This window comes from Pseudonaja textilis, chromosome 6 (assembly GCF_049901715.1).
Source record: "Pseudonaja textilis isolate UNSWEBS1 chromosome 6, rPseTex1.2, whole genome shotgun sequence".
In the NCBI taxonomy this organism is placed as follows: domain Eukaryota; kingdom Metazoa; phylum Chordata; class Lepidosauria; order Squamata; family Elapidae; genus Pseudonaja; species Pseudonaja textilis.
The window spans coordinates 62,924,691-63,048,227 of NC_141995.1; the positions used below are offsets into that span (position 1 = coordinate 62,924,691).

Genomic DNA, 123,537 nt, shown 5'->3' on the forward strand with positions numbered 1-123,537 from the left:
GCATCTAGAAACATTATTGCAACTCGATCACCACTATGGTCCTCATAATATTCCGTAGTATCCAGAGTTACAATGGATGCTCGTTAAGTTGGCCATCTCCCGGCTTGACATTAGCCTATCCTAAATGAAAAAAAATCTTCAGGTGCTTCATAGATTTCCCTTTGATCAAATGTTCTGGGCGGAACATCACGCCGCCTTGTTTGAGGGAAAGCCCTTCTCTAACCTCAAGATCTGAAAGAGCCTTTGACCTCCAGGCCGCATCCTCTGCTCAGGGGCAGCTCACCGGGACAGAGGAAGGAAGAGGACAGCCAGCTCCGTGGACGCCTGGCTCCCTCCGTCCGGCCTGAGAGGCCAGGCGTGGCCATGGAGGCTGGGCTGGGCTCCCCCGTGGCTCGCCTGCATGGGGACCTCACAGGCCTCTGCTCCAGCTTTCGCAAGGTCCCCTCCGCAGGCCCAGCAGCCCTTTGGTGGAGAAACAGCCTGTTTCACAGGGGTTGGGACTGGTTCCTCTCCATCGGGATTGTCTCAAACGTGGCCTCTTTAAACGTGGCGTGAAGGCCGACTCCCAGAATTCTCCAGCCAGCGCTCAAGAGTTTGAAGGTTGTTTTGCAGCTGCCTGGCTTTTTACAATCCAGATCTGATCTTGATTCTTTCTCTTATACTTCAATGAGTGATCCTGATGACAGTTGCTGCACCCAGGAGCCCATGTCAGGAATCCTGTGATTTTTTTAAAAAAAATAGGCTATAAAAGAGCATTAGATGTTATTTCTGGGGAGGGACGCCTCTTTCCCCAAAGCAGGGCGATTGGAGGTACCCTAATGGCTCAATCCTGGAACACCTTTCTGTCCCCCCTCACCCCAATTCACAGGGGCCCGTGTGAGGGGGGAGGAATGCAAAGGAAATCAAGATGGGGACCGCAACCTTGTGACCAGAGCCTCACCATGGTGCACGCAGAAGTCACACATGCAGCGCCCGGCAAGAGGAGCAGCGGTTCGACTGGCCACCCTCTGATGGACACCCCCTGGGCCTGCCTCTTGCAGAAGACCTGATCCAGCTTCCCCATCTCGGACCAGCAAATACCAGAAGCAGCAGCAACTGCAAGTCCAGCCTGGGCCCTTTCAGCTTCTGAAGTTACCCTGAAGTTCCGGGGTTCAAGTTAACAAAATGCAACCCGCATCCCTCCAAATTTTCCTGCATCGCCTTTGTTTAGTTTCTTGATTTACTTTGAGATAAACCCTACAGTCTTCTGAAATTCATTTTAGTTTCTGGTGAACCTTACCAAAGAAGGACCTCCGTCCTTTTGTTCCGGCCTCACGCCCTTCTCTCTCGGCCGGAGCAAACTCCTCCGTAGGACTTCCCTGCAGGGAGCGTTGCCCCCACCCTGTGCCACCAGGCCTCCCCCTCCTTCCCCGCCTGCCCCTCAAGAGTTAAAGGGGAGGCTTTCTTCCGCCCCTCTGCAGGGCACTCCAGGGGAGGGCAGGCTGGCGCTGGCGGCAGGCGGCTTTCATTACCCTGATCGGATCCATGTGCCCTATTTTATCTCCAGCGTTTTCTCAGTAATTCAGCACTTTAAAGTCTCAGCTGTCTACCGATCTGCAGACAATTGTTTGGTGTAATACTATCCGGAAAAGGCTGATAAAATGCAGATGTGGCCGGGGCTCTGAAATCTCTGGTTTGCTAAGTGGCTTTTCTCCCCCACCCCACCCCCGATACTCGCCCGTGGCGACTCGGCTCCCTCCCCGCGAGGCAAGAAGGCAGACTTTCTTATTAAAAGGTTGTAAAGAGGAAGTAATTGCTCGGAATTATCCGCAATTAAAGAAGTGGGCTGAAATGTGAAACAGCGGAGTTAAATTTTCCTTATTTTTATGATATCCTCTTCCAGCCTTATTCTCAAATTTTAACCAATCTTGAGTTTAACGATCATTTTCATTTCATTATGCTCGCTTGACAAAACGGATGGCTCTCTGCAATTCTCTTCAAATGCTGGGGTTTTTATTTTATTTTTTATTTTTTGGGGGGGCTGTGTAATTAAGATGCTTTCACGATCCACAAGTGTGTCTGGAGCCCCTCCTCGCGTTCTTTGGTTCTCAGCGCTACTGAGAAAGTAAAAGGAGAGCCAGGAACCACCGAACGGCTTAACGGTTAGCATAGCCTCAAACAACGGTCAGCGTTGGGTGCAGTGATGAAGATTTGAGCTCTGTTCTCGCTGGAAGCAATTTGGTCCAAGGCCGACTTCGCTTGCTCGGCCACAGGCCCCGTCAGGGTAAGGATAAGTCCATTAAGCGGCCTTCAAATGTATGGAAGGCAGCCTGGAGCTGGGCGCAGGCTGGCAGGTCCCTCTCTGCAGGCCCTGGGCGCACCGTCGCGTTAGGCACCAACCTTATGAGGGGCAGAGAACTAACCCTGGCATCTCTGGCATGGCGAGATGCCTGGCTGCCCTTCCGTTTCAAGTAAGGAAAAGGCAGGTTGCCCCTTCCCTGGTCTGAGGGGCCGCGGGATTCCTTAGGGAACACATGGGGTGTGTTTGTTGGGCAGCTGCCGTGGAAAGAAAAAGAAGGCCGGGATGGACCCAGAAAGGCTCTGAGGGTGACGCGGACCCCTCTGGACACGCAGGCAGAAGTGGCCTTGGGGGAAGGGGCGGGGTGGGGGCTGACAGCAGAAGACTCACCCACCGGGCTCAAAGGAGAAGCAGCAGCAGGAACCTATGCTACAAGCCCCGAGAGACGGATGCTACTCTCTGCCCTTCAGGCTGTGCGCAAAGAAGGAGAAATGGTGGGCAGGTGGATGCGGGACGTATGTGTAGACGCACCGGCAGCATCCCCCCCCAGGCCCCCCCATCCAGACACTGCCAGGCAGAGGCTTTGCTCTCCTGCAGGTCAGTGGGGAAGGGGAGGCGGCCTTTCCCGCGGGTTCTCCTCACCAAGGAAAGAAGCAAGGAGAACTGAGGAGAAACTTCCCAACAGGGAGGACAATCAACCAGTGGCACAAATTTCTGTTGGAAGTTGTGGGTGCTTCATAACTGGAGGTTTTCAAGAAGAGACTGGACAGTCACTGGTCTGGAATGGTAGGCCCGTTCCAGCTCCATTCTGATTGATTGATAGATTGATTGGTTGAGTTGCCAGGCCTGTCATATGGAAGGAGAGCAGGCAGGCAAGCAGGCAGGGCTGGTTCCCACTCCTTCCCCAGCCCTCTTCTACTGCCCTTGGAGGAATGGGGAGGCCTGATTTGGAGCTTCTGGAAAGAGCAACCTTCTGCAGAAACTAAGCCAGAACCCTCCACTTCATCATGGGCCCTCCACTAACACAGGAAAATGCAAACAGCTGTAACTGTTTCCCCACCGAATGCTGAAATTTGCCTGAACATTATGAAATTATTGGGGGTCAAGGCCTCCCAATTTTTAAGACACAGGTACAGGAATTTAATAGCTAAATTCCTTGAAAAGTCTTTTGTTTTTAGGAAGGGAGGGAGGGAGAGAGGAGGGAGTTTGTTGCTTTTGGGGAAAAAAATTACGTGAGCTAAATTGCTCCTACAGCAGAGCTAAATCTTACTAAACCTGAGATAATGAGATGAGAGGGTCTTTGGCAAACATATTTACAAACTTGGAGGTGGATAAAAAAGATTCAATTAATCCTGTTTGGCGTGATCTAATGGCGTGATCTAGGCAAATGCAGAATTTTAGAGGCCTGGGTGACATTTCTTCTTCATGTTTAGAGGGAATTAAATAGGAAAGATTATTGTAGTAAGTTAGCATTTTGGGCTGGAAATTATTTTTAAGAAGACACATCTGCTATTCACTTATGGGAAAGTATTTCTGACTTTCAGATAATTCCTAGAAGCTTCCAGTTCTTCTCGGGGTCCTTTGGAAGGGATCGTTGGGTCAAATCACGTAGTTCAGCATCCGGGTCAGTACTTCTTCAACCTGCTTGCAGAACCTCTTGAATGGAAGACTCTTCCTTCTTCCCCTCCCTCTCCCTCCCTCCCTCCCCCCCCTCCCGAAGTTCCGGTGCTCCTGTAACCTATACTCTTCCCGAAGACCAGCTAGTAGATCAGAGGGCCTGAGGTAATGGAGGTACCCTGGCATCGAGGGACTGCCGCCTCTTCTTCCAGGAGGTTTTCAGGTGCAACCTTTTCCTTTCCATGGGACCATATTGATCCCCAGGGGCCCAGGTATCCTGTGTGGCTCAGGAGGTACACTGTCCACGCCTCTCCTTCGATGGAGAAGAACCTGCCCCGATAAATTTTCCCTTAGATCTTCCTCCTCCTCCACCTCATCACCTCGACTTTTCTTCTGCTCTCCCTGGAGACCCCCTCTCCATAAAGAGACCGCTGTGATTTGTTTCATTACTTGCTGGCTTATAGTCAAGGACCAAATGTGGCTGGTTACATTGAACATCAACCAAATATACCCAAGGATAATGAACCATTAATGAAATAACACACTCGCAAAGAGCAATAGCCATAGCTCAAAACTTAGCAACCTTACTGGAAATGATTGGAGAGTTATCAGCTGACAACTCACCTGACCTACCAAGGTGAGGGCAGAAAGGTGGCAGTATTAGCTCTATGCACCAGGCCTATATGAATGATTAAACACATAGGTTTGTAAAGAAATAACTGACCATCCGAAGGCTTCTTCTCCTAACATCTCACCTAATCTACCTCACAGGAGTGTCACCCCACTAGTGTCCCCCCCCCATTTTATAGGGCAGCCCCTAAGACAGGGCTGTCAAACTCCCAGCCCAGATGCGTCATGTGCTGGCCATGCCTGGTTTAGCGAAGGGGGAAATGACGGTGCAAGTTTGACCCCCCCAAGAGATCTGAAGGCTCCTGTGCTGGCTTCTGCAGGCTTTTCATTTTTTCTGCCATGTCTTTGTAGATCACACTGTGACCGACTGTGAGCTGAGGGCAGACACTGGTCCAGTATTTGATTATTTTTTCAATATAAATAATGCTGTGCTTCAATGGTCAGAATAATATAGATCTTTTAAACATATTTTATTGGGTTCTACTAATCTAGTTGAAATGATAGCCTATATTGCTAATCCATGTATGATATACCATAAACCAAATAAATTCTGCAGCGTAGACCAACCCACTTTCCTTGATGCTTGCGGTCTTCTTAGCCTGGACATCCATTCAACACCCCTGAAGACAAGCTCAGGATCCAGAAAGACTTTGACAGACTTAAACAATGGGCCCTTTCTAAACACATAACATTTAATATTGAGAAAAGAAAAAAAAATTTACACTTAGGCAGGAAAAACCAAAGGGACAAAGTACAGATTAGGTGAAACCTGGCTCAAAAACACTGTTTTTGATTATCCTAGTGGATGATCACTTAAATTTTATGAGCCATCGGTGTGTGGCAGCAGCCCCAAAAGCTGATGCAATCCTTGGTTGTATAAACAAAAGCATAGAATCAAAATCACGTGACGTATTAGTATCGCTTTATAAAGCCTTAGCAAGGCCACACCTGAAGTACCACATCCAGTTTTGGTTACCACATTACAAAGAAGATGGTGAGACTTTGGAAAAAGTGCAAAGAAGAGCAACTGAGAGGATTAAAGGCCTGGAGACTAAAACCTGGCATGAAGAATGGTTACCGGATTTGCCTCTGGCCAGTCTAGAGAAAAGAAGGACTAGGGGAGACATGATATCTTCCAGTATTTGAGGGGCTGCCACAAAGAAGAGGAGGGTGGGATCAACCTCTTCTCCAAAGGCCAGGCAAGAAACGAAGGAGGGAAACTCATCAAGGAGAGAAGCAATCTGGAACTAAGGGGAAACTTCCGAACAGGGAGGACAATTAACCAGTGGAACAGCTTGACACCAGAAGTTGTAGGTGCTTCATCACTGGAGGCTTTTAAGAAGAGATTAGACAGCCCTTGGTTTGAAATGGTATGGGATCTCCTGCTTCAGCAGGGGGCTGGACTAGATAGAAGACCTCCAAGGTCCCTTCCAGCTCTATTCTGATTGGTCGATTGATTGATTGAAATGTCTCTCTAGGAAACCCCATTCTCTTTGCTCAATAAAGCCTCTTTCCATATTTTTGACCCTTCTCCTTCTAGGTTTGGGGTCACTTGCAAATTCATGCCCCTCCCCCTCCCAATGGAGTGCTTAGTAAATGCCTGGGAGAGTCTGGGAGCCTGCTCTCTCCTCCTGGGGTGAGTTTCCCATGGTTAAAGGTTCAATGTGGGGGGGGCACCCCTATAGCATCCCTTTGGAATCGTCTTTTTGGAAAGCATCCTTGCAGGCTCTCCCAAAGCAGCCTCTGCCCGGCAGCTCAGGGACGGGCCCGGGTGCCTGGGAGCTGGAGGGGGGTGAGGAGGCAGGAGACCTGCCAAAGCCCCTCCCGCTGTCTCCCCCCACCCGCCCCCGGACCCCATTTGTGCCCGAGGGAGGGGGCTTCTCCCTTGCCAACAGTGGGGATTTTTGTTTGGTTTGTTTTGTTTCTCCCGGCTTGCCCCCCCACGTCCCCCTTTTGCGCCTGTCCCTCCAGCCTCTGAAGGAAAGAGGGGTTGGGGGGGGGGCGGCGTTCCCTTTGCTTCCCGAAACAGCGGCGGCGGCTCGCATGCCTGGCTGGCTGCAATTTCCCACAATGTGCAAATTAGTCAATCCTCTAAGTCCGCAAACCTTTGCTTTGAAGTGGGCATTAATGAAGTGTCTCTCCCCGCCCCCCCCCCCCCTCCCGAGAGTCCCCTGGCTGCCTACGATGGTATGTGGAGCAGCCCCCGCCCCGCCCCAGCGCGCCTTTTCTTCTTCTTTTTCAGGCATCTTGAATTGCCGGGACTGCAAAACTCCGGGGGGGGGGGAATTAATGGCGAGGCGGGGGGACAACCCTGACTAGTGGCCTGACTGATGTTGGCACTTCAAAGCGGGGGGAAGCCAAGTCAATTGCTCTGGACTGCTTAATTCAGAAGGGCTCCCTTGTGGATGGCAGCCCAGTGACAAAGTTCAATTGGCGACAGGAGACAGGCAGGATCAAAGGCTTCCCATTGTCCTTCCTGGCCATGAAGAATTGGCCATTGTTGGGGGCCTTCCAGCCTTCTTCACAAGCTCCGGCTTTGCATTGGGATTCCCAGTTCAGAACCAGCCCAAATCAGCCACTAATGACTTCTTTCTAAATGTACATTTCTTCTCCAAGTAGGACACCTTGCATCTGCAGTGAAATTCAGCTGAGAAGCTGATGGAATTTGCTCTTGGGGAGAAAGCAACCCAAGCTGCCCTGCAGGACCTGCCTGATGCCCCCCCCCGCCCCCCCCATGCCTTCTGGGTGCAGAGGCTTTTCCTGGGAACGCCCCCAATCCTTGGATGTGGGGTGAAAAGGGCTCCTTCCCAGCACCAACTTTTCCAGCCTCTGCAGGCTGGAGGTCTGTTTGCTGGGCACTTTGCCTTCCAACGTTTACACACCTTCTCAGAAATTAAAATTCACTTTCCTTTTTTTACCCTGCTTTTATTACTTTATGAATAACTCAAAGCAGTGGACGCTCCTGCTCCTCCGTCCCCCTCCTATTTTTCCTACAACAACAATCCCGCGAGGTGGGTTGGATGAGAGAAGGTGTGGCCCCAACCCCCCTGCCGTCTTTCTTGCCTAAGGTAGGACTTGAACTCGTGTCCCAGTTCCTAGGCCAGCACCTTCACCACAGTACCAAATGCCGATCTTTTGATTTCGGAAGAACCTAAGCAAGAAACAACGGGAAGAAACCTGCACGTGGCATGTGGCTGTGGGTGTCCCTGTACTGACGTGCCTCAGCTTGCTCAGCTTGGCGTTGTCCAAACGCCTGGCTTTAAATTGATTCAACTTAAATTCTTACGTGAAACACCCGTTCTGGGATTCAGGCTTCACTTTCACATCCTCTGAGCAATCCTTTGCTTTTCAAAGGCATTATTACCTCTTCACACCGAATGCAAAATTACTTTATTGCATAGTCATTGACAAAATTGTCAGTTTCTAAATTTAGGATACGCTATCTTTTGTATAATGTTACAGGGAAGAAAAACAAACTTTCTGGAATTATAATTTAAAATCTGATTTATGTGAGTTTTTTTTAAAGTTGGAATTTTAACCTGCAGTTTTGAAAAACAGTTGTGTAATTGAGTTGTCTTGCTTAAATCCAGCCTCCCTTTTCAGTCCCAGCAGTTTGGGTGGCTGCAAAGGATGGCGAGAGACTCACTAGCCTGGTCCCTCTTAATCCCACCAAACTCTATCTAAGCCACAGCAGCAGAGCCATTACAAGCAATTCAATCCATTATGGGCAGCCCAACGTTTGGTTTGAATATTGTGGTTAATCTGGTGTCAACTTTCATAATATTTTATCTGTGCATGCAGATGCTTGGCTTTGAGAGCTGAGAACAAAAGCTCAATGCCAAAGTATGTTGCTTAGCGATGGCTTCACAACAATTTTAATGACGGTAGCAAAGTTTTCTTCTGTAAATGAAATTCCAATTAGAATGAACACCTTTGAAAGGTTAGAAATGAGTTAATTAAAAAAGGATAACATGTAGGCCCTAAAAGGAAACTGCTGAATTCCTGTTTTACGTGTTTTAAAGTCCGCACATGGCTTAGTCCTCTTTTAACCATAGAAAAGCCACAGAAGCCCCCCCCCCCCTATTTAGCTTAGTTTTGAGACCCTGAGGCTGAAGCTGTGTTATCTATTCCCAACCCCTTTTTTCTGCCACATTTTGAAGGACAGTGCAGTCATTAAAGTGAATATAATCTTAAAATGTGTATAGCTTTGGACCTTAAAATTAAGCAGACTGTTACTACATAAATAGTACTAATACCACTCTATAAAGCCTTAGTAAGACCACACCTAGAGTTCTGCATCCAGTTTTGGTCACCACATTATAAAAAAGATGTTGAGACTCTAGAAAAAGTACAGAGAAGAGCAACCAGGATGATTAGAGGACTGGAGGCTGAAACATACAATGAATGGTTGCAGGAACTGGGCTTGGCTAGTCTAGTAAAGAGAAGGACCAGGGGAGATATGATAGTGTTCTTCCAATATTTGAGGGGCTGCCCCAGAGAGGAGGAAGGGATCAAGCTATTTTCTAAAGTGCCTGTAGGCCAGACAAGGAATAATAGATGGAAGCTGAACAAGGAGAGATTCAACCTAGAAATAAGGAGGAACTGTCTGACAGTGAGAACAATCAACCAATGGAACAGAAGTTGCCCTCGGAAGTTGTGGGAGCACCATCGCTTGAGACTTTCAAGAAGAGATTGGACTGCCACCTGTCAGAAATGGTGTAGGGCCTCCTGCTTGGGCGGTGGGTTGGACTAGATGACCTACAAGGTCCCTTCCAACTCTGATTATCTGTTATCTGTTAAATCTCTTTGACATCAACACAAAATTACATCTCTAAAATATTGTCGCCCCCCCCCAATACCAATAAATACACAAAGGGTGATATATAGCAATTGAAGATGAAATTAAAGACCGCTTCATCCAGACATAGTTTAAGACACCCACAATTCCCAAAGGCCCAGGAAGCCATGTGGGGCGAAGGGGCACAGCTGCTCTCTCACTCCTGCGATGCCCACTGCCAGCGTGAAGGCCCCCTGACTCAGTGGAAGAGGCGTAAGAGAAGGTGGGGCCTCTGTCCTGCCTGAATCTCGGGGCCAGGAAAAAGCCTTCGGCATCCTGGAGTCGGCTGGGTCACCTGCAGCCCAGGGATTCTTGGTTGCACCAGGCGGCACCCACCTTGGGACTCCGCTGGGGTCTGGAAATGCTGCCTTGTGTTCTGGCATTTGGAAGTCTAGAAGAGACTTTTTGTTCAGGGTATTTCTGGACCGAGGCTTTCAAATAAGCAACCGAATCCAGGCTGAATTTGTTCGGCTTTGTTCGTGCCATGTTCAGTCATTATGGATTTCAGACCTGTGAAATTTCTGCCTGCTTAAATCACTAGAGAAGGTGGGATTTTAGAGAAGAAGGTCTTCTAAGCCTTTCAAGAAATGGATCAGGTAGAAATTGACAAATTTCTCTCGACTGATTGGGGGAGCTGCACCTGTTGAATGTCTACCTGGAGGCATCCCATTCCATATAGACCTGCGTGGCAAAGCATGTGTGTGTGTGTGTGTGTGTGCGCGCTTGTCTCCTGGCTTGTGGAACCATCTTTCCATTTAAGGCTGGACTTTTTCCAGATTGTGATAGAGTCCAGTTTCATGGATTCCAAAGCGAAGGACAATCCAGGTTGCAGTCACCTGTGAGCAGAAGGGCTTTGTGTACCTGAGGGTGATTTGCAGAGCCTCCCTTGGCTTTGCCACAGCATTTCCCCCCTGAACCCGCCTGGCAATTCTGCTCTGAATTGGACCAGGACGGCACAGATGGCAGAGGCCCCCCCCACTCCCCCTTCAGGTCTTGCAAGGCCAGTAGCCAGAAACATCTGGCTCTGGACCTTCACAAGGAGGAAGCCAGGGAACCAGGAGGTTAACTGAAAACAGGCATTAATTGGACGGGGCGGGGGTGTCAGTTTACATGCCTGGAATTAGAAGGGGGAGGGGGGAGAAGGCGACAAATATTTTTTTTTATTACAAAGGTTATTAATCTGCCGTGATTGGTTTGTGTGGAGGGAAATGTCCAAGATAAAATGCTTATCAGCTGCTCATTGATTAGCCTAAGACGTTCTGGGTGGGATTGATAAAGGTGGAGATTTATAAGGTCAAGTTTGACTGAGACTTTATGAGTCCTTGAGGGCTTTCCTGCCCCTCCCCACGAGGGCCCGCCTATATCTTACGTGGGCAGACGCCACCCTTCCCCTGGCCAGGAGAGGCCCCGTCCTGGGATTGTCCTGATTGCCTTGGTGGGCCCTTTCTTTCCTTGGGCAAATTTCGTTGGAACTCAGACGGCTGCTTACCATAGATTAAAAAAAGGTATAACCAGTATGTGGGGGATGGAATGGGGAGAGTATTTCAATTTTTAAAACTGATGGGCTTTGAGAGAGTCAGTTGAATGGCTTACCAATAAGCACTGAGAGAATAAATACTTGTAGGCATAGACATAAAAAGGAGGCCATTTCCCCAATGATAAGAGTAGCTGCCATTTCAGGACAAAAGCCGTGAGAATCTTCTCTTCAGGTTTAATCTTCGAAAGCATCAAAAAGAGTCTCTGATTCATTTATTCATATTGTAGCTTTTATTTATATTTATTTTGATGATAAATGCTTAAAAATAAAATGTATCAATTAAAAACAAAGAAGCTATCAGATGGAAATGACCATATAGACAGTCGATTAAATTGCATAAAGTTACACATACGAAGGATTCATAATTAATAAACCCATAGAATCAGAGAGTTGGCAGGGCCTGTGGAGGCCTTCTGATCCAAACCCTGCCCAAAATAGGAATGCCTCGCCAGTCTTTTCTGGAAAACTTCCAACGATTGGAGCACCACAACCCCAGGAGGCAAATTATTCCATTGCTTAATAATAACAAGGCTTTCCAAGCCACTTCAGAGTCCCTTTGCTTTGTATGGATGGAGCTCAGTCAATGAGACTTAAGATAAAAACCACAGATTTAACTCCCATTGATTTCATTGAATCTATTCTAGGTTTGACCCAATCTATTTCCAACCCTATCTTCTTAATTTTATGAAGATATTTCAAACACACCCCTAAAACTGTAAACCTGGGATTAGCTGTACCTTCCTAGGATCAAACATAATCAAGAGGAAATTTAAAACTGTCAGATTTGTTTCCTGCTTTTTAAAAAGCCCTTTTGTTTCCTCTGGAGAAAATATTTTTAAACTGAAAAAGGGAATTGTGAAATATTTCTCGATGCTTGCTTTAAAATCACAGATAAAATGGCAAAAGCATGGAAGAAGCGAGTTTTCTTGATTTTATCAATTTTGTGTGCTGCCCAACTGGCCCAGGGCCACAGCGCCTCCCCCACCCCAGCTGGAAAACAAATGCCCTAGAGAAGGAGGAAGCCCTCAGTGAGGGAGGAGGAGGTGGGTCTAGAGTGGGAACTGCGGGGGGGGCTGCGTGGCCATGCAGTTCCTTCCGCTTCAGCTGCAAGAGAGACCCCAGGGGCTGACAAGGCTCACGGGGGAGTCTGAATCAGCTGGAGGGGATGGAAAGGGGAGCCCTCCAAGTCCCCTCCTTTCACACACACACTGGAAAGTCTGCAAAGTCTGCTGTGGTCCCTGTATTCAAAGGAATCCCAGCTGAGGCCAACAGCCTCTCATGGTCCAGGGTGACCAAAACAACCAAAAATAGCGTTTTCCTGCCCCATCCTTGTTGCGAGGCGTGTTCTTCTGTTCTTCGCTTTGTGTGTGTGTGTTCATTAAAGGGTTGCTTGAGAGACAGAACAGAACAAAACAGAACAAGGGTTGGAAGACACCCTATTGTCCAGTCTCTTCTCAAAAGCCTCCAGTGTTAGAGCACCCCAGACTTCTGGAGGCAGCTTTCTGTTCAGTTCCAGGTTCCTTCTCTCCTGGGTGAATTGCTTCCTGCCCGGCCTTCAGGGGCTTTGGAGAAGAGGTGGACCCCCTGCTCTTCTCTGGGGCAGCCCCTTATGTCCTGAGTTATGTGATGTGCAGGCAGGGGGAGGGTGGTTTTACCTCAGTACACAATTCTTTAAAGAATAACAAAAAAAAACCAGGCCACTGATCAGAGGGAACCAGCTACTTTTGACTGTGCGTGGCGGGGGCGGCCGCAGAGCGTGGGTGTGGTGGGATCGAAGCTCTGCCCATTTTTATGATAAACAGTGGCAGCTTCCATCCTGCCATCATGGCTGCCATCTTGTTTTTTTTAAAACCAGGAGCTGCAGACCCCGCTGCTGAACTTCAAAAAATACAGAGATGATGGTGAACAAATACAGTTTTTCCTTTATCATTATAAAATAAATGCAACATTAACATCGTTCTGCTATAATGCACTCCTTTGTGTATGCCCGGGCAGCTTGCATATATACTGAGGGTCTAACTGAAGGGTACAGGGTTGAAAACAAAGTGGGCCTACAAGCCATGTTTGTCAAGAACACTTTGTTTCAGAACGGAAGGCCATCTGGTGATTTGATAAAAGCATTTCATTACCTAAAGCAATTGGATTCTATATATTCCCTGGGCGCCCCCATTTATTGCTTAAATATGACTCGCATGTGAATTGAGCATTGCAAATAGGAAACAGCAGCCAGTGGATGGTAGGCTCTTGTAGTCCTTTCATCACCCAGTTACCCTGAAGCATCTCACTTCCAGTTTGGTCTAAATGGAAAGCACCGGGCACTATAGCAAAAAAATGCCTTTCTGCTTTGGGAAAAGAAAAGAAAAATGTCTGCTTAAAAAAATGCAGATAAGAAACCCGAATTCTTAAATTAATTTAGATTACACAGGATATTATAAACCCACCTTTATTTTATTAAGGACAACATGAAGGGCTGGCCATAGTCAGATAGAAACCGCTGTGGTGTGTGAAAACTGGGGGGATTTTTCCTGATCGGTCCTCTGCACAATGCCCTCCTCCATCCAAGTGGGCCCATGGAGCCCCTGTGTTCAGATGGCTTACCCTGATGCCCCGGGGGTGCTGGCTCAGCCGTTGGCTCCTTTCCCACAGCAGACCAAACCTTAGTTCAGCTTTGTTTAGGGTGCTGTAGACTTCAGTTAAGTTTTCCTCTCTGTAAGTTTAAACACTTTAGAGTTTACCAGCTTTTTAAAAATCACTGAAAATAGTAAGTCCAGCTAGCCAGCTACGCCCAGGAGACCTGATAGGTGACCATGGTGAAGGGAGGACTGGAATGTGTTGTCTAGTTTATAGTCCTTTCGTTTCATGGTCTTCCATCCAGGAAGGAGGCAACGGTGCACCGGATGTGTTCACAAAGCCACTGGGAAGATAGTTCCACTTTGCTTTCTTTTCTTTTTAAAATTTATTTAGAGGAGGAATAAAATTGAGTCATGAAATGGTAGAAAATGTGCGTAGCTCGGGTGGTAGATGTTGGCGGTGGTTCGTTCTCCGTTCTCTTGCTGTTTAGCTTCCGAACGCTTCGTCACCAGGCAAAGTAACATCATCTGCGGGATCTCGATTGAAGCATCTTGTTTCTGTTCCCCTCGGCTTCTGTTTGGTCTTATGAGGCCACAGTTTGGCTGTTCCCCTGGCAGAGAGGTGGTCAATGCCATCATTGGTTGGTTGGTTGCCCGATGGATCCGGCTCCTCCTCGTAGGCTGGTTCCAAGTCATCCCCTGAGACAGGGGTCTCAGGTAGACCCTAGGAATATGGAGATGGGGAAGGTCCTGCTGGCCCTCAGAGAAGAATGTGCCTAAGGAGGATGTTAAGTCCGGGAGATCGGTCCCGGGTAGATCGGGTCGCATAGAGAGGTGAGACTCAAAGTGCACATTCAGCTCTTTATTGAATATACAGTTAGGTGCAGGACCTGCGAGCCGCTTGGCTTTATTCAGCCAGCCGGCAGCTCGGCGGTCAATGGCAGCGCTTTGAATTTCCCGCGATTGGCTCGGCCAATCGCAGTAGATTCCTAGTGCACCAATCACAGTTGTTTAGTTAACCAATCGGGTTGTGGTCCGTGTGGACCAATCAGAACTCAGGATTTGGAGAATGTTAACAGAGGAGGAGTCCTCCTGCAGCAAGCCCACCTGTGGCCTCTCCTGGCAGAGAAAGGGACACCCATCCATCCATCCCTTATGAGGGGAGGGGAGCCTCTCTTGAACCAGGCACAGGGAGGACTTGATGGGGGACAACAACAGCCTCAGGAAGTCCTCCAGAACAACGCAGGAAAAAGAGAGGCAGAGATTGTGAGTTTCTCCTTGAGGCTCTCCTGCGTGGCCTTGCAGGCACCCTTGAACTGAGGGGGAGGTCAGTTTCTTAGGAACCTGCCTTGGCCCAAGAGGGAACAAACTTCTCAAACACCCCCAAAGAGTTAGAGCAGCTTGGGGGAATCTAGTGGGTTTTTTCAGTTTATATTTTTGCTTAGTTTAGCAAGTATTAATTTATGAGCCCTGACATATTAATTTCATTTAGATCTAAGGACTTGTTTTGCTAAAAAATGTCTATACATTTTATTATTACTAGTTTACTCTCCAGATCCAACATTTCTTTCTAAGTTTGTAATCTTTTCTGACTTCTTCTAACAAGCTTATCTTAACTTATAAAACATCATGTGCTAAATGTTTTCACTGCTTTCCTAACCGTTACATTAGAGTCTGCTTACACTTTGGGAAAGACACTGTGATTTTATTTAAACTACTCTTACTATGCTAGAGTGACAAATTAAGCATCCAAGGAAAGAGATTTGCAAGGGGACGCGTCCCCTCGAAGTCACGGTTGGAGGGCCTTTGCATTATTCCAAATCTTTAATGGGGAAAAAAAAATCTACCTTAACATCTGTCATGCCATCTTTGAAAAGGAAACCAGTCAGTCTGATATTGACATAGCTGCACGTCAGAGGAGATGGACAAAGATCTAAGGGTTCAGCAATGGTTCCAAACAAATAGGATGGAATTTATTATGGAGGGAACCTGCCGGCAAGTCTCCCATCTGGATAAGTCAAATGAAAGGCACGATGCCGGTGGAGAGCCTCAATCATCCAAGTCATGGTTGCCCCAAAGGTAACCGGACTTTCTTAAGGCAAGTTGCGCTTGGAGTGGCTAGTGCAGCCCACCTGGAAGGAACCGGGGTGTTCTTGTCCATCCCAGGGTAAATGAGAGGAGGTGAGGTGTGATCGAGGGTTGTCCATGGGGAAGAGAGAGGTAGCCTGACACCCAGGTGCCACCCCAGGAGGAAATGGCGGCCCCCTGCAACAGGCTGCCCCGTGAAATGGGAGCTCCTCTTCAGGGAAAGCCTTCAGGCAGAGAGGGTGGAGGGTCACCTGGCAGGACCCTTGCAGGGGATGACATCTGTGGTCTCATTCAGTGACGTTTCACCAAGTGCCTGTTGTAAAATTGGATTATGGAGATACTTCCCATGAAAAATGCTAAAAAATCCAGAATCATATACAGGGACTCCCTATAATGGTTATGAAGTTCTGTACATTTGCAGCTTTATGTTCCCTAAATTAAGAGACCTAACAATAGGTTATAAAAAGCAATTATTTCATTGTTCAGGTGGTAGAGATCATCGCATATTGCGGCATAAACACGACCTTGGCAAATCAAGAAACTTTCAAAATTAAAAAAAATAAATAAGCAGCAGTTATACATTCTTTGTGGGACTTTTTCCAAAATTGACTGTTAATTATTATACAATAAATTGAAGCAGAATGGCAGGTAGATATAACAATCTCTTTCATGTACAAAAGTGGGTATGCAGTTATTATAATGTTACTTGATCATTTAATGTATTTTTATTTCTATTTAGATACTGTCTCATCTTTTAAATAAAATAAATTTATATTTATATATTTTATTCATCTATTATGTTATTATAAGACACCCCAGTCATTCAGGTGAGATGGACAGTGTAGAAATTTAATAAATAATTAAAATATATATGCTGAAAGTCACATAAAGTCACTTAAGTAAGCAAATTAATTGGAGTAAAAGGAGCTGTTCTCTTAATGAAATTTGAAAAGTGAGGGGAGAGTTACGGGGGGGTGGATGGGCTCCCAAGTGGCACAGAAACAGGGCTTGGCCAGTGAGGGTCCTAATTATGCCAAAAGGCAGCCGGCAGCTGCCCAAGGCACGGGATACGGTGATTTGCAGAGTGAACAATTGGATGCCTATCTGGGACCTGAATGAGCTGCAACACTATTTGTTGGAAGACTATTCATAGCCACACAATCAAAAGTCTCCTGAAAGGCATAAACATTTCCATTTCTGTTCTTTGCCTCTCCAAAATTGGCAATTTATTACATTAAAAAAAAATAGCAGTCAGCCCAGAAAAAGGCAAAATTGACACAGTTCCTTTTGATCTTTAGTCATGAAAGGCACTTTGCCCATGAACTTCCTCATGAATATTCACTGAATGCAAAAGGAGTCACTGCTCCTTGTTTCCCCGAGTAGACAATATGCTTTAAATACTGTATGCAATGGCTAAAAGGGAATGTAACTCAAGGTGGCTTAAAAGCTTGGGCAAAGCATCACGAATGGTTAACTCCAAAGAAAGCCATGGTTGCTTTGCGCCCATTCGTACGCATGCATGTGCACACGCACGCACACACATTTTGTGTAAATGACATAGGTGTGTGTGCGTGTACGTCTGTACACAACAGCCCCTGTGCCTGTGTCTGGTTTGCTTCCTCAACTTCTCACAAGTTAGGTGTGATTTAATTGCTACTCCTGGAGGCCTTCTGGGCGCCTGCATTATGATGTCACGAGAATCGGTGGGTTTCCCTCATTCCCTCCTTTGCCTGGTGGCTGATTCCTCCAGCCTCAGCAGGTCCCACCCAAGCGGCCCCTTGATTCCCCAGGAGGCTGAGAGGGATGGCCGAGAGGGACAAGGCTGGAAACCCCCCCACACACACACACACACATACCTTCCTCCTCCCATTGTGTTTGCAAAGCCTTCCCTGGCAGGCCTAGTCAGAACTCCAAGCCTTCCCTTCAGGGAAAGAGGCCAGGATGAAGCCGTGTTCCTGGCTGATTTTGCAAAGTGCTTAGTGAAGGGTCCCCTGGGGGGAACCAAGGTGGCTCCTTCGGTTAAAGAGCCTGTTTTCTTTTCAGCCTGTGGAACCCCAGGAAGCAGGAAGAGTTTGGGTTCCCCTGCTTGCAGGCTGGATTCTCGGCCCTTGCGCTTCCTTCAGGTAGCTTGGCAAGTGCCAGCCCTCCAGCCCCTGGGGTAGACCAGTCTGGGGAACCAATGCCACCCCGGTCAGGACTACCTGTGCTTGAAAGGCCCAGTAGTAGTGGAATCTATTGGAAACTGAGGAGGAACTTCCAAACAGTGAGAACAATTAACCAGTGGAACAGATTCAGAAGCTGTGGTTGCTCAAACACAGGAGGTTTTTTAAAAGGGATCGGACCGCCATTGGTCTGAAATGGCCTGGGGTCTTTCGTCTGAACAGGAGGTTGGCGTAGAAGACCTCCAGACCAGTGGTGGGACTCAATTTTTTTTTACTACCGGTTCTGTGGGCGTGGCTTGGTGAGCGTAGCCGGGGAAGGAGACTGTAAAATCTCCAGTCAGGGGTGGGATTGGCCGGTTCTCCGAACTACTCAAATGTTCCGCTACCGGTGGTTCTCCAGAACTGGTCAGAACCTGCTGAAGGCTGCCTCTGGTGCCAAGGTCTCTTCCAACTCTGTCATTCTGTTAAGTGTTAGCCTTGCGGGTCTGAATGTGCTTTTCCTGCTTCACACACTTGGCTGGATGATGGATGATCGTAAGCATCAGGGAGGACTCAGGAGACAAAGGGGAAGGAATGGAAATTTCATGGCAAAAGATCCATGTCATGCTGGAGATTTTTTGAAAATGAGTCAAACTTATATCCTGGGTTTCAAAAAGCAAATTTTATGACAGTAGAAAGAATTGGGGAAAGTAGGCCCAGTTCCCAAACTGGAAGATACAAAAGCACAAGTGCAAATGATTCCAGTGAAGGTCAGAAGGAGAACCTCGCCTGGCTCTGCAAAAAAACGTAAAAAAAAACCCGAGAATGGAAGAACCACGTTGGAAGAATGGAAGAAGGCGGAAAGAAGGCTAGAGGCCACCTAAAATCATCGAACTGGACCACTAAAATGCTGACCTTGACCTACCTGGAGGAACCTCAGGCAGGCAGTTTCCAGGGAGAGCAGCCGACAGCCAGGTTGTCCTTCCCAGGAGGACCATTTCCCTTCCTGGGTCTCTGCTTTGGAAAGAAGGAAGGAAGGAAGGGAGGGAGGGAGGGAGGGAGGGAGGGAGACCCCGAGATTTCTGTTCCAATCTGCCTTCCGCTGAAATGGGCAGCACCTGGGAATGCAGCCCCTGCTTTCAGGGGCCCCCATGGAAGCTGCCACCATGATTTCCTGCCCTTTTAAAATGGGGGTTGCCTCGGCAGAGCTGCGTTCAGGACACACAAAAACCTCTCGGTCAAATGACTAATTACCTTTGAAATCAACAGAAACGTACAAATTCGTTGTAGAAAGTTTGAAACAACTGGAAGGAAACTAGAGTGGGACTTCCATTCAGGTTTGGGTTGGTGGTCCAAAAGGCCCCGGAGCGAGAAAAATTTGCACCGCTGTGTTTTAGTAATAGCAGCTCATGGATCAAACCGAGGGCAACTTCCTAATCTCTCTCTAATCCTCCTGCACAGTTTGTTTGACTAAGTCTATTAGGCGGGGTGAGGAGGTGAAGCTGCATCTGTGTCCATTTGCAGGCAGGATCAGGACGTTCAATCCTCACCCCCACCCCATAGGCAGCGCAGACTGAACCCCCGTTTGGAAGGAACAGGGTCCGGGAGAAACCTTCCACACCCTGCCAATAGGATACAAATACTCAAAACACACATTTTGGTCAGGCTGTTTACCTGTTGTGTTAATATCAAGACGTATTAGGGAAAGGTTCTACAAATGCACACAGTAATGATGTCCAAAACACTCTGTCATTAAGCAACATACAAAAACTTACCATTTTAGGCAGGATTTCAAGCAAGAGTGCATATAATTAAATGAAGATGTTATACAAAGGCTTTTAAAAATAAGTCTACTTCAAAATAAAGCAACCTCCCATTATAAAATCTATATTGCAATCCTATACATGTCTGAATTCTACATTATTTACTTTAACATAAATAAGCATAGGAGTAAAGCCAAATTTCAATAATTTCTTGTTTCTTCTAGTTGTTGGCAGTACATCTTTTTCCTGTTTTTAATAAATTGTAAGTTGGATCTCTGAATATCCTGCATTGCCTTTTTTATCCTTCTGAAGGAAGCAATAAAATGGAGGAAAAAGCCTGAGAAGTAACCAAACTTTTAAAGAGTTTTTAAAATCTCAAATGCGGGGTGAGCGTCCACAAAAAAACAGAAAAGCCAAAGCCAAACTGGTCCCTAATCTTGAGCATTGCTCTGCAGAAGGAGAGGAGCAGAGTCCCCCCAGGGCTGACCTGGGCTTCGCAATTAATTTGGAGCACGCCACCCCCAATGCTTTCCTAGCCTGAGACCCTGACCATTTTAGATCTCTCTTCCCCATTTACACCAGAATGGACTGAAGGGACATTTCCATCTTCCATGACGGACCAGGCCTCACCCCCCCGCATTCCCTCCATTAATAGCTGTTTGGCTTCTTTCCCCAAGGTGGAGCTTCCAACTACGGAGGCAGGCAGGCTGAAGCTGCTCAGGAGCAAGTGGGGCAAAACCCGTGACAGGTTGGAGGAACTGGAGCATTTAGCTAAAGAAGAGAAGCCTTGAAGGCTTTCCTCTCTTTGCTCTTTAAAGTATCCACCAGGAAACACAGACTACAAATTATTCAGAAATGTTTGGCTAGAAAGCAAGGTCTCTCTTCCTCAACTAGAAACAGCCGCCTTCTCTCAACTCGAATGAGAGAAACCGTTGGCTTAGCTTCATGGATGTTCTCTGCGGCTTCTTCTCACCCCCCACAACAGGGATCACCAACCTTTCGAACCTCAGGGGCCACTAAGTCCATCGTTTTAAATCTCGTGGACCACTAATATGATCTGCCTAGTGACCAGCTGGGTGGGCGTGGCTAGGTGGTCATGTGACTGGGTGGGCATAGCCAACTCGATGTCACTCACGTCGGGTGCCTCACCAGCCTCTCCTCACCCCTCCCCTCCCAGCCCCTCCTCACCTGCCCACTGGAGCTCCTTAGGGCCCCAACAGGAAGCAGTGGTTGGAGCTAAGCAGCCCCCAGGAGAAAGAGTTGGCAAAACAGCTGGCTCAGTTGAAATTGGACCAGACTGAGAAGGGGGCTCAGCAGAAGCACCTCACTGAGACCAACGAGCATAGCTTTTCCAAGCCGAGGGAACACCTCCGAGAGTGTAAGGCCGGGTACCGGTGCCTGGAGGCTCAGGGGGCAGAGATGGCCAGCCAGTTCCAGGCCATGATGCTGTCCCACTGGAACGAGGCCTTCCGGCTCTTCACCACCAGTGGCACTTCCTTCCAGCCTTTGCCCAAAGACCCACACCAGGAGACTGAAGCAGACCCCCTGTTGGAATTTCTGCCCCCCTCCGACCCACCCAAAAAAACCCCAAAGGGGGAGACTCTCTGCAGCAACACACAAACGTTCATTGCACGAATCCTGCCCAGGGCTTTGAGGAGCCCGGGTTCAGTGCAGTATAAAAAATGCCAATGATTTTTCAGCAGACCACCTAAATTTTCTCGTGGACCACCAGTTGGTGACCGCTGCACTACAAAGCAGAGGCAGGAGCGGGGGAGGGGGGGCTTTCAGGAGGGCTGGAGGCAGGAGCCACCCACCGCCAGCTGGCAGAGAGAAGGAACGGGAGAGGTTGGCTGGGCTCTGCCTACAGAACCTGCCGCTGGAGGAGCCGTGGTCTGCTGTCGTTTGCTGACCCCCCTCCCCCTCCCCCGTGAGATCTGGGTGAGAGGAGGCAGCTTCCTTTCTTCCTGTCGTGGCAGGCAACTTGCACCACACCAAGTGAATTTGGGTTGATGGCCGGGGGGTGGGTGGGTGGGTGGCATCATCACACACTCCACGCTGCCCCTCAACGGAGCCCAGAAGAGGCCTGTGTCCTCTGGGCCCACCGTCTGTGGAGGATCTCCCGGCAACAGTCCCGGCTGAAGGACCTGCACAGAGGCCTCTCCGACTTCCCTAAGTCCCGCTGGCCCTGTTTTCTCATCTCGGAAAGAAAGAAAAAATGCCAGCAAGAATACGAGAAAGGCTCCAGACGTTAACACACCTCTGATTATATTCCAAAGGGAACACAAAGGGCCACAACAGGTTTACAATCAATGCAACAGAGTTCAGACGCCCCCCCCGCCCCCCGATTCTCTTCTGGGAGGGCATTCAGCAGCCGCTTCCAAAGGGCTCTCTGTCCAAGGGAGCCCGTGAGGCAAAGCAGCCGTGCCGCTCAAGGAAGGAATTGCCCACTTGGGGGCAACGTTGGAGTCTCCCCCATGGAAACCCCGGGCCCCGCCCCGGCTACGTGCGGCTGGAGAACAGAGTCCTCTGGGAGCCTAAAATAAAACGGACCCAAGTGCTACTGGGAAGGAATCCCCAAAAGGCCACTTGGACGGGGGGGGGGAGAGATGTGGGGGGAGAGCAGCTTCCTTCCTCTCAAGCCACCAGCAGACTTCCAGGCAGCCCCCAAGGCCCCCGAAGGGAGGCAGCCCCTTCAAGCAGCCTGAGGGTGGAAGAGCGTCCTTGCCCCGAGCTTGTGGGTGCATGCATGGACCCCCACGCACGTGCCACATCCACGGACACGGACACACACACACATACAGAGAGCCCTCCCTGGCTACCTGCTCTCCCGCCTCTTTGTGGAAAGCAGCAATGCCTGAAAAAGGTCTCCCTGCCAAACCCTGAGCGAGATAAAAGGCTTTTAAAAGCCCTGCAACTGAAGCCTGAGATCTCTTCTTAGCCGTCCCACGAGGAGAAGCCCCTACGGACACGGAGTGTTCGTTCAGTTGAAGGTAGCCGCAATCTGGGGTCCCTGAGGACCTCCAGCAGCTCAGCTTTCCCCTCCGAAGGCAGAGAAAGGGAAGAGATCCGGCCTTGGTTCCTGATTCCAGCAGCTCTCCAGCAAGACCAACCACGGGGCAGATGGAGAGGCCCTTCATGGGCTGGAAAGGCCTTAGCTCGGACGTCCTTTGCAGGCTCTTCTTGTGGCCACCACAGTAAGAACAGGAAGAGATGCCAGCTCTGCAGCCGGCCCATGTTTGCAAGGGAGGGGGAGGACAGTATGCATTTGCTCTTAAAGCTTGGTCTGGTGCAGCTAGAATTCGCCTCTCTGTGTCTTTCTTCAACTTTCTGGCTCTTAGCCATTGCCACTTCTTCTTGTTATCTCTTAAGAAGACAGCAATAGACAGCAAATGCCCTCTCTGCAGAGACGCTACAGAAAGAGTGGACTGCCTAGTCAGATACTTTAAAAAGAGTGCAGAAACTGACTACAAACAATGGCATAATAAAGAGCAACAAGGGTGCATTGGAATGTTTGCAACGAATATCATTTGCCTGCAAGCAAAGGCTGACGGAACCATACAATAGTAATAGAAAATCAAGTAGCTAAAGTGTCCTGGGGCTTTAGAATTCAACCAGAAAAGTATCTGCCACACAATACCCCAGACTTAATACTCGTTTACAAGAAAAACAAAAGAAGTTGCAGTAATTGGAGAGAGCAGCATAGAAGAGAAAGAACTGGAGAAAATCACAAAACACAAATAGAGAAGGCAAAAGAAAGCAAAGGTAGTAGCAATAGTAATAAGCACCTTAAGTGCAATCCCCAAAAATATAAATAACAAAATCACCACCAGCTAATTATTGCCAAAGACTTGGAGCAGATGACACCATCAAACAGCGACATCTGTGACTCTGAGACCAACGGCTCCTGAGGATCAGACATGCGGGATGATGGGGAAGAGACCAGTGTAAAGCCAAGGGCCAAAGACACACAACCAGACTAGGGTAATATAGCCAAGGCACTCAAGGGGCAGGGCAAAATTCAGCTGCACCAATAAATGCACACTTAGTGATATACTGTAGTTAGAGATGAGTGTTGATTCCAAACCAGTCAGACAATTTCATGGCTTAACAGAATTGAGGCTGTCGATTGTCTTGATCCTTTTACTGTTCCAACCATCCAACAGGAGAGAATCCAGTCGTTCAAACAGAATACCGAAACATTTTTCAAACCTTTCCGACTTTCTGAACCTTGGAAAAGGGGCTCCTGATCAGGCAAGAGGGCCCTGGCCATAGCAGCCAGCAGGTCCCACTAGCCAGAAGCCCTGCGGCCACTTGGCCCAGGCAACCTTCCCTCCTTGCCCTTGGAAAAGCCTCTAAACGGTGTGGTTCCAATCAGGAGAACTGATTTTAAAGCTACCATCTAAATAGGCCATAGAAAACGTGTTTTTGATGAAAACATACAGAAAAAGACTGGCGGATTTTGCTGGAAAGACCGAAAGAATGTGATGCATTTACAGTGCTGTTCAGAATAATCTGGGAAAGTATGCATGGACAAAATCAATACCGCTTTGCTTGAGATTTGGCAGCAAAGAAAATTACAGTATCTATTTTGTTTATTCTTGGTGGCTTGAATATATTGATATTTGCTTGAAAAAACATCCCCTTTGGCACCGTCTTTACAACTTGCATACTTTAGGTTTATTTAATCAGGAGCCACAGAGTAAACCTTAAGTAAACCTGGGGCTTTGAATATCATTGTGGCTAATGCATGAAAGCTAATTTAATTTTATAAATCAAGTAAATGTGGGCTGAAAGTTCACTATTGTGCAATACAATAAGGAAAAATAAAACTTTCCTACAATTAGAATAGAAGAAGAAAAAAAGCAAATTCTTTAGACAAAGAGGAAAATGCCCCTAGGTTATGAGACTAGCTCAGACACTCATAAGAATTCCTGGCCTTTTCCTTTGAATAGCTTGAGAAATAATATTTAATATGCACAAAGACAACTTCTCCAGGTGTCCAGTTAAAGCCACAGCAACTGCATCCCTCTGGCCTTCTTCTGCTCAGGTTTAGGATCCAGGAGAGATCATCCTTTAGGGAATTTCTCTATTCCTGTTTCACTAAGGCAGTTGCTGTGCTGGAACATAAGCTGGCCAATGCTGAATTGCAAATCAGGATAAGCAGCCAGGCGGAGGAGAATGGCGCTTCCCTTCCCTTTCCCAATAACACCCCCCTCCCCAGTTTCCTTGCCAAGTAAAATACTTCGCTCTAGGCCATTGTGCTCAAAGTATTCTTCAAACCACGTAGTAGGTTGTGATACAAGCTGCCTAGAGTTTGTAGCAGCGCCTCCAACTCACTCTCTCCCGCCTGGTTGCAGTGAAGGACAGCTCTGCTCCTGGGCCTACAGGAGGCATGATGTGATCATGCAAGTTACACCATTTGCACAGTGACTTTTTCTTGTGCATAGCATTGTCCTAACTTGGATCAGACAAATGCATGTATGGAACATTCTCACCTGGGCACAGTTCTCGGGGAGGTGAGATTTAAAATGCTCTTTGAATTTTGGGCAGAGAGAAGTTGCTAATAATTGTAATGCTTTAAAAAAAAAACTTATAGCTTTTATTTGGAGTTTTATTGTAGTTTATCTGTGTGTATGTGCGCGCCCGTGTGTGTGTGTGTGTGTGTGTGTGTGTGTGTGTGTGAAAATGAATATGACATTCTATACCGTTATTTTAGGTTGTGTTAATATTCCCTAATTCCAAGGGTGGGAATCTACCAGTTAGCACTTATTCGCTAGAACCGGTTGTTAACATTCTAAGCTGTTCAGAGAACCGGTTGTTAGAAGAAATTACTGGGCTAATCCTGTAAGGAAGGCAGGAAGGAAACATTCTGGTGCTGCTTACAGAAACTGCCTCTCCTTTAACTCTTATTACATTCTTGGCAGGACTAGACTTCCTGTCTCAGGAACTTCTCTGGAGTTTTTTCCCCTCCTTTGCTGGTACTTTGCTTGTGTGGAGTGACCATTCAAAGTTACAACGGCACTGAAAAAAGTGCCTTATGACTATTTTTCACACTTACGACTGTTGCAGCATCCCCACAGTCAAGAGAGGCCAGGCGAGGAGATGCCTGCCTCAATGATATTGAGTTGGCCACGTCTAGCCAATAATATGACCACCAAGCCACGTTCACCCAATCACATGACCACCAAGCCACACCCACCAACTAAGCCACACCCACAGAACCGGTTGTTTAAAAAATTTGAATCCCACCCCTGCCTAATTCCCCTGCTCCAGGCAAAAGATGGTATCTCTAAGGTAGCAGATTTTCAAAGCTTTAAAGGGAGTTTTCTTTAGCACTTCAGCCATGACACGAAAGAATTGCCTCTACATTGAGATTGATGAGGAACAAAGGCCTGGTGCAATTAAAGTCTATTAACAACAATTGAAGGCATTTCATAAGCTGGTGCAAGCTGGGGTTTTGATGCTTGATGAAAAGATTCAGCCAGGAACTTCAACGCAAAAACTACTAACTTGGTTAAAACGTAAGAGAATTCACGTGCTCCCAATCTGTCTGCCCGGAGCCATTCATTGTCTTCAATTGCATTATATATAATCCTTGTTTGATTGTCCTGCTAAGTTCAACAAAAGAAAAATTTCTCAGGTTCTCAAATTTTATTTGAAATGTCATCAAGAACTGTAACATATTTGGAGACTTCCGGTTTGCAAGGCTTTGGCGGCGGCGGGAATCCGCGATCGTCTGCTGCGCTTGCCGCCAAAGTGCCTCCGATCCAGCTGGATTTGGAGGATATGGTTACCCCGTAGAGGTAACTGAAGATAGGGGAGATCTGGGCAGGGGTCTGGGGGTATCGCAACCCCCCTCCTCAGCCGGCTAAACTCCCTTTTCCCAAGGCGGTGGAGTGGCGGTCAGCAATGGCCGCCACAAAGAAGTCTGCAGCCAGACAAGATTGTGCAGGAGGAAGTCAGAGAAAGTGAAAGTTTTTGGCTGAACTGGGACAGTAAGGAACCTCTAAATACCCTGGAAATTTAATTTCTTGAATGATACATTGTTTCCCAAGAAGACTGTAAAAGTGGCGGAAGAAAGTTGAAAGGGAAAGTTATATATTTTTTTCACTCTCCCTCCCCATGGAAATAGCTGACGGAAATCAGAAAAACCTGCTTGGGGACAGAAGGTAACTAAACTTGAAAATTAAAGCCAAGAGGATAAAAGATTTTTGAACATTCTAATTAAAAATTAAAATCTTTTTGCTATAAGTGGGAAGGAAGAGGTTAAAGAACTTATTTTAAGATTGTACTGGAGGAGACTGCTTGGAGTTTATAAGACCAGAAATAAATGGCAATAAGACTTCTAAAAAATTATTTTGGAACTGTGTAATTGAATTCTACCCCAGGAAGAGAAAATATAAAAAGAAGAAAGTGCTAAATGAAATAGTTTGTCTTGATTTGGACTGCTTTGTGACTTTGGGTCTTTTGGAAACTATTTTTTGAAAGACTAAAAATATTTGGGTTGTTTAAAAAAAAATCCTTCTTTTCCTGAAAATGGCATTGTCTGTTGAAGAATTGCAAATGGAATTTCAAAAGTTAAAAGAAGAGGGACAAGAAAGCAAGGGCTCTTCTGGATCTATTTTTCATTTTTTAGAAATGGCAATTTCTACCTACCAGGAAATACAACAACCACAAGAAAGCTGGGATGAAGAAGAAGAAGCCATCTTTAATGGACAGATAGTCTTAGTTAAGGAAGAAAAGAGAAAGGGGGGAAAGAAAATGGAGAATTCAGAACTTAAAAAAGCAACCAAGAAAGGGAAAAATAAGGTGAAAAATCGATACAATGTCAGAAAGCAACAGAAAAGAGAAATACAACAGAGAGGGGAGACTAAGAGAGTGGAGATTGAGAGGTGGGGTGGCAAAAAGGCTAGAATTGACAAGAAAGGAAGGGAAAAAATGAAGAGAAGTCATAAAGGTTTAAAACAAGATGTCAAACAGGTTTTTTTCAGAGACAAAGGGTAAAATATAATTAAAAAAAAAAGATTCTGCAAAAGTACATAAGACTGTATTATAGATATTAGTATTTGAAATCGAGTTAGAAAACTGGAATATTATATGAGTTAACAATACATTAAAGGGAATGTATAAAAATGTTTAAGATTTAACAATAGAGTTTAATTTCCTATGGAACTTTGTTTTTACTATATTATAAGCTTATTTTTCTTCTTTTGTTTTACTATTCTAAAATGTAGTACTTAGAATGTACTTAGCAGAATCAGTATGGAAAGTATGTATTATTTTAAGTGTTAAATTTAGGGGAAAGATAAAAAGTTGTCATACTTCAACCAGTGATTACAGGAGAAATATTGTATTAGAAAGAAAAGATAAATAGATAATTGAAGGAGAACAGACAAAAGATGCAAGTATAATTATCTAAATTGAGATGAAATAAATAAAATAGAATTGAGAGAGTGAATAGCAGAGAGAAAATATATAGAAAATATAAAATGTTAAATAAGATATGAATAGTATATTAGGTGAGCATGAATTTGATTTATGTCTGTATAAAAAGATGTAACCCGGGGTTAAGCCGCTTTCCAAAAAGAAGTTTTATGTATTTTTGTTTTGTGTTTTGTTTGTCTATGTTTGAATTAATAAAACTCTAGAAGAATGTTGGAAGAGAATAATGAAATTGTAAATAAGACAGATGGATACAATGAATATATTGAAATCAAGGCAAGAGAAATATAATTGAATAGAAGGAAAGGGAGAAACAGAGAGAAGTTGGGAAAAGATATGAAGTTGAACATATAAGATAAATATGCATATCAAACTGTGCTTCTATGGAAATGTGATAATTTGGAATTATGCTGTCTTTAAATAAGACGTTTCATTTGTTTTTCAGAAAAGATGTCTTACGTTTTCTATATTCTACATTTTGTTTGTCTGTGTATTGTTTTTAAAAATTAATAAAAAAATTTTTTTTTAAAAAGAACTGTAACATATTTGTTTTTATTTATTATAAGTGTTATTAGATATATGCTCAAGGCAACATAGATACTTCCTCCAACTTTCCCCTTCAACAGCCCTGGGAGGTAGGCTGGCTGAGAGACCCAGACTGGCCCAGAGCCACCCAGGACAGAGGCTCCATCCCGCCTCTTCCTGGGTCCACTCTATCCCACTGGCTTTCTGGTAGGTCTAAAAAGCCCCCTATGGTTGCTCTTGAAGGGAGTTTCCATTAACCAGGTAAGGCAGGCTCCTGGCATGTGAAAGCTGGAAACCTCGCCTGCCTCCTTATGGGGTGGTCCTTCCTTTATTCCCCCAGCAGCCCCCCTCCCAAACTAAGGTGCCCCTCTGGCAGTTAGCCTGGACCACAGCCTCTCCTGGCTCCAAAGGGGAGGCCCTCAGGCCAGAGGATCCACTTCTGCTCCCCAGGTTTTCCTATTGGATGGGATGCCGCAGGTGGGTTTCTCCGCCCAAAGCAAAAGGGAAGCCAGTTCTCTATGGAGGGCCCCTGGGAGACTTCTGTCCTGGAGTGGAGGTGCATAACGCCATGGAAGAGGACAAGAGTGTTGTGTTTAAGTCAGCTGGGAAATTGTTTCTGATTATTTCTGTTGGGGAAATTAACCATCGGATTCAGTCGGTCAAATACTGAGGCAAATTTCATTGTTAGGTTGTGAGAAGCAGAAAACGAGCCGAGAGCTGAAAAGGCTGCTATTTGGAGAAGCAAGAAGTGAGGTTGCTGTTGGAGAGAAAAAAGATGGAGATTTTTAGGGTTTAAAATAAAACGCATCCCACCTCTACTCAGAAAAGGCTGAAAGGTTTTATACCAGCAGGGAAGGGCCGGTGAAAGCATTTTAAGAACAGCCCACCATATAGAATAGTCAATAAAATCTTCAAGTCGCCCCGTGACGTTCCTGTCCTCCTGCTTCACCAATCTTTTCTTGGGATGCTTCTGAATTTCACAAACTAAGCCACAGCCCTCAGTTTCCCACATGGTTCCCCATCCAAATATTCGCGATTGCTAAATTGCAGCAGCAACATCTGGCAATCCTGCTTGGGACTCAGCCAGGATCAAGCCTGGTTAGTCCTTGGTCACCAGGGAGTACCAGAACCCTAGATCACGGTGAACCCTCAGCAAAACAGTCAAGGAAAAGGCCATGGCAAAACACTTCCCTGCCCAGAAAGCCTGCAAATCTCTCTCTCTCTCTCTCTCCTCACACACACACACACCGGCCGAATTTTGACTCCTGGGCTTGTTTGCTTTCCGCGTCCTAGGAAGGAGGCTGCTCTGCAGAGGTTCTCCTTCTGGAATAACACGCAGAGAAAGCAGAGAGAGACAGAAACACGGGTTCAGGATACGCGGCAGGAGGAACTCAGGAGAAATCTGAAGAAAGCCTTCACTAAACAAGAAAGCGTGGAAAACCAGTGGGAGCTTCCAAAAGAAAGTTACTGAGATCTTCAAACAATGGCCAGATAATACGGGCTTCACATCAATGTCTAAGTGTAAAACTGATTTAATTTCTTCTTGTAAATAATGACTACCAACCAAGCATGTTTGTTTACCTCACTGGCAGAAATAAAAGTCTCCCCTCTCCTAAGACAAGGCCCTGTTTCATCTTTCCAGACTTGGTAATCAGTAAGAACTGGGGCATCTGGAACAATTTTGGTGGGTTTTGTTCTATATTAACATACTCCAAACCCTGAATCCTGATTGGTCCACACGGACCGCAACCCGATTGGACAACTAAATAGTCGTGATTGGTGCGCTAAGAATCGCCCGCGATCGGCCAAACCGATCGCGGGAGATTCAAAGCCCTGTCATTGGCCGCCGAGCTGCGAGCAATTCCTATATGAAGGGTTGCTACAGCTCGCAGGTCTGGTACTGGTCTGTATACTCAATAAAGAGCTGAATGATCACTTTTGGTCTCACGTCTCTGTGGGAACCGATCTACCCAATCTAACACTGGTGACGAAGGTGGGATCGTGAGATGAGAGATCAACCAAGCACGTGGCAAGGCGGCACAAAACGACCGACAAAATGGCCAGCAGTACTGTGCCACCCGCACCCTTCAACCAGGCTGCCGAGGATTGGGAATCCTACATTGACCGATTCCTAATGTTCCTGGAAAGCAGCAATCTTAAAGATGCCAACGGACAGAAAAAAGGGCGGTGTTCCCGACACACTGCGGGCCCGCAGTGTTCAAGATGGCAAAGGCCCTAGCCAAACTCGACGATGTAAAGAGAATGGACTGGGCCAACCTCGAACTGTTGCTCCGAAACCACTATGCCCCCCCATGCGCACCCTCATCAGAAGGCACAACTTCTACTGGCGGGACTAGAACGAGGGTGAGAGTATCAGCGACTTCGTGGCCGAACTGAGGGACCTCAGAGGCATGTGTGGTTTCACCAACATGGATGAGGCCCTGCAAGACCGCGTCGTCCTCGGGCTCAAGGACCCCATCCTGCAGAGCCGGCTAATGGCAAGGGGCAACATCTCCCTCACCGAAGCCCTCGCCGAGGCAACTGCAGCCAAAGCAACCAAGAAATCAATGGCTCGGATGCAGCAGGCGAGTGCAGTGGACCAGCCAACAGCCATCAAGACAACCCCGGCCCCTGAGAAACTTACAGAGACCACCCACCGGGAGATCACCTCCACCCACCATGGCAACATCGATTCCCTCTCCGACACAGAAGACAAGGAGGAAGAGATCTACCGACTCCAGGCGGAGCGCGACTGGCGGGAGCGGAGAGGACGTAAGTCGGGGTTCCAGTATGCTGGCTGCGGCAGAGATCACCCCTGCTCAGAATGCCGTTTTCTCTATGCTATCTGCTGGCATTGCGACAAGCGGGGGCACATCACCAAGGTATGCCGGAACAAGCGGAATTACAGCCCACAACGACGAGACAGCAGCCCCTGGCGATGAGACGGCACCCCCCCCAGGACCAGAAACCGCCACACCAAGAGCCAATGGAGCCGAGATGGATGGAGCAGGTGGCTCAGCGAGGCGTGGCGGAGAGAGGAGACCCATCAGACAGTCTTCATCGGCCACTCCTTGACCATCGACGCCTGGAAGGCACATGTGGAGGTGGGCATTGAGGATCAACCATGTGAGATGGAGGTGGATTCCGAATCCTACCTCTCCATGGTTTCCTGGTGCACAATCAAATGCCTGGTGCCTACCATCCACCGCCATGAGCTGAAAAATCAAAAGCTGACCCTAAAGGACTATCAGGGAAACCGTATCCCTGTAGTCGGAACTGGACATTTCAAAATAAGCTTTAAAGGGTATACTGAAGTGCTACCACTCACCATTGTAGACAGAGACCGCCCAAGCCTGCTGGGACTACAATGGTTCACACCACTGGGAATCGAGGTGACGGGAATCGACCACATCAACGAGGCGGACTGGGAAGTGGCGCTCGTGAGGGACTTCCAAAAAGTCTTCGACAACACCTTAGGCAAGTACCGGGGGTCCCCAATCTCTTTCAATCTAGACCCAAATGTTGCCCCAATCCGCCTTAAGCCGCGGCGAGTGCCCTTCGCGCTCAAGCCCAAGATCGATGAGCAGTTAGACAAGCTCATCGCACGAGGGGTTTTAGAGCCGATTGACTATGCCCGATGGGAGACCCCCATAGTCACCCCCATCAAGCCAGATGGGTCCGTAAGAATTTGCGATGACTACAAGGCCACCCTCAACCACACACTGCAGCAGAGTGCCTACCCCGTCCCAGTGGTACAGCATCTCCTGCACTCACTGGGGGGAGGGCAGGTCTTCGCGAAGCTCGACCTGGCACAAGCCTACCAGCAGCTGCCGGTTGATGCCACAACTGCAGAGGCACAAACTATCGTAACCCACCGAGGGGCATTCCGATGTAACAGACTCCAATTCGGAGTCAGCGTGGCACCAGGGGTCTTCCAGAGCCTAATGGAAAGACTGCTCCAAGGGATCAAAGGGGTGGTGCCCTACTTTGATGACTTGCTGGTGGAAGCTACCAATAAAACACAATTGGAACAATGACTAAGGGAGGTACTACAAAAATTCAAAGACTCGGGGCTTAAAGTTAAAAAAGAAAAATGCCAGCTGTGCACCGAGAGGGTTGAATTCCTGGGGTACCTCCTAGACAAGCACGGAATCCACCCCACCGAGAAAAAACTCAGGGCCATCAAAGAAGCCCCGAGACCAAGGAATACGGCAGAACTGCAGGCTTTTCTTGGACTCATTAAGTTCTATAATGTTTTCCTACCCCAAAAGGTGACTGCGGCGGAACCCTTGCATAGGCTGTTGGACAAAACAGCCACCTGGACCTGGGGGAAGTGGAAGGAAAATGTTTTCAAACAAACCAAAGACCTACTAACATCAGACGCAGTCCTTATCCAATACAGCGAGACCCTGCCGCTGACCGTGACATGCGACGTGTCACCCTTTGGCGTCGGGGCCATCCTCAGCCACATGTTGCCAGATGGAAAAGAAGCACCCATTGCCTTCTTTTCAAGAACATTATCCAAAACGGAAAGGAACTACAGCCAGCTGGACAAGGAGGCCCTAGCAGTCATCTCCAGTGTGAAAAGGTTCCACGAGTATCTCTATGGTAGGACCTTTTCAATTATAACTGACCACAAGCCACTGCTAGGGATCCTGGCAGGGAACAAGGCCACCCCAAACATCCTGTCGCCTAGGATGACAGGGTGGTCCGAGTTCCTTGCTGCCTACAGCTACCAGCTGACACACCGGCCCGGCAAGAACATCTTGCATGCAGACGCGTTGAGCCGCTCCCCCCTGCCAGACCTGGAAGATGATGACCCGGCACCCACAACAACAACCTTGCACATTGAGACATTACCCAACCCACCCCTGACCACGTCAGACACTGCCAGAGAGACTAACAAAGACAAGTGGCTGACGTGAGTCTTGAGCTGGGTGGAAAAAGGGTGGCCGGAAAGCGACGGCGACGAACAATTTAAAACCTTCAGAAACCAGCAAACTGAACTCTTCACACAAGAGTGTTGCATACTTTGGGGGGACAGGGTTGTGATTCCAGAGACTTTGCAAAGAAGGGTATTATCTATGTTGCATGAAGGGCACCTGGGCATTGTCAAAATGAAAGCCCTGGCCAGGAGTTATGCCTGGTGGCGAGGGATGGACAAACAGATTGAGACTTGGGTAGCCGCATGCAAAAGGTGCCAGGAAACTAGACCAAGCCCCCCCACTGCCCCAATCCTGGAATGGGAAACGCCCAGGGGCCCCTGGTCTAGAATCTACATAGACTTTGCCGGGTCTACCAAGGGACACGCGTTCCTGATCACCGTAGATGCTTACTCCAACTGGCTGGAGGTAAGCACCATGAAAACAACAACCATAGAAGCCGTCATAAAAAAACTAAACAAACTGTTCACCACACATGGGCTGCCAGATGTGCTAGTGTTGGACAACGGCCCGCAATTTACCACACTAGCCTTTGTAAAATTCCTGGCAAAACAGGGCATATGACGCATATTAACAGCGCCCGCTCATCCGGTGGGGAACGCATGGATCGATTCACAAAAAACACCATACAAAAAATCAAAACCGGCCAGATACAAGAGAAAATAAATAAAATGCTTTTAATACAACACATTACACCCAGCACAACCACAAACAAAAGCCCAGCAGAATTGCTCATGGGCAGAAAATTAAGATCCCCATTAGACAGGCTACACCCCACATACAACCCCGAGAAACCTCCAGACTCGTCTAGCAAACACCGAACATTCAATATAGGAGACACCGTCTATGCCAAGAATTTTTCAGTGGACCCACTTTGGGTACCGGCGCAAATAACCCAGGTAACAGGCCCCCCGGACTTACCGGCTACAGACCACCGATGGACGAAGCTGGAAGCGGCATATCGATCAGCTAAGGTTAAGAATAGCCAGTGACAGCACGCAAACACCGCAAACAACAACCAACAAAGAAACCGGGGGGGGGGGAACCTCAAACCATAAGCAAACGGAAGAAGAAAATCCTAAAGTGCAAACAGAACACCCCCCAACCAGAATAAACCAACCCCAAATCATAATAAACCAGCCTTACTCACCTGTAAATGACGAACCCATAGCAGACGAACTGGAAGCTTCACCTGGAAGGAGCAGCCAAGCCAGTTCAACCAGCCCGGAAAGACCGGGAGGGAGCTACCAGAATAGGCCCAGCTCACCCTTCCAGGCGGTTCCATCCAGGGAAACAGGAGCAACGAAGGGCCTGTCTGAACCATTCGAGGACCAAACAGCAACTGAACCGTGCAGGTCAACTAGACAGATACGAAGCCCCACCTACCTGTGTGACTACGTAACCACGCTCCGTCGGACAAAACCAAGAGGGGAGGGGTGTTCTATATTAACATACTCCAAACCCTGAATCCTGATTGGTCCACACGGACCACAACCCGATTGGACAACTAAACGGCCATGATTGGCGTGCTAAGAATCGCCCGCGATTGGCCGAGCCAATCGCGGAGATTCAAAGCCCTGTCATTGGCTGCCGAGCCGCAAGCAATTCCTATATGAAGGGTTGCCACGGCTCACAGGTCTGGTACTGGTCTGTATACTCAATAAAGAGCTGAATGATCACTTTTGGTCTCGCGTCTCTGTGGGAACCGATCCACCCGATCTAACAGGTTGACTCTTTTTGTTTAAACTCTTGTTCTTTAGTTATCTTCTAAATGGTGATTAATATACCATTAATCCATAAACGTGGAAAGGGAGCCGCCAGGAACTTCCACGGTCAGTGGGCAGCTCTATGGGCACCCGATAGATAGAATTCTTTTTTATTGGCCAAGTGTGATTGGACACACAGATTGGTGTGCATCTTGGTGCAGATGCTCTCAGTGTACATAAAAAGAAAAGAGACATTCATCAAGAGTCAAGAATCAACAGGTACAACACTTAATGATAGTCATAGGGTACAATAAGCAATCAATTCATACTAGGAAACAGTCAATATAAATCATTAGGATACAAGCGACAAAGTTACGGTCATACAGTCACAAGTGGGAGGGAATTATTTGTTTAGCATAGGGATGGTGTTTGGAAAAAAACTCTCCTTGTGTCTTGTGCTGTCCAGACAGCTTAGAGTTAATTGGATTTGGGATAGTTAGTTAGCAATTGTGAGCTGTCCCCTTAAGGGAATGCATCATGGTAAATGAAGTTAAGGCATCCTGGGAAATGTAGTCCATGTCATGTGGTCACATCTGTAATCTGGATTGGTGACTAAATTGACCCTTGTTGGGTTGGGGGAGGCTCCCTCACTCTTGCCTGAATCCACCATACCATGCAGTCGCTTCAATCATCATGGGGATGAGGGTTTATCATCTTTTTACAACACAATTCAGATATGCAAAGGATTGGACATCAAGAAGAACCTCATCATAAATGTGAGTTGATAAGGATGCCTGATGAACCAATAAAAAAGACTTTGTGTGGATGCTTTGTGGAGTTACTCTGTCTGCTTTATGCCATCCAGACAGTAATAAGCAGAACAGTAGAAAGAGAATTAATCTTGATTCCTGGAAGAAGTAGAGTGAAGCAAAAGTAATTTGAATTTTGTGATAAAGACCAAGATATTTTGAAGCCAGGAGTAAATGTGCATGCTATTCTTTTGTACCTCAAACCTCATCCTGGATGCAGGAAGGGGCTTTGTGGAGTTACTGTGTCTGCTTTATGCCATCCAGACAGTAATAAGCAGAACATGTCTAGTTGTTCTGGTGTGCAGTGCTCTATAGCATTATTTTGAGGGTAGGAGATTGAAACAGTTTATGTCTGGGATGTGAGGGGTCTGTAAGTCTTTTCATAGCCCTCTTTTTGATTCCTGCAGGATACGGGTCCTCCATGGAAGGCAGGTTGGTAGTAACTGTTTTTTCTGCAGTCCTAATTACTCTGGAGTCTGTGTCTGTCCTGTTGCAGAGCCAAACCAGACAGTTGTAGAAGTGCAGATGACAGAATCCATCATTCCTAAAGATGGAGGGAAAGCGTCACCCTGTCCACGTTTCCCATGATGGGTATTTCTTCTGGGTCTCCCCTTTCTGGACTAACCCCAGCTGAAAGGACAGTGGCTGGAATCTGAGATCTGTATTCATTTTGGGAAAATATTTATTCAAGCTTTTTAATACTTACAGGTCCTGCAATAAAGTCTTATTTTGACTGGCGAGAGAGGGAGGAGGGAGGGAGGGATAGATAGATCCCCCCCTTAGGGAGCCTGGACCATTGCAGGGCCTCATGATCCCTGACAGGAAAGGATGCTGGCTGGAGCAGCGAAACAGAGCTCGGGTTCTGTCCTCACTTCGGGCCTTTCCCTGAGCTGGGGGTGGGTGGAGGAGGGGGAAGGACAGGGGAGGGAGGGGTCTTCAGGTCTTCTAGCAGGTCTTCTGCTGCCAGATCAAGTTGACCTCAACTATCCTCTGCTGTTGCTCTCCAGTCATGGCTTCTGGGATCCTTTTCCCTGCTTGCAGTGACGGAGAAGCTCCTCTCTTTCATCTCTGTGGGGTGGCTTCTTCTCTTCTCCTGTGTGAATGGAGGTGTCTGTACCATAAAGTAGTTGAAAAAAAGGGCCCCCCTTGTTTAAACCCTTGTAAGGGGACCCAAAGGCAGGATCTTCTCTTCACAGCCCTTCCCCTCTTCCCAGAAATCCAGCTCTTAGTGGGCATTAGGTACTCGGTGGGCACATTGCATGCCAAAGGTGTGTGGGTTGTTTTGCTCTACGCTGGGCACTGATCACTCTTTTCAGTTCCTTATCGGGTCAGTTTGCTTTTAGTACTATATATGCCACGCTGAGGTATCATGAAATCAATGGACTAACACATTGGGTAAGTATAAAAATAAAATTAATAGTGCTGGTTTGATAAGAGCTTCACGATCTCTCTTCCAACACCAGAGATAAGATTTTGGTTTATATATCTCAACAGTGCCAGCTGTTTGCAATTGTGTGCAATTTCAGCTGTTCTGGAAGGCGGAAGGATGATGTTGCTCAGTGTGGCTGATTCCACCAGTCCCAATTCCATGAAGTGGCCACAAGGAACCCCATTCAATCCATTCAGCCTCTCCAGCTGGGAGGCCCTTTGCCTTAGAAAGGAAGACTTCAACAGATACCACAAGAAAAACCCTGAGAACACCCTAAAAAAGCAAAATCTTCCTTTAAAAGCATACCATTCATTTCTAGAAAGAGGTTTATTGGGGGGCAAGTCAGGAGAAACTACCAGAATCCCCCCAAAAGGTGAGTGAGATCCCCTGATCTTGGCAGTCCTGCAGCTGAGCGAGCCAGCTCAGGGGCCCCACCCTGAACCCTCAGAGCTTCCTTAATGTGGGGCACCCAGGGGTCTGCCAACCCCTCTGCCCCTGCCTGAGCCAGTGGATTATTTTAGGGGAAGCCAGGGATAAAGAAACTTGCAAGACCTAAAGCAGATGAGGAGAACAATGCTCTGGAAAGGTTCCTAGATATAACCCCCCCCCTCACTTTCGGGGTTACCGTTGGTGCCTCCCAAGTGTCCCCCTCCAGGAATCCCTTTGCTCTCCTTAAAGTCCCCCACCCCACCCCACCCCACCCCACCCCGACTTCTTTAGCCGGCTCTTTTCCAACTGTCAGCTAATTTACACAGTTGCCTCTCCCGTTTAAGCCGTCAAAGAAGTCTCCATCACTTTGTTCCTTTTGGGCAGCCTGGCCTATTGTGCTCCCCGGACGCCCAACAGGGCCGATATTAACTCTCCGTTAATTATACCCCCTTCGGCCTTTCAAGCCCCGGCCAATCCCGGGGACAGGTCGGCGGCCGTCCCCTCGCCCGCATCACTGTCGCTGCCCACAAAGGGATCAAGGGAGGCGCCTCGCGTCCCGCCACCTCCGTCGGACACGACCGACCCCTCCCGCAGCCCCATGGCCTCTGCGGAGGGAGGGAGGGAGGGAGCGAGCGGGGGAGGCGGCCGGCTTTGAAGTGCTAAGCAGGCCGACGCCCGCCCGCAGGGGAGGGCCAGGCTAGGCCGCGCTTCCTCAGGCCGCCGGCCCTTTCTCCTCCGGCCGGCGCTGCAGGCACCTTGCCCAGCCGAGGGACTGAGGGGGCCGCCCCCACGGCCGGCCGAGGAGACCGGCCCGCCGCAGGACGCGCGGCGCCACCAGCCACGCGCTTCTGGCCGCTGGTTCGGACCCAGGCCCTTCCCGCCCGAGCGGGAGGCTGACCCGGGCCGGGCGCTGCCCTCGCTCCCCTTCCGCGGAGAAGGTGATGGGCGGAAGGGTTGGGAAGGGATGGGTCCTGAAAGGCTGCCGGAGAGAAGAGGGGAAACCCCACCGCCTCACGCCCAAGAAGGAGAAGCAGTAAAAGGCCGCTCAGGCGGTGGTGGAAGTGAACCTCTGTGTCGTCGTCCCCCCCACCGCCCCCCAAACAACAGGCCGTGTCCGGTTTGCTAATAAGGGTCGGGCTGGGGAAAGGGCCAGGGGGGCTTGGCGGGGTGGGTGGGGGGCTGTCTTCGCTCCTGGCAGGTTGATCGAGCCGTTCGTGGGTTTATGACTGAAGGGAGGAAGGGGGGGGGGTTGTTAATGGCTTGGAAGCTATGATGTAAGAACAAAATCAACATTAATTTCCGTTTCTTCCTAGTCGAGGAGTTCTTTTACCTTCAGGAATTGTTACCTCCAGAGGGTAAGAGAAGCACCTTGGCCCTGCTGGCTGGAGGGCAACCTCCAAATTCACTAATGGCACAATACCTAAAATCAACTCCTCTCCCCCCCCCAGCCCCTCTCCCCTCCCCTCCCCCCATTGCAAGCACCTCCTCCTCTAGCTCAGCAATGGATGGATAAGAAACAGGAAACTCCCCAAATTGGCCTAGAAGTCCTGAGCCAGTAAGCGGAGAGAGCCTCACATGGGCAAAGAGCAGGAATAAAGAAATATGGCGCACGGGGAGGTGGGGAGCCTTCATGGTAACCTTAATCAAACCCTCCTTTTCTCTTGAGGAAAATCAGATTGTCTTCACTTGTGGGTGAGTTGGGCAGCCATAGAAGCCTATTGTTTTAACAAATAATAAACAAACAGACATTGGCTTTGTCCCTGAAGATTTGGCATAGTCTGACATCTGACCAATCTTGGAATTCTCGATCCCAAATAAAGAACGGTCGGTAGAAAAACGGGGTGGGGGATTTTCCTGCAGACTTTGGGGGGGATTTTCCCAGGGTCTCTGGTCCACAGGATTTAAAATGATGAGTTTGGTGGTCCCTGAAGTCCAAAAGGTTGGCGACCCCTGCCTTAGGGTTTTCTGTGCAGATGTGAAGCTAATGATGCTGTAAGCACCACTGAGTTTCTTCAGACGCGGGTGATGAAACCGATGGTGTCATCACCAGAAATTTGCTGGAAAATGTCCACTTCAGTCATAATATCAATGTTAGGCTGATGGGATTAATCAGTTCATGTTAACACAGTGATTATACTAAAGCAAAGAAGGAACATTTCAAAAGACTAATCCAGACTGAGAAAGTGAGGCAAAACTGTTTGGGCTTCCAGAGAGGTCATGGTTGAATTATCACAAAACTCTCTTTATTCAAAGCAGATGCTTATTATGATTAATTTAGTGTGAAAAGTGAACCAACATGCCTATAACCAAGACTGTCTCCTCAATTATGTAATAAGACACCTCCTCATTATATCCACCAAGGATGATTGTTATTTTCCTAGGGGCTCTAGACCCAGAATTTGCCAAAATCCTCCTCCTCTTTCAATGTTTTTGATGGTATCATACTTCAGAGGGCAAGCCAAATGACCAATAACAAAAGAATTCAAATAAACATCAAATTAAATGAAAAAAGGCATTTCTTGCTGTCTGTTGTGCCTGCCCCTTTCTCCTCCTCCTCCTCCTTCTAAGAAATGGTGAGCGTGAAACCCCTCGCTCCCTCCCCGCTTCCTCAGGGTCTAGCAGAAGCCAAGGGCCCTTCAACTCCCCCCCCCTCCAGTCAAATTGCAAGCACCTTGTTTCCTTACCTCTCTTACCCAGGCCAAGCAGTTCAATATGCTCTTTTGGAAAGACCCCCAGGCCGGCCATTATGAGGCTTCCTGAGCAGCAGCAAAGGGCTACTGCATCATGAGAATAGCAGCCCATGGCTTGGGAAGGTAGAACAGGTGCCCAAGAGACAGCCCTGACCTGGGAATGCCATGGCCCCAGAGAGGGACCCAGCTGGGCCCTGGAGCAAACGGGGGTGATGATTCCCGTTACATAACCTTTCTGGGAGAGAAGGCAGCAGGAGACCAGCCTCAGGCAACTCATGTCTCTTGTACGGCAACATCCAGTGTGGACACACCAGCAGCCATTCCAGTGGTAAAAGTCCAGAGCCAGTCCCCCACTGGTGGTCCTCAGTGGTGCCCTTGGCCACCTTCCTATTGCCATAATGCCAGGGGACCAAAAAACGCTCAGGTTTGGGCGGTGGAGTTTACAATACTGAGACTCTTTCAGCTCTCAGGTATTTTTTTCTTTCAGCTCCCTCTAGTGGCCTCACAAACACATGGATCCCCCCCAAAAAAAAATAACTTTAATTCAAAGGAAAGCTTGAACACCCAGCCTCCCATTTAAACTTTGCAAAGGAGTCTTGGGACTTTCATCTTTTATTTGCAGAGGGTCAGTGCTCCAGAGAGCTCCCAATCCTGCTCCAGAAGGAGAAATGCAGGCAAGAGAGGGACCCTCTTCGAAGACCAGTCACGCAGGGGGAGGCAACATTCCTTTCAGGCTTCAGGAGCTCCGGGAAGAACAGGGGTGGCAGAGTGTGTGTGTACGCACGCACGTGTGTGTAGGGACAGGAATCATAAACTACTTGTGGGAGGAGGCAGCCTTTCCTCCTCTTACAAGTGATGTCTAATAAGCCTGAGACGTCCATGTCTCCAATCACACTTGGCTAATAAAGAATTCTATTCTATTCTGATTGGAGATATAAATATTTCAGGGAACAGAATATGTGTGTATGACAAGAGAAAGACACAGATGATGGATGACCGGAATGATTGATAGACAGTGAAGAGTTTTGTGATCTCAGACTCTGGAGTGATTAATTCATGAATACAAGAAGTTTGGGGAAAACTTACAGCAAAAATAGAAACATTAAAATGTTCTGTATCCTGGCATATTTATTTATATTTCATATTTCTTAACTGCACATCTTCCTTGCATAACATCTGATTTATAAACATAATACTTGATGTATGTTTAGCAGGGCATGCCGTGGTTCCACCTGCTAAATCCATCATAGAGAAGACCTTGTGCTTGGGCAGCCTGAATGCAGGTCTGCCACGTGCAGCATCTCATCTCATCCTGAAACTTCTGCAGTGTTTATGGAACTGAAAACCAAACCTTTCTAAACCTGGAATTGGGCCGGGACTGAGAGCAAAATTTTAAAAAATGCTTGCCTTTTTAACCCAGTTCATCTTGCAAGTGGCAAAAGGTCTCCCAGGCTCCTTGTTCTTTGTGTAAAATGTCTGTACTTAAAGTTGGGATGCCTCCATATTTAAACTGACAGTGAAGTTTTCTCTTGCTGCAGCTTCCCCTTCTTTCAGGGTGTTGTAGAGTTCCCCCTTGGGAACATCTTGGCATTTTTCATCCTATACACTGTGTGCAAAATTATTGGGCAAATTGCATTTTGGAGGATTAATTTCATTATTGAACAACTATAGTGCTCTCGGTCAATCCAAAATGTTAATAAACCTCAAACCTGAATATTTAAGAAAGTAAAACTGAGGTTTTAGCTGTCTTAGGAGAATATCTAAGCATTCAGAATTATTGGGCAATGATTAGTGTGCAGAATTATACAACTAAATGAAAACTTGCCCATCTGACTCCTTTATTTGCATCTGTTAGTGAGAATAATAAATTCAAAATGTACAAATAAATATTTATGACATTTCAAAAAAAAAAATCAGTGACCAATGTAGCCACCCTTCTTTATAATAACAGTCATAAGCCTTCTATACATGGAGTCTGTCAGTTTCTTTATCTGTTGATGATCAACTTTTTGTGCAGCAACAACCACAGCCTCCCAGATGTCGTTCAGAGGTATACCGTTTGCCTTCACCATAAATCTCCCATTTAAGAGGACCCACAAGTTCTCAATAGGGGTTAGGACAGGTGAGGAAGGGGGCCCTATGTCATTATTCTTTCACCTTTACTGGCTAGCCACGCAGTGGAGTACTTCGATGCATGCGATGGAGTCTTGACCTGCATAAAAATCATGGTGGTCTTGAAAGATGCAGACTTTCCTGTGCTGCTTGAAGAAAGTTCTTCTAAAAACTGCCAGTAGACTGAAAAGTCCAACTAGCTCATCTTTAATAATACCAGCCCATCCCAGTACCCCACCTCCACCTTGCTGGCATCTGAGTTGAAGTGGAGCTCTGTGCCTGTTACGGATCCAGCCACGGGCCCGTTCATCTGGTCCATCAAGTCACTCTTACCTTCTCAGTCCATAAAACCTTCAAAGAATCTGTCTTTAGATATTTCTTGGCTCAATCTTGCCATTTCAACTGAAGTGTCTTGTTCAGTGGTGGTCGGGTTTCAGCCTTCCTTACCCTGGCCATGTCTCTGAGCACTGAACACCTTGTATTTCTGGGCACTCCAGGTAGGCTGCAGTTCTGGAATATACAGCACTGAAGGATAATGGGTTCCCGGTAGCTTCATGTTTGATTCTTCTCAAATCTTTGGCAGTTAATGTGCATCTTTTTTTCTCAACACGTTTCTTGCCACCCTGTTGACTATTTGCAACAAAACGTTTGATGGTTCTGTGATCACACCCCAATATCTTAGCAATTTCAAGAGTGTTGCATCCCTCTGAAAGACTTTTTACAATGTTTGACTTTTCAGAGTCAGTTAAATCTTTTTGGCCCATTTTGGCTGCCTAATAATTATGGACACCTTGATATAGGGTGTTGGCCTGTTTCTTTAATTTTACCTGTCCATGTAATTTTGATATATATTATCCTCTTCTAAAGTTGCAGCTCTCCATTCCAATTTTGGGACCCTAAACCTGCAAATTCAAAAGGCAGTTTCGCCACATCGTTGTCCAAGACACAAATAAAGATATAGAAAAGCATAGGATTGTATGAGATGCTTGCTTGGCGCAAAAATAGATTGCAAATGCAGTATGTAAACCTCATAGGAAGGAGCCAGGATTCCTGGGCTGCTCACCTCCATTTCAAGAAGACTCTGGATTATGAGTCCAATGCTTCTCAACAGAGCCACAGGGGCCTTGTTCGTAGCATGCTCTGCACAAATTTCAGGGAGTTTGATAAGCAAGAGGTTTGCCAGCTTGCCTGAAAATAATTTGTAATTTGTATTCACTGCGTCTGATATTACTACCCGTAAGAAAGAAAAAAAACCTAACAGGATTCTCTTTTGCTGACAAAGCTTGATTTTGAGGTAAGCTATCTGTCTCTAAAATAAAATTTAGCATTAAATTAACTCACCACTATGAGCTACTCTTCTTCCCATACCAGAAAAGTATGGAATAAATAAAATGCGATCTTATTACAAAATCAGAGAAAATAATTTTGTTTCAGTAAGAAAGTGCCCCAATTGCTATGACTTATGTGTTTAAACACTGGGGATCATCACTAAAGCAGTAAAGTGTAATCCTCTCTATATATTATAATCCTATACATATAAAAATATGTAATTCTTTGTGCAACTTATACTTGACTACCTTGTCCATCCTTGACAATCGAGTCCAACATTTCTGTTGCTAAGCGAGACATTTGTTAGGCGAGTTTTGCCCCATTTTTCGATCTTCCTTGCCACAGCTGTTATGTGAATCACTGCCGTTGTTCACTTAGTCACGGGGTTGTTAAGCGAATCTGGCTTCCCTATTAACTTTAAGCCGCAATAGGGGATCGCGTGAGGGCCGGGGAGTGGGTGGGGGGCTTTGATACAGTTGCCAAGATCGGAATGGGGATCGCGGGGATGCCGAAAAGGAGTGAGAAACGGGTCGCTTTCTTCCCCGAGCGGTGTGACGACTTTGAAGGGTCGCGAGAAGCGCTCTTGTTAAATGGAGGAAAACTTGCAACCTTCCTAGAGACCATTGCAGCCTTTCAGAGAGGTGGCCGGGGGAGTGGGGGGCAGACCGTGGACGGAGGGGCCGCGGCCTTTGCCCTCCCCCGTCTCCAGCCCGCAAAGGGCGGACTCCCCCTCCCCTCTTCGCCGGGCCCTCCTCTCCCCCTCCCCTTTCGCCGGGCCCTCCTCTCCCCTCCCGCCTCGGGCCCAGCCCCTCCCCCCTCCCGTCATGGCGGCGGCGGCGGCGGACATCACGGCGCTGTTCAAGGCCTCAGTCAAGACGGTGAAGACGCGCAACAAGGCGCTGGGCGTCCCGCCCGGAGGAGCCGAGCCCGCCGCCCTCTGGCCCAGGCGCGACCCCCGGGCAAGGGGAGGCTTCTCCGCCCGCGCCCGCGAAGTGGTGAGTGGCGAAGGCCCCGCTTAGGCCTCGGCCCCAGTGCTGGGGGGGACGACGAGGAGGGGACATGGGCCTGTGGAGGGAGGGAGGGAGCAAGGGGGTCCGCGGAGAACCCGCCGGGGAGCGGAGGAGGGAACCGCCGGGTTCGGCCCCAGGCCGGGAGAGGGGACCGGGCGGCGCGGGGAGGGCCGGGGGCTCCTCTTTCTGCGGGTGTGTGTGTGTGTGTGTGTGTGTGTGTGTGTGTGTGTGTTTGTGTGTGTGTGTGTGTGTAGGAGGAGGAGACCCACCCCTGCGCCCCCAGCCCTGCCCTGCCCTGCCGGCTCCTGCGGTGTGGGGGGAGGCGGCTGTGCCGGGCAGCGAGTCCGAGGAGGGCGCGGGAAGCCTTGGCAGGAACTCCGGGGCTTCGAGCCGGTTCCTCCTCGGACGACTCGGCTCCCCTTCCCGGGAAGCGGAAACTTCCTTCGGGCAGGAAGGCCCGGAGGCAGAAGGAGCCTCCTCGTCACCCTTGCGCTCCGGGAAGGCACCCCCGACGGAGGGGGAGTGCGGTGTGTGTGTGTGGGGGGGGGGATGTTCCCCTTCGCCGTGGGCGCCTGGATTTGAATTCCTGCCCGGAGCAAGTGGGGGGGGCGGGCGGCGGCCTCCTCCGTCTCTCTGCTGAGGGGGGGAATGGTGTGTGTGTGTGTGTGTGTGTGTGTGTGTGTGTGCGCGCGCGCGCGCGCAGTCTAGGTTCAGAAGGAGCCTTGCCAATCTAGGTTTAGAAGCCTGTTCTGACAGTTTTAGATTTGTTGTATTTATTATAAAAATAATAACTCGAGGCGACGGTACCAAATCCTCCTGCTGTTTTCCTCACCACCACCACCCCTCACCTGCTGCAACCAGCCCTGTTTCCAGTTCAGACAGCCTCAGGGTGGGCCATAAAGACCGAGGCGGTTAACCCATTCAGAAGCTCCCTTTTGAATTCCCTGTGAATTGAGGCACTTTCCGCCTTCCTATTAAGGGAAAAAAGTAGACGCAGTTTGTGGAAATACAATCCCTGGGTCCTGTGTTCTCCTAGACTTAAAATCACAGGGGGCGTCCATGGTTAGTGGTGTACCAGAGGTGCATGTTGGCTTCTTTAAAAGCCACGACAGCCTTCAATATCTTCCTTCCCAAATCTGGACTGCCTCTTCCAAATGAAATGGCGCACTTCCTCCGTTGCCTGGCATGGCGGAGTGAGGTGCAGGCCACGACCAGCTTCCCTGCTTCACCGTTTTCAGGGCTGTTCCCTGCACTTTCCTGCCTTCGTCCTGCCGTCCCCCTGGGGTGGCTTTTTCTCAGAAAGAGATGCTGAAGCCTGGGCTGCCCCTGGAGAAGGGCGGCTATTCCAGCTGCCTGTCAAAACTTGTGATAAGGACGGGTCTGCCTTTCTTTTTTTCCTCCAACCTTCACTCCCACCCCACCCCCCCTTTTGGGGTGTTTACATGCTTGGAGTACTGTCTTAAAAGTCTTAATTACTGACGTTTGCAGGGTAAAAATACTTCTGATAAATATTAGAATATGCCATTCTAAAAAATGAATTGTCGGTAGAGATGTAACACAAAATATAATAGGTTTCATAATAAGAGCAGATTGCAACTGATGTTTTGATGTACTGAAACTTATAACAACTTTATTTCCTGGGTTTCTGCCTTTTCAGGGGCCAATTTTGTGTCCAGATGAAGGCAGAATTCAATTGTACATAGTTACTATTTGCAAAATTACCATGCAGGTAGTCCTTGACTTACAGCGGTTCATTTAGTGACCATTCAAAGTTAAAACAGCACTGAAAAAAAGCAACCTTTGACCTTTTTTCACATTTATGACAATTGCAGAATCCCCATAGTCACGTGATCAAAATTCAGAGGCTGACTGTGGCTGTTGCCATGTTCCAGGATCATGTGATCGTGATCCTGGAACACTGTTGTAACTTTCTAACCAGCAAAGTCAATGGGGAAGCCAGATTCACTTTATGACCATGTTGCTAACTTAACTGTAATCATCCACTTAACAACTGTGACAAGGAAGTTCATAAAATGGAGCAGAAATGTCTCATTTAACAACAGCAATTTTGGGCTCCATTGTGGTCGTAAATCAAGGGCTATAGGCATCTTTTAAGTTTGAAAAATCCATTTTAAGTGGCTTATGAGCGGGTGCGTAGTAGTAGCAGTATCTCTCTTTTAATTTTAATCTCCTTTGGTCTTTGGCAACGTTCATATTCCTATATGGCCCTGCTGGGTTCCTGGAAAAAGTTTTAGTTCAGGCTTTCCTCCATTTGTTCATGGCTGAAGTCCTATTTATTCTGCTATAACAATGTAAGTTAAATAATACAATGGAATTGCTTTATCATGCTGTTATTTGTTGTAATAGTATAATTGTTATGTATGTTATTCATGGGGAATCTTTGGAAAATCTAGCATAACCAAGGAAATGTACTAAAATCATTCTTTCTGTAGAAAAATGGCCATAAATATATCAAATTACAATAACAATAAAGTTAAATATGAGCCAGTAGTGTGCGGTGGCAGCCAAAAAAGCCAACACAATCCTAAGTTGCATTAGCAGAAGGATACAATCAAGATCAATTGAGGTACTAATACTACTCTTTAAAGCGTTAGTAAGACCATACCTAGAGTACTACATCCAGTTTTGGTCACCACACGATAAAAAAAGAAGTTGAGACTCTAGAAAAAGTTCAGAGAAGAGCAACCAGGATGATGAGGGGACTGGAGGCTAAAACATATGAAGAAAGGTTACAGGAACTGGGCCTGGCTAGTCTAGTAAAGAGAAGGACCAGGAGAGACAGGAGAGCAGTCTTCCAAGATTTGAGGGGCTGCCCCAGAGAGGAAGAAGAGGCCGAGCTATTTTCTAAAGCACCTGTAGGTCAGACAAGGAATAATGGATGGAAACTGATCCAGGAGAGATTCAACCTGGAAATAAGGAGAAACTTTCTGACGGTGAGGACAATCAACCCATGGAACAGAAGTTGCCTTCAGAAGTTGTGGGAGCTTCATCACCGGAAGCTTTCAAGAAGAGACTGGACTGCCACTGGTCAGATATGGTGTAGGGCAGGGGTGTCAAACTCACGGTCTGTGGGCCAGATGCTTCATGTGCTGCCCCTGCCCCCACCCTGTTTAGCAAAGGGGAATAAAGCCCCTACGTCACCTGTCGTCACCATGACGACGTGAGTTTGACACCTCTGCTTGGGTGGGGGGTTGGACTAGATGACCTACAAGGTACCTTCCAACAGTTATAATCTGTTATTGGATTATGCAATAAATGTATTCATCTCAAGATTATTTAAAAATTAAGAGGCAATCAGATTTAAGCACTAAAGTTGTGGCAAATAGCATGTTCAGATAATGCTATTCAGTCTAGTTGTTTTGGTGCCTGAAATAGTTTGGCTGTAATTATTATTGTTATGACTGGTTTGTTACATTTGTTATTGTACAATCCATGCAGTGTAGACAGAAATTGGTTTTTGTTGTAATTTGTTTTTGTTTTGAGTATTAAGAAAATGGCATATACCACATGAATTCTGTTCAGCGATTTGAAGCAACCGTTACTTACTTTACACCTTTGAAAAAAAGACGGCCCTCTTTCTGGATCTCCCTTTTTGCAGCAGTTTGCCAAATACACTTAGCATGTCAATTTTTTCGTCAGAGGACTGTGAAAATGCTCCATTGGGTCTTCTCCGGGCAGGCTTCCCCTCAAAGATTAGGCCGCTGTCCGTCATGCAGGTTGGCATGATTCAGCGGGTGGCCGTCCCTCTGCATGCCTGGCCCAGGCGCAGGGAGATCCAGAGCCACCCAGAATAGTAGTTGTTGTAGGGAAAAAAATAGGACTGCCTGCTTGGTCCTTGTTCACTTTTTAATAGGTGGTTTTAGCAGCCTGATTTGTTTTTATTTGGTTGTTTATTATTTTATATTTTTAGGAGGCTGAAATCAGCATGTCTGAGCCCTTATTATGAAAAGAACATTTATCTGTATGGATTGATTACAGGGGACCTCTTAGGCCGTCATTTGAGACAACAAGGTTTTACTTTTTGGAAAAATAGTTGAATCAAGAATTACTAAGGATTAGTTATTTTTATAATTTATGCTTTGAGGATGCCATACGTAATTTTAAAAAGATAATACGAGTAACCCAAAGATATGACTGTAATAAAATATGCCAGTGCAACATTGTGGTTGAAAATAGATTAAATAATGCAGCAAACAACAACAGCAGCAATTAAATGGTGAATAACGAGAACATAATCTTTAATTTTATCGAGAAAAGACTGAAGTGTGTCTACTATTCATATACTATTTATAAATCGTATTTACGTAGCTACCCATTTCACAACCAACTAACTCTGCTGTTCAATGTAATTTGATTCTGATGTATATACATTGTGGGAGACAATTTTTGTAATGTGGGTCTGATTATCTGTATTTTATATTACTGTGAAAAGAATTCATTCCCTTTGCAATATATTAAATTTTTTGTAAACCTTTGCCATTGAGTAGTATCAAAACATTTCATGGACCTTCTTAATATTAAAAAGGAGTTGAGCGTGAGTAAATAAGTAGCTCCAGTTTTTGGTGTTTAATGTAAATCATGAATAAAAATCTTCCAACATGGTGTGTTTCAGTGTAAAAAAAAACAACCTAGATTCAGTAACTGCTGTAGCAACACATCGGTAATAATTGCAGCCCAGACTCTTCCTGTAATTAGTCTTCATGTTTAACTTTGCTACGTAGGCATCTTGGCCCTTTGCTCCAGTGCAGACTTCTTCAATAACACTTGGGGGGGTTTATTACACGGCTTTCCTATTTTAAGTCCCATCACAACATTTCTGTGTGATTTAAGTCTGGATCGTGTTTTGGCTTTTCCAAAATGCTGATCTGATTCTTCATTGTTCTCTCTCAGGTTCTGTAAGAGATCCTTGTCTTGCTTCAGAGTTCGCTTGTGCTTCAGCTGAAGAAGGAGAGGTGGCCTGATGCTCCCAGGCGGAGCTCATACCGTCCTCAGGGACGGTAAGCCGTCCAGGTCTTGGGTCAGCAAAGCATCCTGGAGTCAAAATGCCGCCACCTTTGTGCACGGGGTGGCATAAAAACTGTTGTGGAATTCATGGTTTTGTTTCCACTGGACGTTAGCAGCTTTGAAACCCAGGAGGTTTCCCTGCTATATCTTCTCTGTGTCCTTTGCATTTCCCCTGGCATTTGAAGGGCTAGCCAAGGGCTTCCTGGAGCCCTGGAAAAAAAGCCTTGGGGCCCCTTTGCTTTCCTACTCTCTCAGGAACCCCATTTTTAGTCAGTGCCTTTCCAATGATGGAGTCACGAACCCCGTGGCCGGAAAATCAAGAGAACCTTTATAGATCCTCGGGTGCTGTTTTGAGATTCTTCATGGCATCCAGAGCAATTTTAAAGTTCAGTTTTGGGAGTGATTTTGACAGGATGGGCATCTTTGAGATTCTCTGTGGTCTCCAGCCTTTTCCATTTCAAGACTGTGCATTGGTGACACCCCAGAGCTTCCGAAATTGGTCTGTAGTGCTTTCTAGACTGATCGGCATCAGGGAAGGTTTTTAAGGAAGGTTTTCAAACAGGCCTCTTGAACCTGTGTGGCAACCTCTACATTGTGGCAAGGGAAGCCAGCTGGAGACAGGGATGGCCCGTGTCAGCCCTGATGCTGTAGTGAAGTCCTTACACATCTGCCCTTGAACTGACGTGACAGAGAAGGTTTGATTGTGCCTTGGCCCTAGGAGGCCAGGCACACAGCAGGCTGGATGGCTTTCTCTAGGAATAAATGAAATAAGCAAGTGGGGGCACTTGCTGACTCAGACAGACTCTAGTTATGTATCAGCAGGACCTCCAGCAGTTTTGGTAACATTCGCTGTAAAAGATATGCAAAAAAATCAGAGGGTGAATATTTTTTTCACATACAACTGTGCAGACCAGTGGTTTCCCCCTCTCTGTAGTCTCTGGGACATTCATTCACGTATGATCCTGCGGGTAAACTATTCCAGCCTGGCTTGTGTGCTGGAAGATTGTCATACTGCCAACTCTTCTCCAGAGTTTGCAAATGGGCAGAGGGCAGAGCCTGAGCTTGGCCTGGCCTTTGGAGCCGAGAGACGGATGCTGTCTTTTGAAGTTCTCTTATCTGCTAATACACATGAGTAGATTGAAGACCTTTTGATTTGGAAGAGGGACGTGTTCTCATTGTGAACCAAGATCACAAAGATGAAAATCTGTTTAGAAGTACTCCATAAATGAGACCACTTGGATAGATCCTTCTAGGAAGCATAGAAGAGAAGAGAAGAGAAGAGAAGAGAAGAGAAGAGAAGAGAAGAGAAGAGAATACTTTATTGGCCAAGTGTGATTGGACACACAAGGAATTTGTTGTGGTGTAAATACTCTCAGTATACATAAAGAAAAGGTACATTCGTTAAGATTCAAGAATCATAGCGTACAACACTTAATGATAGTCATAAGATACAATCAACAATCAAATCATACAAGGAAACAGTCAATATAAATCGTAAGGATACAAGCGACAAAGTTACAGTCCTACAGTCACAAGTGGGAGGGGATGGGTGATAAGGAGTGATGAGAAGATTAACAGTAATAGTAGTGTACACTTTTTAAATAGTTGGACAGTGTTGAGAGAATTATTTGTTTAGCAGAATGATGGCTTTGGGGAAAAAACTGTTCTTGTGTCTAGTTGTTCTGGTGTGCAGTGCTCTGTAGCGTCATTTTGAGGGAAGGAGTTGAAACAGTTTATGTCCGGGATGTGAGGGGTCTGTAAATATTTTCTCAGCCCTCTTTTTGACTCGAGCAGTATACAGATCCTCGATTGAAGGCAGGTGGGTAGTAATTGTTTTTTCTGCAGTCCTAATTACTCTCTGAAGTCTGTGTCTGTCCTGTTGGGTTGCAGAACCAAACCAGACAGTTATAGAGGTGCAGATGACAGACTCAGTCATTCCTCTGTAGAACTATATCAGCAGCTCCTTGGGCAGTTTGAGCTTTCTGAGTTGGCGCAGGAAGAGCGTTCTTTGTTGTGCTTTTTTGATGAGGTTTTTGATGTTAGGTGTCCATTTTAGGTCATGTGATATAGTAGAGCCTAGAAATACGAAGCTCTCTACTGTTGATACCGTGTTGTCTAGTATTGTAAGAGGTGGTAGTATGGGAGGGTTTCTTCTAAAGTCTACCACCATTTCTATGGTTTTGAGTGTGTTCAGTTCCAGATTGTTCTGGTTACACCCCGAGGCAAGTTGTATAACTCCTGTCTGTATGCAGATTCATCGTTGTCTCGAATGAGACCAATCACTGTTGTGTCATCAGCAAACTTCAGTATTTTAACAGATGGATCGTTTGAGTTGCAGTCATTGGTATATAGGGAGAAGTGGAGATAGCACACAGCCTTGGGAGGCCCCTGTACTAATTGTACAGGTATCAGATGTGATTCTGCCTAGCTTCACCTGCTGCTTCCTGTCTGTTAGGAAGCTTATGATCCACTTACAAGTGTGTTCAGGTACTGCTAGTTGGTTTAATTTATTTAGAAGAGTGTCTGGAATGATGGTATTGAATGCTGAACTGAGGTCTATAAAGAGGACTCTTGCGTAGGCATTTGGAGATTCAAGGTGTTGTAGGATGTAATGCAGAGCCATGTTAACAGCATCATCTGTCGATCTATTTGCTCGGTATGCAAACTGCATGGGATCTAACAGCGGATACGTGATGGCTTTCAGGTGGGACAGCACAAGCCTTTCAAAGATTTTCATAACTACAGATGTTAGAGCAACTGGTCTGTAGTCATTCAGTTCCTTGATGGAGGGCTTCCTTGGCACTGGGATGATGGTAGAACGTGTGAAGCAGGAAGGAACATAGCACATCTCTAGTGATTTATAGAAAGGTTCCACAGAAAGGTTCAGAAGCAATTCAATTTTTGGGGTGGTGGGGTGGTGGTGATTATTCATGAACAGAAAATGTGTTTTTTATAGAAGAATGTCTTTGTTGGATTTCATTTCTTACAGTTGACCAGTACCAGAATTTCTCACAATGTTGACACCTTGTTAGCTGTTTTTTCCAAGTATTGCCTTTGTTTAAATTTTAAAGCTCTATTCTAGATTCCTATTTAACACCTTCCACGCTCACTTTATCGTGGCACATTTCTATGTTTTTTGAAGGAGGAAAAGCTGTAAGCTGTGGAAACAAAAAGAAATATCTCAGATACTTTGCTGAGCAAAATTTTCAAATTTATAATTCCAAATAGGGTAGCCACCTTACAGTATTTAATACTTTTCCTTTATTTATGTTTCACTTAATTTGGCTGTTTAAAAATAAAGAGATGAGAACTGTCAAAGTTGTAATATTTGGAAATAGACCTTAAAGCTATAATGATATTTGTTTATCCTGAATTAAAGTATAGAAAATGGGGAGGTAAATACTTTCTCAACACAGCCCATAAACTTCAGTTATTCACCTAAATATAACAAATGCAGCTTTGTGTTTTTGTTATGAGTTTCTGAATGTGTTATTTGAGTGTTAATATCTAATTTGTTTCTGTAAGGAAAATAAAATAGTAACATAGGAATTTTAAATAAGAAATGACTGTCAGATTTCTGGATCCTGGGGAGTTTATTTAGAAATAAAATGAAAGTTAGGATTGAAACTGACTCTTCTAAACATGAGAGCCAGAAACTTGATAAATGTATTAGGATTTTATTATTGGATAGGGAGTGCTTTCTTATATTTTGGCCCTGTCATCGGGGCCAAATCAGAGGCAAAATTCGTCCCAGTTTTCCTTTGGATTTGTCATTTGGTAGCATGGCGGGTATCCTGCGTTGGGTATACGACAGCATGTTCCCCAGTTTGATACAGTAGATCAGGAGTGTCAATCAAGGCCCGTGGGCCGGATCCGTGCTTAGATCTGGCCTGCGGGCTGCCCTGGAAACGGCAAAGGACTGACCCGCAGTGCCTCCGCCAGGGAAAATGGGGCTCCGTTTCCAGCTGTGACGGACACTTGCCGTCCTCTGCCAGAGAAACGTGGGGGCCCCCAGCTCTGTTTTCGCTGGCAGAGGTCTAGCCAAAGAAACTGAAAAGAAAACAACAAAAGGAGAACATTCCCCCTTTTGCATTTGAGCATCCAGGAAGGGACAGGAAAGGAGAAAGGAAAAGAGGAAAGACAAAGAAAAAGAAGGAAGGATGGGAAGAGAGCAAGGAAGGAAAAACAAGGAAAGAGGGGAAAGAAGAACAAGAAAAGGAAGGAAGGAGATTATTATAGGGGAGGGGAGGGTCCGAGGCAAGTCCTGCCTTAGCACTTGGCCACCACAGGTTATCCCCCCCCATGCCCACCCTGGTGACGTCCACCCGGCCCCCCAAGGTAAAACACAACCCTGATGTGGCCCTCAATGAAATCGAGTTTGATAGTAGATCAAATTGAGGTCCCTGTGTGTTAATTTTGTTTTCGGAGCTAAGTCACAAAGTAATTTACTGGGCAGTTTGTACGTATTGGAGTTTGAAATTTCTGTATTGTTGTCTCTTAACGTTGTTGTCTTTTCAAAATCGTTTAAAAAGAAATTGTGGCAATGAAGCGCTGAATGGCTCCTTAACAGCCTTCCCTATGCACTTGTAGTTTTTGCTCTTCAATTAAACGTCTCTTGCCTTGTTCAAACAAGTCTCTGCGCTTATTCCCGCATTGCGTCCTTGGTTTTGCAGCTCTAGCAAATGTGGGGAGATTGAAATAATGAGAAAGGGAAGCATGAAAACATCCTAATCATTAGCACCAAAATGAATGTTTAATGAAAAGAAAGGTCATGCTTAAAAGCCGGAATGCTGCCTTTTGGAAAGAAAACTTTACTGTGGCATTTGCAGAGCTCAGTGTCCTTGATGTAGCTACATCGATGAAGAACCGGGGCGTCCATTTGCAAGCTGGAATGTCCTGCAGATAATTAAGTTGTGGTTAGGCTTTAGAAAAATACAAAGTTCTCGAACTATGATTTTGTAAACATGCTGCAATAACATTTCATTATATTTAACAGTTTCATATAGAAAGCTGATACTCTCGCAAGGCATTGATTAAAGGTAAAACATCAAGAAAGAAAAAAAAGATATTAAATTAGAACTTCAGTTAGGATGTTGACAGTTGGCTTGTAATATTAAACAGATGTGCATGTTCTTGAAATAATCCTGTTTCAAAACTTCATTGCCAAGGTCTAAAAAAAAGCTACATGATTTTTTATTAATATTAAAGTTCCTTTGACTTTGGACTACCTTTTCCTCCTTTTTTGCCCATGTCTTGATAGGGAGGTACTTAAAGAGTTGTTTAAGAAGGTCATCATCAAACTACCATCTAGTTTATAATAAACACAACTGGCACTTGCAATTTAGGTTAAATTCTTGTTGTGTGATTGAGAGGGGCAAGGAAGAAGATTTATTGGTTGCTTCTTATAACAAAATAATTCAATTTTCTGCAATGAATTGAAGTTTAGGATTATGTTGTTTCTTTTTTTTCAGCAAGAGACGAATATTAGTAGTTAGTTGTACGTTAGTTGTTAGTTGTTAGTTTTCCTGGGATGACCATCCATTTTTTACAGTTGGATGCACAGAGTTATATAATCTTTTATTTGTTATCTGAATTCTTTTATTTTTATTTTTTTGCATTAGTTTATGAGAAGATACTGAAACTTCCCTAAATTATTTTCTTGAGATGAAGGTTGAGGCAGTATTTGTTAAATGAAATGACTAACAGTGAAGTTATTTTTCTTTTGTCATTGTTTGATCTTTTCAGTTTTTGTTAAGAACTCCGATCTCCAAATTATCTACCAAATCCTATGTATTCTCCTTACCTGCTTCTAGGTAATACCATCTTATTTCTCCACTGGTAAATACAATTAGTAGGTTTAGCTTTGTCGTGTCATAGCCTATATACCTTTACTCCTCTTTACTAAGAGGCGAGGCTGGGGGAGTCACACAAGCCAAAGGACAACGGAAGCTGGCCCCTTTTCTTCCACACTAATAAACGCCTCCTCGAAAATAAACTCCTGGTCATGCACGTTAATTTGCCACATTAAACACACAGCTGAAACCCTAATCATGGGTTTGCAGAGCTGGTTTAAAGATTCTTGGGATTTTGGTGATGAAAGCTTAAATATAAACAATCACCTATCAGTCATGATTCATGATTCCCCAGTGGAGAATCCATTAAATGGAGAATCAACCCTTGTTCTTCCATAACAATATCTCTTGCCATGAAGGGGTGACCTGAAAGCATTTGCTTGTCCCATTTCTCACCTCCCAAGTCTCTGGCTAAATATGGGACTCGCGGTTTAGAATCAGATGTCCTCATGCTCTTTTATGAATTTTTCCCCACTTAGGGAAAGGATGGCCTTGTTACAGATTTTGGCATTTAGCAGGTAGCAGACTCCCACACGTCCAGGTGTATAGGGATGCTTTTTTCGTTTTCAGCGGGCCTTAGGCTGATTATTTGAATTTGCTTGACAGGTGAGAAAGAGAAATTTATGTATCATCTAGATCGTTATCCTGCCTGTGTTACTTTACAAGCAACTCAAGGCAATGACCATATCTAACGTTGCCTCCTCCCCCTCCAGCAACCCTCTGAGGTGGGGCTGGGCTGAGTGGGAGGGACTGGCCCAAGGTCACCCGGCCAGTTTTCATGTTTAGGACTGGAAAAGAGTCCCCGTGCCCACCGCCCCCCCCCCCTCAGTTTCTGATGCAGCACTTTCACCACTAGACCAAACTGGCATCTGGCTTCCACCTCAGAGATCGTGGACTCAGGTGCCTGAAATGGCCATCACCCATGGACTGGCCATAGAGTCAGTGGCCTTACGTAACCATGGGTCACCACTGAGGCAGGGGGGCGGGGGGGGCTCTCTGGATAAGGAGCCACAGATGGGAAGATCATGTACCAAACGGCATGTGTTTGGCATTCATTTCAAATTTACTTTCCCATGTGAATCGGCTATCCAATTAAAATATTAATATAGTATAAGTAAAATTAATCTGTTGAACTTTCAGTGTGTGGATGGTTTAAATCCACATTGTTTGTATTTTGATACAAGGGTGCTTGATATTTCCTTTATCCTAGAAATGATAGGAAGTTTAGAAGAAGTTTGTGACTTCCCCTGAAAAGTAGATTTCTTGTATTAGTTCTATAATGGAAATTCAGTATTTTTGATTTGGAGGAAAAATATGGGGAATGTACAAATAATAATTTGATCCCTCTGAACTATGGAGACTATTTTCAGTTTAAACATAAAATAATTGCGATAGTGATATTTGAATTCTTGGGAGACACATGGTTTTAATGTGAGTTGCTTCGCAATAGAAGTTGGCTCACTTGAATGAATTCTATGTCACCTAAAGACAAATAATGTTTAAAAAATTAGGGATTTTTTTTTTGGGGGGGGAGTATGAAAGTCTTTGTTCCCACGCACCCCACCCACCCCCAGGTGCACGCAGGGGTGCTGCTTCTTCAGCACACGTTCACTTCTTTTGCAGCGTGGCCAAGGGAGGGTGGCGGGCACAGTTAGCCTGGGCGCCTTCTGCTGCGGTGTTGAGCATTTGCCCCTCTTAACGTGAGCCACAGAGCTCTTCCCCCACAGAGCGCCAGAGAAATCCTGCCCATTTCAAGTTTAATCCCGGCTTTGAATCTCTTCCACTCCCTCTCACTGACCGGCTGTAAGGGCCCCACCCTGGGTGCCTGTGGTTGGGATCTCCGCAGGCATCCTTCAGAGCGGAGGGTGGGTCGGGCAGTGCTGGCCCTGGGCTTTCTGCTACCCTCTTGGTTGATTGCTGTTCATGGGGTAATTGTTGTTATAATTAGCTGAGCAACTGTGTATTGTTGCAGTGATGAATAGATGATGCTCATGCTAAAATAAAAGACATTTTTGTCTAAGTCCTATGCCTATTTAATGAAAACATCTATTTCTTTTTTAAAAAAAGGCAATTTTGAAAATATGCGGAATGTAGCAATTAACCTACATGCATGTATGTAATACTAGAAAATGAGCAACTTATTATATTCAAAGGGAGATCTGATAGGCTGAAATTGCTTAAAACATCAGTTATTGAAGATCTACCCTGGGGATTCTAAGAAACCATTTAACAGATGAAAGTATATTTTGAAAAGTCTGACCTTACAGCAATCATAAAATGAATGCAAACAAGGCTGCCGCTGCTGCTGCCGCTTCCTCCTCCCCTGAAAGGCAGAGAGGCCATCTGGGTCTAATCCTGTAATTACAGGCTGAGTTCAATTACCTTTTCAAACTTGGAGCAGACAGGAGACAAAGCAGCCAATGTGCGGAGAGCTTTGTCTAGACCTCTGTTGACCACAGTCTAAAAGAGGAATTTCTATCGAGCTGTAGTTAGTGTGCTGAGGTTGGTTGGTGGTTTATGTGTTGGTTCATTTTGCTACCATGTCTTTGAATCTTGGAAACTTGTTCTCCAGCAAGCCCTCCAGAAAGGGGCGGAAGCAGCTCACAGAGTGCGACTTTAGGTTTTTTGTTTTTGTTTTTTAAAAAAAGCTTTTAAAAAAATTTTTCAATCATAAATGGTTTTCTATCCCTATTTGCTCAAACGGTGGTCTCTAGCATACTTTGTATCATGGGCTCATGAAGATGTAACTGAAGGGGACTGGAGGACTTAGGTTTCCTCCCGACGAGGAAGCTGATGCTCCCCTGACGCTGTCTTGCTTCTTCCTGACAAGTTTGAGGTTGGGACCAGGGGCCAAGGGGGGCGCGGGGGGGGACGACGACAGCCCCTGGCAGGTGGGGCTTCTCTGACAGGATTGCTCTCACTGCTGAATTACCAGGTGGCCGTCAGGAGGTGGGTCCTGCTGCCCCCCCCCCATGCTTTTAGCCACCTCACCTTAAGCGGCCTGGAGCTTGGCTTGGCTGCTAAGGCAACAGTGTCGCTGCCTGGGATGCTGGTGGGGTGGGGGGAGAGCGAGCTGGACGCGTAGTAAACCCAAGGCTGGACTCTGCCTCCCCTGCATTCCTCATGGGGGCGTCCCTTGAAGGCAGTTTGGAAATTGTAGGCGCTCCAGAAGGTGGGCCAGCGAGTGGGGAGCGAGGCGCCCCTCAGGCCCTTCGTTGCCCTTCTCCCCCAGCCCCACGGCCTTGATTGAGGCGACTGTAGTGGGACGAGGGAGCGGATGCTCCCTAAGGAAACAGGCCAGGGAGCCAGGAGCCCCCAGGGGAAGAAACGTAGGGAGGAGCCACCCTAATTGTTTGGGCTGTTCAAAAGTGGCCGTGGGAGTGTGGCAAAGGGGCCTCACAATGCAATGCAGTGTAATTAGCTCATATAGTTACTACATTTCTTGTCTGTACCAGGGAGGGTGTTTCTGGTTGTCCTCTGAATGACGTATTGCACTTCCTGGGACTTGGGCCTAGGCTTTTTCTGTGGCTGCTTGCGGCTCCAGAGTCAGCCCTGACCCCTTGGAGCTTAACGGAGCAAAAGGCCATGGAACACCCCCCCCCCCCAAATGCTCTTGCTACCCTTTAGGAGAAAGCTTTGGGGAAGAGACCAGGCCATTGAATGCTGCTGCATTCGTCTCTGGCTTATGCTTATATATGTTTTCAAAAATAGCAATTAACCATGAAGCTCTCTGGATCTGGTGGCAGAATCCATGGGATGCCAGCCTCAGCCTCTCTGCAGTCCCTTGGGGCTGCTGCCTCTTTCTGTGAGACTGTGTCCCAATGATGGGAGTCCGTTGTAATGGGATTGGACATGGACGCTTTGAAGGCCAGCCCTCATGTATACACACAAAGGCTGGGCTTCCGTGTATGTGTGAGGGCAGAAGCAGCGTCTCCCTGGCTAGAGATGGCTGTTGGTAAGAAGTCCAACTCTAGAAGGAGAAGCTGATGTTCAACTGAAGGGACTATGGGTAGGCAACGTTCCCAGGAGGAAGGCCGTTGGGAGTCTCTTGAAGACGTTCTTCCAGTTCAGTTGGCACAAGTGGTCAGAAAAAGAAGCCAAGATTCAAAGAGCTTCAGATCCCCCAAAGCATGGGTGCTTACAGGCTGTTTTGCAGAGACGTTAATTTTTGATCATTTTCTGTCTTAATGTTCCTTTGTTTTCTTCCATGAGCAGTATTGGCACTTGATGTGATGGAGATTAGGAAGCACCACAAAATGTGCCTTGCGACCGCATTAGAAATTGGGTGGCTCTTCACTGTAAACAATGTCAGAGTGAACGAAGGCAAATCTACGTGTCCCAGGGCCCAATCTGGGTCAGTCCGGACGTTTTGTCTTCCAAGCTTTTGGACTCGTGCCCACCTGGAGCCCGTCCCTGGGGAGGTTCTCTCTCTCCAGGCAGTGTCACACCCACTGAGGAGGGAGAAGCTCCCCGAGAATGGGCTCCCGGACAAGCCTCCGAAAGCTCGGAAGACTAAGCCTCTGGGTCCCGCTGACCGACCCAGGTTGGATCCTGCGATGTAGGAGAGGTTTAAACGTTTCAATCAGAAGGGTCAAGAAAAATGCCCCCTGTGCAGAATTAAGTCTGCCTCAGCCATTGGGCTTCAGGCGGGCGGGAATTTAGCAGGATTGTGGTGGGACCCCCGACTCGGGGGGTCCTACCATTTCACGTCAATCACAGAAGGGCAACTTTCAGTGGTTCTTTATTGGTTTCCACCACCAGAGCACAAAAGAGCTCAAACTGGAGCCCACGTGCCCAGGAACAGGAACACCTCCAGCACCCAAAACGGTTTAATTTTCAAAAGTAAAATCCAGTTCCCGACTAGACAAAAGTTGCGCTTCCCCCCACCCCCACCCCAAAAAAGATCCAGGCACCCAAAAGTAATCTCATAACATGCAGATGGAACTTACTTTTAAGTAAGCATTCATAAACCTAAACAGTTGTTTTATAAAAAAAAATCTGCTTCAATCCGTCTTTCCCTTCATGAGAGTCTCATGTGTTCAGAGGGAAGTTGACAGAGGCCTGAGAGCTCCGCTGGGAAGAAAAGGGGTCAGCTTCACAAATTACCATCGTTTTGTTTACTAGATAGGGTTTTAAATTTATTCAGAACAAATGGAAAGAGAAAGAAATAAACGGAAATAAAATTTATTGGGAGTAAAAAGAAACGAGGATATATTTATGTAAGTACAAATAAAATTTAATTTAGTAATTGAGAATTGTTGTAAATCAAGCGTATTTAATCAGTACAAAGTCAACTTCAATAAACATGTATTTTGCCTATTTCTTAAAGAATTACCTTCTTAGCATTTCTCTTTTGTGTTGCATTTTGTGAGGTTTGGGATCATTGTGTGAAAATATAAATATTAACTGAAGTTCTGATTAGAGTTGGGCAATAAAACAAAAAAGGGGAATATTATTAAAATCAGATGTGTCTCATATCGAAATAGAAAACGTGCACATGCCAGTCTGTGGGTCCGGTTTACATGGCACAGCTTTCATTTAGTGTTTCAACGGAAGGAAAGCTTGTCTTAACCACCACGCACACCAACTTGCCTTTGTTTGTGCAGATCAAAATCAAGTAGTAAACTAAGCCTTACGTGCTTTCTTGAACTCAAGTAGCTTACTCAGAAGCAAGCAGGCCGAGGATTGGATCTGGACAAAGCGCCCCAAACAGGCCCACAAGACGGGCAGAGTTTCATTTACTGGCAAGAGGAGATGTATTAGAGGAGCCATCTTTGCGCTGCCCTCCTACCCGCCGCTGGCTGAGTGGGAGAAGAGTCCTGAGGAGGATTGAGAGCTAACTCAGAGATAAAGCCAGCCTTCCTCTTTGTCTTCCCCTCTAGTTAAACAAGGACAGGAATGCCAAGAGTTGCTCAAAAGCTGGGTGCTTGAGGGAGGGACGTGCTTCCGCTAACGCCACTCCTGGGACGTGGGATGCAGAAGAAGAAAAGAGAGACGAAATAAAACATCAGGACCGGGAGAGTTTGTGTAAAAAACTCGCTTTCCCACTAGGCTGTGTCTCCTCCGAGTCCATTCTGAGGAATGGAAACACTTGGTGGGATTACTTTTTCATATTTTCTGAGCGCAGCTTAGTTTTCCAGTGAATTAATTGGTTGTCTTTTAAAATGCTTCACGGGAGAACATTAATTTCTTGTTATTCCAGCTCGTTCACTTTCTCTCTTCAGTCGGCTGACTTATTCCTCTACACAGTGCAGGAGGACAGAAGCCCTCGGTTGGTTTGCTGCTTAACACCCCCCCACACACACACACAACCCGTACACCAAAATAGGCGGAAATTCTCCAGGCCGAACTTGGATTATTATTATTTTGGGGTTTCATCTCTATAGGGGATTTGCTTCCTTTGAAGTCTTGGTTTAATTTCTGTTTCTGTTTAAATGTGTAGAAGGACGTCTAGAAGGCCCAGAAACAGTTGAGCAGTGTTTCTAGATAAAATGTGCAACCTGTGCTTGTTAAAGAAGTAAAAGTCCGTTTCTCCTTGTTGATAGAAACCAGAAGCTGAGCCAGATAGATCATTAGAGGCAGCCAGAATGTCTCCAGCTTTTCTGCCCTCCCCTCCCGCTACAGGAATTAAACCTTTTTTTGTTTTAAGATTCCCTTGCTGGGGAGGAATTGATCTGAATGACCCTTTAAAAAAAGTTTTAACTTGTTGCTGAAAGGCTGACCGGTCCTGTGCGTGGTCTGGACCAACCGCCAGAGTGTGGCACCCTCCTCCTCACTGGACAGAGAGGGGACAGCAGCTCAGGCCCTCCAGGCCCCTGCCCCGCTCCTTGGCAGCAGTGGGTTTGGGGAGCAGTGAAGGAGCTGGGCAGTCAGTCAGGGAGCCTAGCTGTGGGCCTGGTGGCGGAGGGAAGGCCAGGCCTTGGGCTCAGTTCGCTAATTGGATGCCACTTTGAAGGCTTATAAGCTTCTGCGGATCATAAGCTTCCTAACAGACAGGAAGCAGCAGGTGAAGCTAGGCGGAATCACATCTGATACCTCTATAGTTAGTACAGGGGCCTCCCAAGGCTGTGTGCTATCTCCACTTCTCCCTATATACCAATGACTGCATCTCAGACGATCCATCTGTTAAAATACCGAAGTCTGCAGATGATACAGCAGTGATTGGTCTCATTCGAGACAACAGCGAATCCGCATACAGACAGGAGGTTGTACAACTTGCCTCGTGGTGTAACTGGAACAGTCTGGAACTCAAAACCGTAGAAATGGTGGTAGACTTTAGGAGAAACCCTCCCATACTACCACCTCTTACAATACTAGACAACACAGTATCAACAGTGGAGACCTTCAAATTTCTATCATATCACATGACTTAAAATGGACACCTAACATCAAAAAATCATCAAAAAAAGCACAACAAAGAACGCTCTTCCTGCGCCAACTCAGGAAGTTCAAACTGCCCAAGGAGCTGCTGATACCGTTGTACAGAGGAATGATTGAGTTTGTCATCTGCACCTCTATAACTGTCTGGTTTGGTTCTGCAACCCAACAGGACAGACACAGACTTCAGAGAGTAATTAGGACTGCAGAAAAAACAATTGCTACCAACCTGCCTTCCATGGAGGACCTGTATCCTGCACGAGTCAAAAAGAGGGCTGTGAAAATGTCTACAGCTGCTCACATCCCGAACATAAACTGTTTCAACTTCTACCCTCAAGACAACGCTATAGAGCACTGCACCCCAGAACAACTAGACACAAGGAGAGGTTTTTCCCGAATGCCATCCCTGTGCTAAACAAATAATTCCCTCTACACTGTTTAACTATTTACAAAGTCTGCACTACTATTACTATTCATCTTTGCCTTATCGCCCATCCCCTCCCACTTGTGACTGTAACTTTGTCACTTGTATCCTTACGATCTATATTGACTGTTTCCTAGTATGATTTGATTGCTTATTTATACCTTATGACTATTATTAAGTGTTGTGCTGTCCAGCCAGATATAGTTAGTTAGGAATTGGGAGCTGTCCCCTTAAGGGAATGCATCATGATAAATGCAGTTAAGGTATCCTGGGAAATGTAGTCCATGTCATGTGGCCACCTCTGTAATCCTGATTGGTCACTGAACTGACCATTTGTTGGGATGGTGGGAGGTCCCTTCACTCTTGCCTGAACTCAGCCTCCTGCTAGTATATCTACTACGATGGGATGAAATATGAGATAGAAAGATCACTATCATTTTACACTACGATTTCAACTATGCAAAGAATTGGACATTAGATGCATCTCGACATAACTGTGAGTTACCTTGAGGATACCTAATATAATCCAATAAAAGAAACGTTGTATGGAAGATTTTTTAGAGTTAGTCTATCTGTCTTTATATTCAGCAAGTGAATCAAAGGACAGAATAGTAAAATGATAAGTAGATCTGAGTTCCTGCAATCCCGTCAGTAAAAAGACTAAAAGTAATTTGAATTTTGTGATAAAGCAAAGTAATATTGAAGCCAGGAGTGGATGTGAAATGCCAAGCTCTCTGTGCCTCGTTCTCCTTTGAAGCAACAAGCTTTCAAATCGAGTGTGAATTGGCAGGGAGGGGCAAGAAATCCTCCCCTTCTCCATTTACACAAGACACTTTCAAACATCCTATTCTCTGGCTTAATCTGCGTCTTCCCATTGTTGGCCAAAGTAACCTTACAGCCTGTTTGGAATTGAAGGAAGGGGCCAGGTATTCCCCATCTATGTCTCTCTCCAGTTACAAACCCTTTCCAAACACAATGGAAAGTTTGAGAAATCTTGCATGTATTGCTACAAGGAAAGGCTTTGCATTTCTTATGCTCTCGGCTGCTTCGGAAGAAGCAATACAGGAGACCTCTCTAGCTATTTTACAACCACTCTGGGCAGTTTATTGGGGGTCATAAATCATTAGTGAAGGACTGTCTGTCTTCAAAGCAACTGAGCATATTCCTCCTCCCAAGTCACAAGGCTGATTCAAGCAAGCTATTTGAACAAAATAATTCAAGGAGCAATTTCTTTTGTTTAAAAGCCTAATGTTTCTTCATCTCCTCCTCTCTTTTCTAAAAAATTAAAAGCATAACATGGCCACAGTGCATGCAACTTACTGAAGTATTTTTCCTAATGAATTTTTCCCTTCCAGCGAAATCGGTTGACACTCAACTATTAGCTTATAGCACCATCTGAAGTAGGCAATAAATTCCTTTGGGCAATCAGCAAACTTCATAGCCACGAGGCTCGCCCCCCTAAAGAGAGAAATCAGATCTAGGCAAAGCAGCCTACAGCACCATCTGGTGGTCAAGTAGAAATTTCACAGAGAATTAAAAAAAAATTTTTTAAACTGGTCTAGCTCCACCTTGTGGCCAGTAATAAATTTACAGGAAGTTTCCTGAATTTAACCAGTGTTCAACCAGTGAAAATTCTATTTTATGTAACTCGTGTGGAAACACAGGCAGATGCCTTCACACCATCCATCCCGACAGCCTTCCGACGCCCTTTGGCACCACCGAAAACAAGAATACCGGTCCACCCTAAAAGGCAGCCAGCGACCAGTAGTCTTTCACTAACGCGCTCCACATGGGCAAATGTCTTCGCAACATCCAGTTCAACCGCTTGTCAAAGCCCCTTAGAACTGTTGGAAGCAAGAGTGCCTGTCCACCCTAAATGGCCGCCAGAGGCGACCAGCAGACTTTCACCAAGAATTTCTACACCAGACCGGTCACCAACCTAGTGGCTGTGAAGAAAGGCTGAACTTGAAGATTGAACCTCAAACTTTGCATGCTTTGCTTTGTTTGATGCTTTGTTAATGTGTACTGTTTATCTTAGTTATATAGTTAACTGATATTCAGTTAGTATTAATCTTTACTGTTTATCTTAGTTATACAGTTCCTGGCTCTTTAGTTAGTGGAATTTATAATTCCAGGCGGGGAGTGTGCTGTCCAGCCAGATATAGTTAGTTAGGAATTGGGAGCTGTCCCCTTAAGGGAATGCATCATGGTAAATGCAGTTAAGGTATCCTGGGAAATGTAGTCCATGTCATGTGGCCACCTCTGTAATCCTAATTGGTCACCGAACTGACCCTTTGTTGGGATGGTGGGAGGTCCCTTCACTCTCTTGCCTGAACTCTGCCTCCTTCTAGCATATCTACTACGATGGGATGAAATATGAGTGTTAGGGATACACCCTAGCAGAATCTGCACGGCAGGCAGGCAGGCAGGCAGGCAAAATATGTGAGATAAACGTTTTTGTAGCTTACACTCAGTAAAACAGATACACTGTGCTAGTTAAATAGTTTATCCCAGTAATAGTTTTAGCATAGTCAAAACAGTCCTTCAACTCAGCGGCAGGGAACACGCAGTTAGCAAATCATCAATCTTTCTATCTCATTGTTAGGAATAACAAGGTTACCTAACGTAGTTTGGGTAAAATAATATATATAAACTATGATAGTAAGTTTAAGTGTGTGTCACTTTAAACTGCAAAGCATGTATTTTTGGGTGCGGTGGACATTAGATGCATCTCGACATAACTGTGAGTTACCTTGAGGATACCTAATATAATCCAATAAAAGAAACTTTGTATGGAATAATTTGTAGAATTATTCTATCTGTCTTTATATTCAGCAAGTGAATCAAAGGACAGAATAAGTGTTGTACCTGATGATTCTTGACTTTCGACAAATGTATCTTTTCCTTTACGTACATAGAGAGCATTTGCACCAAAGACAAATTCCTTTTGTGTCCAATCACTCTTGGCCAATAAAAGAATTCTATTCTATTCTAACCTGGGCAGGATTTCCTAGGGCTTTCCTGTCCTTGAAGCAATTTTGGTGGGAGTTTCTGCAGGCTTTGATCCAAGGTGGGAGGGAGGGAGGCAGGGAAAGCTCTCCCTTTCCAGAGGCCCGAGCAAGTGGGGTGGTTCTCCCAGACTCCTTCCCAAAGTCTGTGGCTGCTGCTGCTGCTGAGTGGGGTGGAGGGGCTCCCATGTGCCAGCAGGCCAGAGGCGCATGCCCTCTGAAGCACAGGCAGGCAGGCAGGCTCTGGGGCAACTTTGTCTTCCCCGGAGAGAGAAGAGGAGCAGCATGGCTTTCCTTCTTGGCAGCTTTTCCAGAGAGGGGAGGAAACGGCCCCCTCTGGTCTCTACGGTAGTTCCAGACCCCAAAGAAGGGAGAGAGGCCGCTCCACCTCAGTCCCGACCCTTATTTCTAGACCGACGGTAGGTGAGCAGATGAGGCCTTGATGTTCTCAACCTGGACCCTAAGTGCCATTTTTGGGGGCTCCGCGATCCTCACCTTTTGGGCTTAAAGGGTGGTTATGTGGGTTGAGAAAATTTGAAGGGGAAATAATTTCTACTGTGGCAAATAAATTGGGATCAGATTAGCTTACTGTTTTAATTGCATTTGCACATATGGATGACATCAGGACTACTTTTTAAGTAGCAATGAAAATCCTTATTTGAAAATTATTTTACATTATATTATTTGTATTTTAATACATGTTTTCAGGTATTTCCTAACAAGGCATGACAAACTGAGGCCATGTAAAGATGACTAATCTGGAACATGAAATATTAATTCTTTTAATATGACCTGACAAAATCCTCAAGTGAGGGTGAGATGAGATGCTGAAAGTGAATAATTAGTAGGATCCGGCGAATGGTAGAAGAAATGACTGAAAGGGAAAGGAATGCAGCTGCCTAACAACTGAACTGAAATCTCTGTGACCATCTAGTGGTAGCTAAAAATTAGCAGCACAGCAGCCTGGAGAGGCACATTTCTCAACCAGCCACTGTCAAGACGTGTGGACTACACTTCCCAGGATTCCATGCTGGCTGGGGAATTCTAGGAGTTGAAGTCCACAGAATCTCAGCTTTAGCTGTCAGAATGGCAGTGTCTCCGAGGAGAGGAGAAGCCCAGTGTCTTCTTGTGGGGCACCATCTTCTGTGCTGTTCAGGCTGCTAAAAGGTGGCCGTCTCTATTACAATAGTAGAGCAATTCCTTTTCTTCCTCTCCAGGCTCAAAGTTGACTCAGCCTTCCATCCTTCCGAGGTTGGTAAAATGAGGGTTAGGGCCAATAGGCTGACTCGGTGAAGCGCTTGAAGAGGGCTGTGAGGCAGTCTAAGGGCTACTATGGCTATGGTTATTTCAGCCTTCTTCAGAACTTCTTCAGAGGCAGCTTTTCTTGGGCCAACAAAAGGGGAACCTCTGAAAAGCGAGTGTCCCCTGGACCTGCCCCTTTGCACGGTGGGGGGGGAGAGCGGGGGCTGGCAGGAGTTTCCTTTTCGCTTCATCTCCCAGGTCGTGCCTTGCCCTATCCACAAAACTGATTTGGGGCAAAGTCGGAAGAAGCGGCCTTGGATTGCTGAGAGCAGGCAATAGAGGCTGTGGGATCTTCATTGCTTGGAAGTCTAGCAAATAATAATTGGGCACATAGAGAAACCTGTTATATATATGATTAAATGTGATTTTGACCATTCGTTCATTTTAGGTTAATAACATTGGAAAACTCAAAGACTTCCTTCTGCAGCACCGGAAAGATTACATTAATGCTTATAGGTAAGTGTTACGATTGAAAAAGTGAAAATTGACAGTTGTGAGAAAAAATAGGTGCCCGTTTTTCAATCTGACACTGAATTTAGTGGCATGGTACAAAGCTTAATTATTATCCTTGGTGTGGGAAAAAGAAAGTTTACACACTGTAAATTGGAGGGCTGTTCTGAAGGGCTGAATCCCAGCTGATGCTTGGGAGCATTTCAACATGTCCTTGCCACCCTTTCTGCGAGAGGCTTCTGGAATGGTAGTAAAGGCATCAGGATGCACCGTTTTCAGTGGTTGGGGGTGGCTGGGGGAGGAATATAACAAAGAGGTGTCCCTGGTTGCTACTTGATTTTTATAGTGTGGCCCTATAAGAACATAAATAAACATGCTACTAGCTGATGCAAGGTCTGCTAATTCTAATTATTTTAATAGGCCCTTATTGTGTCAGGTAAGCAAGTGTGGTCACAAAAATGGGAAAGGAGCAGAAATGTGAGTATTTATTTAGAATAAGGAAGTTTACACTGCAGTCCCTCTCTTCTTTTTTTTTATAAAGTTTTTTTTATTTTTTGCACATCTCTTCAAGTGAGCAACGTGATTCCAGGTTACAACATTTATACATAGTCATAATTGTACTTCCAACTTATCTAATTTCATATCAAATCATTATCTATTCCATTGATCTTTAAATAAGTTCTCACTTCATATTTCAATTCATTAATTCAATATCAAAAACATTTCATCCTCACTCATATTTTCAACTCGTTATCCCCTATTATTTCCATTTTCAGCTTACCACCTATTTTATTTTATATTATTTATTATTTTCATTAACTTTCTCAAAGCTGATATATAATAAACAGTTAAAAAAGAGTAAAAATAAAATAAAACTAATATACAGGATCCACATGGTATATCCCCAGTCTACAATAAATTTTGTATTTATTCCAGAGATTTTCATATAACCATTTCATATTTTTTCTTTCTTTCCACTTAGCCAAAGTTTACCTATAAAATTTTATTAAATTTTCATTCCCCTCCTTTTTAATCATAGTTTTATACTCTCATTACATATACTTTACATTCCAATATAATCCTTTCTGATTTATCATATTCTCTATTTTCTCATATCCTTTATATAATCAATTATATTTTCTATTTCATGTCTAATATAATATGTATACACTAAAGAAAAAAAGAGAGAATTAAGTTTCCTTTTTGTTTCCATTTAGCCAAGTTTAACCTATAAAATTTTATTTAATTTTCATCACACTTTTTGGACATAATAGCATAATTTTTTCCAGTTTACCATATTCTCTGTTTTTCGAATATCATTTAGATAATCCGTTACATATTTTATATGTAAAGGATTTGAAAGCAACAAAGCTTTTTTAATTTCTCTCCCTCTATCTTCATTTTTCTCATATATAAGGAAAGGTTTCTTCTTTGAGTTGGATGTTACATTATAGCTCTGAGGCAGGTAATCAATTTTCATAGTCAACATTCATTATCCTTTTCTAAAGATTGTGCAAAGTACTATGCTGTCCTGAGCTTTTCTTCAGAAAACAGGGCTGAACTATTGGCTGTCTTTTCCAGTCACCTCATGTCTGAGTATGTGCGAATGTCCGACACTGACCGAGATCAGATTGACCAAGATGCCCAAATCTTCATGAGAACCTGTGCTGATGCAATTCAGCAGCTCAGAGCAGAAGGTAATTGGAGCAACACATGTGGTGGCTTTAGCCAGATGGGTGGAGAGCTCTTTTGAGAAAAATAACATTCTGTTATCTTTTCATTTCAGCACACAAGGACATCCATTCCCCACAAGTGAAGCAGCACCGAGAAACGGTTTTGGATTTCATTGCAGACTACTTAAAAAGTATCAGTTTTGCTTGAAATAACAATCCTTGCGTTTATGTGTTTTGCAAAATTAGTCTCTGCTGTTGTGACCACTTAAGTAGAATCATTTTCAGAAATTCTTTTCCATAGGAGGGCGCCAATTGAAAAGCAGGGTCTCCAGGGAGAAAGGAATTTGCCAATATCTGGAAGAATCTGGCTGGCAACTGGAGGCTGAAGGCAGTGGCCAAACTCAGCCTGGTGGATCGTAGTTTCTATGGACAGTGATATAAAACTGAGTTAAACAATACAAGACTGAGTTAAACAAACAAACATACAAGCTTTTTAACTGCTTGGAAAGGGTTCTTAAGTCCACTGGATAGTAGTGAGCCAATGAAAAAGACATGACCATATTTAAAACAGCAGAAAACATTTCATTAGCATCCATTTTTAATAATACCTCCATTTTTTTCTAGTGCAGAACCAATTTTCTACCTCCTAAATCTTGAAATCTACCCGTGTAGTCACTAGGAGTTGAAAATAGCTTGGTGGCACATGATCATTCAATTCCTGAAATAATCCTCTTTTCTCCAAATAAGATAAAAAAATTGACATATAGCTAATAACAGGGTCACATTGTTCATTTTCCATAATATTGGACTCCCCATTTTCTTGCTGCTGTTAAAAAAAAAATGGAAAACATTTTGTATGCCCATTTATGCACCAAACCCTTTTTGTGCAATCTAAAATGACTTTATTAATTTTAGAAGTAGGGTAAGACAAGGCAGTTTTTAAAATGCTCCATGTATTTCCTATTGTATATTACTGCAGTTACTCTTATTGAACAAGATAACCTTCACCAATGTCCCAATATTCAAAACATTGCTGGTGAGAAGTACCTGTGCAAGTTATCTTTAGCCCAAAGGTTTATTCACTCTACTATCCCAAATAAATTTGGAAAACTTTAAATGTTTTTGTAATAAAGATATGTAAATGATCAGGTCTGGGAGATTTTACTGTGGTTATGCTTAAAATGAGAAATAGAAAATAATAATTTAAATGATCAAATCATTTTTATACAGAAGAAGTTGGTTTATTATGTTATAAAAATTTGCTACAAAAAAGAAATGCAACCATGATTTATAAGTCAGGGATACTGTGGTGGAAACTGCTATTCTGTATAAGTCATTTTTTTAAAAAAAGAGAGGAGGGCATGTAATAAAATAGAGTTGGCAGTAAATTTGAGAACACGAGTTTGTACTCCCAAGTCTATAGAGACGAGGTAATCACAGTTCAATTTGGATGGCTGTTTCCCAGCCTAGGCCATTTTAAGATGTGTGGACTTCAAGTCCCAGGATTCCCCAGTATGTTCCTCTTGGCCTCTAGAAGCTCACTAAGAAAGGATTTTTTGAAATTACCATCTGAGCATTTAGTGTATTTCCTATATTATTATTATTAACACGCTCTGATGCTAAGGAGTTCTACTCCCGCATCCCACCTGAAAGAAAGAAATCTCTTCCAAAGGCAAAACACAAGCATAGGAGAGGAGTTTCAGTTTTACTTTCACAGCAGCAAGCAACTTTAGTACAGAACAGTTGAGCTAAGCCACGCCCAGGCTCCTTGCTGTCTCCTTGCTCACACAGCAAATACTATTTCAGTTTCCAAACAGCCCTCACCATACCGATGTATGCTGGTAGGGAGAAGCAGACTCCCCCCCACTTACTTCCCTCCCCAAAAACTATTCTACTCTCTTTCACAGGAGTGTGCAAGCTGTACTCGGAGCAAAGAGCAATCCGGGTCAAGCGCGTAGTGGATAAAAAGAGATTGTAAGTGAGACTTTTGTTACTGCGTTGGAAGGCCTGGTCCGTTGCTGTACAAACTTCTTGGTTTTTCAGGAAAAAAAAGATTCAATTTGCTTCCAGTATTGGTTCTTTGCAATATCCTGTAAACTTAACAAGCATTGTAAGCGTTTCTTTTTAAACTTATCCAGAATTTTATATAGATCCCTCCCCCCTTTCTTTCTTTCTTTTTTGCAGAGTGATAATGTATCTCATTGTATTTTACCTGAATTCAGTGGGATTTTCTTTTTGAACAGTTACACTTAAGTTTATTATACAACATTGCTAATTCAGCACTGAAGGTAACTGTGTACAGTAGTAAGGATACAATGCACAAGGGGCTGAGCCTTTTTCTGGACTGTTCCTATAATTACGTCATGCAGCATAATTAACCAGAGGGAATAATAAGCCCACTACACAGGTTGGCATGGATTATGTAATCAGGAGAAGTGAATGAATCACCCTGAATACACCGTTCCCGGGGGCAAATTACCTTAAGGAACGAGAACAAACTCTCTCACCCTCTCAAGAAATTTCCATATCCTGCTCAGAATGGGAACCTCCCAAAGCTGTTTTTCCGTGTGTGTTTGTGTGTGTGTGAGACTAGGGGCTGCAATTGCACAGTGCTGGGGAGGGCGACAGGTTTTCCATTTCTAAAGTAATATTGAACACATTTAAACTTCTGTGTGGCAATAATAAAATAATCAACTAATATTGAATATCTATAAATTGTTTATTTTGAACTATTCTTCCTTGCTTTCATTTTTGCAAAATACCCTTTTAAGTTGGGAAAAAAAGAATTGCCCAGCGGCCAAACTCTGTAGGGCAAAATGAATCGATCCCCTTTTATGCCCTGTGGAAGATCTTGAGGGAGCCTTGACTTATTCCCGCTCATCAGAGAGATCCCTCTGTCACCGTTGTTGCTTGTCATGTTCATGGCAAGGAGCGGAGTATATAGTTCTAATCCACCCACAATGGAAGTGATGTGTGTCTAATTCAAACGAGCACAAGGAGCGCGGGAAGGATTAAAATAAAAGGAGGGTTCAGGGTAATGCCGGCCGTTACGAGGACCCACCGACCACGACACTGTCTGGCCGACGAGGCGGTCTCCTCTCTTCTGAAAAGACCACCCCATGGAGGGAAAATGGGCTTCCTTGGGAGGGCCTCCCCGCCCTCAGGGCTTCCAGGGGAGAAGCCCCTTCCCCACATAGGGCATCTGGAAAGGGAAGCCCCAGGAGGAGAGCTGCTGAATGTGACCCAAGTGTCAGGCATGGCACCCTGGCCTGGTGCTCCCTCCCTCCGCCGCCCCCCCCGCACCTGCCTTTAAACACAGTAGAGAAATAAAACCAACAAAGGGGGGGGGTGTTTCTTCCTACCATGTCTAATAACACATTTATAGCTAGCCAAATTAGATTTTTTTTTTTCTGTGGAGCAATTGTTAAATCTAGAGGTGATTACAGAATAAGAAAAGCAAAATCCAGAATCCTAGGAAGCCCCCCTCTGATTTTAAATGCAGTCGTTGATTTCTCTTGGATCTTCCATCCTCAGGCACCTGATGTACGGAGTAAAATCATCCGTGTGTTGAACTCAGCCCCTGGGAACCAAAGGGATGAGCTCTTCTTGTCGGTTTATTGGCAGCAGGGCCTGAGAGGTGTCCTCCTGCCTTCTTCCAAGATGTATTTCAGCTTCTCAGTCTGGTGTTCCTAGGTAGCCCCCAGTCCCAAACCTGCCCTGCCCTGACTGGGTCCAGACAGGGTTGCCAGGAACGATTCCGCCCAAACCAGCCTTTAAACAGCTGTCAATGACTTGGCTTGTTAGGAAAGGTGGAGGTGTTCCAGTCTTCTGTTTCTTTCATCAGGCAGGCGGGCAGGCAGGCAGGTGGGCAGGCAGGCGGGCAGGCGGGCTTTCCAGTCTGATGGGTGGAAAGGAGGAGAGCAGCCTTTGGTTTACCCTCTCGTGTTCTGTTCCTTTAGATCCAGGCTTGAACCTGAGCAAAGCAGGAAGTCTCCAGGAAGAGCGCCCGAGAAGGAGGCGGAGGCGGAGACTCCTCCTGAAGAATTGGAAGAAAAACTCCCCAGGGAAGGCAGCCAAGGTGGTAATCCCTTCCTGCCTGTAAAATCACAACATCCATGCTTTAAATGTTATATAATGTTGAGGCTCCTACGGCTTCCGGTTGGGTAATTTCCTCTTTATTAACTCAGGAAAAATAGTTTTCAGTTATTTATCATTATGCCACGTTTCCAGTGTGTTTGTTTCCTGAAAGCGAAATGGTACATTCCATGGGTTTCAGAAGAGGCCCAGTACCAATTCTGACTCCCTCACTGTGGAGCCTTCCAGTCAGTGGGGCCTGTTTCCCTCCCTGCTGGAGGAGGGTTCCTGCTCCAGCCGTTGCGCACTTCTGGCTCTGCGACTTCTACTGGAACTCGCCCAGGGAGGGGAGAGGTTTCCGTAGATGGCGAAGAGGAGCATCCCTCGGCGGGGCCAGGAGGAGAAAAAGCCACAGCCCAGTGTGTCCCGGGTGTGTTTCCCCCGGAGGGCAACCCGGCCCTCCATCTTCTGGAGAAGAGATTTCACCCAGGGTCCCAAGGGCGGAAAGAAGAGAAGCTTGGGCTTCCTCTCGGGAGAAATCCAATTGCTCTGCCAAAAAGGATGTTCACGGGGGGGTGGGGGGAGGAATGGGGGAACTCAGGAGTGAGAGGAGCAGCATCAGCCCTCCACAAACTAGACCCAAGAACAACAGAAGCCTGTTACCTACCAAGTACAAAGATCCTGGCTGTTTGGCCATAGTTTGTAAAATCAGAACTTTTTACCACTTAATGTGCTGATCATCACCATCCTTTTCTTCGATGTCGTGTCAGAACTAGTGACCTTCTCCAAAGAGTCTGGAAAAGACTATTAGAAGGATTCCACGTTGCTAGGGAGGAAGGCGGAAGAATTGAGCATGGATGTGGTCTATACCTCCAGCTGAAGGTCAAGGCCACAGAAGGAATGAAGGATTTTGGAGCCGAACTGCTGATTCGAGAGAGTCTTGGTGAGACTCCACAGAGCATCTGCAGGGAGGTTCCCGGTGAGAGATAGACCGGGAAGCGGGGATTTGGAAGGTGTCTTGCTGAGGTCATCTGGAGTGTTTTAAAATAGACCTGGAGCAGAAAGGAGGCCAATATCCAGAACCACATTCAAGCTACAGAATTCTGTTGAAGATAAGCAGTTGCATTCCTGGCTGCCTTTCTTGCCCGGACTACCTCAGAGGGACATGACACTCTGCGAGATCTGAGAGTACCCCTCCCACTCCTCACTTTTACTTGCCTGAAAATAGGGAGAGTCCTTTCTGAGACATTTTCACCTCTCCATCTTCAGACTCAAATTTCACTTCTCTAGGCTGCCGTCATCGAACCACCTTTTGCCCTTTTCCAAGAATTTGTTGTCCGGCAAACGGAGTCCTGCAACAGCTTTGGAAACCTCCGCCTCAGATGCAGATTCCTCCCAACTAACAAAGAACACAACTGAAACTCACGAATATACTGCAAATCGCTAGAGGTCACAACCATGCAACAATACATGACGCAGAGGTCGCAACCTCCTCCATAAAGAGTTTGGGAGAGGCACTCATCAGACACAACCCAATCTAGATCTCCAACTACAAAGAGAATCGAGCTTTGTCCTTTACACAACACTCGGCACTCGCTGAACAGGTGCCAAGTGTTTGCACGGAAACCTCTGCACCAAAGAAAGGATTTGTTACGGGAGTTCAGATTCTGCTACAAATGTTGTAAATCTTCTAAGCACAAGCCCAAAGACTGCACAGCCAAGGCTGAACTTGAAAATTGAACCTCAAGCTTTGCATGCTTTGCTTTGTTTGATGCTTTATTAACGTTTACTGTTTATCTTAGTTATACAGTTACTTGGTCTTTAAGTTAGTGGAATTTATAATTCCAGGCGGGGAGTGTGCTGTCCAGCCAGTTATAGTTAATGGGAATTGGATAGTTTGTAAGGAATTGGGAGCTCTCCCCTTAAGGGAATGCATCATGGTAAATGTAGTTAAGGTATCCCGGGAAATGTAGTTCATGTCATGTGGCCACATCTGTAATCCTGATTGGTCACTGGATTGACCCTTGGTGGGTTGGGGGAGGTTTCTTCACTCTTGCCTGAACTCAGCCTCATGCTAGCATCTCTACCCCTGCTTCTACTACTATGGAATGAAATATGGGATAGAAAGATTACTATCATTTTACACTACGATTTCAACTATGCAAAGAATTGGACATTAGATGCATCTCGACATAACTGTGAGTTACCTTGAGGATACCTAATATAATCCAATAAAAGAAACTTTGCATGGAAGAATTTGTAGAGTTATTCTATCTGTCTTTGTATTCAGCAAGTGAATCAAAGGACAGAATAAGGACTGACTCCTCTAGCCAAGACAGGAGGGACGAGACATCCACCAAGCCCCAGAGAACGGTTGCCCATCTGAGATTCCTCTGTTCCAGGCAAGAACCGGAAGCTTAAAAGAAGCAGAGTTGTGTGGCTTTCGGCTTCCCTTCAGATTGAGTTGGCCCCGCAAGTTGGGGCTGCCTTCATGCTGATGATAGTTTTGTTTGGATTCTTTCGCAGAGAGGAACCTGGTTGATGAGCATGCTGGTTTTGGTCTTGGTCAAGACAGCAGAGGAGAAGATGAGCTTTCTCCTGAAGAAATCCAAATGGTAATTCATCTTTTCACCTTGAGCAGGAAGCATCTGCCAGGGAAACCGTTGCAAAGACTCCCTCAAACAGGCACCTTGTCAGGCAGGGAGAGGCCCTGGCCAAGCGGCCTGGGAGACCATGCGGGTCAGTGCATGGAATGCGCTCTCTCTCTCTCTCTGCCTCCTCCTTATCTTGAGCTATTTTGGGAGAGGATCAGCATAGCATTTTGATAGGAAAGTACTAGAGGAAGCTGAGTGGAGGAGCCATGGGGGGCTGGAGGAGGCAAAAGGGGACAACCCAGAAGAGGGAGAGAGATTGAGGGCTGTTGATGGGCTGCAGATTGTCCCCTCAGAGTTGGTGGCTGCCCAGTGTGTGTGGATTGGGGCCCTGCTGGCCTCATGGAGGAGCTCAAAGGGACAAACAAGGGAAAGGAGACGGGGCCGGTGTGGGGGGGGGGGGGGTTCCCCCCACCCCCAGCCTAGGACTCATTCAGAAGAGTGGCAACCAGTCTAAGCAAATGGGGCGGATAGAGTGGAAGTTAGTCTAGGAAAGTTGGCAGGGAAGATGGGCAGGAAGAGAAGGAGAACAGGTGGCCCAGAGGGGACCTGATGCAAGGGAAATCTTGTGAAGAGGAAGGGGAGGGACTGGAGGAGGGAAGGGCAGGCTGAGCAAAGTGGCAGTGGAGGTGTTGACCCACAACACGTGGGGAAGAGAAAGTCTCAGTAGGGAGGCTGGTAGGGAAGGTACAAGCAGATGCCACCTGCCAAGAAGGGTGGAGAAAAGGAGCTCTGATCCTGAAATTTGAGCTCCCTTCCTGCACAGGAGCTGCCATCCTCCCATGGTAGGCAGAGATGATGCTTAAATCCTGAGGAGTTAAGCTTCGTTTCTGCACCCTGCTAAAGGAGCTCCCTTCCCCACACAGAGGGGAGCTGACATCCCTCAGCAGGCAGCTCTTCTCAGCCACCCCCATCTGGGCCTGGAAGAGCCAAGCAGGAAGGTAAGGGGCCCAGGGGGCTGCCTCAGGTGGGTGAGCCCTGCGCAAGCGCCTGTCCCTCAGGGGCTGAAAATCCCCCTTTGATCTTGAGAGGGAGCATCTTCAGCTCCTGAACGGAGCTTCCCGAGGCCTCTCGCCCATCAGTCAGCCTGCCCTCTGCTTACACACCGCGTAGCCCCTCCTGAATGGCTGGCATCAGCAAGTCTCTAGAATTGGAGTCAAATTTTCTCCATAGAAATTTGGAGACATCCTGATGGGCCTTTTAGGTATAGTTTGCATAGATGTGAATAGGCTTTACTTCTTTAATTAGATGGACTTCCGTTTGTCTAGCCTGTAAACCACGTAACTGTTTTGCAAATCTTTTCAGAGATATTTCTGCTGCATTAGAAGTATTTTTACTTGAATATAGAAATAATTCTCATTCCTCTCCCCACCCCCAAAATAAGTCAGTTAAAGAATACTTGCTCAGAAATTGCCGGGAATAGGATGCATATTTTTAATCTTAGAAGAAGGCAAACAGGCTGAAGAATGTTGGACAGGAGAGCCCTGAATTCAGATCTGTCTTCAACGATTCGTAGATCGTCATGTCTTCTCCGGGACCTTCCTTGTTGTGATACCAGCAGGGATAATAACAGCCTAACAAAAACTGAATTCCTGGAAAGAGAGTTTCGTTGAAACTAACTTTCTCACCTAAAGGGTCCATTGGAACAAAGCTTTAAATTGCAATAATCTTTGCCTTTCTCTCCCCCCCCCCGACCTCCAGTTTGAGCAGGAAAACCAACGCCTTGTGGGTGAAATGAACAGCCTGTTTGATGAAGTGAGGTACAATTTTTTTCCCCTTCCATTTGCTCTTTTTCACATTTTGATCAAGGTTTTCGGCCCACATCACCTGCTTGAGGTGAGATCACGTGGGCAGCAGGGTGGGGATTGGTGCTCATCCCGGCGGTGCGTTTGTAGATCGGCCTCTCAGCGGGGCTGGTGCTTCCTACAAATTCTGTGCTCTGGTTCAGCCCAGGTTTTTTGCAGCCTTATTAGAATTCCCAACTCCCAACAGGAACCATCTCTGACTAATGCTGTTTTATGTTGCACAGATAATACGCGTCCAATTTTTCTATCTAGAAGTCTGCAGTTTTACACACCTAGAATCTACACCTAATCATATAAATTGTGTTTTTCCAATGTTGCTATGAACAACTGATCTGCTTTGTGTTAAGCAATTATTGAAAATCTGCTTCATCCAATAAGGCTTCATTATCTTAGGAATGTAGGATATTCTATTTACTTCATTCTGTAAAAGCGGGAAATGTTTATTCTTAACTGTTTTATATATAACAAAGTCTTTTGGCTTTCCATTGTTATAATTTGATCATTTTTAGGCAGATTGAAGGGAAAGTAGTTGAAATATCTAGACTTCAAGAAATATTTACAGAAAAAGTATTACAACAGGTAAGAAGAATCTCATATTTGACTTTTTCACTAAAGCATTTTGAGCTCTGTACAAAAATTCATGGCACCCCGTAGGATAGAGACAAAGTATCTGTGATGATGGAGCAAAGTACAAATTAATGAATAGAGCGGGGACTCTGAGGACAGTTACCAAAAGAGGGTGTGTAACACACATTTGCTGCAGAAATATACTCCAGGGATAACATTATGGGGGATGAAGAAGTGCACTGGGGCTATGAAGACACTGCCGAGTTCCCAGATAATTCTTCCAATTCCCAGTGTAGCCTATATCCTTGAGATTTCCTTGTGGTCTCTCATCCAACTCCTGTCCATCTCAAAAGTCATACTTACCTTTTTCACCTAGCTGCTGCCATTTGCAGAGTCACCAAATATGTGTTAACTTAATTTCTAGGAAACTGAAATCGATAATATCCACCAGATAGTTGTGGGTGCAACAGAGAACATCAAGGAAGGCAACGAAGACATAAGAGAGGTAATCTTGGCCAAGGCTTTCTTGGTCTTTATTATTCTTCACTGGGCCATGGCAAGTTGTACTCCAGTGGCCTGGCTCTTTTGCATTCTGGTTTCTGGTTACACTTGTTCCGTGTGGTGTGAAGACGGTCATCCATTTGTTCATTTAGGAGTTATAGAGCGACCACCCATCTTATAAAACTCTGGGCAGTTCAGTCGGTGGAAGGGCTGTCACTCTGTCCAAAATTAACTGTGGGCAGTATTTGCACCCGAGGGCCAGCCCCCTTCCTTAAGAAGGAAAGATCAGAGGCTGCACAAAAGCTCTCCGATGCTGTGGGGTCTAGGATGGCGTCTGGGGGGTGAGGATGGGGGTAGAGGGGAGCGCTCCACCACCTCCAATCAGCCGTGCTTTGGGGTATAGTCCCCCACTCTCCCCCCCCCGAATGCTGAGGCTGAGACCCTGTGCACCAGACCCCCTGAGCACCATTCCTCGCTCAAAGCCTCCTGCACACTTTGCAAGCGAGGACGGATGGACAACTGCTAAAATGCTACTTCTCTGCTCTTACTTCAGCTCTTCAGATAAACAAGAGGCATAAAACAGAACACAAAACGGGGGTGAGGGCATACATTAAAAAGCTTCATGAACACGTCGGTCATAATTTGATGGGCCTTTTCTCTGTATTCTGCTCTTAAGAGGCTGCCATGTGGAACAAAAGATCTGAAGACAAAAACTGTGTTCGAGGCATAAGTTTAAAAAAATATTTTTGCACCCTTCCTGAATTGCCCACTCCAACGTATGTCTTTTAAAAGGATGTCTTTGTTCTCCACAGGCGATCAAGAATAATGCTGGATTTCGAGTGTGGATCCTTTTCTTCCTGGTCATGTGCTCCTTCTCTCTGTTGTTTCTGGACTGGTACGGAAGCTGATCCTGGCCAATAAACCCCCCCGGAACCCCCTCGCCAGGTGACACTGCATTTCATGCATCATGGCTGTAGAAATGTGGGTGTCTCAGAACTCATGGGGAGCTTTAGGCAGCAGGCGGCTGCCAGGAAATGCTCAGGAAAAGTGTTGACAGGTACATGGTTACAGCAGCGAGTTGCCAAACATTTATATGGGATGAAATGCCGAGCAGCCGCTTCCCCTTCAGGGCTGAGGCCGTGTTTTCCAGCATGAGGGATGCCATTGGCCTCCCCTGCTGGCTGAAGTAGGGGGAGCCCGCCCCCCGAAAAAGTCCCCTTTATGGAGAGGAGTTTCAGCTCAGAACACTGACTGCTGCTTTTGGCTCTTGCCAGAAACTCTTGTGTCCCAACTCCCTTCCCTCATTTTGTCTTCCCTTTCAAAGCCCCAATTGGCCTTTTCAGCTCTGGGACAGGGAAACATGGCTCTGTGGAAGCCCCCAAAAAAGGGGGGAGGAGGTCTTCTTGAATGATCCATTTCAGTTTACAGCAAATGGTGATTGCTCAGACTTAGTCATGCAAATAATCGTTTTTAGAAAGGTTATAGAAGCGGTTTCTGTGGCAAGCAGCGTGACCAGAATTTCTTTCCCTCTCTACTGCTGCAAACATCTATTTAAACATACGGAGTTCGAGACTCGAGCATACGATTTTATTTTACATAGAGTGAAAATGTCAAAAGTTACATGTGAATTCAATAAAAGCACTGACTACTAGGGAATACAAACATGGTATTGTGTGTACAAGAGAGAACTCCTTGATGCAAACGAAAGTTTTGGCACATAAGTTATTGCTTTGTATGTATTCCAAGCAGCAGCAATTACATACAAAAAATTGTACAATATGTAAGTATATTTAATATTAAAATTTCCAACAAAACTGTAAACGGCATTTTCCAAGTATATTGATGCAAAAAAAGATTCTGGAAAGAAATATAACCTAGAACCATGTTTGTCTTATGGGGGTGGGTGGGGAGGAGAGATGTGCTGACGATTTAAAAGTATGTTGCGGTAAAATGAATGAAACTTTTGACATTCCACTGGGAAAGAACACATTCAGAAGAACAAAAATGACAAGAGTTGTGAGCTACAACATGTAATTCAGAACAGCACACAGAGGGCAGAGTGTCTTCCTAGTGCAAGGCGGTGTTTTTCCAACCAGCCCCCATCCTAGGAAAGATTCAGATTAAAATGTGCCACCGTCCTACCCCTACAGAGCTTAGCGGTGGAGGTGGTTAGATTTGGGCTGCCGCCCTTGGCCGCTTATGTTGCAGGGGCTCAAGCGGCCTTCCCAAACTCTCTGGAAAGGTATTGATGGTGACCGTGGAAGAGCATTTGAACATCACAATGTTCTTAATTTAGGAGTCTGTCAAACATAGTGTGTACCTAGCTGGCCTTGGGAGTGCTTAGTTTATGTCCAGAAAGCAGCCTTGTCCTCCCTCCCTCCCTCCCCATCCATCCATCCATGGGCCTTTTCAACCTCAGAATCGTCTGGCTGGCATTTTATTCCTTAGCTGACTTGACATCAACATCCCACTGAACATAAGGGAACCGATGTCTCTTCACCGCAGCCTGACAGGGAAGGAATAGGGAAGGCCAAAGAACGCTGCCAACCAAGGGAATTTTACCATGTTAAGGTTTCCAAAGGAGGCCATTCTAGTAAAATATGTCCTTTCTAGTGACACAGATTGTATTGTGTCATTTAAAGAGTTTCCGTCTTGTTTAATCTCCTTAAGTCACCACTACCCCTCAGAATATTTTCTCCTTTATATTCCTGCCCTTTATTTAAAACTCCTAATCTGTCATTAAAGCTGTATAGCTCTTCAATGTCTAATTTCTATTTTGTTTGCACAAGATTCTTTCATGTAGTGAAAACAGTGAAGTTCATGCTATAACAGAAGCAATTAAGCCTGAAGGGAATGGATATAGTGAGCAAAGTCAGGCTGCTTTTATTTCTTGGTCTTCATTTTGGAACTGCAAGCCAAACCCCATGGAAGATTTCACAGCTGATTTAAAGGGAAACAAAACACGAGGACACACAGTAAGAAGAAGAAGCACGTTATCCCACAACAACGAGCCCTGCCTGAATGTCTCTGTCAGGTGTCTAAATTACAAGAATGGGCCTAAGTTCAATGCCACTGAAAGAGAAATTGGTGTTAGAGCTCTAAAGCAATGCCAATGTGCCCCGGGCCATTCGTGGCCCACGTTCTTTTTCGTTGCTCCGTTTTGCAAAGCAGTTGTCAGCAACCAAAGCAATTACACCATAAATTATGAGCAATCTCTAAGTGAACCTAACAATGAAAACCATGAAAACCGCCTTTGGGCCCTTCTTCATCAGACTCATCCTCCTAAACAGGTTTCTCAGCTGCCTCAGTCTCCTGCTCAGAAAGTTTCTCTTCCGAAAGCACCGTCATCCATGGAGAAACTGACCGGGTGATGGTCTGCTTGGCCAGGTTGTAGTGGTTGATCACCGTGTAGAACTTTCCTCGAGCGCTAGAGTCTTGTTCAGAATAGTAGCTCTCTAATCCAGCCGGAATGCATTGATTGTTCTGAAAGACACAGATCACACACACACACACCCCTGAAAACCAGAGAGAAAGCAAGGCGGCACTCTGTGTGTGTGTGTGTGTGTGTGTCTCCCAAAGTAGCTGAGAAAGACAAGGCGCAGGGCAGCTTCTCGGGCCCAGCAGCTGTGTCCCCCTTTGCATTGGTTTCTGTTCCCCAGTCTTTAACCTTCCTTCCTCTCCAGGGCACCTCAGTGGTTTCTCTCTCTCTCTTGATTCTCCTGCTTCCAAGATTCGCAGAGCGCCCTGGCCCAAAGGAGCCCTTTCTTGTCCTGTGGCCCTTGTTTCTAGGGACTGCCATTTGCGGGGCCTTTGATCTCCCTGCCCCCGACCACCTTTCTGCTCCTCTGAGGGATAGAAGAGAGCCTGCTTCTCTGCTCTGAGGAGGAAGCGCCTGGCAGGTCTGGCCCAGCTTCGCCTGGGAAGTGCCTCCATCCCTGGGATCTAAGCTGGACGTGGACCCAGAGGCTGAGAATCAAAGGCTATTGGCCTGAAGGGCCGGCCCAAAGTGGTTGTTCCCCCAGGAGCCACGTTTTTCCAGACTGCCCTGATCGAGGGTTCCAAGGGCCCAAATGAGTTGTTACAGCACAGAAAATATTGATCCCGGGAAGGAGTATTCATGCCTGGCTCTTTCTCCCCCATCTCTGTGCCTCCACACACATCCGAGGCTCCCACCTGCGCTCTAACGTCTTTGCCCTTCTTGCACGGTTGACCCCGCCGACTAAGCATCCCTGTGGCCTTCAGCCCCCTTCCTTACCTTGAAGATGAAGCCTTCTGGGCAGGCTTGGTCGTACTTATAGGCCTTGTAGACCACCAGAAACCCAACGCAGGCCAGGAACACGAGGGCAAACAGGATCAGGGCCGTCACCTGCAAACAGATTTACCATTTCTTTTAAGTAACACACGTTGCTGCGAAAGGCTTCCAAGCAGAGCGAAGGATTGTCCTCGACATCTCGCGGGGAGCTTCCCTACCTGAGCTGGCAGTTTCTATGGGGGGGAAGAAGAAGAGAGAGTGCAGTTTCACCACCAGCCCGTTCCCCCAGAACCCCTTGCCCACCTGCCCAGCTCTACAACGACCTGGGTCTCTCTCCGGCTGCTGGTCCCGCATTGCCCCTTACAAGGGACCCCTTGCTCAGCTGGCCATTCTACCCGCCTGCTTAGCTATCTAAACAATCACCTCAGTGTTAAATCCACTTGCTGTAAGCTGCCCAAACTCGCTCTGGATACTGAGATGGGCAACATATAAATTTAATAAATAAGAAAGTTTACTCCTAAGTGATGGCTCAGCAGAGCAGTTTGGTGTTGATCAAGAAAGTCCCTTGGCTGGACAATATAAAGCGGCTGACAATATAATGCAACATAATGATGGGGCCGTTGGATTGGATCGTACTCAAGGTGTTCCTGAGGATCTTCCAAGGCACCTATGAGTTGCAGTGAAGAGTTAAGAGGAGAATTATAGCAACAGCTATAAAGACACCAACGTTGAGAACAAACAGAAAAAGCAAGGGAAGTCTTCCAGAAGTTTTCCACTCAGAAGGTTCTAATTTCAATTTGGTGTGATGAAGAGACGGACGGAACTAATTTCACGATCAGAGATAGGAGTAAGCTGAAAACGCCTACGTAAAGATGTCTGCTTCCAAGGTATCTTAAAAAATATTTGGTAATTATAAAAACCCCTGGCACTAGAACATGAAGGTAGATTTACGTCCTCATTATCAAGAAGGCTGGAAAAATCACTGAAATAGCTATGGGAATATGGCAAGCAACATAAAATTTAAAATACAAACCAGAATAAGCCAATCAATAAAAAAAGCACTGGTAAACGTTCTATCCAAACAACGCCATAAATCTGGAGCATAACACAGTAGTGAACCAACTGTAAGAAGTTGGCCTATCTATCTTGTTGGAGAAAACTCCCAAGAATAACATGGACAGCCACGAAAACAAACCGATGGATCATCAAACAAATGGACCCAGAATCCTCTCTCTCTAGGCTCAAATTATCCCATTTCTGGGAAGACCCAGCTCTGTGGACAAGGTGGCTCTCCTGCTGGAAAAGACTGAAGCACTGTGAGCACCCGGCCCACTTAGCTGGAAGGCCCCATGCCGTTGTTGGCCTTCCCTGTTGGCCTTGGCATGGCAGTTTAATTCGTTCCACTTACACACGGTTGAGTGGCAGATATTGGAAGACTTCCCTAAAAGGCTACCCACACGTTGACCGGTGTCTCTGGGTGTAACCAGGAGGGCTTGCGGGAGTTCCACAGCAAAAGCCTTCCCTTTGCTGAAGGGCCCATCCTTTTCCCTCTTCCCCTCTAACACTGTGAACTGGCACCACCCAGAGGCCCCAGCTGCCTCTCAAGCCCTCTCCAGGGCCCCGTTGCGTAGCGGCAAAGCGCAACAACCTGGGCCTGAAAATAATTCCCCAGCGAGTCAAGCAAAGAGGATGGAAGTTTGTTTGTCTCCTGACTTCTAGTCTACACAGGCCAAGACCTGATCAGTCCCTCGGTTATGCATTGCATGTTAAGTGGAAATATGCAATGAGGTTTCCTGTTTTTCACAGGAGAACTGAGAAATCTTGATCTATAAATAATGGTCTATTTTGCATACAAAAAGTATTCGACATCTCCGCATTTATACAGCTCACTCCAATGCCAGTAAGAGGCAGAAACCAACAAAATGAAGTTCATAACTAGACCCACATTTGTTTGCTTGTTCATTTCTTCATTCGGTCATTTGGCTAAACCACATTTTGAATTTCCAAACTTTTAAAAAGCCAACTTTTGCCCCTGTGCTGGGTGACTCTTCCCTCAGGTTCCCCGGAGGCTTTCCCAGGGGAGCTGTCCTGGGGTACTTCTGTGGATTTGCCTTTTCCTCTTCCCATCCGGGAGATGCATTTGCCCACAGTAGTCAGTCTAATTCTTCATCACTTGATGTGTAATTCCCTGCTAAACACAGGATCTCCCTGGATGAATTCTCCAATCCAGACACCTTCCTAGTCCCTGAAAACCTTTCAGATTCTCAGTCAACTACGTGCAATGGCACTGTCATCAAGGTCTACAGGTGAAACTCAAAAAATTAGAATATCGTGCAAAAGTTTATTTATTTCAGTAATGCAACTTAAAAGGTGAACCTAATATATGATATAGGCTCATTACATGGAAAGCAACATAGTTCAAGCCGTGATTTGTCATAATTGTTATGATGATGGCTTACAGCTCATGAAAACCCCAAATCCACAATCTCAGAAAATTAGAATATTGTGAAAAGGTTCAATATTCTAGGCTCAAAGTGTCCCACTCTAATCAGCTAATGAAGCCATAACACCTGCAAAGGGTTCCTGAGCCTTTAAATGGTCTCTCAGTCTGGTTCAGTAGGAAGCACAATCATGGGAAAGACTGCCGACCTGACAGTTGTGCAGAAAACCATCACTGACACCCTCCATAAGGAGGGAAAGCCTCAAAAGGTAATTGCAAAAGAAGTTGGATGTTCCCAAAGTGCTGTATCAAAGCACATTAATAGAAAGTTATGTGGAAGGGAAAAGTGTGGAAGAAAAAGGTGCACAAGCAGCAGGGATGACCGCAGCCTGGAGAGGATTGTCAGGAAAAGGCCATTCAAAAGTGTTGGGGACTTTCACAAGGAGTGAACTGAGGCTGGAGTCAGTGCATCAAGAGCCACCACACACAGATCCTGGACCTGGGCTTCAAATGTCGTATTCCTCTTGTCGCTCCTGAACAACAAACGTCAGAAGCGTCTTACCTGGGCTAAAGAAAAACAAAACTGGTCTGTTGCTCAGTGGTCCAAAGTCCTCTTTCCTGATGAGAGCAACTTTTGCATCTCATTTGGAAACCAAGGACCCAGAGTCTGGAGGAAGAATGGAGAGGCACACATTGCAAGATGCTTGAAGTCCAGTGTGAAGTTTCCACAGTCTGTGTTGATTTGGGGAGCCATGTCATCTGCTGGTGTTGGTCCACTGTGCTTCATTAAGTCCAGGGTCAATGCAGCCATCTACCAGGAGATTTTGGAGCACTTCATGCTTCCTTCCGCAGACGAGCTTTATGGGGATGCTGACTTCATTTTCCAGCAGGACTTGGCACCTGCCCACACTGCCAAAAGCACCAAAACCTGCTTCAATGACCGTGGGATTACTGTGCTTGGCCAGCAAACTTGCCTGACCTGAACCCCATAGAGAATCTATGGGGCATTGCCAAGAGAAAGATGAGAGACATGAGACCGAACAATGCAGAAGAGCCAAAGGCCGCTATTGAAGCATCCTGGTCTTCCATAACACCTCAGCAGTGCCACAGGCTGATAGCTTCCATGCCACGCTGCATTGAGGCAGTAATTGCTACAAAAGGGGTCCAAACCAAGTACTGTGTACATATGCATGCTTATACTTTTCAGAGGTCTGATAATGTTCTATGTACAATCCTTGTTTTATTGATTGCATGTAATATTCTAATTTTCTGGGATTGTGGATTTGGGGTTTTCATGACCTGTAAGCCATAATCATCCCAATTATGACAAATCACGGCTTGAACTATCTTGCTTTGCATGTAATGAGTCTATCTCATATATTGGTTTCACCTTTTAAGTTGCATTACTGAAATAAATGAACTTTTGCACAATATTCTAATTTTTCGAGTTTCACCGGTATTGTTCCTTGCATATTTATCCAAATAACAGCTTACACCACCAAGAAAAATCAAACATTCTTGTTCCCTATGGTCTTCCTCAAGTAATACTTTACTTCTACCCTATAAAACCTTTATGGGATTAAGGAACCAAACTTTAATTCCAAGTTTATATACTTTGCATGTTCTCTAAACTAACAAACATAACGAAGTTTTTTTCTTAAAATCCTATATTTCTCAATGAGTTGCTAAGCAGACAAATCTTCTTCCCTGATAATAAAGCCGCCGCAGGGCACCCCTCCCTCTGTCTCTTCCGGTTAGAATTCAGCCGGTCTGCTTATAGGCAGATCTCTCTGCAGCTTTGTGTTCACTCTCGCCACCTTCCCCCTTTTATAGCAGAAGAGCAGCCTTCTTCCAATGGTCAGGCACAGGTGCAGTCTCCCTATGGGTTAAACAAGTGGCATAGCTCCAGGCTCCTTGGTGCTCCTTCTGAGGTAGGTGGTTCTCTTGCAGATGTTTCATGACCCAACTAGGGAACGTTCTCAGAGCCAAATCCACTAATTTCTAGCAATTTCTGGGTCACGAAACATCTGCAAGAGAACAACCAGGCTCAGAGAGAGCATCAAGGATCCCCCAATTCAACCCTGAGCTACAAATAGTCTCCTATTGGCACAGCTATTCTATAAGCTATCAGCCTTCCCAAGTAGACCAGGCAGGAAACAACCCACCAGGTGAGTTCATTCTACTTTATTGTAAGGCTACCTTAACAGAATCTTGCAAATCTGAAAGTACAAATCTCCTGTTTTTTCTTTACAGCTGGAGAAGCTAGGGAAAGAGGGGGTCCTTCAGAGTCTCTTTCTCCACCCATGAGGCAGCTGCAAACTAGTTCCTCTTTTCTGACCGTTCCTTAGGCAACATTTCTTCCCTCAAGGTCTTTCTCATATGCCATTAGATAAATAAACCACAGCTGTATTTTAACATGTCTCAGTCCCCTGTCACAACTTTCCATACCATACGCGATGGTCATCCTCCGTCTCTGTCGCACAGGGCCACATACAGCATTCCTTGCATTGGTCAGTTTTGATCTTAAGTGAAACCCAAGGCTGGTCTTGCCCCATGTCTGCCTGTCTCTCTCTCTCCCTCCCTCTCTTTTCAAGTTAAATCACTGATATAATGTCATCTTAAATTCATGATGCTCAACCCTAAACTTCTAGGACAGTTTAGTCATCACTGGAAAAGAGTAGATGAAGGAAGGAAAGAAAGTAAATAAATTAGTTACTATGGAAACTATGGATCAGAGACTTGGAAAGTTCACCTTAGTACAGATGAAACTGTTTCCATACAAATACAGTTCTAGCAGTTCCTAGCACTTTCACTGAGTTTAAGGGGTGGGGTAGTACATTAAACTTCAGCCCCTTAAGGCTGAAAGGATTCTGCAAGGAAGTACTGCATACTTTTACTTTGATTCTTCAGTTTTTAGTTTGTGGCAATTGTTTAATATCTGCTAGCATTTTGAAGTGAGATAAATGTAACATTCATTTTTTCATCCTTGAACATGAGCTGATATGGCTTACCTTAAAACGTTCTGAGATGCCTTGAGTGATACTGACTGTGAATTCTGCAATTCTGGGAGAACGAAATTTCCCTTTCTTCCGATCAGGTTCATATTCCGTCTTCGTCTTCACCACCACCTTTTCAAAGAACACCAACAAAGGAGCCATTAGCAGCACAGTCGCCCCGCCACAACTGCCATGCCCGCATCTGCCTGTTCTTTGGCTTGTGGTCATGAGCCACAGGATAAAGAAGTTCGAAGTGACCGTCATCTTCTGTGCCGTGGCCAAGAAAACAGGTGTGTCCCCAGACCACTCACAAAGGATTCCCCACTCCCCCCTTTAATTTATTTTGTCCTTTCAATCACACAAAACGGACACAGCTGATTTAAATAATTCCCTGTGATTTTCTCCCTGGGGATGCAAGGTGCAGAGTCTGCCAGGAAATGCTTTTCCATGGGGTTTGCTGAAAGAAGACTAGAAAGGGCATTTTAAGGACATTGGGTTCAACCACCTTATATTCTAATCACCTTTGGATTTATATTTACTTTATAAATTAATATGTGGTCTTGAAACAAATGCTTGTAAAGGGAGGTCTTCCTAATTAAAAAGGAGGTAGCAATTTCCTGTATCTCACTGGGCAAACTGGCACCACATGAACTGGTCCTTGGCTGATCCTGACCCAGGGTCCCCAGGTGAGATTAACAGCAGCTTTAACTGAAGAAATGACTCTAGCTATGACCAGGTTAAACCAGGAGTGTGCAAGCTTCTTCAACCGGCGGTCATACTTAGCCTCTTAGTGACAAGTTGCAGTCTTCAATCTTAACAGAGCTCAAAGGGACCTTGGAGGTCTTCTAGTCCGGCCCTCCCTGCTCAAGCAGGAGACCTGATACCATTCCAGACCAGTGGCTGTCCGGTCTCTTCTTAAAAGCTTCCAATGATGGAGCACCCTCAACTTCTGGAGGCAAGTTGTTCCGCTTACTAATTGTCCCTCCTATTAGGAAGTTTCTCCTGAAGTTGCTTCTCTCCTTGATAAGTTTCCATCTTGCCTTGCCTTCTGACGCTTTGGAAAATAAATTTACCCCTTCTTCTTTGTGGCAGCTCCTCAAATACTGGAAGACTGCTATCATGTCCCCCATAGTCCTTCGTTTCTCTAGACTGACCATCCCCAGTTCCTGCAACCATTCTTCATAGGTTTTAGTCTCCAATCCTTTAACCATCCTTGTTGCTCTTCTCTGCCCTTTTTCCAAATTCTAAAACTGGATGCGGTATTCCAGGTGTGGTCTTACTAAGTCTTTATAAAGCGGTACTAATATGTCACGTGATTTTGATTCTTTGCTTACAATCAAGGATTATATTAGCTTTTTTTGGCGGCGGCTGCACACTGCTGGCTCACATTTAAGTGATCCAGCCCTCCACAATGGCTGTTTTTGAGCCAGACTTTGTCTAATTTGTACTTCTACCTTTGTTCCAAGGAATCGGATAATTAATGGGAAGAGTTTAAAACAAATCATAAACTCTTAGCAACTCGAAAACAATGCTAGAACTCAACAAGAATTTGACGGGCACGCGATGCCTCATTTTGCTTGAATAGCTTTCCCAGTAGATTGTAGGAATACACATCATAGATCTTAATCTCAGCAGATCATTGGCCAAAGTGCTCCAGGACATTCTGATCAGCCAGCTAAACGCTGTGCTGTCAGGTGGCCTTCGCAGCAGGCCTGGCAGAGTTCTCCTCCATTGTGCCTTCCAGACCAGATGAAGAAGGAGTTTCAGTCCTGGACCGCCTGCTCCTCAATATTTTTATGAATGACTTGAAGCGAGAGGCTCCCCAAATCTGCTGTAGAACTAGAGCCTTCCCAAGCGAAAAGAACCCCCAGGTCCAGGTCTTTTTTTTTTTTGTTGCTCCATCCTCTTTTAAGAAAGAGCTGGGCTCTGGGCTCTGAATGCCCCCTTCGAGCACCACCATGCTAGGATCCCCCCAAGAGACGAAGAACTCAAAGGAGCTTGTCGTGTATTAGATACCGGATAGCGAGTGTTGGCTGAACGACTTAGTCGTTCCTGATCCGAAAGGGAAGACTGCGCTCATTTACACTCATGAAGGCTTCTCTGAGGCCATATCCAGATCGGTCCTATCGGGCTGTTTATTTCCTGAGGAAGGAATGGACGGAGGGGGCTTTTGCCTGCCCCCTTCCGCGACAGAAGCATCCTCCGAGTCCGATGCTAGCGGAGTCGCGGGCCAGGGCCAGGCGGAGGCCACACCCGAGGGAGGGACAAAAGCCTCGCCGCCAGACGCGAACAAAGAAGAGCCGCCGCCGCCGCCGCCGCCCTTCCCCGCGACTCGTATCGGCCACCATTTCAGCTCCCGAATGGGTTTTTTTCCCCTTTGCAAGCTGATTAAAACGCCCAATTCTGAATTTACTCCCCCCTCGGTATTGATTTTAAATGTATCTATAGCGCTCTTAAATGATCCTTTGCACGCGGTCGCTCGACAATAGGCACGGGAATAAAGACCAGTAAAGCAACTGAAAATAACAAATGTAAAAATATTCAACGCTGTTCAGAAAAAAAAAGGAGCGGGTTCTTTAAAACAAAAAAAAACCCGAGCCTGCTTCGCACTGCGCCCTGAACGCGCCCCAGAAAAGTCGCTGAGGGGAAACTCTTCCAGAGAAGCGGGGGTGGGGGCGGGGGTGGGGGGTCCGGCTTTCCCTGCGAAGGGCGCTGGGCCGAGGGCGGACGGAACCCACCCACCCCCGCCCCTCCGGTTCCCCGGGAAGGAGCGCCGCCGCCGCCGCCTCCCATCAGGGATACCCTGCGCTCCCTGCCCGGAAAGGCTCCGCGGCCGGCCTCGAGCGGCGCAAAGCGGGAGGGGGCCGGCAGACGAGCCGAAGCCCTTCGCGGCTGGGATGCTCCGGCCTCCCGCCTGGCTAGCGAGCCTCCTCGCCCCCGCGAGGGCTGCAGCGGAGTCCCGAGGCAGCCCGGGCGAGGCTCGCTCCTCGCGGCGCTGGCGCTCGGTACCTTGTCCGGCGGGGGGAACTGGAGCTGCCCGACATCCAGCGGCGTAATCAGCGGGATGGTGTCGAAGCCGTCCTCCGCCGGGGCCGGCTTGCCGCGCTTCTCGCCGAAAGGGCCGCCGCCCAGCTTCACCATCCTTCCCTCGCGAAGAAGAGGAGCCTGCAAAAAGGCCGCGCGGTCAGGCGAGGCTCGGCCCCGCCCCAGCTCCGGGTCCCGCCCCGCCCCGCGGGAGACCTTACCTGCTCGGGCCCCCGCTTCGTCCTCCGCTGCCGCAGCCGCAGCCGCGCCGGCCCTTCGCGAGCTCCTCCGCCGCTCTGCCTCCCAGCCCGGCGCCTCCCCTTCCGCAGCTCCCGGAGTGACGCAGGGCCGCGCGTGGCCGCCGACTACCCCGCCCAGTCGGCCTCGGCCGGGGCTGCGGCAGGGCGCGGGGCGGGCGGAGAGCGGCCGGAGGCTCCTGTGGGGCAACCGCTGACCTGCCTCAGGCGGCGCACCTGCTGGCGCTCGGCAGCCGGTCCCTGCTCGGTGCCTCCACCCGGCTCTCCGGCTGCTCCTGGCCATTGGGCGGCCGCCCTGTGGAAGAGAGACGCCCGGCAAGAGCCGTCGCGGCGCCCTGGCTGCCCGACTCCCCCCATCCCGCGAGCGCTGCCCAGCCGCGTCCTTCCAACAGTCCCGGCCTGTTGTCAGTCCCCTTCAGCAGCCAACCCTCATCCTAGGGGCAGAGGGGCTGAGAGCGGGCCTGATCCCTCAGTCCCTCCCTGCGAGGGTGGCCTTCTGCCCAAAGGGCCCAAGTTTCCTTGAAATACTCTCTCTTGGGGATCAGAGGAACCGAAGGGAAGGAACCAGACCCAACTTCCACATGTTTTTTAAATAAGTCAAGGCATTAGGATTGTTGGCTATTAATAATTAGCAACCCTCGGAAAATATCAGCAGCCCTATTATTTCAGTATTTGCTGATTGTCCTGTTTTAAACCCTCGCTCACTCATTATGGAAATGGGGTTATGCAGGTAAATTCAGACACGACTGAGGCAGCCTTCAGGTGAATAATAAATTTTAAAAAGAAATACAAGCCTCTAGGCAACAATTCAGTCAAATACAACTTTGATATGGTTTTATTTACTTATAAATAGGCATAACTGCTCTTCAGGAGGCCCAAGCCTCACTGGCCCAGCTCACTCTCATTCTGCAAAGTCTTCATGGTTAGGCCCCAGAGCGTCATGCTGGAGAAGGGCCCCCCGTTATTTCTGGGCTCAGCAGGAGCCACGTGGCTGCTCGGGGGGTCCTCGTTCCAGCCGCTGCCCAGAGGGGCACTTGTGGAAGAGGGAACTGAGGGCGGAGTGCCAGACTGCAGCGGATGACTTTCTTGAAAAGGACAAGACCGAGTCAGTCCTTCTGGAGATCTACACAGTTTGGCAGGATCCAAACTCAATTTCTGAGTGTCTTTTCTCACCGCAGGCCTTGCCCTGACAAATGGTGCTCCAGGGGGTCCCAACTCAATTGGCGAATGCCCCCTCGAGTGGGGTGGGCATTTCTCTGATGCCGACAGGAAGGAGACCGAGATTTCCTGGGTAAAGAAATCTGAACATTGGGACTTCTCGAGGTCAGGAATTTCCATGGTGTGAGAAAACTCGTCTACAATAGCTTTACAGTGGGTTTTTTTGTGTCGACGTAAGACAGCAGAACGGCTGAAGCATTTATTGCAGGTCTCACAGGGATACGGCTTTTCCCCAGTATGCGTTCTGACATGTCTTCGCAAATCTCCAGATCCCGCAAAGCATTTTCCTGTAAAATAAGATATTTATTGTCCCTTGAGCAAAGATCAGTGTTTTCATTCTAAAATTAATTCTAGGTTTTAATTAACATGTTTCGTTGTTATGTGCACCTATGCACCTTGTTCTCTATTAACCCAATGGGCCGATCAGATCTGGGAGTAGGTTAAAAAACTGCAAGGATCAGGAGGGGGCGCCTGACCGTGGAGGCTGTGAGCCAGCAGGAGCTGCTGTTGGACAAAGTAGGACATACATTTGTATATTAAACAGTCCCATTCAAGTCCAAAATTGATTTCCCCCACAACTGAAAAACCAGTAGGCCAGGGATGGGGAACCTTTTATGGCTCACTCAGGAATTCTGGGAGTTGAAGTCCATAAGTGATAAAAGAACCAAGTTTCCCCACCTCTGCACTAGTCCAACCTAAGAGACAAAGACACGGGGGCAAAGTGAAACCTGCAAAACTGCTAGATAAAAGTGTTACATTGGAGACATTTCTAAGGATTTTTGAAAAAAAATGGGAAAGAAGCTTGAAGACACAATGTCAGCAACAACATCTGCTACTGAAAAAGTGCTAATTAACAGATTTTAAAGAACTGAAAGATGCAAAGGAAAAGAATTTGGAAGAATTTATAGGCTGACAGAATAAAGAAGTAAAACAAGCTCCAGCATATGCAGAAATACTGGAAAATAAAACTGTGGGCTATAAGACAGATGTGAAAAACAAACTGGAAATCCTGACAATAAGAATGACTCATTTGGATTTATAGAAGAGGGCTAGAAAGCCACAAAGAAACGGGAGAAAGAAAATTTGTGTGGAAATTAAATCCCACAAAAGCATCTTAGCAGGGTAAGAACTAGAGCAAAAGAAAGAAAAATAAAGTTGATCTGTTGAATCAGGGTAAAACCAGAAATACTTTTACCACCAAGTCCTGTCAATTCTTTATAGACTGTTTGCTGATACCAGACAGAAACATTAATGAATTTTAGATTTGCAGATGGGTAAGGTGCTTTTTTTCAAGAGGCAACTGGACTTTCTGGTTTTTCTTTGAAGGCGTTTCGCTTTTCATCCAAGAAGCTTCTTCAACTCGGATAGGTAAGGGTTGAGATGGAAAAAGGGATTCAAGAAAGGGAATATCCAAGAGGGCTGAAAAATACACAGCTTGCTTGTACTTATAAAAGAAGACAGGATGTTACTTCTGGAGATATTTTCTTTTTTCCCTACTTTTCCTTTCCCTTTCAGTTTTTCTATTTTTGCTTTTGCTTTTACTATTATTAAAATCCTTAATACTATTTTTTAAAAAGAGAAATGTTGTAATTTGATTGAATCTGAGTGCCTATGGTTTCCAATTGAGACAGGACACATAATTCTTGAAGTCTATATTAGGACTATAATGTATTGCCTGTTAATTCTTCATCTGATAATGAGGGGAAATAATTTGCCATTATTAATTTGTTGGAGTGATCAATATGATATCTGCTGAATTTTCATTATTTTCATATGTGCTCTAATGGTACAATTGAACAATGAAAAGGTTAACATTTTTAGTGGAACTTTCCAAACCAGTTCAGTAAAAAAAGAAAAACCTGCTGACTTACCACAAACTGAACAATTATATGGCTTTTCTCCTGTGTGTCTGATCCTGTGTTTTACTAATTTCCGTGGTAAGTTAAATGATTTTCCACACTCGTCACATGTGAATACTTTTTCTGCTGCGTGGTTCTTCTTGTGTTCCTTTAAATTACTGAAGTTACTAAATCCTAAATGTAAGAGAATCTGAATCAGAGTGATCACACAGAATGAAATAAATTACAAAAGGGCCACGCTGCCTTTAAAAATCGATGCCCCGTGCTACCTCCGACACCAGAGCCGAGGCCAAAGACTCCAGGACCTGAGCATGCGAGGATGAAAACTCCCCCCATTAACTCAGGACCTACAAGGGGAAGAGTCGGAGTGCACCTGTGCATAACCGGTGGCCTTGAGCTGCTGCTCTTTCTGGCCACAGCCACCTGGCTGCTTTTGGAACCCTAGCTGGACGGTGCCGGCAACCAACCAAGGCCTAGAAGGGAAGGGGCACATGCCGGGATTACAGCTTCTCTTGCTCGTGCAGGTAAGTGTTAACCAGACTCACCTCGGCCACAAATATCACACAGATGCGGTTTTTCTCCAGAGTGAATAATAATGTGGCGCTGGACGTCTCCAGAGGCAGCAAACCTGTAATGCCACCGTAAAAGCCACTGTGAATGTTCCAATTAAGCACCCTCCGTACTCTCCTGCCTTGACTGCATCATGTTCCTGGCAGGCAAGCCTCCCCCCCCACCCCCCCGGAGGAAGCAGCCCACCTCCCCATCCCTCCCGGACACAGTCTGCCTGGTCCAGGCATCACCAGCTCCAGCCGCAAAAAGGCCACCGAGGGCTGCCATGCTGTGCCACCCCACCCTCTTCTGAATCCGAGAGTTGCAGAGTTACATGCACAAATCAGACCTGTGTATTGTGCTACTAAGAAATTATAACGAAGCATTTTGAAAAGCAAGATGACTGAAACGCAAAAAGCAACCTAATGCTTTATGTTGAAAAAGTGTCCTTTTTGGAGCAACTTAGACATGTGTTTCACATCCAAATAAAACATTTTATCAACATTTGTATCAAATATATATTTACATCTCTAGTTTTCTATTCAGCATGAAAGTTAAGCGAACTGAAAAATAATGTATATTCATAATTGATTAAAAACAAATCAACAAAACAGGTATGACTCTTCAATCAACAGACAGCTTTAGAAGCAAAAGTGCTTTGCTCATCCCGGGATAAGCCTTATTTTAGGAGAGAAGCGTATCAAAAGCTGCAAGTCAGGCCTCCCCTTGCCATTTCCCACTTTGGGCAGCAAACTTCATTTGCTGCTGTGCTTTTACTTTGGTGCTGACACACACCGACCCATGACTAACGAAAAGTTAGGTAGGCAGACCAGCCACCATTCCGGGACGGAAGTATTTTCATGCTGGCCAGCATGAGATACAAAATAGATTTCCCCCAGCATGAGATGCAACATAGATACACATCTCCAGTTCTCTAATACACTATTTGCTGGCACTTCTCTTCCTTTGCCTTGTTTTTTGGTTTCTTTAAACCATAGTTTGTTATAACTAGATACTTACTATGTGTAAGCCTTCTAAAATAAACAAATTGGATCCTACTTTGCATTCTCAATCTAGCTGGAAGAAATTTAAGAGACCCAGAACCTTTTCATTTTGGTATATTAGCCAATAGATGTTCTGGGACGTGTTGTCTTGAAGGATGGTGAATAGTAATAAATACATATATGACTAATAGATATAAATGCATATAATATGTATGAATTTCAGAGCCATACAAACCTCTTCCCACAGATTTCACAAATGAATGGTTTTTCACCAGAATGGCGACGCAAGTGAGTCTGAAGATTGCCTGCCTACAAAGATAAGGAAATGTTTTTAACAAAAGGATGTTAACTACAGAAGTTTACAGTTGGAAACGAAGATCTTCCAAGTAGTTCCTTGTGCCAATAACGATACTCAAAAAGTAAGAGCAATCTCCCCATGTACTATTGTCATATCTGAAAATAGGGAGGGGGATTCTTTAGGCACAAGCAGAGAATTCAACCCCTTATCAGACCTGGACTACAACACTCGCCACCAGCAGACGGGCTGAACACAGAGTCCCTACTTGCAAGGCAGGCACTTCCAAATGGAGGCAAGGTCCTTCTCCTAAGGAACAAAGAGGTTTCCTACCCCACCCCCCTTGCTTATGGCAACTCGAAAACAGGCATAGGAATGTTTTACGAGTTGACAATTAAATCATACTGCTTACATTCTATTGCCTGATCAATAGAAAGGGACTAGGTAGAATATAAACAAAAGTCAACTTAAATACAAAAGAATATTATACAAGATATCAAAATTCCTACCTGTGAGAAACATTTTCCACAAATGTTACATTCAAAAGGCTTTTCACCTAAAAGAAGAAGCAATTTTATTTCCACTTCTGACAACTAACTTTGAATGTACATAAAAAGACAAAGTGAACAGTTGCCTTCAAGTCAACATAAAAATAATGGCATTTATATTCAACATATTTTATATTCACAATTTCCCTTAATGGACACATTAATACTATCTTGTATTAATAAGACTTAATGAAAAATTATCTTAATTGTATCTAACTCTACGATGTTTACCCAGGAGCAGGTCGCACATAGTTTAACAGCTTGATCATAAGTGAATACAAAATTGCTATTTTGAATAGCAATTAAATCCCATTAAAAGCTGGGATTGGCAGCCTAGTGGCGGATGTCCCGAATAAAATTCTGGTCACTGTAGTAAGCACCTTAACATCTCTATGATACAGTAAGATCATGGCAACAGAGAAAAATAATATTTTTTTTAACAAGCCATTTTCTTTCCAAATGGCTGTAAATGGCAGCGCATGAAATATGTATCAACTACTATGGCAAAGTGGAGTAACATTTTCATGCAAAAAGTTCTATCAAGGAAACCAGGCAATAATTGCTTTGTACGTGTTATGACTGGCCCTTGTCAGAAAAATGATGTGCATACCTTTCCTGGAAAAAACCCCCGAATGTTTACGCACATTCACATGGATGAAGGTTATTCGATGAGGGTCATGAAATCTGATTATAGCTTGATGGACTTGCGAGATCATTGCGGCACCAGAGCCTCTCTGGGCCGCGGAGGTCTTTCCAGCTGCTAAGACTACATTCTGGCTGGTTCTCCATGCGGTCATTCAATAGCTGGCCTGCCATGTTAACTGACTGTACCTGTATGAGACCTTACGTGGAGCTCCAAGTTGCTCGGATGTTTAAAAACCTTTCCACATAAGGCGCAAGGATACTGCCTCTCTGGAAGGAGGTCCTTTAACGGGCTCTCTGGCCCAGGGGGTTCCCGGGACGGCTCCAATTCTACACACTCGGAACTCAGTAGCCCGCTGGGATGCTTCCCTTCAGGAACCTCAACTGTGGTCGTCCTTTTTGTGTTGCTCTGGCTTCCTAATTCATTTCCTTTTGCAATGGCTTTCTTAGGATCACGTACAGAAGACTGTTCAGAAGACTTTTGGGACCGTAGCAAATTCAGTTTTTGAAGGTGGATGGCCTTCTTAGGCCTCAACGGTTTGGCTGGCTGTACAGAAGTGGTCTCTGTGTCTCGATCCACAGGAAAGTCATTGAAGGAGCGAGCGAGAAAGGGTGGTGGCAGCGGGGGACAATCGGACGACTCCAAAGGACATTGGCTGATGTTGCACAAAGCAGCATCCTGAGCTGTGTCTTGCGCTGGAGGCATTATAAAACCTGGGGCAATTTCTAGTGACCCCTGGTTGCTGGGACAAATAGTCTGTTTCCTATAAAAGTTTCGGAGCTTATAATGGCCGTTTGGTAATTTAAAGGAGAGATCCGCCCTGCCAGGGTCCACAGAGTCTTGTTTTGGTTTGGCTCTCTCAGCTGAGGAGCTGTGAGATGCACAAGGCTGTGACTCAGGTTGTTGGTCATCCAAGGCTTTGCAAGCAGCAGCAGTTGAGCAAACATGGAGTACATCATAGTGTCCACAGTGGGTATCAGCAACCAAAGTATTTTGCAATGAAAATGTATCATTGCCAGTCAGACTGGCTGGCTGCTCTACAGATCGGGAGGTTTTTAAAAAGGAGCCGCACAGATTCAAAATATTCTGCACCTGCAAGCACTGTGCAATATCCAGCAAGTTCTGTATATTATCCTGGTTGAGGTCAAGATGTGAAGTATACATATAATCCAGGATCTGGCCTATGCCAGCCACGTTCTTAATGTCCAAATGAAAAACATCGTTCTTTTGGCTTGGCGAATTTTGAAACAGGGTCCTAGGAAAGAAAAGCAGAATTACAAACAAAGGGCACATCTGCTTATCCTCAAATCCCCTTTGTAACATTACATTGCATCCCGTTACATCGGCCCATCCCACTCACGGTCGGGTGGGGAAGGTGTGCTAGAAACCATGGTAATTAAAGAGCTCCAACTGGCAGAGTCCATGAAGAGCGCCTCCTCTGCCCTTTCTCCCCACCCTGTGGAATATTCTCCCCCAAGGGTGAGGCAGGCCCCCACTCTCCTGGCCTTCTAAAAAGGATCAAGGCGTGGCTCTTTGGTGCCTTGCAGGGGGAGCCCAGAGGAAGCTGCAGCCCAGCGACAGGTTAGTGCCTGAAAACCTGCCTTTGCCTTTTAACACATCTTCATAGTATTTAGTCATCACCTCCTTCCTTCTAAACTATGTTTTTCTATTTTTAAAACTTTTATATATACTTTTTAATATTTTTAACATTTTATTCTATACTGCTGAGTCCCTTTCTGAGGAGACTGGCAATTCAAAAATATGAAAAATAAGTAAACATAAAAGTGCACATATTCATCAATGTTTTGAAAGTCTTGCTTACAACATTTGGTTAGACAATGATTGCACAACAATACTGTTGAAAGCAGCAATTTTTAATAGCAAACATATATAATAGAATTTGCAATTTCAGCCTACAACACAATTTCAGTCTATTATATTAACCAGTAAGAAAACATTTAAAGGTCATCTTTTAATCCTCCTATAAAATTTCCATTCTCAGAGAGCACACCTTCAACAAAAGATGGCAGGGGGTATCCTCAACTGAATTTGTAGTATTGCTTGTGGTAGCTACAGATAGCTATGTTGTAGCAACACTGGTTGGAAATCACAGGATCTGAATGTAACCTAAGTATACATAACTTATCTTGTGAACAGGACTTTGTGGCCTGATATTTTGCATTTTAATTCTGCATTTGTATATGACCACACATTAATTAATAATATATTTCCTCTTAGAGAACTTGTAGAACTAGACCTAGACATGCTTTTTTCAAGAGGCAAGTGGACTTTCTTGTTTTTCTTTGAAGACGTTTCACTTCTCACCCAAGAAGCTTCTTCAGGCTGTGACTGGACGGTGGGGAGTGGAAGGATTTTATACTCCTTGCAGAGAGCTGGTCATTTGCATTCTTTGAGAGTCATTGAGGCCACTTGGAGGTTTATCTGTATCTGCAACACAATCCTTTCAACAGTTAAAAAGTCTGGGAGCTGTCTGTCGATTGGTGGTAATCACTTATTTCTATTCATGCAGAGGACGCCTATCAATCCTATAACTTCCCAGGTAACCAGACCTTGCACTGCTCATGGCATTTTTATTCAATATAATTTTATCTTTTAAGAACACATTTATAGATAATCAAAACTTTTATTTTTTGTACCATATTAACTTATAGCGTTAGTTTTTAGGAGCAACATTACACCATGCTTTCCTTATTTCATTTCGCTTTCTGCGCACTGTCCTGGCTATTGGGGAAGACTATAAGGATTGTAAATATACAACTCGTTAACTTAATGACACTTCTGCCTCCCATGCCTTACTTAATATTCATTAAAGTAGTTTGTACTAACATACCTAAAATATTGGCTAAAAGCAGCCAACACATTTTTATGTGCTTTGAAGGAAACTCCTTTGACCACCAACATACAATCACAGAGAAGTCCCTGTATCCGCTGGTTATGGAGCTGCTGAAGGAGGTGACAACTGTGATTAGCAAAAGCATCCATGCTAGAACGTGTCTACGTTACCTAAAAAAAGGGGGTGAAAACATTGTAGGGATGCAGTTATTTACTGGTAAGCATGTGCTAAATTGTATTGTCATATACATCAGAGCTGTTCTGCGCAAAAAGATTACCTGTTTTAAAATACAAAACAAACCATAGACAGAGCGCCAAGTTTGCCAGAAGAACCCCATTTCACTTTTTGACCCAGGAGCTTTCTTAACAAACTAAAGACATATGGTAGACACAATATATCTCCATCTTCCTAATGTCTCTCAAAAGCATCACATAATTAGAATACTATTTTATCGTAGTTCTCAGGTTATGGTTCCATGACCAACATTTTGACTGTGTCCAGCTTGCAACTACAAGGGTGGGGCAAACTGTAGTCACATAAGTGCAATTTCCCACGTTTCCTGCCAGCATCTTCATAAGCAGTATCAACGGGGAAGCCATTAGGAAGTCGGAAATTACTCCTTTTGCTCCCTGCCTGCCCCTCTTGTCTTCCTGTGTAATGATCCATGTAGCCCTGGGGTTACAACAATAACCCAGATTGCCGGGATTCCCAATGCTAAGCGATGCAGTCAACGTGATATTGTGCTTTATGACCGCATCACATAGCAACAGCAAATCTGGGTACCAATTGCCAAAGTAACCCCAAGGCCTGTGCCTATTTTATTTATTTACAGATCGTGGCATAAATGAAATAGCCTGCAAACATGCAAGTTGGCAGCAACAGAAGTGGAATGAACCCAGGCCACGAGCAGCAGCCTAGGCAGGTGGTGAACTGTAGGGGAGAAAGCCGTTCTCTTTGACGGCACTTTGACAGTGGATGCCAGGGCCTCGCTAAAGCCCGGTCCAACTCCCTGACTAGGCCACTGGTGAATCTTATGTTGATATAGAGCCGGGATGAAATATATCCAAGGGGCTTATGCCCAAGCAGCCAAAGGGGAGGCTGCAGCCACTCTGCCAGCCTTTCAGACCCCCCAAGGAAGAAAAGGGTGGCCCTCCCTCCAGGAAACCCTTGGAAAGAAGAAACTGAACAAGAAGGGATGAGATCCCAGCCCTGGGAGAAGCCTTCAGCTCCTTGGGAGAAGCCAGGAGGGGCCTCCCACAGACCAGCGTGTGACGGGGCTGCCTTGCAGAGGCCCAGATGCTCATAGTCAGAACCCTGAGGGAGGGGGGTGGGGGGATGAAATAACACGACCGCAGACACACCTTCCAAGAATGGGTTGGATGAACTTCAGGTAGTCCTCGACTTGCAACAGTTCATTTAGTGACCGTTCAGTTGCCAACATCATTGAAACAAAGTGGTTTGTGACCGTTTTTCACACTTTCGACCATTGCAGCATCTCCAGGGTCACGTAATCAAAGTTCAGAGGCTTGGCCACTGGATGGTACTTATGATGGTCGCAGCCTCGGGGCTGGGTGTGTGTGTGTGTGTGTGTGTCACGCGATCCCCTTCTGCGACTTCTGACAAGCAAAGTCAAGGGGGGGGGAGCCAGATTCACTTAACCACCTTGTCACTAACTTAACAATGATTCGCTGAACAACTGTGCCAAGCAAGGTCGTAAAATGGAACAAAGCTCCGTTAACAGCAATCCTGCTCGGCGACAGGAATGTGGGGCTCAGTCGTGGCCGAGGACTGCCTGTGTCTAACGGGCGAGATAAAGCGACAGAAGGAAGAACGAAGAGCAGCAGCCCCTAAATGCGCATCTCGCTGCAAGGAAGATGCAACCGCAGTTCTAGGCGACCCAGAAACTAACGGTGGAGAGGATCCCCACAATCACGCAGGGACGCGTGTCAGCCGACCCGGAAGAAGCGGCTGATGAATCTAGGGAACTGGCCTTGTCGAGCACCGAGGAAGCGGGGGGCGCGGGAGGAGGGGGGGCGGGAAGAGTAGAACAGCCACTCGCGGACGCTACCAAACGGACGCCCCCGCCCGGCTCCGCTCCGCGACCGCAGCAAGATGTCGGCCAACACTGGCCGGAAGTCGGGCAGCGTGACCATAGAGCGGGACGTCCGATGCTCTTCGCGAGCGCCGCCGGAACGAGCCTCTTTGCCTGTGCACGGCGGACGGCCCGAGCGTTCCCCCTCCGCTCGGGCGGCTTCCGTCCGGAACTCAAGACGGTCTGAGTGGCTGTGCGAGACTCGGCTCTGCCTACCCGGCAAGCGGTCCGTGCTCCGCCTGGTGAGTTTTTATCCCCCCGCCAGCCTCTTCCCGGCTGGGGCCCAGTTCGGGGTGTGGGGTGTGGACGAGGCCTCCCGGGTCCCACTGTGGCCGGGCACGTGTGCGTGCGTGGGGCTGGGGAGGGAGGTAAGCGGGGCATGAGCGTCGGAGGCCGGCACGGGGCTCCCCCGGCTGGGTCCCTTCCTGCTGCTCTGAGGGCAGCCTAGCTTCCCCCCCCACACACACACACACTTTGTGGTTGCAAGAATGAAAGCCCCGCCGCTGGCGGCCCCTGTGGCGGCGGCCTTGGCCTTGTTCCCTGTGGGCTGCTCCCGAGTTCGAGCAATTTTCTTACCATGCTGTGCTTGGGTAGTTTTCTCTGAAGTAGAATTTCTGGTCCTGCGCATTGCATGCAACATCAGCTTGTTAATTTTGCCCTCGACGTGTTGTTTCTAGGATTTGCTGGAAGAGCCGTGAATCAGACTCGGAAGAAACGGATTCTCAGAATGGTGTTTTTCACGTGCAACGCCTGCGGAGAAGCCCTGAAGAAAGGACAGGTGGAGAAGCATGTGCGCGTGTGCCGCAACTGCCAGTGTCTGTCTTGCATGGATTGTGGGAAGGATTTCTGGTAGGTTGACTCGGGCCGCTGCCTCCATCCTTCGGTACAGGGAGCCTTCTGGGGAAGCTTTACCATGGGCTTTGGCAGTCGCAGCATCAGGCCGGCCTTGTCCCACGAAAGTGAAGCGCAGGCTGGCTTGCTACCAGCAAGGGCCTGGCAGGTGGGCTGCCTGAGAATGTGTTGAGGTAATTCCCCGTTAGGAGAATGAGCGCATACAGGGAGTCGTAGTGAGAGTAATGTTGAATAACACACACACAGCACATGGATACGCTGTACAGTAAATGTAGGTTTTTACTTCCAATAAATGTTTAAGCAAAGTCCAAGATAAGCAGTCCAAGTCATTCACAGGTAAAGCAGTCAGTGTTCAGTTCAGGGATAATGCAAATATCAAAGTCCAGCATCAAAAAACAGTTCAGTAACAGACTTACATCAACGATCAGTAACAGTCATTGGGAGGAACGGCAACTCTCTCCAACAGAAGGAAACAGAGACTCGCTGAGACTAAACAACCCAGGTTTGGGAACCATTGATATAGATAGATTACAAAGCAGTAAGTGTAATGGTGACCATTCAGTCTCGAAGGCCGTCTGGAAGTTCTTTGTCTTCAGCTGCTTCTCAATAACAATAATGAAGCCGCTTGTCTAATCTAGGAGGAGAGCACGCTGTAAGGGAGGAGGGGTTGTTGCATTGCTTGCAAGCCCCTGCTTGGCATTTGGGCAGCATTAAAAGTTGTCGGTAGGAGGTCCGCCCTGGAGAAGTATTCTGTAAGGAGGAGGTGGTCGTCTAAATCAAGGGTCGCCAACCTTTGGGACCTCAGGGACCACCAAGCTCATCATTTTAAATCCCAGGGACTGTGCTTGTCAGACAGTATATAGTTAATTGATAATTAGTTGGTAGTGGAATTTATAATTCCAGGCGGGGAGTGTGCTGTCCAGACAGTATATGGTTAATTGGGAATTGGGAGCTGTCCACTTAAAGGAATGCCTCATGGGAAACGTAGTTAATGCATCATGGGAAATATAGTTCATGTCATGTGATTGACCACTGAATTGACCCTTGGTTGGGTTGGGGGAAGCCTTTGTTCTTTTCCTTGCCTGGACCCAGCAACATGCTGAATCCCTTTGCTCCATCTTTATGGGATGAAGATAACTGTATTTTCACACTATGAAGTCAACTATGCAAAGATTTAGACATTAGATGAATCTTGAGATAACTGTGAGTTATACCTTGAGGATGCCTTATGAGCCAATAAAGAAACTTTGTATGGAAGCCTTTGTAGAGTTTATCTAGCTGTTTTTATATTCAGCCAGCAATTTAAAAACAGAACAGGGACCACTAACTGGTTCTGTGGGTGTGGCCTAATTTGTGGGTGTGGCTTGGTCACGTGACTGGCTGGGCATGGCTCGTATGTAAATATTATAAATATTTATATAAATATTGATTTTTTTTATTAAAAAAGAGCAACTTTTACCCAAAATCAGGCAAAGCAGGATTGAGTTGCTCACAGAATCACAGATTCATTCAGAGATCTATCTATCTGCCATCAGCTAGCTCAGTCTGTCATATAAAATTTGTTTGCAAGCAGATTCACAAAATTAATTCAAAACACACCATGTATGTAAATATTGAATTTTTTATTAAAAAAAAGAGCAGCTTACCCAAAATCAGGCAAAGCAGGCAGGCAGATTGAGTTGCTCTCAGAATCATTCAGTGGTCTATCTGCCATCAGCTAGCTCAGTCTCAAATTTGTTTGCCGTGAGTCTGCACTGAATAATAGACCCTTCAGTCCTAAGGGAGGTTCGGCTGTGCTTAAAAGCCAAGCCAAAGATCTAAAGACTAACTAGAAAGCAAGAAATCAACCATTTCCTGCTTCCTAGCTAATCTAAAACTCCAGGCACAGTAGAACAGATGATGGTCGGAAAAAGGAAAAACAGCAACTTAGCAGGCAAGTTTGCTGAGTAAGGAGTAAGTGGGCGGGGAGGGTTCCCACGGGCCACGTGGGTGTCATGCAGCCTGGATTAATTGCTTTGGAGGGGTGCTCGGGGGGTAAGATTTCTCTGCGGTCCACCAAAATTTTCTCACGGCCCACCGGTTGGCGACCGCCGGTCTAAATGCCTCTCTGCCAAGCAAGTTCGTTGCAAAGACCAACTCTTTCCAACTTTTTTACTCTGGAGAAAACCTTGACATAATTTTCAGGTCTCAAGGGAATTCCAGAATAAAAACAAAAATATATTTATATTTCACAAAACAACATGTTTCTAACCTGCAAAATCCAAATTTAGCAATATTTACAGCAGAGTAGCAGACCAGCACTGAGTGGAGGCAGGCAAAATTTCCCACCAACTAGCATTGCACGGCATAAGGAAAAACAATTTCTCCCCCCTCCAATCTTACCCTCTTGTGGAGAAGTTGGGAAGAAAGCCAGCTTAAACCTAACAATGTCTTTCAAGTTAATTATGCCATTTTAATATATCTCAGCAAAATGTTTGGGAAGAGTTCTGGGAAATGCCTTCTATTAAGGGTTATTTAAATCTGCATTTATAATGCAGGGATGATGATTATAAATACCACGTGAAGTGCCTAAGTGAAGATCAGAAGTATGGAGGAAAGAATTATGAAGCCAAAGTCCTCAAAGGAGACGTTAAGCAGCAGGAGTGGATTCAGGTGAAGTAGATCTAGCACCCCACCAATTGCATTCATTTATTTTTTAAAAAAACATGTTCATTATTTGTTATACCCCACTCTTTGTATAATGGCACCCAAGGCCAAGTAAAATTAAATAAAACTAAGTAATGTAATATGATGCTATGAGTAGAAATATCAATTTATTACATGGACTTCAGGATTGTAACTACAGTATATTTAATCCTATAACAATTCACAATATAAATTCAATGTGACAATAGGAAACATAAAATGTTCTACTGGTGTATTTCCCAGTCACGTTAACTTGTTTTTCATTTGCAGAAGATTCATGAAATAATAAAGGAAACTAATATTAATGCCAAAGTTCGAGATATTTTACAACAGATGTATGAGTATGATAATATTCCACGAAAGAAACGCAAATTTCAGGTATGTTCACAAGTTAAGTATTTATGCCTCAGACCTGACCTGGTATAATGCAGTTTTTCTTAATTATGGTTCCTTAAGCAAAAGTAACTTCTCTTAAAGAATCTGGATAGTTCAGTGTTTCTTAAATTATACTGTGGAAAACACATGTTTTCCAAATAATTTGAAAATCCTGAGCCCCCCCCCCCCCTAAACTTATTTAAACCCCGTTTAATTACACATTTGTGCCTCCTAGTGATCTCGCAGCTTGAGTCCTCCCGGCCCCGTCAGTGAACATGTCTGGGGTTAAGGAGCAGAGATGCCACTGTAGGCAACTTCTGGACAGCCAGAAGGACACGCAGTTCCACTTGGGCCACTGATCACGAGTGCTGTACCCTTGAGGAGCTGGAGCTCATGGCAAAATTGCAGCAGTCTCGTTTTGGAAAATTGTTAACAGGCTATGGAAGAAGTAGTTTAAGAACAGGTAGTTGTGGCTTCTGCTGATTTACTACTATTGTCAGAAAATGCATTTGTGTCCCAGTTAAATATACACCCCCCCCTTCTGCCTAAATAGAACTGGATGGCCAACAGTTTGAAAATCCACAATACTACTCTACAGGATCAAGTATGGGATATTTTTTCAGAAGCAATGAGAAAGGTAAGCAAGCCAGTTACTGCTGCATTTGGAATATATTGTAATAAGTGTATTGGGGTGTGTGCCGGAAGAAGCTTGGGCTGGGAGACGGCTTAAGGTGAGTGGGTTTCGTTTAATAATGGCAGTGGGAAGTGCCAGGATTGTTGCTGTTAAAGTTTGTGGTCACATGATGTGCTTTACTCCAGATTGCTTTACTATGAAAATTACTGTCATCAACCGAGGACTTGTATGTGTATTTGGGTTTCTTTAATACTGGAAAAGATGAAATGAACTTGACATTTGAGAAGGACTTGAGCCAGGTAAAGTTGTTCTATTTGGCCTTTGAAAACATATTGAAAATCTGATAAGAGAAACAATGTAGATGGTTGGTAAACATTTTCTCTCTCTAGCAAGCTCTTTGGTAAATGAAACACATTGGATTCTGCCACTCTGGCTTCCTCGATTCAACCAGGAAAGGTGTTCATTGGTTACTCCTGAAGGCCCCCGTCCTCTCATTTTCTGAGCAAACCCCAAAAATAGTTTTAACAAATCTCAGAAAACTGTGCATAAATAAATTAAGATAATATCTTCTGCTGTTCCCACACAGGAAGGGTAGCTGGGAACTGATGAGCTATCTCCAGTTGAAAGTTATGTCAGTAGCCAGTGTAGAAAATCTTTAAAAAGAGTGAGGTGGAGGGGGCGGAGCTGGAGTCTCAGTGGTACAGCGTGCGATCTTGAAGCTCCAAGATCGCCACTGATATCTCCGTTGCAGGACGGTCCCACCGGACCTAAACCGTCGCGTAGAGACGGTGACTGAGGAGGGCACATCCTGTCAATCCCAGGGACATCGCAAAGTCCCTGGTTGATCCAGGAAAAGCCCTTTTGCCGGCGACGGAGAGGTAGCCTTCCAGGCTGCTGAAACTGGAACAGCTCCGGAACGGAAGAGATTGAAGGAAAGCTTGGTGAGATGAACTTTTACTTATTATTACTTGAAGAGAACATCCTGAAAGATTTAAAGTGAAATTAAAAGTGAGGAGGAAAGAGTTTAAGTGGTGAAATTAAACTAATTAAAGTGAAAGATTTTTTCTTTTCCCCTTTTTATTGGAACTTTGAATTTGGTAAAGTTACTGAACTTTAAACTGAACTGGTTTCTTTTAAATTTTCATCCTTGTTTTTATTTTTATTTTTTAATAATTTTTTGAAAGTCTGTTTTGGTTAAGATTCTTCTTTTGGATTTGAGTTGTATTTTTTTTTTTTCAAAAAAAAAAAGGAAGGATTCCATTTTCTCTTTTTGTTTCTGGTATTGGATACAAGAGGGGGAGTGAAAGTGAAGGGGGAAAAGTACCGCTGCCATTTAGAAGCTTGGACATATTGTTTCTTTCTTTCTCTGTTTATGTACTTGCTATACTCAAGGTCTCTGAGCTTTGCAATGGAAAGATAGTGGGAGGAGCATGGTAGATTGTTTATACGGATGCTCATATGTGAAACTAAATAATTAGAGCTTTGAGCTGAAGTTGAAAGAAAGAAGATTGAAGTGATCTTGAAATACCGGAACCAGAAACATTGAGTTTGATTTATTAAAGAGCCTTGGATACTTAGTGGCAGCAACTGGTTTAACTCTAGATTACTTTCCATCTCCTTTTCTACTCTCTCTCCCCCACCCACCCACCCGGTTTGGATTTTTATGTTTGGATTTTAACCTTCTATTCCAGAAACTAGAACGTAATTTTTTGAAACTTTTTAAAAATCTTCTTCCTTTTCTCTTTTTTATTAAGAGAAATAATTGGATTAAGGTACATAAGTGCCTGAAGATTTTTCTTTTTCCCTTTTTTTTGGGGGGGGGGGGGTGTGTGACAATTGCCTGCCTGTACTCCTTTTTTTTCTTTTTTCCTTTTTCTCTCTTCCTCTCTACAGATAAGCACAAGATGAGCAGAAAGACAACAGCACCATCTTCCTCAATAACAATAGCCTCTTCACCATCTGGAGGACAACGGTCAATATAGGCAATTTTACAACAGGAGAAAGAGAAAGAAGTGACATTACAGATGATTATGCAAGTAATCCAGAAGATTGAAAAGAGAATAGAGAATATTGAGTAAAGAGCTGAGAATATTGAGCAAAGAACTGAAAAGTCAGATGAGAAAGTAGAGAACGTTCAACAGATGATGATGAAATATGAGGACAGAATTAAGAAAATTGAAGAAGATATACAAAGGGATAAGAAAATTAGAGATATTGACACTAGATTGAGTGATATTGAGAAGCACAGATGCAAACCATTAGGATGGGAAATTGACAGATCAGAATTTTACTTAAGATTTCAAAATGTAGAAGGAAAATCTTGCTGAAATAAAAATCTTGCTGAAATAATGACAGAAATATTGGCAGAAGCATTAGAGATAACCAAAGAGAAGATGATGGATGGGATGGATGAAGTATTCCGTGTATATACAAGATACGCAATGAGAAACAGACTACCAAGAGAAGTTCATATTAGATTCACTAAAAAGATTATTAAGACACAGATACTAAAGGTGGCAAGAGAGAAAACCTTAAAGTACAAAGACTAAGAAATTGTGGTGCTGAAACAGGTACCAAGAAGAGTAAGAGAGATGAGAAGAGAATATTTTTGACTAAAGAGTTACTTAAAAGAGGAGTAAATTACAGAAGGCCTCTTGTTCACCTGGCAGGAACAAAGACACAGAATTGACACAGTTGAAAAAGCTGAGCTATTCTACTTAGAATATTTTAGAGGAAAAGAGGAGGAAGCTAGAAAGGAAGAATCACTAATTGAATTCCAAGAGGAGTGTATAGAAGTAATTGAAAAAGAAGGTGCTGTAGGTGGTGTACCCGGAGAGCAATGAGAATTAAGACCTACTAGAGCAATAAAACCCCTCACAAAGCCTAACATGGATGAAAGAAAATTGATTACGATTAACATAAATGGACTTAATTTAGCTGCTAAAAGAAGGAAAGTATTTCATAAACTAGAGAAATTGAAATTTGATATAACTTGCTTACGAGAAGTACATATTAAAAACAACATGAATGTATACTTATTTTCTGCCTTCTTCACAGAGGTGGATTTGAAGCTGTTCAGATGGAGATAGATAACGCAACAAGACGTCTGTAACAAATTACATTTATTGGTTCATCAGGTATCCTCATAACTCACGTTTGTGATGACGTTTTTCTTTAATGACCAATCCTTTGTATATCTGGCTTGTAGTCAAAGATGGTTATCTCCTAGCCCATCTCATAGTGATAGAAAGAAGCTGCCATGAGTTAGAGAGTTCAGACAAAGAAAGAAGGAAACTCCCCCAACCCATTGAGGGTCAAACTAGTGACCAATCAGGTTTACAGATATGGCCACGTGACATGAACTACATTTCTCAGGATATCTTTAATTACATTTACCATGATGCATTCCCTTAAGGGGACAACTCATAATTCCTCAGTAACTATGCAATTCCCATAGACTGGCTGGGACAGCACAACTTAAAATAAATTAGGGAAATTATTTACATCGCTGGCACAATCTTAAAAAAGAGGTGTGGTTTTATATATAAAAGACACAATTTTGGCAGAATTAATTTATACAGATGACGATGGAAGGATTTTGATGGTGGAAATAATGTACAATAATGTTAAAACACTTTTAATTGCAATTTATGCTCCGAATGATAACCAAGAAGAATTTTACAGGAAATTACATATGAAAATAATTGAATTGGACTATGTTAATATTTGTATGATGGGAGATCTTAATAGAATAGTTAATGATCGGTTGGATTACAAAACGCAGAAATCAACGAAGAAAGCTAGAAAGATATTACCAAAATCCTTCTTTCAAATAACAGAAGAATTCAACTTAAAAGATGCTTGGAGAGAGAGAGAAACACGGAGAGTAAGCAATACACCTTTTACTCAAACATACATGCTTTCATGGTCTAGAATAGACATGATATGGATGTCAGCAGAACTACTGGCTAACATATGAGAGATCAAAATAGAAACAAGCACTTGGGCAGTACTTGGTACCACCCAGTACTTGGAAAAGATACAAGAGGAGATCCAAATGGACCTTAAATAATACAATATTAAAAGAAAAAGACTTTAAACAGAAAATAGAGAAAGAACTTGCTTTCTTTTTTAAAGAAAATAGAAAAGAGGATACATCTCTACAGAACCTCTGGGACACGAAGGCCTACACAAGAGGCTTGATAATAGACTATGCAAGGAAAAGAAATATAAAACAGAAAAAGACTTTCAAAATATTAGAGGATGATTATAAAAAACTGGAAAAAGACTTACAGAAGTCCCCGCAAAAAAAGACATTAAAAATAAAATGGATATAATTAAACATAAAAAGGTACTAATGGAAAAGGAGGAACTAGCTCAAAAAATTAAAAACACTAAACAGAATTACTTTGAAGATGCAAATAAACCAGACAGATGGCTAGCTTATAAATTGAGAAAGGAGAGAGAAGGATTAGCCAACTAATAAATGAAGAAGGACATACATGTTATGGAAATGAGGAGAAGAAAACAATTATATAAGATTACTATGGGAAATTGTATTTTCAAGAGAATATTCAAGAAGAAAAAGTTAAGCAATATTTAGAGAAAGCGAACTTACCTCAGATACCTAAAGATATTGAAACAATGCTAGAAAGGAATATAACAATGATGGAATTAACAGAAGCTTTAAAAAACCCAGAATGTTGGAAAAGCACCAGGTCCAGATGGCTTACCAGCGGAATTTTACAAGACCTTTCAGGAAATGCTGAATATTAGAAGTTATGAACGAAGTTATGTTAAAGAAAAAAATACCCAAAACATGGACAGAAGCATACATTACACTTATACCGAAGGAGGATACAGACCTGCAGCAAGTTAAAAATTACAGACCTATGTCCCTATTAAATTCAGACTATAAAATCTTTGCTTCAATCTTGGCAGAAAGACTAAAAAGATACTTAAATAACTTTATCCATATTGATCAAAATGGATTCCTGCCAAAGAGACAAATCAAAGACAATGTGAGAATTATTTTGGATATTCTAGAATACTATGAGGCACATCCTGAGAAGCAAATGGCTTTGATGTTTTTAGACGCACAAAAAGCCTTCAACAATGTGAGTTGGCAATTTATGTTATTGCCATTGGAACAAATGGGCTTTGGTAAAAAAAAATTCATTCAAGCCATTGAAACAATATATTATCAACAAACTGCAAAAGTTATGGTAAATGGAGAACTAACAGAATCTACAGATATAAGAAAAGGGACACGGTAAGGTTATCCACTGTCGCCCCTGCTGTTTGTGTTAACATTGGAAGTGTTGAATAGGAATATAGAGAAGATAAAGAAATAAAAGGAATGAAAATCCAAAAGGAAGAGTATAAATTGCAAGCTTTTGCAGATGACCTGGTATTAGAAGACCCATTGGAAACAGCACCTAAATTAATAGAAAAAATAGAAGAATATGGGAAAGTAGCAGATTTGAAAATAAACAAAAATAAAACAAAGATAATAACAAAGAATATGCTAGTAAGATGAAAGAGTTGGAAGAAGTTTTAGAAATACAGGTCACAAATAAGGTTAAGTATTTAGGGATATACATTACATCAAGATGTAGTACACTGAAGGAGGATAATTATTTTAAACTCAAACAGATTGCAACAGATTTGACAAAATGGGGAAACTTACAATTATCATTGATTGGGAGAATATCTACAATTAAGATGAATGTATTGCCTAGAATTTTATATTTATTCCAGACAACTCCAATCCGATTAGGGAAGGAGTTTTTTGAAGATTTAAATAGAATTGTGTTGAAATATATTTGGCAGGGCAAAAAAGCAAGAATAAAATTAAAATTGTTACAAGATGCAAGAATAAAAGGAGGGTTTGCCTTGTCTAACTGGGAGTTGTATTACCAAGCAACAAATTTGATGTGGGTAAAGGAATGGATAACATTAAGGAACAATAGACTATTGACCTTAGAAGGGCATGACTTGCTGTTGGGATGGCATGCCTTCCTTTGGTACAAGGGAACTAAAATACAGGGGTGTTGTGACTGGAAGGATCGATCCTGCTGGGAGTTTTGACTCTGATGACTCTGACAATGGAAGGTTGGAGCCTGCTGTGAATGTGGAGTCTGAATTATCAGAGGACACAGACGTGAGCCAGGAGGATGAGAGATTGTCGCAGAGACAATCCTCCCCAGAACCTTCGACTTCGTTCAGGCCAGAAAATGGTCAACAAAATGAGACAGAAGTTTCCAGCGAGGAAACTGACAGATCGTGGATTGACGCCAGAACTAGAAGAACCAGGAAACATCAATCTGAAGGGAGGTGTCAGAACAAACATTGATTGGAGAGACTGACACGCCTATCCAGGTGATTTAAAGAGGCGTGCTGACTCTCAAGCTTTGCTTGGAAGCAAAGTGTTTGATGAGTCGGAAGAATACATTTGAAGTGGCCTTGTGAGTTATGGACAATTCTGATTAGCCTGACAGGTTCCGGGAAGTCTGCCAAGGACTGGACAACTGTGCTAATTTAATCCTTTTGAATTCGGTTTTGTTTCTACTTGAATATTTTGAATTTTGAAACCTTGTCTTCTCATCTATGAATATTGGTGAGACATAACACAGGGGTATTTTAGAAGATTCGAGAGGCATTATTTTTGAACTGGGAGAAGATAAAAAGACATTATTTAAAAAATCCACTATGGATATCTACCATTGAAGCTTTTTCTTAACCAATAATATATAAAAAGGAACAAACAGTTAGATATGGTGAGATATTAAATGAAAAGGGTGAACTTAAATCAATGCAAGCATTGGAAGAACAAGGTGTAAAAATGAATTTTTTTCATATTTGCAAATACAACCTAGATTTGACAAAGATGTTAAAGCAGAAGATATTTATGATAAGTTGACTGACTTAGATAAGTTTTTGATGGGTACTGATGAAAAGGTAATTAAAAAACGTTATGGACACTTATTAGAATTTAAATTGGAGGAGGAACAAGTTAAAGAAACGATTTCTTGGGTGAAAATTTTTGGATATGGGATTGATTTAGAAAAATGGCAAAAATTGTGGTCTCAAAATTATAAAATGACAATGTCAACTGCATATAAAGAAAATTTGTATAAGATGTTTTACAGGTGGCATCTACCCCCGACGAGACTTGTGAGAATGTTTAAGAATAAATCGGATAAATGTTGGAACTGTCATCAGATACCCGGTTCATATTACCATATGTGGTGGATATGCTCAGACGCAAAGAAATATTGGACTAAAATCCACACATGGTTGGAAAAAATGATAAAACATATAGACTTTAAACCAGAGATATTTTTATTGGGAATTATACTGGAAATATATAACAAAGAGATGAAATATTTGAATGTAAATGTACTAGCAGCGGCTAGGATTGTAAAAATGATTTCCAAGAATTGGAAAAATGATAAAATACCTATGCAGGAGAAAGTTATTAAGAAAATTATGGACTGTGCTGAAATGAATAAATTGACATTTGAAATTAGAGAACAAGAAGATAAACAATTTTATATGATATGGGATTTGTTTTATCAATGGTTGGATAAAAAGACGTGGTAATGTAATAGACTAGATAATTTTGTGATAGAAATTTAATAGATTGATATAAGACATAGACATATATAACCATTGGTTGAAAGTATATCATAAATTTTAAGATAAAACTTGGAACATCTCGTATAAAATGATGGAATAAATAATTTAGTCATGGATGATTAATAACTGATAATTATCCAAGCATATGTTAGTTCGACAATGTGAAAATTGATATAAATTGTGAGTAAATGACTATAAAAGAATAGCACAAAAGATTTGTAACCAACTGACACACCGTATGTATATAAAATGGAAGGTGGTTTTATGTTTTTATGTTTTATATGTGTATGTTTTTAAAAATAAAAATTCTTTAAAAAAAATATGAGCGAGGTGTTTGTTTTCAGCATCCTTGGTTATATCAAATACCGCCATGTGAGTCATGCAAAGTTCTGCCTTTCAAATGCGTAGTTTGAAATGCTCATCTTAATTGAAGATGAGTGTTTGTGAAACAGTTATTTCCCTCAAATGTTTTTGCTGCTTTGTTATCAGTTGGATTTTAAGTGCCCATCCCCGGTTGGAAAAAGTATTTTTTATGCCAGAGGTGTCAAACTTGATTTCATTGAGGGCTGCATCAGGCTTGTGTTTGACCTTGGGGGGCTGGGGTGGGCGTGGCAAGCTCAACGTCACTCGTGTTGGTGCCTATCCAGCACTCTGACAGAGAAAATGGGCTCCTGGGCTGTCTTCTGCTGTGACGGCCTCCTGCAACCCTTTTGTGCCAGAGAAAACTGAGCTCAGGCCGCACACCTCACAGACCAGATCTAAGTACCAGTGGGCTGGATCCGGGCCCCGGCCTTGTGTTTTGACACCTGTTTTATATTATGTAAACTTTACATTGTTCCTGTGTTTGCATTTTATTCTTTTTGCTATTTTTCTGTTTTGGAATATTTTTAGTTGTAATTCATTCAGAGACCTTCAAACTATTGAAACAACAGAAATGTAGTAGGAGTAATAGAAAGAAATAGACTTCAAATGTACTAATACAAAATTGGATTTGTCACGGTGATATATAATCCACTCATTTTTCCAACAGGAAACACTTGAAACCCAATCTCTAAAAAATGAAATTATGCCTGTGGCATCAGAAAAGAGTATCACGAAGACTGAGAAACCAAAAGATAAAAAAAGTAAAAAGGAATTAAAAGAGAAGAAAAGTATCAGAAAGTTAAAAGCTCAGCAAGAAAACTTGGAATGTTTAAAAAGTGAAAAATCTAGGCAAAACCTCCTTGAGGAAGGCAGCCAAAAAATGCTCCAGAGTGATTATTTGAAGAAGGCAAAGCAAGACGCAGCCGGCTTGGTCCAAGTGCCAAGGAAGGGAAATGGCCCAGAAGCAGAAGAAGCGGAGACAGAGGCACGTGGGAAGAAACGCAAGAACAGCTGCATAAAAGGTCCTAATGTGTTTTTCACTTTCTTCCTAATTTTAAAAGCTCTTTTAAAATCCTGCAGCAAAATCCATTTATCTTCCTCCATTAAACAATTATCAGGGGAAGAAAATTAACCGGGCTCTTTAAAGACAGGGACCAGAACTGGAAGAATTTTCATGAGAAATGAAAGCAGGTAGTGAAATTAACAGCCCGGGAGATGCACCCTTATATTACATTAAGGAACAGGAGGTATTTTTGTTGCTGGAATTAGACCCAGCAAGGGAGACTAATGTGTAACTCTGGAGCTGAGAGGTTGGTTCCTGAGCGTCCCCTGGGCTTGGCTGTTTCCTTGCAAATGTTACATTTTGGTGACGTTGCCACATTGGGGAATGAAATATTTGTAAAGAGAAAAGCAGTTTCAGCTACTATCAAGATTTTAACACGACGGTGGTTCTCACCAAAAAGAGCTATTTTTTTTTATTAATTTCTTGATCTTTTTCTCCCTGCTCCCCTATAAAGCAGATGAGTCTCCCATTCCCACCAAAATAATGAACCGCTCTGAAGTGGAAGAAAACAAAGATAAACATGAAGGTAACTTGGAAGTTTATCAAAGCTGTGTATTATGATAATGGAAAATGTCAGTTGAATCTTACAGCATTATTATTTTCAAAAAACATTTACACGTGTCCTGCCATAAAGGGCTGATCAGTAGCTGGGATTTTAATATAGAACTTAGTGTTCAAAATGGGCAAAAGTGGCAGTAGAAAGAGGCTGTGTTTAAGGTTCCCTTGTGGGGCACCTCTTGGTCACCAGAAGTACGGGAAGAGAGATTTTGACTCTAACCCAGGCTAGATTCGGCCCAGGGTTCTGATGAGAAACTGCCCTGACTGCTTCCAGACAGATGAGGGAGGGAGACGAGCGAGAATGCCCTTTGGCTGTCCCCTTTCCAAGCACTCCTTTGTGGGCACTGTTTTGAAGAGGTGGGGTGGTTTGGTCTTACAAAGCAGCAGGATGATTTTTAATAAGGTGAGATAAATCGTGAATTTATTTCTCCGGCATCTTTTTTAATAAACGGTATTAAAACTTACAAACTGGCTTTACACAGGGTAACTGCTGCAAAGATTTTTATGTCCTATTGAAAGTATGGCAGATGAATGGCTAACTGAATTGGAAAGTTGAAAATAACTTCATATTTCATAAGTAAATCTGACATTAAAATGAAGTCAATGTGGAAACCATTTTTGGATTGTAATATTGTATGTGACCTTGCACTACATCCAAATTTGGGGTTCTTTCAACATGGAGTCTAGCTTTTAGTAATTTGTTAAATGAGGTTTGATCTTCAATTATTCAAATGGAATTGCTATAATTCCCAATCATGTATTTTCTGATTGACACACTGATAATTACTGAGAATAATTTATTTTAAAATGACTTATAGCATTTTAAGTGCCATACTTTTTAGTTATTTAAGATTAATGAAAATTTAACATTCTTATGTAATTTTGTGATGCTTGTAAATCTCTGTGTTCTTAGTGAGAAGTTGATGCATAGGAAAGCCAAAGCTAGCTAAAGATTTGACAGCTGTGATTTCACACTGTTGTGTATATAGTAATTTATTCAATGATGCCACCGCAAAGGTAGCATAAATTTTGCAAGTGGGGGAGGGGATTCTGCATAGCAGCCTTTATAAAAAAACACATTTGATGTTACTTGTTTTTGACATTCACATTACTTTAAAATGATTTATGGTATTTTTCCCAGCAAGATGGTAGTCCCCAAGGCTGCCTTTGACCGAATCAAAACCCTAAACCAGGCTTGTCCAACCCGCGGCCCACGGGCTGCATGCGGCCCAGGTCGCCTCGTAATGCGGCCCAGTGCCCACCCCAACCTTCGTGCCAGAGCCAGTGTGGAGGAGGAGGAGAGGCAGGCGCGAGGCGGGGCGAGGCGAGCGCCATGCCAAGCAGCAACAGAAAAGGCGGGTGCCGTCAGAGCGCCACCTGCTGTTGCCACCGCCGCCGCTTCTGCCCCCGCCGCCACTGCTGCTTCTGCCTTCCAGTCCTGCTGCATCCAGCCAGGCCATTTGCAGGAGGAGAGGTAGGCACGAGGCGGGCGAGCTTTCTCCCCCCCCCCACAAAATTTGGCCGGAAAATAAACCGTGATAAACCGTGATAAAAAATTTTTTTTTAATAAATAATTAATAATAAATAATAAAAGCATCTCACTAACTTCATTTCCAAATAAATTTAATATGTTAACTATGTTTTCTATGGTTTTTTGGGATGATCAGGTATCGTTACTGTTATTTTATTTTATGTGCGGCCCAAACCAAATTTTCATCTTCTAATGTGGCCCAGGGAAGGTGAAAGGTTGGACACCCCTGCCCTAAACAGTGTCACTCTTAATGTTTTAGGTACCAGGCTAGAAACCAGGAAGCTATGACTTCTAGTTCTGTCTTGGGCACAAAGCCAGCTAGGTAACAGAGTTCTATCTCGACTTAAGAAGGAAGCAATGACAAACCACTTCTGAAAAAGAGGATTGCAAAGAAAATTGGAACCGGCTAGCTAGACAGTTTCAGTTGCCAACACTGACTTGAAGGCATACAGACACACAGATAAATGTATAAATGAAGTACTATTTTCAGTGGCAATATTTTAACCCAAGTTTATGTTGATGCAGAAATTTATTTATAACAAATATTTAATGCTGCATTTCCTAATTTAAGTCAAAACATAAGGAGATCATTTAAAGTATTTTTTTAATCAATTCTACAGGTAAATTCAACTGGAAAGGAACAATAACAGCTGTTTTGAAGCAAGCGCCTGACAATGAATTATCCATTAAGAAACTAAGGAAAAAGGTGTGTTGCATCACTTTATGAAACAATGTAAAACTGAGTACAGTGGGCTGCTAAATTGGTGTACTTCTAGCATGCTCTGAGTGTGGATTGCATTTCAGCAGTTTTACTGGTTGACATCTTTTTTAAAAAAATACTTGCACGGTAAATACACTGTTTGCGATCATTCGTTTCATGGAAATTGAAAATCAAAGTCCAACGGCTAGCAAGCCACATTTTAACAGTGTCTGGTTTTGCAATATTTATGCCCTGTGCTTAAACTTTATTACTTAAAAATGGCTTTGACTTCATTTTTGAAAATTAAATTAGATCTGAAATCACAACTCTTGTACACACGATAGCACTTCATTCACGGAAAAGAATGACTTATATTGACTTCCCAAGAGCAAGGTTACAATCGTTGTCCAATACATGAGCACAAACCCCGGCATTATCCCAGCCTAAATAAAATGTAGGCCTACGGTTAATTCCTTAAAATTTAAAATCCAGTGGCTCTCGCGTGCAATTCAATATCCTTAGGACAACTTTTTAATTGGCATTTCCTTTAAAAGAGTCCTTTCTGCCATTAAATATCAACTTTTCTTATTCTGGACACTTTGCAAAATTACAAACTTTAAAACACATTTATCCAGCCAAACTATTATTACAATGATTTCTCAGACTTCATGCGTGGTGGAAAACAGTTGCATTTACTGCCATAAACCGTTCTTAGCAATTTGGACATCATATATATTTTTTAACAAGTTCTAATAAAAGTGAGAGAATTAAACGCTGTCAGAAGTTTGAAAGGAAGACATCTATAGTAGTTTGGCTTTAACAGATCTAGATATGGGGCAGGAACAGATATTGTCTTCTCAGGCTGCTCAGAATCGGTTGGAGATATCACTTGGTTTTTGGCTTTTGGCTTCTTTTCCAAGTTCCATTATGTTGTTTCTAACTTTAGTATGCAAGCTGCCTAGAATTACCGAAGCAGCGCTATTAACAGAGAAAGTGAAAAACTATTTCCGTTAATTTCCTAAAACTATAAATAGCTTGGATTTAATCTAGCAGCCTGGTCAAAGTTTTAAGCATTAGGAAAAATATAATTAAACGAACAGGTCCCACATTGTAAAGTCAAGTCATAGGCGCAGATCATTTTTAATAGTTAAGTGAAAGGAAAAGCATACACCTGCACATGATGAGCTTCTCACAATTTCCAAAGGAACATGTTTGCGAGACAATCTCAAAAATCGGGCGAACTGAAAACACAATCAAACCTTAGAATGATATTTTCCTTTTCTTTTGTAGGTTATAGCTCAGTACTACGCAGTCACAGGTGACCATCAGAAATCTGAAGAGAAAACCCTAGCCCTGTTTAAGAAGAAAGTCAGCAGCAACCCCAAATTTAGAGTTTTAAAAGAAAAGGTTAAACTTCTGAAATAATTTTTAGGGGTCAGACAATATGATTTTGTAGATTGCCAGTTTTATTAATAAATGAAAAACTTTTCATTATATGGAGATGAAATATAACCGTATTTGATTGTAAATTCATTTTTTATAATATGAAAATTAAAGACATTTTGTAAAAAACAAAAATTCCATTGAAATATTTCTGCCGGTATTAATCAAGAGCTACATTTTCTGTGTGATTTGCTCCACAACCTCAGCGAATGCTCACTTTCTAAACTTTCTTTTTTTTAAAAAAACAAACTTTATTGGTTTTACCATTAAAAATAACATATCTGCAAATATACACAGAAAGGAAGACCAGGCCTTGACAGAGGCCAGCAAGAAAGAAAAGAACATGAAGGGGGAAAAGGGGGATGGGGGATACGCAAGTGCCACTGAAAGCAATAAGTCTTCCTGTGGGGACAGTCCCGACTTTCTCCTGGAACGACCTTCCCCGACTTCCACTTCCTCTCCGAAAGCGCCTTGCAGCCTGGTCTCCTACTTTTTCCCATCTCCTCCTCTACGCTGTTAGGGGTTGGGGGCTTTGGGGGGGTTAGGTTTATCTCTTGAGGGAATGCTCGGATCCGAAAATGAGGAGTGTTTTCAACGTTTTCCACCCTGCAGAACATAAAAATAAAGTTCTTTTCAAAATCTGAGCTCTGCAAAAGTTGTGTTTTGTGTCTGAAATGGGTTGGGTTTGGGGTTTGGGTCGGGTTAGGGGTTGGTGTTAGGGGTTAGGGTTGGGGTTATTTCCACCAGGAGAATTTTGCACTGCAAATTCTTCAGACTCTCCCTTTCTCAGTCTCGCCTTCCATAAAGCTCTTTTTGTATACCACAGTGATTCTAGAGAATGTCTTTCTTGTCTTGTTTGCTTTAGTGATTTTATTTTTTTGTTCCTATATTTTGTTATTTATGTTCCAATGATTTATGATTGAAAGGGAAGGGAGCGGGGAAAACGCCACGTTCAATACAGAAAGGGTTAATCGGATGCTGTTGTAAGACACTTTCATTTCTTGAAATGTCAATGTTGAAGGACAAAATGTGTTCTTTCTGTATCGCTGTTGCACTCAACAATAAAATTTGCTGTCCTGTCCAAAGAACTCTGAGCGGCTAGTTTGTGAAAACATCAGCCTGATTAAAAGAACTATGAGAAAATGCCATGTAACGCTGCATTCTAATGATGTCACTTCCAAAGTCCACGACATCATCGATACGTTTTCAGGAAACAGTGAATTTTTAACCTATAGGCCTGAAACATATTTTCCTGAGAAGTAACTCCCTAGATCTGAAGGAAGAAAAACTTTTGAAGTAGGTTGTCATAGCCGTCTTAAGTAATCAATTAACAGGCAATAGGAGAAAGGAATAACGAAAGATAAACAAGTGCCAGAAGGACATTTGTCTTTTTGCAGGAAAGATGTAAATCTTAATTAGAGCGTTTTACAGTGTAGTTACTCTACTTCTAAAAGAATCTTAAAATATCAGAAGAGTTGCTTTTATCTATAGGGTTTGTAACTTTCCTCACTTATCTGTGCGTACGCGAGGAGAGGGACCCTAAGAATTTGCTTCTTTGTTTCTCAATGAGATTTGGGGGGGAGGGTGCCGGCAAAAAAATCCCCAGGAAACCGACAGAGCTGTGAACAGCAGCGTACCTTTACCATAATAAAATCATTTTCTCCGTCAGCCCTTCTCTTCCAAAAGCACCAGCCGTTTCGATGACAAAATACCCAAAAGGGTACGATTCCAAGAGGTCGTCAATCCCCAAGGACCCCGGTTTGCATCCCGTGACTGACGGGGTGCCACAGCAGCCGGTGAAAAAGTCTCATGGCAACTCAACGGTCACTAAATGAGCCAGTCGTAAGTCGAGGCCTATCCAAGCAAGGAAGACGGTGCCACCGCAAGCCAGTAGCCAACGGGGAAAGCAAGGATTTACAGAAGATTAGGAAAAAAGGGAACAATGCTTTTCGTGCACAATGACGTTTTATTGTTTAGCAAAAAGCCAAAACAGGGGGGGCAATCCTGTGACATCGCACAAGCATCCCCTACCCGCCCCCCTTCACCCAGGATCAAGGAGACGGAGAA

General features: G+C 44.8%; 4 protein-coding genes and 1 long non-coding RNA gene across 10 annotated transcripts; 3 read left to right on the forward strand and 2 right to left on the reverse strand.

Annotated features, from left to right (window-relative positions):
- The first annotated feature begins 44,689 nt into the window (after positions 1 to 44,689).
- On the forward strand, positions 44,690 to 88,701 carry STX18 (syntaxin 18). Of its 2 annotated transcripts, XM_087936716.1 has the most exons (12): positions 44,690 to 44,870; positions 68,262 to 68,329; positions 69,905 to 70,020; positions 70,110 to 70,187; positions 71,904 to 71,970; positions 73,956 to 74,074; positions 76,597 to 76,685; positions 78,423 to 78,481; positions 79,036 to 79,105; positions 79,518 to 79,598; positions 80,407 to 80,539; positions 88,540 to 88,701. In XM_087936716.1, exons 1-11 carry the CDS (start codon positions 44,700 to 44,702, stop codon positions 80,500 to 80,502), a joined length of 1,014 nt encoding a protein of 337 aa, XP_087792842.1. In that variant the 5' UTR covers positions 44,690 to 44,699; the 3' UTR covers positions 80,503 to 80,539; positions 88,540 to 88,701. The 2 variants fall into 2 exon arrangements, with proteins under 2 accessions (XP_087792842.1, XP_026555805.1); XM_026700020.2 differs by lacking the exon at positions 88,540 to 88,701 and having other exon boundaries at positions 80,407 to 81,256.
- Positions 81,160 to 92,604, reverse strand: NSG1 (neuronal vesicle trafficking associated 1). Its single transcript, XM_026700021.2, has 5 exons — positions 92,528 to 92,604; positions 92,292 to 92,447; positions 89,298 to 89,414; positions 83,850 to 83,960; positions 81,160 to 83,077 (listed from the first exon to the last, which is right to left on the reverse strand). Exons 2-5 carry the CDS (start codon positions 92,421 to 92,423, stop codon positions 82,877 to 82,879), a joined length of 561 nt encoding a protein of 186 aa, XP_026555806.1. The 5' UTR covers positions 92,424 to 92,447; positions 92,528 to 92,604; the 3' UTR covers positions 81,160 to 82,876.
- On the forward strand, positions 89,384 to 89,893 carry LOC148125502 (uncharacterized). The gene is made up of 2 exons (XR_015744182.1): positions 89,384 to 89,572; positions 89,701 to 89,893. It is a non-coding gene; the product is annotated as an uncharacterized LOC148125502 (long non-coding RNA).
- Positions 92,605 to 93,375: 771 nt separating the features above from the next.
- ZBTB49 (zinc finger and BTB domain containing 49) lies at positions 93,376 to 104,396 on the reverse strand. Of its 5 annotated transcripts, XM_087936721.1 has the most exons (9): positions 102,895 to 103,675; positions 101,531 to 101,703; positions 101,005 to 101,127; positions 98,868 to 99,934; positions 97,998 to 98,044; positions 97,429 to 97,502; positions 96,186 to 96,268; positions 95,653 to 95,814; positions 93,376 to 94,068 (listed from the first exon to the last, which is right to left on the reverse strand). In XM_087936721.1, the coding sequence occupies exons 4-9, from the start codon at positions 99,841 to 99,843 to the stop codon at positions 93,446 to 93,448; spliced, it is 1,965 nt and encodes a 654-aa protein (XP_087792847.1). In that variant the 5' UTR covers positions 99,844 to 99,934; positions 101,005 to 101,127; positions 101,531 to 101,703; positions 102,895 to 103,675; the 3' UTR covers positions 93,376 to 93,445. The 5 variants fall into 5 exon arrangements, with proteins under 5 accessions (XP_087792847.1, XP_087792843.1, XP_026555807.1 ...); XM_087936717.1 differs by lacking the exons at positions 101,005 to 101,127; positions 102,895 to 103,675 and adding an exon at positions 104,202 to 104,396; XM_026700022.2 differs by lacking the exon at positions 101,005 to 101,127 and having other exon boundaries at positions 102,895 to 103,683.
- On the forward strand, positions 104,342 to 121,605 carry LYAR (Ly1 antibody reactive). The gene is made up of 8 exons (XM_026700024.2): positions 104,342 to 104,474; positions 107,015 to 107,129; positions 107,433 to 107,540; positions 108,091 to 108,174; positions 116,843 to 117,197; positions 117,696 to 117,764; positions 119,948 to 120,033; positions 121,318 to 121,605. Exons 1-8 carry the CDS (start codon positions 104,353 to 104,355, stop codon positions 121,450 to 121,452), a joined length of 1,074 nt encoding a protein of 357 aa, XP_026555809.1. The 5' UTR covers positions 104,342 to 104,352; the 3' UTR covers positions 121,453 to 121,605.
- Positions 121,606 to 123,537: the final 1,932 nt, after the last annotated feature.

Coding starts and splice junctions, on each gene's coding strand:
- ZBTB49 (XM_087936717.1), bottom strand. CDS start 101,682: ATGGATGCTTTTGCTAATCACAGTTGTCACCTCCTTCAGCAGCTCCAT. Junction 97,503..97,997: donor GTGGAAAATGTTTCTCACAG/GTAGGAATTTTG, acceptor TTATCTTTGTAG/GCAGGCAATCTTCAGACTCA. Junction 95,815..96,185: donor GTGTGATATTTGTGGCCGAG/GTGAGTCTGGTT, acceptor TCTTACATTTAG/GATTTAGTAACTTCAGTAAT.
- LYAR (XM_026700024.2), top strand. CDS start 104,353: ATGGTGTTTTTCACGTGCAACGCCTGCGGAGAAGCCCTGAAGAAAGGA. Junction 107,130..107,432: donor AGCAGCAGGAGTGGATTCAG/GTGAAGTAGATC, acceptor TTTCATTTGCAG/AAGATTCATGAAATAATAAA. Junction 108,175..116,842: donor TTTCAGAAGCAATGAGAAAG/GTAAGCAAGCCA, acceptor TTTTTCCAACAG/GAAACACTTGAAACCCAATC.
- STX18 (XM_087936716.1), top strand. CDS start 44,700: ATGGCGGCGGCGGCGGCGGACATCACGGCGCTGTTCAAGGCCTCAGTC. Junction 76,686..78,422: donor CTCCTGAAGAAATCCAAATG/GTAATTCATCTT, acceptor CCCGACCTCCAG/TTTGAGCAGGAAAACCAACG. Junction 79,106..79,517: donor CAGAAAAAGTATTACAACAG/GTAAGAAGAATC, acceptor CTTAATTTCTAG/GAAACTGAAATCGATAATAT.
- NSG1 (XM_026700021.2), bottom strand. CDS start 92,423: ATGGTGAAGCTGGGCGGCGGCCCTTTCGGCGAGAAGCGCGGCAAGCCG. Junction 83,961..89,297: donor GCATCTCAGAACGTTTTAAG/GTAAGCCATATC, acceptor ATCTGTTTGCAG/GTGACGGCCCTGATCCTGTT. Junction 83,078..83,849: donor CAGAAGGCTTCATCTTCAAG/GTAAGGAAGGGG, acceptor TGTGTCTTTCAG/AACAATCAATGCATTCCGGC.